Below are 140,258 nucleotides of genomic sequence, written 5' to 3'. Positions count from 1 at the left end.
ACGTTAGTTCGAACTAACTTTAATAGGTGCTACACTAGCGCTCCGCTAGTTCGAATTTGAATCGAACTAGCGGAGCGCTTAGTTCGAACTAGGAAAACCTCATTTTACGAGGACTAACGCCTAGTTCGAACTAGCTAGTTCGAACTAAGGGCTGTGTAGCCCTTTAGTTCGAACTAGTGGGAGGCTAGCCCTCCCCAGGTTTCCCTGGTGGCCACTCTGGCCAACACCAGGGAAACTCTATGCCCCCCTCCCGGCCCCGGACCCCTTAAAGGGGCACGGGCTGGCTACGGTGCCCGTGCCAGGTGCAAGCCTGCCAGCACCCAGCTAGCAGACCCTGCACCTGGCACGGCACAGAGCCACCCACCCGATGCCCCCCAGCCCACCCCCTCTTGCCGGGACCAGGCTGGCGGCTCCCGGGAGCTTGCCCTGGACCGCAAGAGGCGGGCACCTTCCTGGGCTAGTGCGGACATCGTGGACCTCGTCCACGATCTCCGCACTAGGCACAGGAAAGTGGCCGTCTAGGGCAGGAGAGCTGCCAGCCTGGCCACCCAGGACCAGGTGTGCATGAAAATCAAGGGGGTCCACTGAGACCCCCGACACTGAGCCCTGAGCTTACAATGGCCGTACTGGGTCAGACCAAAGGTCCATCTAGCCCAGTAGCCTGTCTGCCGACAGAGGCCAACCCTAGGGACCCTGGAGGGGATGGACCGAAGACAATGACCAAGCCATTTGTCTCGCGCCATCCCTCTCCAGCCTTCCACAAACTTTGGGCAGGGACACCACTCCTACCCTCTGGCTAATAGGACTCCATGGACCCAACCTCCATCACTTTATCTCACTTCCCTTTAAACTCTGTTCTAGTTGTAGCCTTCACAGCCTCCTGCAGCAAGGAGTTCCACAGGTTAACTATTTGCTTTGTGAAGAAGAACAACTTTCTCTTACTAGTTTGAAGCCTGCTACCCATTCCTTTCCTTTGGTGTCCTCTAGTCCTTCTTTATGGGAACTCAGGAAGAACTTTTCTGAATGCACCCTCTCCACCCAACCCCTTCTTTTAGAGACCACTATCCTGTCCCCCTCCGTCTCCTCTTTTCTAAGCTGAACAGTCTCAGTCTCTGTAGCCTCTCTTCATCTGGGACCTGTTCCCAACCCCTGATCATGTTAGTTGCCCTCCCCTCTCCCAGCCTTTCTCTTCCCCTCTCCCACCTCCTTTTCCCAGTCTCCCCCAGTTTTTTTTCAATAAAGACAGAGTCAATGTTGGAAGAAACGTTATCTTTATTTTGTACATCAATAAGAAGGGGGGCTAAGGAAGGGTAAGTGGAAGGAGGTGAGGGAGGAATGGGGTATGAGCCCCCGATGGGGAGGACTGGGCTGGCTCTGCGGGCTTCTGGGGGTGGAAGCTCTCCTGCAGCCCCCCAATTACTCCCTCTCCCCAGATGGCAGCCTGCGGCAAGTGCAGCTGGGCTGATGGCCGAGTGGCGTGATGTGCCCAGTGTGGGCACTCAGGGCACTCCAAGCCAGAACTTCTTTGCAAGCGGGGCACCCCTTAGAACTGTGTGTCCGGGGTGGGGGTCGGGACCCTTTAAGCGCAGCCCTCGGCTAGCCTGAGACAGCATCTCCATGCTCTAAGTCCTCCTTTTATGCCCTGCCGGCACTGCTTCCGGCCATCCTTAAGCCCTGTTCAGAGTCCACTCAATGTGGACTTGCTAGTTCGAACTAGCAAAACACTAGTTCGAACTAGTTTTTAGTTCTAGACGCGTTAGTTCGAACTAGCTTAGTTCGAATTAACTAATTCGAACTAAGTTAGTTCGAACTAACTTTGTAGTGTAGACATACCCTTAGAATCTAATGGAGAGGTGGCTTCAACTCAGGGGTTGAGGCCTGGTTTTTGGGAGCTGGAGGCTGGCCGTTGTGGCCCTCCCGTGGCGGAGCTCGGCGAGACAGCGTGGCACAGCAGCCACGAGCTTCCAGCAGCTTCTGTGTCAATCCCCCATCCACAGGAGCATCCACCTGGGGATGCCGGGGGCCGGGGAGTTCAGTGCCGGGGTGGGGCTGGCACAGGGAGTGAGCGCTGACAGCGTGGCTCACGTGGGCTGCTGGGTGGGATCGGTGCCATCCCCGAGCTGGAGCGGAGCGCAGCCTTGTGGCGGGTGAGTGGCTGTGGGGGCCAATCCGATTCTGAGCTGGCTGGCTGGAGAGACGTAAGGGAGGCCCTGCGATGTCTCAGCAGCTCTCCACCAGACCTATCTCCAGTGTCCCCTGGAAACTGAGCGCTCGGGCTGCCGACAGGAGAGATTTCAGTGCTGCCCAGCTGATTAGCAGAGAGCCCACAGCACCCATGGCCGGCACCAGGTGTTCCTAGTGGTGGTGCACATCTACTCATGCTTCAGAGCACAGAACAAACTGTATTCTGCACATGGATCATTGCCTGGATCATTTCCTGGTGCCCGGCATCACAGCCGCTTTGGAATGTTCCCCACCCATCGCCCACTGTGCTGCCCAATCGGCCAGCCAGGGTCTCTCTGATCCCCTCGGGAATGCAGCTGTCCCAGCGGAGGCGTTAAGCAGCCCGGCCAGGCCTTTCATGTGCTGTCCCATGACTGGGCATTTGGAGCCAAGAGCCAAGGGTTCTCCCTCTGCGTGCCTGCGCTCAGGCGGCGACGCGGTGACCTGTGCCCACGGAGCAGGATGCGGCCTCTCACCGCCTGGCCGCCGCGTTTCTCCCTGCGGCACAGGCGCTCGTCTTAGCTTTGAGGAGGGTTTGGGGCAGCCTCGTCGCCCACCGTGGGAGGTCGGGAACCACCTCGGCTGGGGGGGCCCAGGGCTGAGAGCGGGGTGTCACCGACTCCTGTGGACCAGATTTGTCTCCTGTGAATGCTGAGAGCGGCCACTCCGCCTGCCCTTGCTCGTCCTGCACGGTGCTATTGCCAGCTCTGGCTCGCTGATGCCTTCGGCCCCATCCTGCGGCTCTGAACTCCTGTGCTGCCCGGTGCATGCGGGAGCAGCCCCACGGGGGGCCCCGGAAGATCTGAGCTCTGCCCCACGGCTGTGCCATGGGCCCTCCCTCCCAGCTGCACCACAAGGGGCGGCTGTTGCGCGAGGGGAGAGAGCGGGGGGGAAGCAGAGGTGCAGCAGGAGTGAGGCCCATCGCCTTGCGGCCGCTGGAGGAGGGCCCAGCTCTGCGAGGTGCTGGGCGTGGGCTGTGACAAGACAGTGGAGGTGCCCAGGTGCTGAATGGGGGGGGGTCTTTTGGGAGCACCCACCAGCAATACAGACCCGACCCAAGGCACACGGCTCTGGGAGGCTGAGGGGGAGTTGACAGGGTCCCCGTGTGGCCTATCCCCACACACCAGCCAGCAACCACGCGTCTCCCTAGTGCCACAGCCAGCCCTGAGCCAAGGGGCTGTCAGGCGGCCAAGACAACAGCCCTGATGTGACACTGAACGGGCAGGGTGGGCCCCAATAAAGCAGCCAGAAGTGCACTGCCTGTGACGCAGCCGGATGAGCTGGGAGGCAAGGCTGCTGCACATTCCTGCCCCACCTTGGGGTGGGGGAAAGGGCTGGGAGAGGCCGTGCCCAGGGCGCAGGTGGCTGCAGAGCTGTCTGTGGAAATGGCTGCGGATCTCGACACGGAGCGACGCCGCAGTCCTGCCTCTTCCCAGCTTTGCGAGCAGGCTCTGCACAGCCCATCCCGGGCCGTGGCGCTTGGAAGCCGGGCGTGCCCATCTTAGGAAGAAAGCCACACTTCCAGAACTGAGATCCTTGCGTGGCCAGAGACGCGCAGCAGAGGCTGGAGTCCGGAGGGCAGCCAATAAGTAGAAATTGCTAATGAGAAGCAACTTGCAGAGGTTTGTCTACAGGAGAGGCGAGCCTTGGCCCAGCTGGGAAAGGATCCCAGGCAAGGTGTCTACCTGGCTCAGTGAGCAGGGCCTGCAAGGGACCATCCCAGACTCCCACCCACTGGAGACTTATGCGGGGGTGCTCCCTGGAAGCCCAGTCACTGGGGGGCCGAGGGCTGAGTGCTGTAGGAGAAGCAGCCCCAGAGCCTTCTGGACAATAACTGGGAGCATCAGAGCTGGGGACTCCCACCGGCAGCGAGGGCTCAACCCATCAGGGCTGCCAGCCCTCCGGAACCTGGATCTCAGGGTCGGCTGTCAGGGAGCTCAGACAGGCAGAACCCAAGTACCTTAACAAGCAGGGATTTCCCTGTGTGGGGCAATGGGAGGCTGGTGAGCAGGAGCACTGACCTGAAAACTAAGCAGCAGGGCCTGTGTGCTGAAGGCTGGGAGCCTGCACATGCCCCAAGGGAGACCTACTCAGCTAAGCGGAGGATGCTCAGAGCCCCATGCAGCAAGACCCAGAGCCTGTCGGGAATGGGAGGAGCAGGGTGCACAGGAGAGGAGACGACCCCCACAAGCTCTGTGCTGAGGAATGGGTCATTGCACTCAGCTGCTGGGGGCTGGACGTCACCAGGGGGATCTGCAAGTTTCAGAGAGGTAGCCCTGTTAGGCTGCTTCAGCCAAAACAGCAGCAAGTCCTGTGGCCCCTTAAAGAATAACAAAAGGATCAGCCTTCGTGGGCTGGAGTGCACTTTGTCAGTTGCAGCTTATGCCAAAATCAATGTGCTAGTCTTTACGGTGCCACAGAACTCCTTGCTGAAACAGACTAACATGGCTACTCCTCTGAAACCTGGCATCTAGGTGGCATTTCCCTAGTTTGTTCATGAGAAGACCATGCGAGACTGTATCAAAAGTCTTCCTAATGTCTAGGTATCCCACATCTACCACTTCCCCCTTATCCACAAGGATCGTTATCCCGTCAAATAAAAGCTACCAGACTGGTTTGACATGGTCTGTTCTTTACAAATCCATTCTGGCTGTTATTTAACATCTTATTATCTTCTAGATCTTTGCAAATGGATTCCTTAATTATTTTGTCCATTATCTTTTCTGGTGCAGAAGTGAAGCTGACTGGTCTGAAGTTGCCTGGGTTGTCCTTATTTCCCTTTTTATAGATGGGCACTAGATTTGCCCTTTTCCAGTCTTCTGGGATCTCTCCTGTCTTCCATGACTTCTCAAAGATAATAGCTATTGGCTCAGATATCTCCTCTCTCGGTTCCTTGAATAGTCTAGGATACATTTTATCAGGCCTGGGTGACTAGAAGGAATCTAACTTGTCTACGTAATTTTTAGCTTGTTCTCTTCCTATTTTCATTTCTGAACCTACCTCATTTTCACCAGCATTCACTGTTGGGTGTCCAGTCACCACCAACTTTCATGATGGAAACCGAAACCAAGAAGTCATTAAGCATCTCTGACATTTCCACATTTTCTGTTATTGTTTTTCTCATCATTGAGTAACAGGCCTACCCTCTCTTTGGTCTTCCTCTTGCTTCTACTATATTTGTAGAATGTTTTCTTGTTACCTTTTACGTCTCTAGCTAATTTGAGCTGGTTTTGTGCCTTCGCCTTCCTAATTTTGCTCCTACAAACGTGTGTTATTTGTTTATATTCATCCTTTGCAACTTGACCTATTTCCATTTTTGATTTTTAGATCATTCAGAACCTTCTGGTCAAGCCAGGGTGGTCTCGTGCCAGACTACCTATCTTTCCTGCGCAGCAGAATAGTTTGCTCTTGCACCCTTTGAAAAACTGCCACCCGTCTTCAGTTGTTGTCCCTCTTAGACGTGTTTCCCATGACGTCACTCTTGTTTTCACCCCTTTTAACCTTGCTCAGAGACTCTCAACACGCCTGTCTCCTACGTCTGTCTCCGCCTCAGTCCCAGTGTGTACATTTGTAATACACAAGGCAACACCGCCTCTGTTTTCACTGCCTGTCCTTCCTGAACAAGCTGTACCCTTCTATACCAATAACGCAGTCATGCGTATTATTCCACCTAGTCTCTATCATGCCAACTATGCCAAAGTTGTGTTTATTTGCTAATATTTCAAGTTCTTCCTGCTTCTCACATTAGTACACAGACAACTAAGGCACTGATTTGATTTTGTCCCCCAGTTCTGCCTTGTCTCTCCTTTATCTCTGCTATTACATCCCATATTCCCCCAGTTTCTGACTCAGGCCTCCTTGTTTTTGATCTACCTGTGGGCTTTGGTCACCTGCCCACATCAAATCTAGTGTAAAACCCTCCTCACTAGGCTATCCAGTCTGTATCCAAATATTTGTTTCCCCTTCCTCGGCAGGTGAACCCCGTCCCTGCTCAGCAGTCCCTCTTCCTGGAACATCATCCCGAGGTCAAGGAAGCCAAAGCCCTCCTGGCGACACCATCTCTGCAGCCAGGCACTCACTTCCAGGATGAACCTGACTCTCCTGCTCCCCAACCTTTGACCAGAAGGGTCCAAGAGTACATCTACACTAGCTGTGATGTAGTGTTGGTACCTTGCTGGTTGCTATGCTGGGCGGTGGGCTGTGGGTGACCTCTGCTGGCGGCTGTTTGTAGCACGGCCCAGCAGGACAGGGGATGAGTCATTATGCAAGGGGCTCCCAACCTGTCCGACCAGTTGCCTCCCAGGGAGAGGAACAAAGGGAGGAGGGGAGGCCAGCCCCTGGCTGGGGGGCAGGGCTGGAAGGGACTTTTTAGTTTCTGTCTGGCATCATGGAGGAAGCAGCCAAGGAAAGGGGCTGGGATTTAGGGGACCAGGCTCCCCCATCTCAAGGGGGGCTGAGGCATCCTAGGCCTGCCCTGGAACCAGATTCCATCTGTGCTGGGCTGTATCCTGGAGAAGCAATAAACTCCCTCTATGCTACTGGCTGGGGGAGTCTGTTCATGCCATTACAGGGGTGCAGGAGGCGGGGGACCCCGACGCGCCGCCACAGTACCCCAAGAGAACAGCTCTTGGGCCGCAAACTCACTCACCCGCACTCCCAACCACACTTTATCTCTCAAGGTCACACCTGGCAGAACCATTAGTGCCCAAGTAGCAGGTGTAGTGGTCAGAGGGCCGGGTGTGACAGCGCGTCGGGGGTCCCCCCGATCCTGCACCCCCGTAGCAGCATGAACAGACTCCACCAGCCAGTAGAACGGGGGGGGGGAGGGGTTATTGCTTCTCCAGGGTACAGCCCAGCACAGACGTGATGTGGTTTCAGGAGTCAGGGCCAGGCAGCCTCAGGCCCCTTGGATTAGGGGATCCATCGCCCCCCTCAACCCTCAGCCCCCAGCCCCCAGCCCCCAGCTTAGTCTGTTCCCTTCATGTTTCCCAGCCAGAAACTGCCTCTCACAGACCCTGCCACTCCTCCCCCTCCCACCCCAGCCCGGTGTTCGTCTCCCCCTCCCTTCCTATGTCTCTCCCTCTGGGAAGAGCCTTGTTATCTTCCTAGGCTGGGCCTAGGTGTCTGGGCCAATCCACATGTGGGTGAGTCCGTGGGAATCACACATCACAGTGCAGGGGACCCCAGGATACAGAGCAGACAGCCCCCCACTGCGTCACACCGGGTGACCCTCATGTGACGGCGCGTTGGGGTTTTCCCGTCTCCTGCGCCCCCGAAATGGCACGAACAGACTCCACCAGCCAGTAGAACAGAGGGAGTTTACTGCTTCTCCAGGATACAGCACAGCACAGATGTCATCTGGTTCCAGGGCAGGCCTAGGATGCCTCAGCCCCCCTCGATATGGGGGGGGGGTGTCTCAGCTTCTAAACCCCCCAGCCTTTGCTGAGGCTGCTTCCTCCATGATCCCAGACAGAGACTAACTCTCTTCCAGCCCTGCCCCCCCCCCCCCCCCCCCCCGCGGACAGGGCAGCATCCACCTTCCTTTGTTTCTCTCCATGGGGGGTAGTTGGTCAGACAGGTTGAGAGATCCCTTTGCATAGTGACCCATCCCTGTCCTTCTGGGTTGTGGTACCGGCAGCAGCCAGTGGGGGTTACGACAGAACCAGCATAGGAAGCAGCCCAATACCCCCACTACGTCACAGTTCTCCCTCCTCCGAGAGCGAACTGAGCAGGGTCACTCCACTCGTGACCTAGGGAAGTTCGGGTCCTCTGCGTGGGAACCCACCCTGGGGACATGGGCGCTCCCCTTGACTCGGGCCGGCCGCAGCGAGGCCCCACATGAATTGGCTTCCCTCTGTCCACTCGCCGCCCCGCTCCAGGGCGGCTGGCACAGGCCTGTCCCCTGTGCTCGCACCCACCCTTCCGCTGGCCTTGATCTCTGGCCAGGATCTCTCGGGCCGGGGCCATGAGCCCAGCGAGCCTTCTCTGGACAGCCAGGGCGGCTTCCACCCCTGACGCTCCATCCAGGGGGGTTTTTCCCTCCCATAACTCTCTCAGCAAGCCCAGAGGCTCCTCCATACGGGGTAGGAACCCCCAAGCCGCTTTCCTCCTGTCTTGGGCCTTCCCGCCCCTCTGGCAGGAGTCACAGGACCGGCAGTACCGCTGCACGGTCGCAAACATCCCCGGCCAGTAGAAGTGTTGGAGCAGCCTCAGCCGGGTGCTCCGGATCCCCCGGTGGCCCGCAACAGGGACTTCGTGGGTCAAATACAGCAGCTTGAGGCGATACTTTCAGGGGACGACCAGCTGCCGCTGGAACCCCCATGCCCTCACCTTCCTGGGGGGAAGCCATTCCCGGAACAGGAATCCACGCTCCCACAGGAATCTCTCCTGGCCACTTCTCCCCCGGGGCTGAGCTGCACAGAGGCCAGCCTGGTCCCTCAGCCTCTGCAAGGAGGGGTCTGCCAGCACCTCAGCCTGGAATTCAGCCGCTGGGGCAGGGATCGGGACCTGCTCCCCACTTTTGCCTAGGTCCGGAGTCCCAGCCTGGCTGGACCCTGTGTCCACCGTGATGGTACCTTGAGGACCCTGTCGGGAGGCCTCCCCTGGATCCAGGTTGCCAGCCCCTCGTTGGCTCTGGCTCCGGGTGGTGACTAGACCCTGCTGGGAATCATGGGGCCACTCCTCTAGGTCAGTCCCCATCAGCACCTCGGTGGGCAAGTGCGGGTGCACCCCCACTTCCTTGAGACCTTCTTTGGCCCCCCAGTTCAGATGCACCCTGGCTACAGGCACCTTAAACGGGGACCCGTCTATGCCCTTCAGGGTCAGCTGGGTGTGGGGTAGTACCCGGTCTGGGGCCACTATGTCGGATCTGGCCAGTGTCACCTCCGCCCCCGTGTCCCAGAAGCCCGTCACCTTCCTACCATCCACCTCCAGGGGTATGAGGCACTCGCTCCGCAGGGGCCATCCTGCCCCCACCCGGTACACGGAGAAATCCGCCTCCTGAGAATCAGACCTCCCAGGGGAGGTGCACTGAGCATCCTTCCCCTCTCTCTGAGCTGAGGTTTGCCTGCCAGCCCCTGCCTCTGGGGCAGCCTGCCCTTCCTCCCGCCCCAGCCAGTTAACCCTGTGTGACGACACGTCGGGATTTTCCCATCTCCTGCACCCCCGAAATGGCATGAACAGACTTCACCAGCCAGTAGAATGGAGGTTGTTTATTGTTCCTCCAGCACAGCGCAGCACAGGTGTAGTCTGGTTACAGGAACTGGGGCTAAGAGGCCTCAGTGCCCCCCCTTGAGATAGGGGAGTCCCAGCCCCCTCCCCAGCTCCTTCTTCCCTGCCTTCCAGCCAGGAACTAACTCCCCCTCTTCCAGCCCTGCCCACAGCCAGGGCAGCATCCACCTCCCTTTGTTTCTCCCCATGGGAGGCCGCAGGTCAGACAGGTTTTTGAGTCACATTTGCATAATGAGGTTTTCCCTGCTGGGTCTTGCTCCAGACAGCAGAGGTCACCACAGCCCAGCAAGTACCCCCACTACGTCACACCCTGGAAAGTCCCCGGTCCTGGGACCTGGTGCACTGAGCCCTCTTGTGGCCTTTTTGCCCACAGCGCTGGCAAGTTAGGGTACGTCTACACTGCATCCCTAGTTCGAACTAGGGATGCAAATGGAGACAACCGAAGTAGTTATTGAAGCGGGGATTTAAATATCCCGCGCTCCATTAACATGATCTCGCCGGCGCGCTAGTTCGAATCACAGCTGATTCGAACCAGGAAGTGCGCGCTGGGACACGTTAGTTCGGACTAAAGCCCTTAGTCCGAACTAATGTTACTCCTCATTTTTTGACACCAGTGTGACGGCGCGTTGGGGTTTTCCCATCTCCTGCACCCCCAAAATGGCACAAACAGACTCCACCAGCCAGTAGAACAGAGGGAGTTTATTGCTTCTCCAGGATACAGCACAGCACAGATGTCATCTGGTTACAGGGCCGGCCTAGGATGCCTCAGCCCCCCTCGATATGGGGGGGGTCTCGGCTTCTAAACCCCCCAGCCTGTTGCTGAGGCTGCTTCCTCCATGATCCCAGACAGAGACTAACTCTCTTCCAGCCCTGCTCCCGCACCCTCCTCCAGGGCAGCATCCACCTTCCTTTGTTTCTTTCCATGGGGGGTAGCTGGTCAGACAGGTTGAGAGATCCCTTTGCATAATGACTCATCCCCTGCCCTGCTGGGCTGTGGTACCGGCAGCAGCCAGTGGGGTTACCACAGAGCCAGCATAGAGAGCAGCCCGATACCCCCACTCCGTCACACCTCGGCAATGCCTCTGTAGCATCTCGGATACGGGCCCCTGGCCAGCAGCAAACCTCCCGGGATGTCATGCCAGGATGACAGATGGGTGCCTCCGTCCGCCTCCAACCACCACTAACTGGTTCCTCTTGGGAGTGGTGGCTGCAGGAATTCCTCGTGGGCTTGGAGGCTCAACATCCGCCTCCTCCAGTAGCTCTCCCACCTGCCTCGATACACCCGCCGCGGCAAGGTGGTCGGTCTGGCTGCAGAGCAGGCTGCCGATACTTCCCTGTGCTGAATACGTGACACCTGGTACAATTACCCGTGTCCAGGTGAGGTCGGTGGCAAGCAGCGATACAAATGTTCACACTCTCCTCAAGTGGAGTGGGCCCCTGTTGAAAAGAAACACCGGCCAGTTGGGTTCCTTCGATTTACCTCCGTGTTCTTACGGCTTCGGTGTTCAGATGGGGAGGGTGACGCAGGCATGCACGCCCGGACGTCTCTCTCATGGGGGCGTGTGTGTGTCAGGCAGACAGAGTCAGACCAGCCAGCCCAGCTCTCCCTGCCCAGCGGTCCCTGCTCTCCGTGGGCCCCCGGCACCTGCCACTGTCTGCCCAAGGCCACACGTTGCGGGGAACACGTCGGGTCACATGCCCCCAGACCCACCCAGATTTCAGGCAGAGTTCACAGCAGAATGCGGCCAGCAGCAGCCTGTGGTGCCGTGTGGGAGGGAGGGACAGGCGCTACCCCAGCCGCAGGGGAGGGAACGACGCGTCCTGGGTCTTTCCCCGCGCCTCTGTGCCTCCGCCTGCACACGTCACAAGGCAGCTCACACCTCCAGGCTGCTGCTGGCCACCCACAGCACCCGGCTGCCTCCTCTCCTCCTGCCCCAGGCTGCGTGGGAGGGGGCTTTTAGCAGTCCTGAGGATGCCTTGTGCACCAGGGCCCAGGGAGCCCGGCCCTAGCGGCTTCAGCCAGAGAGGGAGCTCAGTAGGGAAGGGTGCCTAGGAGACAGAGTGGCCTTGTGCTGTGTGTGTGTGTGTGTGTGCACGCGCGCGCTGTATGTGTGCATGTGTGTTCATGTGTTCTGTGTGGGTGCGTATTCTGTATGTGTGTGCTCTCTGTGTGCATGTGTGCGCAAGCTGTGTGTGCACGTCTGCTGTATGTGTGCGCGATCTGTGTGTGTGTTCTGAATGTGTGTGTGTGCTTTGTGTTCATGTGTGTGCTGTATGTGTGCGTGCTGTGTGCATGTGTGTGCTGTATGTGCATGTGTGTTGTAGGTGTGCTGTATGTGTGTGTGTCTGTGTGCTGAATATACTCTGTGTGTGTGTGTGTGTGTGTGGGGGGGGGGTGCAAACAGGCTAGAAGTTGCTTCCCCCCCCTCCTCTGCAGAGCTCCGCAGGGGGGCGGAGAGGCTTCCCGGTGCCAGCGCTGCGGGGCCTTTGGCACTGGGGCTTGGCTCCTGGCCGGTGATCAGAGCTGCAGGCGCTGGCCCAGCGGAGGCGGAGGGCGGGGGGAGATGGCGCCTGCCGGCCAGGCTGGTGGAGAGCCGAGTGCTCGGACTGGGGCTGGTCCCTGCACACGCTGGGGGGGGGGATGCCCTGTGCTGGGGGGCTGTGGCAGAGCAGCAGGGTGGGGAGAAGGTGCAAAGCAGAGAGAGGCCAGCGAGAGTCGTAGCCGCCTGCCCACACGGCCCAGCCACAGCCGCTGACAGCCAGGGCCAGTGGAAGGGGCTGGCAGGCAGGGCCCTGCTGGCTGAGAGCTGGCACAAGCGGGGGCTGCGCTGAGCGACCAGCCCCACGTGCGGCGTCTTTACCCTGCCACGAGCCTGGTGCGCCCAACCCCACGGTGGCCGGGTGGCTGCCAGCAGGCATCTGGCCAGCAGCAGGACCAGCCAGCACTGATGGGGGCAGACAGAAAATAGGGGACAATTTGCCCATTTTTAAGAAAAAATCAGGCCAATTGCAGGAAGGCTTGAACCCAGGAGTGCCCCTTTAAAACGGGCGCCCGGTCAGCCCACCCCGGAGTGGAAGGCTGCCTGGCGGCGGGAGCTCTGGGGAGCTGGAGCCTGCCAGCGAGGGGGGAATGTGCCAGCCCTAGGATAGGGGGCTGAGCGCTGCTAGGCCGCCGGGCAGTCTGCAGCTGCACAGGCACCTGCGGTCAGGTGGAGCCCGCTGATGGGTTGGTGGTTTCGGCATTTCTGCTGGATTTAGGTAAAGGATGCTGTGGCCCTGGAAGGGGCCTGGCCAGAGGGGCTGGGGGCTCCAAGGCTGGACAAGCCAAGGGCCGGTGAGGGAAACTGAGGCCGAGTTGCTGCATCTGCCACAAGGGGATGCGCTGGGGTGGCAACGTTGCTGCTGGGCCCTAGGGAGCCCTTAGGCAAGAGAGACGCGCGGTTCATCTACAAGGCCTGGAATGGGATCGTGCAGCTGGCTTAGCTCGGGGCCCTGGGGCTGTTCTCGGGTGGGGGCGGCCCTGGAGCGTGTTTGCTCTGAGGCCCTGTCTACACTTAGGCAGAAGTTCCAGTTCAGATCCACAACTCCAGCTAATTACATTCATTGTGTAGCTGGAGTCAACGTGTCTTAACTCGAACTTCCCTGACGTCTCCACCGTGGGAGGCCAACAGGAGCAAACTCTCTCGTCGGCTTCGAATCATGGAATCAAAGAATCACAGAAGACCAGCACTGGAAGGGACCCTGAGAGCACCGAGTCCAGTCCCCTGCCCTCCCGGCAGGACCAAGCACCGTCTACACCATCCCTGCCAGGTGTCTGTCCAACCTGCTCTTCAGTCTCTCCAGTGATGGCGATTCCATGGCCCCCCTGGGCAATTTAGTCCAGGGGCCACATGGCGCTGTGAGTCGGGCAGGGCTGGGAGCTGCGAGTCGGCAGTGAAAGGGCAGAGGCGGGTTCATGCATCACACGTTTATTGAGAGAAAAGGTTCTTTGCCAGCGCAGTGGCCTGGGCTGAGCTGGCCAGAGAGGGACACACCCCGAAGCTGCAGCACCAGCTCCTGGCTCCCTGGCCGGGGCCCCAGCGTCAGGACACGGAGCAGTCCCTCAGCAGGGCACCCCAAAGCGGCTAATGCAGGGGGGAGGGGCAGGCTTGGGAGAGCAGCTACCGGAAGGGGAGAGCGACTGGGTGAGGAGCATCCTCCCCAGCCCGATCCGTAGCAGAAGGACCCTCAGCCTGGCCCCGGCGTCAGGCAGGCAGGATGGGGAGGCCAGCAGAGAGGTCCCAGGTCCCCTAGGCCTGGGGCAGAGGTAGCTACCAAGGCCCTGGAGAGGAAGAAGAGACATGAGTTAGAGGCTCAAGTGAGCCTGAGTTGATGGCTCTGGCCAACATGCCGTGCTCGGCTCTGTCCCACACCCAGGCTACGTGTGGACTGGCATGATTTTCCGGAAATGCTTTTAAAGGAAAAGTTTTCCGTTAAAAGCATTTTCGGTAAAGAGCGTCTAGATTGGCTCGGACGCTTTCACACAAAAGCACTTTTTGCAGAAAAGCGTCCGTGCCAATCTAGACGCGCTTTTCCGCAAAAAAGCCCCAATCGCCATTTTCGCCATCGGGGCTTTTTTGCGCAAAACAAATCTGAGCTGCCTACACTGGCCCTCTTGCGCAAAAGTTTTGCACAAAAGGGACTTTTGCCCGAACGGGAGCAGCATAGTATTCCCACAAGAAGCACTGATTTCTTACAGTGGGAAGTCAGTGCATTTGCGGGAATTCAGGCGGTCAGTGTAGACAGCGGGCAAGTTTTTCCGGAAAAGCGGCTGATTTTCCGGAAAAACTGGCCGGTCTAGACACAGCCCCATTGTGTGGTATAGGCTGCAGAAGTGAATTGCCCTGGGGAGTCTCTGCACGGGGCGGTCGGATACACCGCCGGGCTCCCAAGGAACCCAAACCACCTGTTCTCCCCAGACTGGAAGCTGGGGTTCACCCCCCCCCCCGGTGGGACAGAGCTGTGTGGGGATGGCTCCTTGCCTGGCCCCGGGTTCAGAGCAGCAAGATGAGACTGGGTGTCCCCGGGGGGGGAGGGGTGACATCAGAGCTGGGGGCATCTCAAGCAGGGGCGGGCAGCAATTTTAGCAAGGGGGCCACTCCATGAATTTTGGGATGTGGTCGCCGGACGGGTCCAGGGCCCGGGAAGGGGCGGGGCTTAGGGCAGAAGGGTGAGGGTGGGGCTACAGAGAGAGAAAGTGAGTGTGTGAGAGCAAGAGAGCCACTGGGTATGTGCGACACTGCGTGTGTCTGGCACAGACAGGGGGTGTGTGTGTGTGTGTGTGCGCGCATTGCGTGCGTCTGGCACAGAGACAGGTGTGTGTGTGTGTGTGTGTGCACGCATTGCGTGTGTCTGGCACAGAGACAGGTGTGTGTGTGTGTGTGTGTGCACGCATTGCGTGTGTCTGGCACAGAGACAGGTGTGTGTGTGTGTGCGTGCATTGCGTGTGTCTGGCACAGAGACAGGGATGTGCGTGTGTGCGTGTGTGTGTGTGTGTGTCTGGCACAGAGACAGGGGTGTGTGTGTGTGCGCGCATTGCGTGCGTCTTGCACAGAGACAGGTGTGTGTGTGTGTGCGCGCATTGCGTGTGTCTGGCAGAGAGACAGGGGTGTGCGTGTGTGCGTGTGTGTGGACTGGCTGCAGCAGCGTAAGTGTCTAGAGCTGCCAGACGCTGTCTCTTTAAGTCAGGGAAAGCTGCCCTGCTCTGCCGTCTGCCCTCTCCCCAGCTCTGCAGAGATGCTGGGGGGGAGGGAGCCTCCTCTGAGTCACATCTACGCTTGGGATTGCAGCCACTCGGTGTGATTTGCTCGTGCCACGGAGCCGGACGTGGGGCGCCACGTGCGCTTGTGCGGAGCGATCCCGGCCACTAGAGGGGTTTGCTGCTTGTCACCAGCAAAGCCTTGAGAGAGCCAGGCCAGGCGGCAGTTGAGGGGGCCCAGAGTCCCACGCTCGAGTTTCTCTGGCATCCCTACAGCGGGAGGCTGATGGGAGAAAACCTTCCCTTTCTCCCACGACCCGGTGGAACGCCAGCGTCGATGGGGCCCCGTCAATGGTCAATGTGGCAGGTGCCTACCAGACCCGCTAAATCGAACCCTGGGAGATCGATGAGCACACCGTCAATCTCCCGGTGTGACATAGTGGGGGTGTTGCCTGCTCTGTGTTCACTCTGCTGTTACATTCACTCTTTGCTATATTGTGCTATGCGCACACGTGCGTGCACATGCCTCAGTTTCCCCAGGCACTGCAGCACTCTCTGCACAAGGAGGGAGAGGCTGGGGATGACTCCCTGCAGATGTGTGCTGGGCCCACACACCTGAGGGCCAGACACAGGAGATAACTCCTGTCCGGGAAGGGAGCCAGGCCAGGCGGGGCGGACTCCAGGCTGGGGGTAGGGCCTGGGGGAAGACTCAGTCTCCTCTGGGCTAGGATGAGAGAAGGTTCTTAGGCCAGGAAAAGGAGGGAGAGGGGCCCGGCCCCCCTCCTCCCCGAGAGAATAATGCTGCCAGCCCTTGGTGCCTCTGTTAACACGGATCTTACGCTGCGCTGTGTCCCTGTGGGCCAATAACCCTGTTCTGCCTGCCGGCTGAGACTCACGTCTGGCTGTGGAGGGGGTGCAGGGCCCAGGGACTCCCCCGCACCTTGTGACATCCGGCAAGTGAAGACGAGCCCTCGGTGCTACCAGGAGAGCAGCGTGAGCAGCCGCGAGCCACTGCCGGCCTGGGGAGCGCAGGGCTGGTGCAAGTGGAGCCCAGCTGGTCTCCCAAGGAACATCCCCATCCATGCCACAGCCTGTAACCGCCCCCGTGTCCCAGCCAGGAGAGAGGAACCCACGTCTGGCAACACTAAGACTCCGAGCCCCGGGCGAGTGGGCAAGTCCTGGCTCCTCACCGAGTGAGCCTGATTCCCCCCTCCCCCCATCCCCTGGCCCGGGGGCTTCCCATGTGACCGGGGGGTAATCTTACCTCAGACTGCTCTTGTGCAGACGTATCCACCACACTTGGTGCGGCAGCACTTGTGCGTCCGGAAGCACTGCACATCCGAACGGCACCTGACCTTACAGCCGCTCAGGACACTGGGCCGTGGACAAGAGCCGGGGTTCCCTGCAGCACAGAACAACCCCCGGCTGTCACACCCCTTGTCCGTTCCCGGGGACACCAGCCCAGCCCTGCCAGCTCCCCAGGAGCCGGGGTGCGACTGGAGGACAAGGGGCCGGGCCAGGGACGAAGAGACTCCTCTGCCTCCTGCCCCCGGCATCGCGAGCTGGGCCTGGGAGCTCACCATTGGGCAGAGAGTCCAGGAAAGAAACCGTCACCGCCCGTCAGAGCAGAGCCAGCCCGGCGCCCGGGGCAGTGACCCATCCAGGGCCTGGTGACCCTGCTCAGATAGGGCCACATCCCCCAAGGCTCCCAGTGTGTCTGAGCCAGGGCAAACCCACAGGAGCCTGGTCTGACCCCCAGTGGTTCTCGGTCGCATGCAGACCCGGCTGCACCCGGTACCCCAGCACTTTTCCCCTGGAGGACGGGACTCGTCCCCTTTCTGGCCGTTCACACACCCCCAGGTCCCTGGGTGTGGGGCAGAGCCCAGGTCTCTGCAATACAGACAGGCCCAGGCAGGAAGCCGTGTCCTAAAGCTGCCCTGACAGTGCCCCCCCTCGCTGCCCAGCTTCCGCCGAGGAGGGGCAGGGTTGGCAGCTTTTGGAGATGTTGATGGTGCCCAGAATGCCCAGAGCCTGCCCCCCTCCCCCGTCCAACCTCCTCCGTCCTGCCCCCACCACAGGCTTTGGGAAGGAGTGTGGTGGGGCAGAGCCGCGGGGCGCAGACACGTCCGTACGCGGGACAATAATCCCTACCAGGCTCCAGCTGCGCTGCACGACCAGCGCCCCAGAGCTGGCTTGGGTGTGTGCGAGAGCTGGGAACCACCCCCAGCTCCACGGGTGAGAGAACGTGGGTCCTCAGCTCCCCCAGCCGGCCTCCTGCCCCCCAGGCCGGGCCTAACCTCAGCTGGAGCCCATCACCCTGGACCCACCCCTTCCCCGGGGACCCCCTCCTTCCTCCTCTCCTCTCCCCCAGCCTCCCTCACCTTCTCTCGGCTGGGGCAGAGGGTTCTGGTGTGGGACCGGGTGCAGGCTCCAGGTGAGGGCAGAGGGGTTCAGACTGTGGGAGGGGGCTCCAAGCAGAGGCTGGGCAGGGGGTTGGGGGACAGGTGGGGGTACAGGCTGTGGGCTCTGGAAGGGAGATCGGGGAAGGAAGGACTCAGGGCTGGGGCAGGGTTTCTGGGTGAGGCATGGGGGTTATGGTGCCAGCTCCGGGAGGGGCTCAGGCAGGGCTGAGAAAAGGGCTGAGCTTCCCTCGGGCGGTTCCCAATCGGCGGCGTTACGGGCTAAGGCCATCCCCTGCCTGCCCTGGTCCCCCAGCGCTTCTGGGAGTGGCTGGCACGTGCTGCAACCCTGGGGCTGCGCCCCCCTGCAGCTCCCCTGGCCACAGTGCCCCCTGCCTAGCCACTTAGAGCTGCGGAGCCGGTGTGGGGGCCTCATAGCGCCCAGTTTGGCTACGGTGGCTGCTGCGGGACGGGGCCCGATGGTGGGAGACTCCTGGCAAATCCGGGAATTTGAGCTCCCCCAGCGAGCGGCTTCCTGCCGCCCCGGCCGAAGGGGACAGCTGATGGGAAACTGCCCAGAGAGGGAGCAGAGCGTGCGCCTGGAGGGGCGGGAATGGCGCGGTCAGCGCGGGGCAGTTCCCGGGAGTGCGGGGAGCCCCGACAGAGCCCCCTGGTGTCCCAGCAGGACCCCCAACTGATCCTCCCCGGGATGCTCACAGGGGTAGTTTGATTTCCAGCTGGGGGGGCGGGTCCAGCCAGGCCCAGGGGTCTCTGAGCGGGAGGCAAATTCTGTCTGGGGTTGCAGGGCTGGCCCCTCTGTGGGGTCACGGCTGGCTCCTGGTGCCAGGTGCCTGTCCTGGGGCTGGGTCTTGCCCAGGGATCCGGGTCTCACCTCTGGTTATCACTCCTCTGCACACATGGCCACACCCGTTACTGCAGCACTTTTGCCCTGGAGGACAGGAATCGTCTCCGTTGCACATCTCCACACAGATCCCCATTCCTGTGGGCTTGGGGCAGACCCCAGGTCTCCCTGCAATGCAGAGCAGGCACGAGGCCGTCAGTCTAGTGTCCTAACCCCGCCCTGGCTCCGTCCCCGCCTGGCTGCACAGCTTCTGCCTAGGACAGGCCTCTGCCCGCCTGGCGTCCTGCTCTGCAGGGAGAGACCCGGTGCCCAGAGCGTCCACCCGCCGGGCGAGACTCTGCCCCTCCGTCCCTTCCCCCGCAGTGGGACCCTGCTGCTGAGCCTGCACGAGGTGGGAGGGCTGCTGGGCTCGCCGGGTCAGCCCCTGGCCGACCTCACCCGGCACCGCCAAGGAGGTGGGAGCCGCGGGCGCCCTGGGAGAGGAGGGTCATAGTGTCTAGTGGGGAGAGCCCTGCCCGGCCCCCTCTCCTCCCACCTGCACTAGCCGGGCCCCGGCCAGGAGCCCCCCTGCTCCTCAGGGCGGCTCCTCCACCCCACAGAACAGAGCCGGGCAGGGGAGGGAGCTGCCGCGGCACCCTGGGCTGGGCGGGCCGGCGGCTCCTCTCTGCTGACCCCGCGCTCTCCACTCACCTCCAGCCGCAGGCGGCAGCTCAGCCCAGAGGGCCAGGAGCCCCAGGAGGAGGAAGATGGTCCCTGACTTCATGCTGCTGCCAGGAGCCAGGTCTCTGCCCAGCGCTGAGCCGGGCTGGGATTTATACCCTGCCCAGGTGGGGGAGGGCGGGGCTGGCTCACAGCTCAACAACAGGGACCTAATCTCCTCCTGACCCGTTTCTCCACAGAACCCGTCTCCTGGCCCCCAGGGGCAGGCCCCTCCCCTCTGGGCAGGGCCGGCTGTTGAGAAATCCCCTTGGAAGGCGGGGAGCAAAAACCTGTTTGTGGGGAGCAAACGCCCAGGCCGTGTGGGATGGGATCCTGGAGCGGGAGGCTGCAGCACACACACGTGGAGCAGCTCAGTGGGGCCTGCCCCTGGCCATGCTCTGCCCAGCCCCACAGCGTGTAAATGCCCCTTGGGGTGGGCTGGTGCCTGGATCGGCAGCTCAGATCCACCGGCTCCGTCCACACTTGGTGCTCGAGGGGCGATGTTGGCTCGTTGGACAGGCCTCACCCAGCTCGTGAGACAAGAACCGGGGTGCAGCCTGGGGAGTGACTATTATTGCCCGATTTGTGTTATTCTTGGCCACAATCCGTGCACTCCACACTGTCCAGAATATGCCAGACATAGTGCCCCCGAGCCATTGTGTGTGAAACACGCACCCCTGGCTAATGTGGGGGCCCCCTTTTCCTGGGGCAACTCAGACTGCTCTCCCCTTTCCTTTCGGACATCAAAGCGCTGGCTGGCAGCGTGTGGGATTCTGAGTGAAATCCAGGCCTCTAGTCACCCAGTAATGTGGGGTCAGAAGCCCATTCTGCACGTGTGCTGAGGTTACAGCAGGCAGAGCCGCCCAGCACTGTGGGAAACACTGCAGTTAGTCTGCCTGGCCAGTCCCAAGTTGTGCTTCAGGGCTCCCAAAGAAGCAAAAAAGAAAGCGCCCAGCCTCTTTACTGCATTCCAGTTCCCTGGCTCCCTGTCACCAGCTAGGGCCAGTGCAGTGAGAAGTTATTTGAAAGCTCTGCTCACACGTACGGTTCTAGGGCTGGGTTTATTCAACATCTTTATTCATGACCTGGATGAGGGGATGGGTTGCACCCTCAGCAAGTTCACAGATGACAAGCCAAGGGGAGAGGCGGATATGGTGGGGGGCTGGGATAGGGTCCAAAGTGACCTAGACACACTGGAGGATTGGGCCAAAAGAAATCTGATGAGGTTCAACAAGGACAAGTGCAAAGTCCTGCCCGCAGGACAGAAGAATCCCAGGCATTGCTACAGGCTGGGGACTGACTCTTTAAGCAGAAGTTCAGCAGAAAAGGCCCTGGGGCTACAGTGGATGAGAAGCTGGATGAGAATCATAGAACTGAAAGAGACCTCAGAAGGTCATCAAGTCCAGCCCCCTGCTCTAGGCAGGACCAATTCCAACTAAATCAACCCGGCCAGGGCTTTGTCAAGCCGAGACTTAAACACCTCTAGGGATGGAGACTCCACTACTTCCCTAGGTAACCCATTCCAGTGCTTCACCACCCTCCTAGTGAAATAGTTTTTCCTAATATCCAACCTGGACCTCCCCCACCACAACTTGAGACCATTGCTCCTTGTTCTGCCATCTGTCACTACTGAGAACAGCCTCTCGCCAGCCTCTTTGGACCCTCCCTTCAGGAAGTTGAAGGCTGCTCTCAAATCCCCCCTCACTCATCGCTTCTGCAGACTAAACAGACCCAAGTCCCTCAGCCTCTCCTCATAAGTCATATGCTCCAGCCCCCTAATCATTTTGGTTGCCCTCCGCTGGACCCTCTCCAATGCGTCCACATCCTTTTTGTAGTGGGGGGGCCCAGAACTGGACACAATACTCCAGATGTGGCCTCACCAAAGCCAAATAAAGGGGAACAATCACTTCTCTGGATCTGCTGGCAATGCTCCTCTTAATGCAACCTAATATGCCATTAGCCTTCTTGGCTACAAGGGCGCCCTGTTGACTCATCTCCAGCTTCTCATCCACTGTAACCCCCAGGTCCTTTTCTGCAGAACTACTACTTAACCGGTTGGTCCCCAGCCTGTAACTATGCTTGGGATTCTTCCGTCCCAAGTGCAGGACTCTACACTTGTCCTTGTTGAACCTCATCAGATTTCTTGTGGCCCAATCCTCCAATTTGTCTAAGTCACTCTGGACCCTATCTCTTAACCTCAAGCGTATCTACCCCTCTCCCTAGCTTAGTGTCATCCACAAACTTGTTGAGGGTGCAATCCATCCCCTCATCCAGGTCATTAATAAAGATATTGAACAGAACCGGTCCTAGAACCGAACCTTGGGGCACTCCGCTAGAAACCGACCACCATCCTGACATCGAGCCGTTGATCACTACCCGCTGGGCCCGGCCTTCTAGCCATCTTTCTATCCATCTTACTGTCCATTTATCCAATTCACAATCCCTTAACTTGCTGGTAAGAATATTGTGGGAGACCGTATCAAAAACTTTGCTAAAGTCACATCCACTGACTTTCCCATGTACACTGAGCCAGTTACCTCATCATAGAAGCTAATCAGATTGGTCAGACACGATTTGCCCTTTGTGAATTCCTGCTGACTATTCCTGATCACTTTCCTCTCGTCCAAGTGTCTCAAAATGGACTCCTTAAGGATCCCTTCCATGATTTTTCCAGGATCCAAAGTAAGACTGACCAGCCTATAGTTCCCGAGGCCAATGGCGTATTGGGAGGCATTAGGAGGAGCATTGCCGACAGATCTAGGGAAGTGATTATTCACCTTTATTCAGCACTGGTGAGGCCACATCTGGAGTATTGCAGCCAGAACTGGGCCCCCCTTACAGAAAGGATGTGGACGCAACTTCCTGATGGGAGGTTCCAAAGAAGCTGGTGAGAGGCTGTTCTCAGTGGGGGCAGGTGACAGAACAAGGAGCAATGGTCTCCAGTTGCAGTGTGGCAGGTCTAGCTTGGATATTAGGAAAAACTATTTCCCTAGGTGGGTGGGGAAGCGCTGGGCTGGGTTCCCTAAGGAGGGGGTGGACTCTCTATCCCTAGAGGTTTTAACTTTGACCAAGCCCTGGCTGGGGCGATTGAATTGCGGTTGGTCCTGCCTTGGCCAGGGGGCTGGACTCGATGACTCCTGCAGGCTCTGCCAGCCCTTGGATTCTGTCATTCTATAAAAGGGTGGAAGTGTTGCCAATTTGTGGCCACTTGGCTGTTGTGTTGAATGTGCGAGGTGAACATGCGTGGGCAATAAAGCAGTTCCATTTACCCCTCCGCTCCTGGCTCCCCTGTTTCCTCTCTATCACAACCCTCCTCCTTTTTCCAAGAGGGAGAGCTGCCTAGAGCTCCCATGCCTGTTTCTTTGCCATTCCTCCCTGTAACGCCCCCAGGCTACCTTGGGCGGCTCAGTTTGTTCTCTTGCTGTTTGGGATGAAACAGTCTCCTGTGAGGCCTGCAACTCCATCACCATCGTGTGCAGCCTGTGAGCCTCCTGGAGAGTCCCCGGCCTCAGAAGCAGCAGTGACAGCAGTGCCCCAGCTCTCACGGCCCTGTCACGAGCCTCGTCAGAGTGACCGGTTTCCCGAGAGCCCAGCTCCTGGACTCAAGTGATCTGTGAGGATTTCTGCCTTTGCTGTTAAAGAAAAGGGACGTTTCTAGCCCTTGTGGCTGTGCAAAAAGCTCCCAGCCGTGATCCCAGTGCTCCCTACAGGCTCCAGAAGCTAAAGGCGAACCCAAAGACCCCACACTGAGTATTTTCTATAATCTCATGATTTGAAAGCCAGTCTCATGATCTCTGGGGATCCTGACTGTAACGGGTGCACCGGCTGGTGAGCGACCTGCTGCGGCCAAGTGGTGCTGTGCCGGATCCTTGCCTGGTTGTCCAGTTGCCCTCAAAGTCCTGGAACCAGGCCTGACTAGCCCTGTCCACGGTGCTAGTAAGTCTCTGCTTGTGGCTGGTCTTTGGCTTGTGGGTCTGAGTTTCCCCCAGATCTAGGCTCAGCTCACACTGGGAGCTAGCCGTAGTGCTGATCCTCCCCCCTCCTGGCTGGGTCAAGCTCCTGAAGGGAACTGGCAGGTCCCAGCCCTGCAGCTTCTTTTATACCCCTCTGCTGGGTCCTGATTGGCTGCAGCTGAGACAGCCACTCTGTAGTGTCTGGAGGACCTCTTCTCCACTCCTCCTGCTGGCATGGGGGTAGCAAGGGCATCAGCCTCCTGGAGGGGGCGTCGGGGCCTAGTCCAGCCAATCCCACTGACTCACGCCTTTTCTTAGGATTGACAATAAGTTCAGTATTTTATATCTAAATATCTCCTGTGCTTGGTGAATGGCAGAAAAGGGAAGAGAAAGTCACTTACGTCTTTCTACCATTGTTTCACTTGCATTCAAGAGTGAATAGCAAAAGGACTATTCATTGACAGGCCAAGTGATGCAGGCATCTCGGGGCGGTGGGCAGAGTGGGAAGCTGGGGGGGAGCCCGGCTGGCACCCTGCTCTGCACACACTGGCACAGAGTCTCTGAGCTGGCTAAGCTGCGCTTGGCCCAGGTCTAGGCCCTGGTGCTCTGTGCTCCCTGGGCTGCCCGGGGTCCTGAGGCATGTTCTGGCGTAAATCAGTTGGTTCCCCACCTGTGGCCTGAGGACCCCTGCTGGTCCGCGATGGTACCGCCGGGGCTCCATGGATCGTTATAAGTAAGGTGTGCCCGAGCATTATTTGTCTTTTCCCTCCCACCGGGAGGTGGGTCCTTGACATTCCCCTAGACTGAAAAGGGGCCTGTGTGCGCCAAAAGGTGGGAACCACTGGTGTAAACCAACGAAGGGTACGTGAGTCACAGCCCTTGAGTCAGGGGGTATTGGAGCCCTGGAGTCACTTTGCTGCCATAGGCAGGCTAGAGCCAAACGCCTGGCTTCACTCACCTTCCGTGTTGTCTCGGTTTTTGCCAGAGCCGCATGGGAAAGCACAGGGTTACCAGCCTCCAGAGGCTACAGATAAATCTTTAATGAAAGGTTTTGTCATGTAATGAAACCTCCAGGAATACGTCCAGCCAGCCCTGGCAACCCTAAAATACATCCCCAGGAAGCCGTGAGCAGCTCCACCTGGGGCTGATGTTTCACCCTCGGAGCCTTCTGCTGTGAGCCAGAACCTTGCGATCTTTGCACTCGGTGGGCCCACCAGACAGACAACCAAGCCCGTGCCTGCTCCAAAGATTGCAAGGCTCAGCCCAGGCTGTGTGTGCCCAGGCAGGGACAGCTGTCGTCTCTCTTGGGGACCCTCGGAATGGCCTTGTCAGCGTGTGGAGGAGACTCCATTCCCTGCAGTAGTCGGGGGAAACACGCTCAGTCGGGGGAAAGAAGTCAAAGTCAAAGATGTTAAATCTCAGTCTACACTCCCCAACGCCAGCTCTGCGGGGAACTCGCCCGGTGGGAAGTGAATCTTCAGGAGCTGGGAGCAGGGGGGATCGCAGGCCCGACCTGCCTCTGCAAAGTGGGCTCTTTCTCTTCTCTGCGCGGGGCATTCCCAGTGGCTGCTAGCAGCAGTTCAGCTCCAGGAGGGTCATGGAGGGACGATTGAGGCGTGCCGGAAGCAGAGCATTGGTCTTCCACACACAGTTCTAAGGTAAACCACTGTGTTCCGCGGGCCAATATGGAGTCTGTGAACTCTGACCCCTGGCTCCATGTTGTCACCGGGCCTGTAAAGAGCCAGGGCGCTGGGCCTGCACCAGCTCTGGATGGCTGGAACTGGTTTTCCCGCCAAAGCTGGGCCCCGACATTCCCTCACCTCAGGGCTCCTCCTGCTACAGGGATGGCAGGGGGCCTCACCCGCGCCTGTGCGCTGCCGTGCCTCAGAGACGGGTTTGCGCAAGGGCCCGCCCGTTTCCTCCTCGAAGGCTTCACATGAGCCGGGGAGATGTAGGCCCTGGGCCTCGCTGCTGCATTTTATCAGCACCTGCGTTTTGCACGAGAGATAGGTGCCCGTTTGGGGCACTGGCTGTCCTGTTGAAGAGCCACGGGCAAGTTTTGTAAGGCTGGGAACTGAGCGTCATGCTTGGGTCACTGGTCACTGCAGCATGTGTGTTTATGTCCCCCTCTTGTCCCAGTGCTGCATTAGTACCCTTAACGCAATTCTCTTCTTTATCCTTTACCTGCTGTCTCCTCGCTATTTCTATTTAGGTTACTTGGGTTATTCCACAGAAGATCGATCCTGAAGATCAGGTGGCTCTGCACCTGCTGAGAAAAGGGGCTTTCCTATTGTTATTCCCTCCCCCATTATATAGGTTAAAAAGGAGTCCCCTTGAGCTAACACAGCCAAACCTCAGCAGCTCCCAGACAGCGCTGCCCAGGGCTCCGCGGCAACTGACGGGGCTCAGAGCTCTGGCTGCTGCCGCGGGCACAATAATCGACAGAGCCCTGGGAAATTGCCCCCTTCCTCTCCCTCGCCCTCTGTCGGCGGCTCCGGCTCTCGCACCGTCCTGGTGTCAAAATGTTGGTGAGAGAGACTCTGGGGGGTTCCTGCATCTTCGCCTTCGTTCCAGCTCATGAGTTCAGGAGCATGTTAATTATGAACTGAGCTGGGAAGAAGTGATGACCCAGCCCTAATGCAGCATGTATTGCAGAGATGTGTAAGATAGCCGACTTTGCCATCTCAGCAACAAGCCTGCTCCAGGAACTTTGTAATCAGGGTGTGTAATTTATTTCCTTTCGCAATTTTACTCTCAACCTTTCAGTTCTTTCCTTTATTACTGAACCTTTAGACGTTAGATTCTGAAGGACTGGCCCCGCGTGCTCTAGTGGGTAAGATCGGAGGGACAAATTGACCCGGGAATGTGGCTAGTTCCTGTTGGATCTGGTGAGATTGGTTTTCAGAACCTCTCATCTGTGCAAGGATGGGCGCTGGCTGTGGCACAGGAGAAGCGGGAGATTCTAAGGGGATTTGCTGGTTCAACTTCTGGCTAGTCGGGGTGGCAAACAGAAGTGCTCTTTGTGACAGGTTTGGTGCTGATAGTGGGGACCCCCAGTCTTGAGCTGTAAGTAGCCCTGGGTCTAAGCCATTTGCCCTGATTTGACCTTCTCAGCCGGGCCCCCAGAAAAGCTGCTCTATTGCATGTGGCAGTAAGTCAAATACCTTGTAGGAACGTAAGAACATCAGAGCGGCCAGCCTGGGTCAGACCAAAGGTCCATCCAGCCCCGTGTCCTGTCTGCCGGCAATGGCCAATATAAGGTGCCCCCCGAGGGAGTGAACAGAACAGGCAATGGCCAAGTGATGCCTCCCCCGTCGCCTATTCCCAGTGTCACCCAGGAACTCGGTAACAATAATAGAACTGAAAATGTAGACCAGGATCTGATCTTGACTTTGTTGCTGACACCAGAAGCACAGGTCCCCTGACAACTGGATCTATCACCAGTGACTCTTATGGCCCGACTAAAAACACGACTCAAATATAAGTGTAACCAATCTATGAAAGAATGTGAACAGTACACAGTATATGACAACACAGAACAAAGGAACCCCAGTACAACCAGAAAACAGTAAACCAACCCCACCCCCTCGAGGCAGAGCAGAGAAGAAGAGAGAAAAGGATGAACGGTCTAGAGAACATGACCTATGAGGGAAGGCTGAAAGAATTGTTCTTGTTAAGTTTAGAACAGAGAAGATTGAGGGGGGACATGTGTCACGTTACTGGATTTTGAAGGGAGCAGCCAGATCACTGATGCACCCATAGGTGGGGGTGTTGGCCCCAAGAATGGTATAAAAGGGGGGCCATGTGGGGTGTTGAATAGGAGCTTGCTGTCTGCTGATCCTGTGTATGCTATTTATGTGAGTGTATAATGTCTGTGTGTGTAGGTAGGAATCTGTAATCTGTGTGGATACTGAATATTTCTCTGAATGTGGTTGAGCATTGGGCACTCAGGACTTCATCCCAGAGGCAGCACTGCAGGGATCGAAGAGCCAGGAAGACCTGTGAACCCATCCTGGTGCTAGGATGTGCAACAAGAACTTTTAAACCAGCAGCTGTAACATCTCTGCTAGAGCCTGCATCGAGAACTGGGAGATTCGATGCATGTAATGTACTATCCTTTAACAACCTTACTCTCCTGCTTTTCTTTTTTGTGGTAATAAACCTGTAGTTGTTAGATGCTAAAGGGTTGGCCCAGCGTGATTTGTGGGTAAGGTCCAGAGGGTAAATTGACCAGGGATCTGTGGCTGGTTTCTTGGAACCGGACAGGACTTGTTCGGGGTAGGTGGGATTGGGTGCTAAGACCCTGAGCGAATGCCCTCAGCTGTGCCCAGACACGGCCCGGTCTGTCACAACATGAGAGCCATTTTCAAGTATCTAAAAGGGTGTTAGAAGGAGGAGGGAGAAAACGTGTTCGTCTTGGCCTCTGAGGATAGAACAAGAAGCAATGGGCTTAAACTGCAGCAAGGGGGGTTTAGGTTGGACATTAGGAAAAAGTTTTTGACTGTCAGGGTGGTCAAACACTGGAATAAATTGCCCAGGGAGGTTGTGGAATCCCCAGCTCTGGAGATATTTCAGAGCAGGTTAGATAAATGTCTATTGGGGATGGTCTAGCCAGTATTTGGTCCTGCCATGGGGGCAGGGGACTGGACTCTATGACCTCTCGAGGTCCCTTCCAGTCCTAGTGTTCTCTGATTCTATGATCCCCAAACACAACTAGGTAAGTATTCAATGACTCTACGGATGCGTGTAGATTGTCAAGATTTTGTGTAAAAGCATGTGCTTTTGCGCAAAAACTTGCCAGCTGTCTACACTGGCCGCTTGAATTTGCACAAGAACACTGACTTTGCAATGGACAAAATTAGTACTTCTTGCGCAAATACTTTCACGCTGCTGCTCGGGAAAAAGCCCTCTTTCGCAAGAATAACTGAGCAAGAGGGCCAGTGTAGACAGGGAAGAACTGTTTTCCGCAAAAAAGCCCTGATGGCTAAAATGGCAATCCCTGCTCTCCGTGGGCCCCCGGCACCCGCCACTGTCTGCCCAAGGCCACACGTTGGGGGGAGCACGTCGGGTCACATGCCCCCAGACCCACCCAGATTCAGGCAGAGTTCACAGCAGAATGCGGCCAGCAGCAGCCTGTGGTGCCGTGTGGGAGGGAGGGACAGGCGCTACCCCAGCCGCAGGGGAGGGAACGACGCGTCCTGGGTCTTTCCCCGCGCCTCTGTGCCTCCGCCCGCACACGTCACAAGGCAGCTCACACCTCCAGGCTGCTGCTGGCCACCCACAGCACCCGGCTGCCTCCTCTCCTCCTGCCCCAGGCTGCGTGGGAGGGGGCTTTTAGCAGTCCTGAGAATGCCTTGTGCACCAGGGCCCAGGGAGCCCGGCCCTAGCGGCTTCAGCCAGAGAGGGAGCTCAGTAGGGAAGGGTGCCTAGGAGACAGAGTGGCCTTGTGCTGTGTGTGTGTGTGTGTGCACGCGCGCGCTGTATGTGTGCGTGTGTGTTCATGTGTTCTGTGTGGGTGCGTATTCTGTATGTGTGCGCGATCTGTGTGCATGCGCATGTGTGTATGTGTGCTGTGTGCGTGGATGCTGTGTGTGTGAGCGCTCTGTGTGTGTGTGCGCTGTGTGTCTGTGTGCATGTGTGTGCTGAATGTGCTGTGTGTGTGTGTGTGTGGTGCAAACAGGCTAGAAGTTGCTTCCGCCCCTCCCCTCTCCTCTGCAGAGCTCCGCAGGGGGGCGGAGAGGCTTCCCGGTGCCAGTGCTGCGGGGCCTTTGGCACTGGGGCTTGGCTCCTGGCCGGTGATCAGAGCTGCAGGCGCTCGCCCAGCGGAGGCAGAGGGCGGAGGGAGAAGGCACCTGCCGGCCAGGCTGGTGGGGAGCCGAGTGCTTGGACTGGGGCTGATCCCTGCACACACTGGGGGGGGGGGGCGATGCCCTGTGCTGGGGGGCTGTGGCAGAGCAGCAGGGTGGGGAGAAGGGGCAAAGCAGAGAGAGGCCAGCGAGAGTCGTAGCCGCCTGCCCACACGGCCCAGCCACAGCCGCTGACAGCCAGGGCCAGTGGAAGGGGCTGGCAGGCAGGGCCCTGCTGGCTGAGAGCTGGCACAAGCGGGGGCTGCGGTCAGATGGAGCCCGCTGATGGGTTGGTGGTTTCGGCATTTCTGCTGGATTTAGGTAAAGGATGCTGTGGCCCTGGAAGGGGCCTGGCCAGAGGGGCTGGGGGCTCCAAGGCTGGACAAGCCAAGGGCCGGTGAGGGAAACTGAGGCCGAGTTGCTGCATCTGCCACAAGGGGATGCGCTGGGGTGGCAACGTTGCTGCTGGGCCCTAGGAAGCCCTTAGGCAAGAGAGACGCGCGGTTCATCTACAAGGCCTGGAATGGGATCGTGCAGCTGGCTTAGCTCGGGGCCCTGGGGCTGTTCTCGGGCGGGGGCAGCCCTGGAGCGTGTTTGCTCTGAGGCCCTGTCTACACTTAGGCAGAAGTTCCAGTTCAGATCCACAACTCCAGCTAATTACATTCATTGTGTAGCTGGAGTCAACGTGTCTTAACTCGAACTTCCCTGACGTCTCCGCAGTGGGAGACCAGCAGGAGCAAAATCTCGTCGGCTTCAAATCATGGAATCAAAGAATCACAGAAGACCAGCACTGGAAGGGACCCTGAGAGCACCGAGTCCAGTCCCCTGCCCTCCCGGCAGGACCAAGCACCGTCTAGACCATCCCTGCCAGGTGTCTGTCCAACCTGATCTTAAATATCTCCAGGGATGGAGATTCCACAACCCACCTGGGCAATTTAGTCCAGTGTTTAAGCATCTTGACAGGCAGGAAGGTTTTCCTAATGTCCAACCTAAACCTCCCTTGCTGCAGTCTCAGCCCATTGCTTCTTGTCTGTCCTCAGGGGCCAAGGAGAACAATTTTTCTTCCTCCTCCTTGTGACACCCTTTTAGATGCCTGAAAACGGCTATTACATCCCCCCTCAGTCTTCTCTTTTCCAAACTAAACACACCCAAGTCTTTCAGCCTTCCCTCATAGGTCATGTTCTTTAGACCGTTCATCATTCTTGTTGCTCTTCTCTGGACCCTCTCCAGTTTCTCTGCATCTTTCCTGAAACATGGTGCCCAGAACTGGACACAAGACTCCAGCTGAGGCCTAGTCAGCACAGAGCAGATCAGACGTGCCTTACTCTTTGTGATCTGAGGAACACTGGTGTCGACAGGTGCGCCCTCAGCATTGGATTGAATGGGTCTTTGCTAGACCCACTAAATCAAACTCCGGAAGATCAACCTGCTGCAGCATCCATCTTCCGGAAACTGAAGACATGGGCTGAATGAATTTTCTCCCCTTGTGAGATGCGGCCCCACACAGGGCTGTCAATGCGACCCAGCACGGCCCACACATGGCGCTGTGAGTCGGGCAGGGCTGGGAGCTGTGAGTCGGCAGTGAAAGGGGAGAGGCGGGTTCATGCATCATACGTTTATTGAGAGAAAAGGTTCTTTGCCAGCGCAGTGGCCTGGGCTGAGCTGGCCAGAGAGGGACACACCCCGAAGCTGCAGCACCAGCTCCTGGCTCCCTGGCCGGAGCCCCAGCGTCAGGACACGGAGCAGTCCCTCAGCAGGGCACCCCAAAGTGGCTAATGCAGGGGGGAGGGGCAGGCTTGGGAGAGCAGCTACCGGAAGGGGAGAGCGACTGGGTGAGGAGCATCCTCCCTAGCCTGATCCGTAGCAGAAGGACCCTCAGCCTGGCCCCGGCGTCAGGCAGGCTGGATGGGGAGGCCAGCAGAGAGGTCCCAGGTCCCCTAGGCCTGGGGCAGAGGTAGCTACCAAGGCCCTGGAGAGGAAGAAGAGACATGAGTTAGAGGCTCAAGTGAGCCTGAGCTGATGGCTCTGGCCAACATGCCGTGCTCAGCTCTGTCCCACACCCATCGTGTACTGTTAGCAGATGGGATGGACGGTGTGTGCAGGGGTACGCCCCTGGGGCTCGCTGCATTGGGAGATCAGACACACGGCCCGGGCTCCCAAGCCGCCCACACCAGCACCCCAAATTGTAAACTGGACAAGTGTTTTCGTTTCCAATCTGGTCCCAGACGCTGCGATTCCCGCGCTCTCCCTGTGGATCCTGTCTCTGGCGCTAGTGCAGCCCTAAGTCACGTGAAACACTGCTCTTCATCGCTCGGCGGCTGGAGCAGAGCCCCACTGAGCTGCTCCACGTGTGTGTGCTGCAGCCTCCCGCTCCGGGATCCCATTCCACACGGCCTGGGCGTTAGCTCCCCACAAACAGGTTTTTGCTCCCCGCCTTCCAAGGGGATTTCTCAACAGCCGGCCCTGCCCAGAGGGGAGGGGCCTGCCCCTGGGGGCCAGGAGACGGGTTCTGTGGAGAAACGGGTCAGGAGGAGATTAGGTCCCTGTTGTTGAGCTGTGAGCCAGCCCCGCCCTCCCCCACCTGGGCAGGGTATAAATCCCAGCCCTGCTCAGCGCTGGGCAGAGACCTGGCTCCTGGCAGCAGCATGAAGTCTGGGACCATCTTCCTCCTCCTGGGGCTCCTGGCCCTCTGGGCCGAGCTGCCACCTGCGGCTGGAGGTGAGTGGAGAGCGCGGGGTCAGCAGAGAGGAGCCACCGGCCCGCCCAGCCTAGGGCACCACGGCAGCGCCCTCCCCTGCCCTGCTCTGTTCTGTGGGGTGGGGGAGCTGCCCTGGTGAGCAGGGGGCCTCCTGGCCAGGGCCTGGCTAGTGCAGGTGGGAGGAGAGGGGGCCGGGCTGGGCTCTCCCCACTAGACACTGTGACCCTCCTCTTGGCGGTGCCGGGTGAGGTCGGCCAGGGGCTGACCCGCCGAGCCCAGCAGCCCTCCCACCTCGTGCAGGCTCAGCAGCAGGGTCCCGCTGCGGGGGAAGGGACGGGGCAGCGGAGTCTCGCCCGGCGGGTGGACAGAGCAGGACGCCAGGCGGGCAGAGGCCTGTCCTAGGCAGAAGCTGTGCAGCCAGGCGGGGACGGAGCCAGGGCGGGGTTAGGACACTAGACTGACGGCCTCGTGCCTGCTCTGCATTGCAGGGAGACCTGGGGTCTGCCCCACGGTCAAAGGCCCGGGACTCTGTGTGGAGATGTGCAACGGAGATGATTCCTGTCCTCCAGGGCAAAAGTGCTGCAGTAACGGGTGCGGACACGAGTGCATGCGACCAGTACCCAGAGGTGAGACCCGGATCCCTGGGCAAGACCCAGCCCCAGGACAGGCACCTGGCACCAGGCCCCAGCCATGACCCCACAGAGGGGCCAGCCCTGCAAGCCCAGGCTGAATTTGCCTCCCACTCACATCCCCATGGGCCTGGCTGGACACGCCCCCCCAGCTGGAAATCCGCTACCCCTGTGAGCATCCCGGGGAGGATCAGTCGGGGGTCCTCCTGGGACACCACTGAGCTGCTTTCAAGTATCTAAAAGGGTGTCACAGGGAGGAGGGAGAAAACTTGTTCACTTGTCCTCTGAGGATGGAACAAGAAGCAATGGGCTTAAACTGCAGCAAGGGAGGTTTAGGTTGGACATTAGGAAAAAGTTCCTGCCTATCAGGGAGGTCAAACACTGGAATAAATTGCCCAGGGAGGTTGTGGAATCCCCAGCTCTGGAGATATTTAAGAGCAGGTTAGATAAATGTCTATCGGGGATGGTCTAGCCAGTATTTGGTCCTGCCATGGGGGCAGGGGACTGGACTCGATGACCTCTCGAGGTCCCTTCCAGTCCTAGTGTTCTATGATGCCCCAAACACAACGAGGTAAGTATTCAAAGACTCTACAAGTGTCTGTCCGGCTTAGATGGAAGCTGACGCTTGGCAGACGCAGGGAAAGAGACCTAGGACCTTCTGCCATTCAGCAGGGAATGTGCTGTCTGGGGGGAACAAGCGGCGATCCCGTGATGTGATTCAGGGCTCCAGGCCAATCGCGGACTCCTTGAGCTGCCGAGGGCTTTCACCACAAGGGGAGGATCCGGGGCGAGTGGGCGGAACCAGAGAGCCCTGCTGAGTGTCCCCTACACACAAGTCCCCACACCCCACAGCGGTTCAAAGGACTCTGTCACTCAGGCAGCTTCTTTGCTGCGGCTGGATCCGCAGCCTCACTCCGGCCCTCGCCACGGACAGAGCAGACCTCCCGCCTGTTGTGCGGTGGACGGCCAAGAAGCGGCAGCAGCCAGGTGCTCAGGAGGGGCAGCCCCACCCCTCAGCCTGACCTTTCCCTAGGTGGGAATAGCAGCAAGGGGGCTGAGTGCACTGCCTCTGTGCCGTGTGCAAAATGTCCCGTGCCGTGTGCAGCGGAGTGCACCCTGAGGTAATTTCAGTTTTGGCGGGAAAAACCGGAAGGAGCTGGTTTTCCAGCGCAGGGCACAGTCCAAGATGGGGTTTAGTAAGACAAAATGGAGTCCAAGATACTAATAAAGAGTCTTTAGTCCCCTGACAAACAGAGACCAGGGACACCATCCCTACCCATCCCGGCTAATAGCCATTGATGGACTAAACCTCTGTGAATTTATTTAGCTCTTTTTTGAACCCTGTTAAAGTCCTGGCCTTCATAACATCCACAGGCCGAGAGTATGCCTACACTAGCTCCTTAATTCAAGCTAGGTAGACAAATGAAGCGACCAGAGTTGCAAATGAAGCCCGGGATTTAAATATCCTGGGCTTTATTTGCATGTTCCCGTCCAGTCGCCATTTTGAAATTTCACTAGCCCGAAATAACTGCCACGTGTCCCTGGAACCTTGCTAATTAGCATGTCCATAGGGTGAGCCCATCACTCAACCACATACAGTGAAAGATTTTGTATCCACACAAAATACATGCTTATAACACAGACATTATATAATTATATGAATTGCATATATGGAATCAGAAGAAAGTAAGCTTCTATTTGACCCCTCACATGGCTCCCTTTGTGCCACTTTTGGGGTCAACACCTGCCCCGCCCCCCCATGGGTGCAGCAGTGATCTGGCTGCTTCCCTAAAATTCAGTAACGTGACAACAAGACAATAACTTTTCCTTCTTCACTTTCTCCATACCTGTCCTGATCTTACAGACCTCTATCCTAGCCCCCCTTAGTGTCCTCTGTTCCAAACAGAAAAGTCCCCAGTCTTTTTAATCTCTCTTCATATGGAAGACGTTCCAAAGCCCTCATCATTTTTGTTGACCTTTTCTGAACTTTTTCCAATGCTAAGCTACTTTTTTTGAGATGAGGTGACCACATCTACTGTGGATTATACAGAGGCAATAAGATGTTCTCTCTTATTCTCTATCCCTTTTTTAATGATTCCTAACGTGATGTTTGTTTGTTTGACTGCTGCTGCACACTGAGGCTATGCCTACACTGGCGGGTTCTTGTGTAAGTATGGCTGTTCTTGTGCAAGAACCTGCAGAGTGTCCACACTGCCCGTCTGCTCTTGTGCAAGAAAATTTACAGTACAGCGTCGGAAGTGAGGGCTTCCTGTGCAAGAGCGACGCTCTTTTCTTACAAGTGTAAGCTCCCTTCCGCAAGGGCTCTTGCGCAAGAGGGCAGTGTGGACGCATGGCAGGGGTTTCTTGCACAAGAAACCCCTATGGCTAAAACGGCCATCAGAGCTTTCCTGTGCAAGAGAGCATCCACACGGCCATGGATGCACTTGCACAAAAGCACAGCTCACACATGGCAGTGTGGACGTGTTCTTGCGCAAGAGTAGACACAGCCTGAGTTTTTCTAAACTGAAAAGTCCCAGTCACTTTAACCTCTCCTCATATGGGACCCGTTCCAAACACCTAATCATTTTAGTTGCCCTTTTCTGAACCCTTTCCAAGGCTAAAATATCTTTTTTGAGGTGAGGAGACCACATCTGTACACAGTATACAAGATGTGGGCGTACCATAGTTTTATACAGGGGCAGTAAGATATTCTGGGTCTTATTTTCTATCACTTTCCTAATAATTCCTAGCATCCTATTTGCCTTTTTGACCGCCGCTGCACACTGTGTGGAAGTTTTCAGAGAACTGTCCACAATAACTCCAAGATCTCTTTCCTGATTTGTCGTAGCCAAATTAGCCCTCATCATACTGTACGTATAGTTGGGGTTATTTTTCCTGATGTGCATTACTTTACACTTATCCACATTAAACAGTTTTGTACAATCCGCAAACTTTACCACCTCACTGCTTACCCCTTCCTCCAGATCATTTATGAATAAGTTGAAAAGGACTGGTCCCAGGACTGACCTTTGGGGTACACCACTAGTGACCCCTCTCCAATCTGAAAATGTACCATTTATTCCTACCCTTTGTTTCCTGTCTTTTAACCAGTTCTCAATCCAAGAAAGGACCTTCCCGCTTATCCCATGGCCATGTAATTTACACAAAAGCCTTTGGTGAGGGACCTTGTCAAAGGCTTTCTGAAAATCCAAGTATACTATATCTACTGGATCCCCCTTGCCCGCATGTTTGTTAACCCCTTCAAAGAACTCTAACAGAATAGTAAGACAGGATTTCTCTTTACAGAAACCTTGTTGTCTTTTGTCCAACAAATTATGTTCTTCTACATGCCTCACAATTTTATTCTTTATTATTGTTTCGACTAATTTGCCCGGTACTGAAGTTAGACTTACCGGTCTGTAATTGCCAGGATCGCCTCTACAGCCCTTTTTAAATATTGGTGTCACATTGGTTACTTTCCAGTCATTAGGTATGGAAGCCGATTTAAAGGATAGGTTACAAACCACAGATAATAGCTCAGCAATTTCCCATTTGAGTTCTTTTAGAACCCTTGGATGAATGCCATCCGGTCCCGGAGATTTGTTAACTTTAAGTTTTTCTATTTGTTCCAAAACCTCCTCTAATGACACTTCAATCCGGGACAGTTCCTCAGATTCATCACCCACAAAGGACGGTGCAGATTTGGGAATCTCCCCAACGTCCTCAGCCATGAAGACTGAAGCAAAGAAATCATTTAGTTTCTCCGCAATGGCTTTATCGTCCTTGATTGCTCCTTTTATAGCTCAATCATCTAGGGGACCCACAGGTTTTTTAGCAGGCTTCCTGCTTCTAATGTACTTAAAAAACATTTTGTTATTTCTTTTTGAGTTTTTGGCTAGCTGTTCCTCAAAATCTTTTTTTGCTTTTCTTATTACATTTTTATACTTGATTTGACAGTGTTTATGTTCCTTTCTATTTATCTCACAAGGATTGGACTTCCACTTCTTAAAAGATACCTTTTTGTCCCTCACTGCTTCTTTTACATGGTGGTTAAGCCACGGTGACTCTTTTTTAGGTCTTTTGCTATGTTTTTTAATTTGGGGTATATATTTAAGTAGGGCCTCTATTATGGTGTCTTTAAAAAGTTTCCATGCAGCTTGCAGGGATTTGGCTCTTGTCACTGTGCCTTTTAATTTCTGTTTAACTAACCTCCTCATTTTTGTGTAATTCCCCTTTTTGAAAGTAAAAGCCAGGGTGCTGGACTGCTGAGGTGTTCTTCCCACCACAGGAATGTTAAATGTTATTATATTATGGTCACTATTCCCAAGTGGTCCTGTAACGGTTATATCCTGGACCTGATCCTGCACTCCACTCAGGACTAAATCGAGAATTGCCTTCCCCTTGTGGGTTCCTGCACCAGCTGCTCCAAGAAGCAGTCATTTAAGCCATTGAGAAATTTTATCTCCGCTTCTCTTCCTGAGGTGACACGTATCCAGTCAATATGGGGGTAATTAAAATCCCCCATTATTATAGAGTTCTTTATTTTGGTAGCCTCTCTAAGCTCCCTCAGCATTTCAATGTCAGTATCGCTGTCCTGGTCAGGTGGTCGGTAATATATCCCTACTTATAGACTCATAGACTTTAAGGTCAGAAGGGACCATTATGATCATCTAGTCTGACCCCCTGCACAGTGCAGGCCACAGAATCTCACCCACCCCTCTTAGAATAATCCTCTCACCTGTGTCTCAGATATTGAAGCCTTCAAATACTTTGAAGGCCCCAAGACTGCTAATTTCTTATTATTGGAGCATGTTATTACTATCCATAGCGATTCTATTGAACATGTTGATTCATTTAATATTTTTATTTCGTTTGATTCTACATTATCATTCACATACAGTGCCACTCCGCCACCCACCCGGCCTGCTCTATCCTTTCGATATATTTTATATCCCGGTATGATTGTGTCGCACAGATTTTCCTCATTCCACAAGATTTCAGTGATGCCTATTATGTTAATCTCCTCCTTTAATACGAGGTACTCTAGTTCACCCATCTTATTAGTCAGACTCCTAGCATTTGTGTAGAAACACTTTAAAAATTTGCCACTGCTTATTTGTCTGCCCTTCCCTGATGCATTGGATTCCTTTATATGCCGTTGTTTGTCTGCTCTGGCCCATAGTTTGTCCTCTCCCCTCCTCTCTTTCTAGCTACAGCTGAGAGAATCTCTATCAATGGATTCTCCTCTAAGAGAAGTCTCCCTCTGATTTACGTGCATCTCCGCACCAATCGGCTTTCCCCCATCTCTTAGTTTAAAAACTGCTATAGGTCTTTTTACTGTTTAGTGCCAGCAGTCTGGTTCCACCCTGGTTTAGGTGGAGCCCATCCTTCCTGTATAGGCTCCCCCTCTCCCAAAAGTGTCCTCAGTTCCTAATAAATCTAAACCCCTCTTCCCTACACCGTCGTCTCATCCATGCATTGAGACTCTGAAGCTCCGCCTGCCTACCTGGCCCTTCGCGTGGAACTGGAAGCATTTCCGAGAATGCCACCATAGAGGTCCTGGATTTCAGTCTCTTTCCTAGCAGCCTAAATTTGTCCTCCAGGACATCTCTCCTACCCTTCCCTGCGTCATTGGTACCTTCATGTACCACGACCCCCGGCTCCTCCCCAGCACTACACATAAGTCTGTCTAGATGCCTCGAGAGATCCGCAACCTTCGCACCAGGCAAGCAAGTGACCGTACGGTTCTCCCGGTCATCACAAACCCAACTGTCTATGTTTCTAATATCGAATCACCCACTACTAACACCTGCCTCTTTCTAGCCAGGGCTTCTCCCCCGTGGAAAGGCAGAGAACAAACACGGGCTGCAGTGCTGTGCTAGGGTCATCCAGAGCCTTTCCGCTTGTCGGCCTCTCGCTCCTGCTGCGCCACAGAAGAGCCGTATGCAATCCTGAGGCACAAGCAATGCCTCTCCTCTTGTTCTCGGCCTGGCCTCCTGGATCAGCCACACCCCTCTGGAGCAACATCCCAGCCACGAGATTCATCCTCCCAAGGTGCAATGACGCCAGTTGAGTAAGAATTTCCCTTTGGGATAACCCTCCCAGTTCAACCTGTTTATTGCGCACGCCGTGTGCTCGTGTACGCCCTCCTCGTTCAACCTGTTTAGTCAGTACCCCCTCCCGGTTCCGCACACCCCTTGTTCCTGTGCACCGACATCTCAGACAATGAGCAGATGCCTCCAATGCTTTCCCCGTGTGGCTCCTGTTGCAATACGTCACCCCTGCCCAGAGGACGTCCCTGCAGCCTATAACTACCTGAAAAGTACAACTTCCCAAAGTGCTGCCTTGGAAAGCAGCGCTGTGACGGACATTCGCACATTCCCCCGCCCGGGTCCCCCTGCAGGAGGGGCCTTGCCCCGCTGAGCGATGCTCTACTGCCCTGTAAGTGGCAGCTCTGTCAGACCGGGGTCATCACAGCCTCAGGGGAGCGTGCCTGAGCCACTCAGACGGGGCCAACAGCCCTGAGTGGGGGGGACACAGGCTCTGCTAAGCTGGGGTCCTCACACCCTGAGGGGGAGGTTGTCGTGGGAGCCCAAAACCTCCCCATGCAGCCCCCTCTGGTCAAGAGGGTCTCAGCAGCACTGAGACATCGTCAGGCATCAGCTGAGGGAACCCACGAAGGGGGCAGCTGTGGAGGGACTGGGTGTGCTCTGGAGCTCATGACAGACACGGGTCGCCCAGGCCTTTGGGGGGGCCGTATCCTGGCCCCCCGCAGGGCGTCAGAGGGACCCAGCGGGAGAGCGAGAAGGAGGCACCGACCCCGCCCTGTCTCCCGCCCACAGGACAGAGGGTGAGGTGCTGGGGTAGGCTCTGGAGCGGTACCTCGAGGGAGGGGAGGACCCATGAGTCCTGCTCCCCGGGGCTGGGGCGCTGCCAGGCCTGTGCGCCCAGACTCAGTAATTGCCGCTTGGTAGGTGTGGGCCTGGCCACGCCTCGTGGGAAGCTGCCAAGGGCAGGGGGCTCGGTGGCGAATGAAGACGTGTGTGTGTGGGGAGAGGGCAGCTCGTCTCCAGGGGAGCCAGGTCTCTGCCATGGTCCAGGGGCCGGCGCTGGCTGGGCATCCCCAGAGGTTCGCTCCCCTGCAAGGCCAGTGCCCAGTGGCCTCTTGGCTCAGCTGTTTGCCGGATGCCTCAGCCAGTGCACGGTGCCGCCCAGAAACATGAACTCACCTCTGCAGCCTGTTATTACACTTCCACCCGCCCGCCCAGGGCCGTTCCTCGGCTCTCGCAGGGCCCTGCTGCTTCCGTATCTCTCGGGAGGGGCAGTCCCTGGCGCTGCATCTTGTGCAATGTGCCGCCTGGGACTGGAGCACTGGGCTGGCAGGCGGCATATAAGCGGGTGCAGATCGGCGCCGGGCATCTGGCACAGCAGCAGCATGAAGTCAGGCCTCCTCCTCCTCCCGGTGCTCCTCGCCCTCTGGGCTGAGCTGTCGCCTGCCTCTGGGCAGCTCCGTCAAGGTGAGGGCTCCCTGCCCCTCCTCCCAGCCTGGCAGCCAGCGCTTCCCTCCTGCCTGCCCCCCACCGGCTCCTGGCTCCTCCCTCCACAGGCTGCCCCCAGCCCTGCCTGTATCCCCCATGTGTCATGGCCCTTTGCAGCTGGGCAATGGGGTCGGCTGCAAAGGCAGGTGCCTTCCTGTGCTCAGGCAGCCCCAGTTCAGCCACCTGCAGGACATGCTGCCCGGGAGCAGGGAGCTGCCGACCGCTAGTGGCCGCAGGGGAGGGGGAGAGGATTCCTTGGGAGCAGGGAGACTGCTTGGACCTGGGGCAAGAGACTCCCCAGGCTGACAGCTCATCCCAGGCTGGGGACGGTCGACTGCTCCCGTCTCCTGGCTGCTCAGACAGCGGCCCGGCCTGGCCATTGCTGGCCTGGCTGCTGGGCTGCAGGCACCCGGACCGGGGAGATGGACTGTCTGGACGACGGTCCCTGCGCTCCCACAGCCGCCCCCTGCTGCCCCCCCCCCCAGCGATCCCCCAGAATCTTCCTCCTCTGCACCGTCCCTGCTCATGGCGTTTGGAAACCTTTGCTCTGGCACTTTGCTCCTTTGCCATTGGGGCGGGGGGGGGGGGGCAGCAGGAGGACACGGCCCCTCCCACCCACAGGTAACATGGGGGGCAACTGTCCACCAAAAGCTATGGGGGCAACTGCAAGAGGAACAAGCGCAACTTTTAGACTCCCCAGGAGCGTGGGGTGGCCGCAGCAAGTGCAGTGCAGGGAGAAGGAACCCAGCAGCCTCCCTTCACTTGCTTCTCCTTTTTCTGCAGATGGAGACGTCTGCCAGCTCCCTCCGGAGCCTGGCCCATGTCTAGCCTACATGCCCCGCTACTTCTACAACCCCGTCACCGAGAGCTGTGAGATGTTCATTTATGGCGGCTGCCTGGGCAACGAGAACAGGTTTTCCACCAAAGAGGAATGTCTGCGGACGTGTGGACAGCCTGGTGAGAGACTGAGGGAAACTCAGCGAGTGGGGTCCCCATCTGCCCTGGTAACAGAGACCTTCCTGCCACGGAGCCTGACCTCCATGATAACATGGGACTGGCTGCATCCCAGCAGTGCTAGAGCACCCACCGTGGCCTATGGCCCAGGGGCTGCACAGGCACAGGGCAGGAGACAGCCCTGCCCCGAGGACTCTGCCCCTGGCCAGAGGAGGGGCAGGAGGCTGAGGAGGAGCCGGCGAGAGGGGTCCACGGTGCAGCTCGTGCTGGAGCTGAAACGAAGGGGAAGGTCCCTGAGTCCTGGCAGCTGCGTCCCAGCCCCTTTGGAATCCCCTGGCTGGGGAGCTAATGACAAGAACTGCCCGGCTGGACACGTCTCCAGCCCTGCCCGCTGGCTGCCGCAGGGACTCCCCCTTGTCTCTGGCACAGCGGGGGCGGGGCTCACGGGCAGGCGTGTCCCAGACTCAGACACTGGGGAATGGCTCACACAGCTGCCATGCACCTGGGCATTTCCCCTCTAGCTCAGGAGCCCAGTTTGCCTCGGCCCAGGGACCCTGCTCTCCATGGAGCCGACGCAGCAGCCGCATTCCAGCTTAATTACGAGCCAGGTGTGCAAACGCCCTTGGCGTAACGCCGCATGGAGTGTGTGGGGTCGCTGAGATACACGCAGGGGCCCGTCACCCAGCAGCCCCCAGCCGGGGTCCCCTCAAGTCACTGGGCTGGTTTCAGTCCACGGCAATGAAAGGGATTGTCAATATTGGGGGAAAACTCCTGCAGTCCCTCCTCAGGCAGGTCTCCCAGAGCAGCTGCCAGGCCTTTCCCTGGCTCATCAGCTCAGGATTTCACAGCTGCACTCGCCCCTCGCCCAGCAGGAGACCCCCTGCCTCTGCACTGAGTGTCCCTCTTGCTTGGGGCTCATTGACCTTAACCAGCCCCAGGGGAGCCAGTGGGGGGCCCTGGACAGAATCAGGCCAGAGACAGAACATGAACGGCGCCGGCAAAGGTCTGTCATGTTTGCACTTGGATCCCAGTCCCCAGAATGCTCAGCCTGCCCCTTTATGCACCTAATCTGCATGGAAATGGGCGCGCCCCTTCTGTCTGTCCAGGGGTTTGCACAACGGGTCTCAACATCTGGCCCCCGCTGTGCTCCTGATCATCGTTCAAATGCTGCAGAGCTTGAGAATGGGCCTGACACGGGGTTCGGATGCACCCCACACTCTTCTCATGCACTAGGGCCAGTCCCTCATCTCCCACTCCGGGCACTGCACATCCCGCCAGGCCTGGAGCGAAAGCTCTGCTGGCTTGGAAGAGAAGGCTGAGCCGAATCCCCCCTTTCCCCTCACATGTTCCTCTTTGTTCTGCAGATGGAGACGTCTGCCAGCTCCCTCCGGAGGTTGGCCCATGTAAGGCATATATGCCCATGTACTTCTACAACCCCGTCACCAAGAGCTGTGAGATGTTCATTTATGGCGGCTGCGGGGGCAACGGGAACAGGTTTGCCACTGAAGAGGAATGTCTGCGGGCGTGTGAACAGCCTGGTGAGAGACTGAGGGAAACTCAGCAAGTCGGGTCCCCATCTACCCTGGTATCAGAGGCCTTCCTGCCACAGAGTCTAACCTCCATGATAACGATGGACTGGCTGCATCCCAGCAGTGCTAGAGCACCCACCGCGGCCCACGGCCCATGGCCCAGGGGCTGCGCAGTGTTTCCAGATTTGCCCAATACTCTGGGTTACGCCCATTTATCAGGGTTACTCTGATGGGGCTGGGGGGAGGTTCACAATTCTATCCGTGTGCTGTTTGTGCTACTTGTGCTCTCATATGGAGCTGAATTCTCCCTGCTGCCAATTCCCCCTCCCACTGGAGCTCTCCTGTAGTAACCAGGTTCCTCAGGACGGGGTTCTTCCCACCTTAGCAACACACCCAGACACTCACCCCCACTACCAGAGCATGCCTGCGAGGACTGGGGAATCAGCACTCACACGCTGACCCCTCATATGACCCTGGACTCAGCAGGCTGGGTTAACAGCAGTGCCACACTGCACCCTCACGTGCCTTGGGACTTAGTGGGTTGGATTAAACAGCACTTTAAGCTGCCATCCTCATAAGTCCCCAGGTTCAGCACCCCCTATCCTCACTCTCACAACACAGTTATTCACTGGGAAACCACACGATGGGCAAACCCCACAGGATTTGGGGCGCTCCAGAGATCTTTAGCTTGGGTACATGAAGCGTTGTCACGAAGCAAATGGGGAAGCCAGAACAACACCCCTTAAGGAAGAGTGAGCGAAAGAGAAAGAAAGAGAGAGAAGCAACCAGCTTACCAATGAAAGTGATTTATTTCTGAGTAGTGAATACAAAAAAAGTTACAGGATCAAATCTAACAGTTACAAAATTAAATCTCAATTGAAACTACAAATGTTAGGTAACCATAGAACAGTTTACATAGGGGAGTGTCAGGAGGCTATTCTTAGAGAGGTAGTTGATGGGAGGAAGAGAGAAAGGGAACTCAACACTCCATGGAGCTTGCACTGATCGGGATTCCCAGGTGATGATGGGAGCCAGGGGTCCAGAGGGCAGGAGACGAGCAGAACAGAGCCCCCAGCATGATCAGACAGGAGATGAAAAAGTCTCAATGGAACTGATGCAGGTTAAATCCAGGTATCAGAACAGTTTTCTTGGGGAAGGACAGGAGTTTTTACAGGGATAGTTCAAAGAGAAAGAGGAGAGACAATAGAGACTGATCACGCCTGGCTACGGGGAATGTTCCTTGAACGAGCTCACAATGCAACTGGGCAGTTTCAGTATTTTAGATGTCAATAGGATCGTTACTCGAACAGGTCTGATATTGACTAATTTGGGAGTGAGCAGGCCTGGGTTCATTAGCGTCTGGAGTAGAGATTTCCCATCAGGCCGTGCTTCTCAGCTTTCGGTATCCCATAGTTCACTGGGGGTATGTCTAGACTACAGGGTTTTGTCGACAAAACTATACCTGTGTCCACACTGCCTTTGAGTTATGTCAACATAACGTCGACAACACTCAGCAGTTTTGTCGACGTATGTAAACCTCATTTTACGAGGAATAACACCTTTTATCAAAGGAGTTCTGTTGATAGAAGGCATTATTGTATCTACACTGTCCTTTGCGTCCACACTGTTATGTCGACAAAGTGGCTTGCTTTGTCGACAGAACTGGATGTAGTCTAGATGCTCTTTGTCGACAGAAGCTTTGTCGACAGTATCTGTCAACAAAACTTCTGTCGACAAAACCCTGTAGTCTAGACGTACCCTGGGGTTCCTGCCTCGGAAGAGCTGGTCTCCATTCTGTATGCTAATGAATTTTATCTTCAATGCAGATGAGGCTGGGGTATTTCCTTAATTAGTTGAGGTGTGTCTTGCCTGGCCTATTCATGGCTTTGTCTGATTCCAGCAAAGGCTTAAGGGAAGGAGGGGGGAGGGTTGGTTTTCCATGAATGTCAGTCCCTGGCTCCCAAAAGCACAGGGCTGGTCAGTAACAACAGCCTGAGATACATGCAGGGTCCCGTCATCCAGCAGCCCCCCAGCAGCAGGATCCCCTCAAGTTACTGGGCTAGTTTCAGTCCGTGGTAATGAAAGGGATTGTCAGTATCGGGGGAAAACTCCTGCAGTCCCTCCTCAGGCAGGTCTCCCACTGCAGCTGCCAGGCCTTTCCTGGCTCAGCACCTCAGGATTTCACAGCTGCACCCGCCCCTCGCCCAGCAGGGGACCCCCTGCCTCTGCACTGAGTGTACCTCTGGCTTGGGGCTCATTGAGGTTAACCAGCCCCAGGGGAGCCAGTGGGGGGGCCCTGGACAGAATCAGGCCAGAGACACAACATGAACGGTGCCGGCAAAGGTCAGTCATGTTTGCACTTGGATCCCAGTCCCCAGAATGCTCAGCCTGCCCCTTTATGCACCTAATCTGCATGGAAATGGGCGCGCCCCTTCTGTCTGTCCAGGGGTTTGCACAACGGGTCTCAACATCTGGCCCCCGCTGTGCTCTTGCTCATCGTTCAAATGCTGCAGTGCTTGAGAATGGGCCTGACACGGTGTTCGGATGCATCCCACACTCTTCTCATGCCCTAGGGCCAGTCCCTCATCTCCAGCTCCGGCCGCTGCACATCCCGCCAGGCCTGGAGCGAGAGCTCTGCTGGCTTGGAAGAGGAGGCTAAGCCGAACTTCTCCACAGAATCCCCCCTTTCCCCTCATTTGTTCCTCTTTGTTCTGCAGATGGAGACGTCTGCCAGCTCCCTCCGGAGGTTGGCCCATGCAAGGCATACGTGCCCAGCTACTTCTACAACCCCGTCACCAAGAGCTGTGAGATGTTCATTTATGGCGGCTGCAAGGGCAACGGGAACAGGTTTTCCACCAAAGAGGAATGTCTGCGGACGTGTGGACAGCCTGGTGAGAGACTGAGGGAAACTCAGCGAGTTGGGTCCCCATCTGCCCTGGTAACAGAGACCTTCCTGCCACAGAGCCTGACCTCCATGATAACGGTGGACTGGCTGCATCCCAGCAGTGCTAGAGCACCCACCGCGGCCCACGGCCCATGGCCCAGGGGCTGCGCAGTGTTACCAGATTTGCCCAATACTCTGGGGTATGCCCATTTATCAGGGTTACTCTGATGGGGCTGGGGGGAGGTTCTCAATTCTATCCGTGTGCTGTTTGTGCTACTTGTGCTCTCATATGGAGCTGAATTCTCCCTGCTGCCAGTTCCCCCTCCCACTGGAGCTCTCCTGCAGGAACTAGGTTCCCAGGTGATGATGGGAAGGGCTGGTCTCCATTCTGCATGCTAATGAGTTTTATCTTCAATGCAGATGAGGCTGGGGTGTTTCCTTAATTAGTTGAGGTGTGTCTTGCCTGGACTATTCATGGCTTTGTCTGATTCCAGCTAAGACTGAAGGGAAGTGGGGAGGGGGGATGGTTTTCCATGAATGTCACTCCCTGGCTCCCAGAAGGACAGGGCTTGTCAGTAACAACATCCTGAGATACACGCAGGGTCCCGTCACCCAGCAGCCCCCAGCCGGGGATCCCCTTAAGTCTCTGGGCTAGTTTCAGTCCGTGGCAATGAAGTGGGACTGTCAATGCTAGGGCCCGACTCCTGCAGTCCCTCCTCATGCAGGTCTTCCACTGCAGCTGCCAGGCCTTTCCCCGGCTCAGCATCTCAGGATTTCACAGCTGCACCCACCCCTCGCACAGCAGGGGACCCCCTGTGTGACGTAGTGGGGGTACTTGCTGGGCTGTGGTGACCCCTGCTGTCTGGAGCAAGACCCAGCAGGGAAAACCTCACTATGCAAAGGTAATGCCAAACTTGTTGAACCAGACACCCCCCATGGAGAGGAACAAAGGGAGGTGGATGCTGCCCTGGCTGGGGGGCAGGGCTGGAGGAGAGTTAGTTAGTTTCTGTCTGGAAGGCAGGGAACAAGGAGCTGGGGAGGGGGGCTGGGACTCCCCTATCTCAAGGGGGGCACTGAGGCCTCTTAGCCCCAGTTCCTGTAACCAGATTACATCTGTGCTGCACTGTGCTGGAGGAACAATAAACAACCTCCATTCTACTGGCTGGTGAAGTCTGTTCATGCCATTTCGGGGTGCAGGAGACGGGGGACAGTGTGACGGCGCGTTGGGGGTCCCCCGTCTCCTGCACCCCGAAATGGCATGAACAGACTTCACCAGCCAGTAGAATGGAGGTTGTTTATTGTTCCTCCAGCACAGTGCAGCACAGATGTAATCTGGTTACAGGAACTGGGGCTAAGAGGCCTCAGTGCCCCCCTTGAGATAGGGGAGTCCCAGCCCCCCTCCCCAGCTCCTTGTTCCCTGCCTTCCAGCCAGAAACTAACTAACTCTCCTCCAGCCCTGCCCCCCAGCCAGGGCAGCATCCACCTTCCTTTGTTCCTCTCCATGGGGGGTGTCTGGTTCAACAAGTTTGGCATTACCTTTGCATAATGAGGTTTTCCCTGCTGGGTCTTGCTCCAGACAGCAGGGGTCACCACAGCCCAGCAAGTACCCCCACTATGTCACACCCTGCCTCTGCACTCAGTGTCCCTTTGGCTTGGAGCTCATTGACTGAAATCCAGGACCAATATGGTGGCATTCTCGGAAATGCTTCCAGTTCCAAGCGCAGGGCCAGGTCAGAAGGCTGAGCTTCAGCGTCTCAATGCAGGGATGAGACGATGGTGTAGGGAGAGGGGTTTAGATTTATCAGGAACTGGGGACACTTTTGGGAGAGCGGGAGTCTATACAGGAAGGATGGGCTCCACCTAAACCAGGGTGGAACCAGACTGCTGGCACTAAACAGTAAAAAAGGCCGTAGAGCAGTTTTTAAACTAAGAGATGAGGGAAAGCCGACTGGAGCGGAGTGTGACGGCACGTTGGGGGTTCCCCGTCTCCTGCACCCCGAAATGGCACAAACAGACTGTACCAGCCAGTGGAATTGAGGGTGGTTTATTGCTCCTCCAGCACAGCGCAGCACAGATGTAATCTGGTTACAGGAACTGGGCTAGGATGCCTCAGGCCCCCTTGAGATGGGGGAGACTGGGCCCCTAAACTCCAGCTCCTCTCCCTAGGCTGTCTCATCCATCCTCCCAGACAGCCACCAACCAACTAACCCTCTTCCAGCCCTGCCCCCCAGCCAGGGCCGCATTCACCTTCCTTTGTTCCTCTCCATGGGGGGTGTCTGGCCACTGGTTTAACAAGTTTGGCCTTACCTCTGCCTAGTGAGGTTTTCCCTGCTGGGTCTTGCTCCAGACAGCAGGGGTCACCACAGCCCAGCAAGTACCCCCACTACGTCACACGGAGATGCACGTAAATCGGAGGGAGACTTCTCTTAGAGGAGAATCCATTGATAGAGATTCTCTAAGCTGTAGTCAGAAAGAGAGGAGGGGAGAGGACAAACCATGGGCCAGAGCAGACAAACAACGGCATATAAAGGAATCCAATGCATCAGGGAAGGTCAGACAAATAAGCAGTGGCCAATTTTTAAAGTGCTTGTACACAAATGCTAGGAGTCTGACTAATAAGAAGGGAGAACTAGAGTACCTCGTATTAAAGGAGGAGATTGACATAATAGGCATCACTGAAACCTGGTGGAATGAGGAAAATCTGTGGGACACAATCATACCGGGATATAAAATATATCGAAAGGATAGAGCAGGCCGGGTGGGTGGCGGAGTGGCACTGTATGTGAAAGATAATGTAGAATCAAATGAAATAAAAATATTAAATGAATCAACATGTTCCCTAGAATCGCTATGGATAGTAATAATATGCTCCAATAATAAGAAATTAGCAGTAGGGATATATTACCGACCACCTGACCAGGACAGCGATACTGACATTGAAATGCTGAGGGAGCTTAGAGAGGCTACCCAAATAAAGAACTCTATAATAATGGGGGATTTTAATTATCCCCATATTGACTGGATACGTGTCACCTCAGGAAGAGAAGCAGAGATAAAATTTCTCAATAGCTTAAATGACTGCTTCTTGGAGCAGCTGGTGCAGGAACCCACAAGGGGAAGGCAATTCTCGATTTAGTCCTGAGTGGAGCGCAGGATCAGGTCCAGGAAATAACCGTTACAGGACCACTTGGGAATAGTGATCATAATATAATAACATTCAACATCCCTGTGGTGGGAAGAACACCTCAGCAGTCCAGCACCCTGGCATTTACTTTCAAAAAGGGGAATTACACAAAAATGAGGAGGTTAGTTAAACAGAAATTAAAAGGCACAGTGACTAGAGCCAAATCCCTGAAAGCTGCATGGAAACTTTTTAAAGACACCATAATAGAGGCCCAACTTAAATGTATACCCCAAATTAAAAAACATAGCAAGAAACCTAAAAAAGAGTCACCGTGGCTTAACCACCATGTAAAAGAAGCAGTGAGGGACAAAAAGGTATCTTTTAAGAAGTGGAAGTCCAATCCTAGTGAGATAAATAGAAAGGAACATAAACACTGTCAAATCAAGTGTAAACATGTAATAAGAAAAGCAAAAAAAGATTTTGAGGAACAGCTAGCCAAAAACTCAAAAAGAAATAACAAAATGTTTTTTAAGTACATTAGAAGCAGGAAGCCTGATAAAAAAACCTGTGGGTCCCCTAGATGATCGAGCTATAAAAGGAGCAATTAAGGACGATAAAGCCATTGCGGAGAAACTAAATGATTTCTTTGCATCAGTCTTCACGGCTGAGGACGTTGGGGAGATTCCCAAATCTGCACCGTCCTTTGTGGGTGATGAATCTGAGGAACTGTCCCGGATTGAAGTGTCATTAGAGGAGGTTTTGGAATAAATAGAAAAACTTAATGTTAACAAATCTCCGGGACCAGATGGCATTCATCCAAGGGTTCTAAAGGAACTCAAATGGGAAATTGCTGAACTATTATCTGTGGTTTGTAACCTATCCTTTAAATTGGCTTCTGTACGTAATGACTAGAAGGTAGCCAATGTGACACCAATGTTTAAAAAGGGCTCTAGAGGCGATCCTGGCAATTACAGACCGGTAAGTCTAACTTCAGTACCGTGCAAATTAATCGAAACAATAATAAAGAATAAAATTGTGAGGCATGTAGAAGAACATAATTTGTTGGACAAAAGACAACATGGTTTCTGTAAAGGGAAATCATGTCTTACTAATCTATTCGAGTTCTTTGAAGGGGTTAACAAACATGTGAACAAGGGGGATCCAGTAGATATAGTATACTTAGATTTTCAGAAAGCCTTTGACAAGGTCCCTCATGAAAGGCTCTTGTGTAAATTACATGGCCATGGGATAAGAGGGAAGGTCCTTTCTTGCATTGAGAACTGGTTAAAAGTCAGGAAACAAAGGGTAGGAATAAATGGTAAATTTTCAGAATGGAGAGGGGTAACTAGTGGTGTTCCCCAAGGGTCAGTCCTGGGACCAATCCTTTTCAACTTATTCATAAATGATCTGAAGAAAGGGGTAAGCAGTGAGGTGGTAAAGTTTGCGGATGATACAAAACTGTTTAGGTTAGTCAAGACAGAAGCAGACTCTGAGGGACTTCAAAAAGGTCTCACCAAACTGAGTGATTGGGCAAAAAATGGCAAATGAAATTTACTGTGGATAAGTGTAACGTAATGCACATCGGGAAAAATAACCCCAACTATTCGTACAGTATGATGAGGGTTAATTTGGCTACGAGAAATCAGGAAAGAGATCTTGGAGTTATCGTGGACAGTTCTCTGAAAACTTCTACACAGTGTGCAGCGTTGGTCAAAAAGGCAAATAGGATGCTAGGAATTATTAAGAAAGGGATAGAAAATAAGACACAGAATATCTTACTGCTCCTGTATAAAACTATGGTATGCCCACACCTAGAATACTGTGTACAGATGTGGTCTTCTCACCTCAAAAAATATATTTGGGCCTTGGAAAGGGTTCAGAAAAGGGCAACTAAAATGAGTAGGGGTTTGGAACGGGTCCCATATGAGGAGAGGTTAAAGAGACTGGGACTTTTCAGTTTAGAAAAGAGGAGACTGAGGGGGGATATGATAGAGGTCTATAAAATCATGAGTGGTGTGGAAAGGGCTGTTAAAGAAAAGTTATTTCTTAGTTCCCATAATAGAAGAACTAGACGACACGAAATGAAATGATTGGGTAGCAGGTTTAAAACTAATAACAGAAAGTTCTTCTTCACACAGCGTGTAGGCACCTTGTGGAACTCATTGCCAGAGGAGGCTGTGAAGGCTAGGACTATAACAGAGTTTAAAGAGAAGCTAGATAATTTCATGGAGGTTAGGTCCATAAAAGGCTATTAGCCAGGGGATAAAATGGTGACCTTGGCCTCTGTTTGTCAGAGGCTGGAGAGGGATGGCAGGAGACAAATCACTTGATCATTGTCTTCGGTCCAGCCTCTCTGGAGCACCCGGTGCTGGCCACTGTCGGCAGACGTGATACTGGGATAAATGGACCTTTGGTCTGACCTTGTTCGGCCGTTCTTATGTTCTTATTGACCTTAACCAGCCCCAGGGGAGCCAGTGGGGGGGCCCTGGACAGAATCAGGCCAGAGACACAACATGAACGGCGCCGGCAAAGGTCAGTCATGTTTTCACTTGGATCCCAGTTCCCAGAATGCTCAGCCTGCCCCTTTATGCACCTAATCTGCATGGAAATGGGCGCGCCCCTTCTGTCTGTCCAGGGGTTTGCACAACAGGTCTCAACATCTGGCCCCCGCTGTGCTCTTGCTCATCGTTCAAATGCTGCAGAGCTTGAGAATGGGCCTGACACAGGGTTCGGATGCACCCCACACTCTTCTCATGCACTAGGGCCAGTCCCTCATCTCCTGCTGCAACCCCTGCAAACTCCTGCACATCCCGCCAGGCCTGGAGTGAAAGCTCTGCTGGCTTGGAAGAGGAGGCTGAGCTGAGCTTCTGTACAGAATCCCCCCTTTCTCCTCACTTGTTCCTCTTTGTTCTGCAGCTGGAGACGTCTGCCGGCTCCCTCCAGAGGTTGGCCCATGCAAGGCAAGAATACCCAGCTACTTCTACAACCCCGTCACCAAGAGCTGTGAGAGGTTCATTTATGGCGGCTGCAAGGGCAACGGGAACAGGTTTGCCACTGAAGCGGAATGTCTGCGGACGTGTGGACAGCCTGGTAAGAGACTGAGGGAAATTCAGCGAGTCAGGTCCCCATCTACCCTGGTAACAGAGACCTTCCTGCCACGGAGCCTGACCTCCATGATAACGACGGACCGGCTGCATCCCAGCAGTGCTAGAGCACCCACTAAAGAGGAATGTCTGCGGACGTGTGGACAGCCTGGTAAGAGACTGAGGGAAATTCAGCAAGTCGGGTCCCCATCTACCCCGGTATCAGAGGCCTTCCTGCCACAGAGCCTGACCTCCATGATAACGGTGGAGTGGCTGCATCCCAGGAGTGCTAGAGCACCCACCGCGGCCCACGGCCCAGGGGCTGCGCAGTGTTTCCAGATTTGCCCAATACTCTGGGTTACGCCCATTTATCAGGGTTACTCTGATGGGGCTGGGGGGAGGTTCACAATTCTATCCGTGTGCTGTTTGTGCTACTTGTGCTCTCATATGGAGCTGAATTCTCCCTGCTGCCAATTCCCCCTCCCACTGGAGCTCTGCTATAGGAACTAGGTTCCTCAGGACGGGGTTCTTGCCACCTTAGCAACACACCCAGACACTCACCGCCACTACCAGAGCATGCCTGAGAGGACTGGGGAATCAGCACTCGCACGCTGACCCCTCATATGACCCTGGACTCAGCAGGCTGGGTTAACAGCAGTGCCACACTGCACCCTCAGGTGCCTTTGGACTCAGTGGGCTGGATTAAACAGCACTTTAAGCTGCCATCCTCATAAACCCCCAGGTTCAGCCCCCCCCCCCATCCCCACTCTCACAACACAGTTATTCACTGGGAAACCACACGATGAGCAAACCCCACAGGATTTGGCACACTCCAGGGATCTTTAGCTTGGGGACATGAAGCGTTGTCACAAAGCAAATGGGGAAGCCAGAACAACACCCCTTAAGGAAGAGTGAGCGAAAGAGAAAGAAAGAGAGAGAAGCAACCAGCTTACCAATGAAAGTGATTTATTTCTGAGTAGTGAATACAAAAAGTTACAGGATTAAATCTAACAGTTACAATATTAAATCTCAATTGAAACTGATTACAAATGTTAGGTAACCATAGAACAGTTTACAGAGGGCAGGGTCAGGAGGCTATGCTTAGAGAGGTAGTTGATGGGAGCGAGAGAGGGTATGTCTACACTACCCTCCTAATTCGAAATAAGGGGGGTAATGTAGGCACACCGCACTTGTAAATGAAGCCCGGGATTTGAATTTCCCGGGCTTCATTTGCATGAAGCCGGCTGGCGCCATTTTTAAATACCGGCAGTTCGAACCCCGTGCCGCGCGGCTACACGTGGCACCGAGTAGCTAGTTCGGATTAGGCTTCCTAATCCGAACTAGCTGTACTCCTCATTCCACGAGGAGTCCAGCTAGTTCGGATTAGGAATCCTAATCCGAACTAGCTACTCCGTGCAGCGTGTAGGATCTTTACTAGAACAGGTCTGATAATGACTAATTTGGGTGTGAGCAGGCCTGGGTTCATTAGCGTCTGGAGTAGAGATTTCCCATCAGGCCGTGCTTCTCAGCTTTCGGTATCCCATAGTTTACTGTGGTTCCTGCCTCGGAAGAGCTGGTCTCCATTCTGTATGCTAATGAGTTTTATCTTCAATGCAGATGAGGCTGGGGTGTTTCCTTAATTAGTTGAGGTGTGTCTTGTCTGGCCTATTCATGGCTTTGTCTGATTCCAGCAAAGGCTTAAGGGAAGGGCGGAGGGGAGATGGTTTTCCATGAATGTCACTCCCTGGATCCCAGAAGCACAGGGCTGGTCGGTAACAACAGACAAGATACACGCAGGGTCCCGTCATCCAGCAGCCCCCAGTGGCGGGATCCCCTCAAGTCACTGGGCTAGTTTCAGTCCATGGCAATGAAATGAGACTGTCAACGCTAGGACCCGACTCCTGCAGTCCCTCCTCAGCCAGGTCTCCCAGTGCAGCTGCCAGGCCTTTCCCTGGCTCAGCACCTCAGGATTTCACAGCTGCACCCGCCCCTCGCCCAGCAGGGGACCCCCTGCCTCTGCACTGAGTGTGCCTCTGGCTTGGGGCTCATTGACCTTAACCATCCCCAGGGGAGCCAGTGGGGGGCCCTGGACAGAATCAGGCCAGAGACACAACATGAACGGCGCCGGCAAAGGTCTGTCATGTTTGCACTTGGATCCCAGTCCCCAGAATGCTCAGCCTGCCCCTTTATGCACCTAATCTGCATGGAAATGGGCGCGCCCCTTCTGTCTGTCCAGGGGTTTGCACAAAGGGTCTCAACATCTGGCCCCCGCTGTGCTCTTGCTCATTGTTCAAATGCTGCAGAGCTTGAGAATGGGCCTGACACAGGGTTCGGATGCACCCCACACTCTTCTCATGCCCTAGGGCCAGTCCCTCATCTCCAGCTCCGGCCGCTGCACATCCCGCCAGGCCTGGAGCGAGAGCTCTGCTGGCTTGGAAGAGGAGGCTGAGCTGAGCTTCTCTACAGAATCCCCCCTTTCCCCTCATTTGTTCCTCTTTGTTCTGCAGCTGGGGACGTTTGCCAGCTCCCTCCGGACACTGGCCCTTGTGAGGCCTACATGCCCATGTACTTCTACAACCCCGTCACCAAGAGCTGTGAGAGGTTCATTTATGGCGGCTGCAAGGGCAACGGGAACAGGTTTTCCACCAAAGAGGAATGTCTGCGGACGTGTGGACAGCCTGGTGAGAGACTGAGGGAAACTCAGCGAGTGGGGTCGTCAGCTTCCCCGGTAACAGAGGCCTTCCTGCCACGGAGCCTGACCTCCATGATAACAAGGGACTGGCTGCATCCCAGCAGTGCTAGAGCACCCACCGCGGCCCACGGCCCATGTCCCAGGGGCTGCACAGGCACAGGGCAGGAGACAGCCCTGCCCCGAGGACTCTGCCCCTGGCCAGAGGAGGGGCAGGGGGCTGTGGAGGAGCCGGCGAGCAGGGTCCACGGTGCAGCTCGTGCTGGAGCTGAAACGAAAGGGAAGGTCCCTGAGTCCTGGCAGCTGCGTCCCAGCCCCTTTGGGAGCCCCCGGCTGGGGAGCTAATGACAAGAACTGCCCGGCTGGACACATCTCCAGCCCTGCCCGCTGGCTGCCGCAGGGACTCCCCCTTGTCTCTGGCACAGCGGGGGCGGGGCTCACGGGCAGGCGTGTCCCAGACTCAGACACTGGGGAATGGCTCACACAGCTGCCATGCACCTGGGCATTTCCCCTCCAGCCCAGAAGCCCAGTTTGCCTTGGTCCAGGGACCCTGATCTCCATGGAGCCGACGCAGCAGCCGCCCTCTGGCTGTATGACGAGCCAGGTGCGCAGGCGCCCTTGGTGTGATGCCGCTTGGAGTGTGTGGGGTCGCTGAGATACACGCAGGGGCCCGTCACCCAGCAGCACCTATCCAGGGATCCCCTCAAATCGCTCGGCTGGTTTCAGTCCGCGGCAATGAAAGGGATTGTCAGTATCAGGGGAATCTCCTGCAGTCCCTCCTCAGGCAGGTCTCCCAGTGCAGCTGCCAGGCCTTTCCCTGGCTCAGCACCTCAGGATTTCACAGCTGCACCCGCCCCTCGCCCAGCAGGGCACCCCCTGCCTCTGCACTGAGTGTCCCTCTGGCTTGGGGCTCATTGACCTTAACCAGCCCCAGGGGAGCCAGTGGGGGGGCCCTGGACAGAATCAGGCCAGAGACACAACATGAACGGCGCCGGCAAAGGTCAGTCATGTTTGCACTTGGATCCCAGTCCCCAGAATGCTCAGCCTGCCCCTTTATGCACCTAATCTGCTTGGAAATGGGCGCGCCCCTTCTGTCTGTCCAGGGGTTTGCACAACAGGTCTCAGCATCTGACCCCCGCTGTGCTCTTGCTCATTGTTCAAATGCTGCAGAGCTTGAGAATGGGCCTGACACGGTGTTCGGATGCACCGCACACTCTTCTCATGCCCTAGGGCCAGTCCCTCATCTCCAGCTCCAGCCCCTGCACATCCCGCCAGGCCTGGAGCGAGAGCTCTGCTGGCTTGGAATAGGAGGCTGAGCTGAGCTTCTGTACAGAATCCCCGCTTTCCCCCTCACTTATTTCTCTTTGTTCTGCAGCTGGGGACGTCTGCCAGCTCCCTCCGGACGCTGGCCCTTGTGAGGCCCACATGCCCATGTACTTCTACAACCCCGTCACCAAGAGCTGTGAGACGTTCATTTATGGCGGCTGCCTGGGGAACGGGAACAGGTTTGAAACCGAAGAGGAATGTCTGCGGGCGTGTGGACAGCCTGGTAAGAGACTGAGGGAGACTCAGTGAGTGGGGTCGTCAGCTTCCCTGGTAATAGAGATCTTTCTGCAAAGATCTGGGGCCACAGAGCCCTAGAACATCCACCACAGCCCACGGCCCCATTGCCCACGCACTGCACAGACACAGAATAAGGCTTTGTCTACTCTTTCAACACTGAAGCTTTAACACAACAGTGTTGTTGCGGTGTCAGCACTGGCCAATCTCTCTGGGCAGGGGAGGATGATAATTTTGCGGGGCCCAGGACAGCGCCGCGAGACCCGGGGCGGCACAATTTCGCGCATGCACTTCGGGAGCAGCCAACCGGAAGTAGCGTGTGCATGGCGCGTGCACGGGGGACTATTGAAGTGCTGGGCCCACGGTAGCCGCTCCACTCTCCCTGCCCTATATCCGCCACTGTCTCTGGGCACTCTGGGGAACCTATCTACACAGGAGGGCGTAGCACCCAGAGCTGGAAGTTCCTGCATTGAAACTTCCTGTGTTCAAGGACTTGTTTCTCACACTTCAGGGTGTGAAAGTTTCAGTGCAGTATCTTTCCAGAGTGGAGGAAAATGAGGAGGTTAGTTAAACTGAAATTAAAAAGTACAGTGTCCAAAGTAAAATCTCTGCATGCTGCATGGAAACTTTTCAAAGACACCACAATAGAGGCCCAACTTCAATGTATACCCCCAATTAAAAAACACAGGAAGAGAACCAAAAAGTGACACAGTGGCTTAACAACCAGGTAAAAGAAGCAGTGGCCATTCAGTGAACTATCCACCAGGATTCCAAGAGCTTTTTCTTGTGTGTTAACAGCTAGTTTAGACCCCATCATATTGTATATATAGTTGGGATTCTGGTTTCCCATGTACATTGCTTTGCATTGTCAACACCCAATTCCATCTGCCCTTGTGTTGCCCAGTCACCCAGTTCTGTGAGATCCTTTGGTAACTCCTCACACTCAGTTTTAGACTAAACTAGTTGGAGTAATTTGTGGAATCTGTAAATTTTGCCACCTCCCTATTTACCCCCTTTTTGAAGAACATTTATACATTTAACAGCACTGGTCCAAATTCAAAGCCTAGCAGCACAACACACATGGCTACTCTTGCTTCCCCACCCTCCATCTTTTAAGTACCTGGCAATGTTTTCATGATGCTCTAACAACCCTTCAGTGACTGGCATGCCCAGCCTTTTGGTATTCTTAACCACCTGCCTCCCTCTTTCTATAACTAACTCCGTGCCCCAACGGCAGAGCTGTGAGCAGCTCCAACTCAGTTGCACTTAAAACCTGCCCCTGGAGTCAGGGGAGGTCTGCTTATAGCACCCTGCCCTGACAAGTCTGAAATCCAGGGGTTCAAACTTTAAAGGGGGGCTACTGCTACCTTTCCCTTTGGAACAGGAACTTACAGGCCATGGCGAAGGCCGTTGGGTGATGCAGCAACGGCCCCCTTCTCCAGTTGCCAAACGGCTGCCCTGGGAGGCGGCTCTTTGCTGGGGTGAGAGAGCAGCTGTGAGGCGCCCTTGGCCCTCCTGCCCCCCCTGCTGCCCTGGCAGCCAGAGGAGCCGGGCACGGCCCAGCCAGGGTCTCCCATCAGCCCAGCTGTGAGACACCAACTCTGCGGAGAGGAGTCACAGGAAGGGGGCAGATGTTCCCTCCTGCGACCGGCCGGCCCCGTGGCCCCTCCCTCTGCCCTGTTTATCCAGCCTGCCCTGGCTGGAGCCCTGGGGCAGAATCCCTCGCCTGGACCAGAGCTGCAGGCAGAAGTGGCTGTTTCTCTCCCTCCCCCCTACCCTGAGCTCTCGGGACTCTGGGCCTGCAGAGGGAGCCCAGTGTCCCATCGGGTAGCTAATCTCTCACTGCTGTCTCTCCCGCCCTTCCCCGCCCTGCCCCACTTGGAGCGGGGTGGGGATGGGGGTTTATCAGCCAGGTGTCTCACTACCCTGGGACGCTCTGTCTTCCAGAGAAACCTGGGCTCTGCCCTGTGTTCCCTCCAGACACCATTGGGATCTGTGCCCTGTTGTGCTCCAGTGACAACGACTGCCCTGGAGCAAAGAAGTGCTGCAGTGTTGGGTGTGGCCAGATGTGCCTTGCCCCCACGCACGTGAGGTTCAGCGTCTAGAGTGAGCCCACAGCTCTTTGGGGAGGAGGGGAAGGGCTGGGGGAAGCTGGCGAGCAGACAGGGAGGGGAGGACTCAGGCATGTTATCTGTGCAGCCGGCCTCGCCAACTGGGTTTCCAGCCGCCTCCCGGGGCTGCTCTGGACCATCTTCCTATTCAACATGTTCATAAATGATCTGGAGAAAGGGGTAAGCAGGGAGGTGTAAGTTTGTAGACAACACTAAATGGCTCAAGGTATTTCAGACCAAAGCAGGCTGTGAAGAACTTCAAAAAGATCTCACCAAACTGAGTGACTGGGCAACAAAATGGCAAATGAGATATAATGTGGATAAATGTAAAGTAACACACATTGGGAAAGATAACCCGAACTATACGTACAGTATGATGGGGGCTAATTTAGCTCCAACTAATCAGGAAAGAGACCTTGGAGTCATCGTGGATAGTTCTCTGAAGACGTCCACGCAGTGTGCAGCGGCAGTCAAAAAAGCAAACAGGATGTTAGGAATAATTAAAAAAGGGATAGAGAATAAGATGGAGAATATCTTATTGCTCTTATACAAATCCATGGAACGCCCACATCTGGAATACTGTGTACAGATGTGGTCTCATTATCTCAAAAAGGATATACTGCATTAGAAAAGGTTCAGAGAAGGGTAACTAGAGGTTTGGAACAGGTCCCATATGAGGAGAGATTAAAGAGACAGCGACTTTCAGCTTGGAAAAGAGGAGACAGAGGGGGGATAGGATTGAGGTCTATACAATCATGAGTGGTGTGGAGAAAGTGAATCAGGAAAAGTTATTGACTTGTTCCCATTATATGAGAACTAGGGGCCACCAAATGAAACTAATGGGCAGCAGGTTTAAAACAAATAAAAGGAAGTTCTTCTTCACACAGTGCATAGTCAACCTGTGGAACTCCTTGCCAGAGGAGGCTGTGAAGGCAGGACTAGATAAACTCATGGAGGTTAAGTCCATCAATGGCTGTTACCCAGGCTGGGTGAGGGATGGTGTCCCTGGCCTCTGTGTGTCAGAGGGTGGAGATGGATGGCAGAAGAGATGGCTTGATCATTCCCTGTTTGATTCACTCCCTCTGGGGCACTTGGCGCTGGCCACTGGGGGCAGACAGGACACTGGGCTGGATGGACCTTTGGTCTTACCCCGTCTGGCTGTTCTTATGTCCCGAGGTCACACAGCCCCTAGCCCTTGGCCCTGCTGCCAGGACAGCCACTGCCCAGGAAGGGATTGGTGTAGCTGCATCAGCTGAGGGTCTGTGCCCCCATGTCCCTGCAGCCTTCCGGGAGCCAGTGCGTGCAGGAGCTGGCTGCTGCCTCACGCTACAGAGGCTGTGAGGATGGCAGCCGGCTCCCCAGGAGCGGGGCAGGAGCCTGTGTGTAACCATGAATGCTCACTCCTAAGCCCAGGCTTATTGGTTAACCGTGTACATGGTTCCATGCTCCCATCCCTAGCTCTGACTGCACCTGACACCGAGGGGGGACTAACTCAGCTGAGCGCTGGGGAGCACTGAGCCCTGGGTGCCAGGATCTCTGTGCCTTGCCCCTGTGTGTGAGGCAGGCCAGGGTTACAGGCCCTTGCTGCTATTACCTCCCTCCCTGCCCCCCCAGCCTTGGGGCAAATCCCTGATCTGACTGAGTGCCTCCTTTCCACAGGGCCGACCAGAGATGGACTGAGAAAGCCAAGAGTGTGACAGATGGGCCAGCGTGAACATGGGACGGACCCTCCAATATGGCCCACACCTGAGTCCCACCCGGCTCGCCTGGGGGCCTGATCTCCCCCAGCACCAGGGCTGTGTAATACAGCGCTCTGTCATGGGCTGCCCCCCATGCTTATGAAAATGGGCTTATGAATATGCATAACGCAACAATGCTTTAGGCCAAATGTATCATGTGACATATCATTTTAAAGTGACAATCTGCTGGATGTGTATATTCTGTTTCTCTGCATCTATCGGCCTTGTATGTGAGGTTAGAAATATGAAGGTTAGATGTGTTTTATTAATCCACGTCTTCTAGCGAAAGTCATGAGTGGTATTTATGGAAACTTAATGGCCCAGTGCTCAAGACAATGATCTGCAAATTGGTTTGTTTTTCCTACATGCCCAAACTGTGGTTGGTTTTAGAAAGACATGTGACTATGTCAACTGGTACAGGAATCCATCTTGAATCTGGTATTTTTCCATGGGGAGCGTTTTAGCCAAATGATTCCAGCCCTGAGGAAAGTCTTTTTAAGGAAGGGAAAACAATCAGTCTTTTGTCTGCAGCTGGCTTTTGAAATTGCCACCCCACTTAAGAGGATACTGTCGGGGAAAACCCTCTCCCCTGGGGTACAGAGTCCCTAGAAGGGTCCGAGGCTGGAGGTCAAACCACTGAGGCAGAAGAGAAATCCAAACGGAAAACTTTTTTATGCATGCATGCAGGCTGACAGCTACCAGAGTGAGAGCAGCAGCAGCCCTGAGAGAGAGGTTCAGGGATCCTTTATATAGTGTGTTCAGACAGTTTAGTTGTTGATTGTTTTTCTTAACATATCAAAGTCTCAGCAGAAGTACGCTGAGTCGTTTCTGTTCACACCAGGTTTGCTCCAAGTCAGTTTCACAGTACAAAGGCACATGAGAACCTGAGTGAGGAGTCTACAAGGCAAACAGTGACAAAGATAAGAGTTTACATGACAAATTGTGACAGACTAGGAGTCTCCATGAAGTTGAGATAGGAGTCATTGCAAGGGTCTTGATTAGAGTTAAGATGATTTCTCTCTGTTACAGAGAGGGGCCTGGAAAACTTTTAACCCTTGCAGGAGTTTTCTTTTAGAGAGTTTTGATTTCCTCCACAGTCCCCCCTTAGACACAATTGGAGTTCTTTGATTTTTCTCCCACATGCTATCCAGAGACCACCAGGGCTTCCGCCCTAACCATGCCCCAGTGGATGGGACAGAGAGAGAAAGAATCCTGACTCCCAGGGACTCCATGGCCACTGACTGCCCCATCTATCTCAGCCCCCAACCCCCACCTCCACCAGCCCATGGTCAAGGGTTGTCATGTCACAATTTGCTGCTTTGCTGAACTGAGCAGCAGAATGAGAGCCAGGCTCAGGGCTGTGCTGGGAACCAGAGCACAAACCCGCAACCGGCTGTCAGTTCTGTGCCCAGCTTTCACCAGCCAGTTCCCGAGGGCGAGCTCCTCAGGTGCCGTAACAGCCCCACTTACTCTGGGAGGGAGATCGGGGAAGGAAGGACTCAGGGCTGAGGCAGGGGTTTTGGGTGTGGCAGGAGGGTTACGGTGCCAGCTCCGGGGGGGGGCTCAGGGCTGGGGCTGGACTGAGAAACGGGCTGAGCTTCCCTCGGGCGGTTCCCAATCGGCGGCGTTACGGGCTAAGGCCATCCCCTGCCTGCCCTGGTCCCCCAGCGCTTCTGGGAGTGGCTGGCATGTGCTGCAACCCTGGGGCTGCGCCCCCCTGCAGCTCCCCTGGCCACAGTGCCCCCTGCCTAGCCACTTAGAGCTGCGGAGCCGGTGTGGGGGCGGGTGGCAGGATAGAGCAGACAGGGAGTCCCCCTCAGCCCTGCGGGACTCCTAGCAGCCTCACAGCGCCCAGTTTGGCTGCGGTGGCTGCTGGGAGACAGGGCCCGATGGTGGGAGACTCCTGGCGAATCTGGGAGTTTGGACTTCCCCAGGGAGCGGCTTCCCGCTGCCCGGGCTGGAGGGGATGGCTGATCGGAAACTGCCCAGAGAGGGAGCAGAGCGTGCGCCAGGAGGGGCGGGAATGGCGCGGTCAGCGCGGGCAGTTCCCAGGAGCGCGGGGAGCCCTGACAGAGCCCCCTGGTGTCCCAGCAGGACCCCCGACTGATCCTCCCCGGGATGCTCACAGGGGTAGTTTGATTTCCAGCTGGGGGGGGAGGGGTTGGGTCCAGCCAGGCACAGGGGGCTGTGAGCAGGAGGCAAATTCTGCCTGGGCTTGCAGGACTGGCCCCTCTGTGGGGTCACGGCTGGGGCCTGGTGCCAGGTGCCTGTCCTGGGGCTGGGTCTTGCCCAGGGTCCGGGTTTCACTTCTTGTTATCACTCCCATGCACACATGGCCACACCCGTTACTGCAGCACTTTTCCCTTGGAGGACAGGACTCGTCTCCACCACACATCTCCACACAGATCTCTATTCCTGTGGGTGTGGGGCAGACCCCAGGTCTCCCTGCAATGCAGAGCAGGCACGAGGCCGTCAGTCTAGTGTCCTAACCCCGCCCTGGCTCCGTCCCCCGCTGGCTGCACAGCTTCTGCCTAGGACAGGCCTCTTCCCGCCTGGCGTCCTGCTCCGCAGGGAGAGACCCGGTGCCCAGAGTGTCCACCCGCCGGGCGAGACTCCGCTGCCCTGTCCCTTCCCCTGCAGCGGGACCCTGCTGCTGAGCTTGCACGAGGTGGGAGGGCTGCTGGGCTCGCCGGGTCAGCCCCTGGCCGACCTCACCCGGCACCGCCAAGGAGGTGGGAGCCGTGGGCGCCCTGGGAGAGGAGGGTCACAGTGTCTAGTGGGGAGAGCCCTGCCCGGCCTCCTCTCCTCCCACCTGCACTAGCCGGGCCCCGGCCAGGAGCCCCCCTCCGAAACCCCAGCAATATCCGTGCCCCAGGTGGCCCCGGGACTCATACACGGGGGGGGGGGGGGGGTCGTAGCACCCAATCCCACCTACCCCGAACAAGTCCTGTCCGGTTCCAAGAAACCAGCCACAGATCCCTGGTCAATTTACCCTCTGGACCTTACCCACAAATCACGCTGGGCCAATCATTTAGCATCTAACATCTAAAGGTTTATTGCTACCAGAAAGAAAAGCCTGAGAGTGAGGTTGTTAAAGGATAATACTTTACATGCATCAAATCTCCCAGTTCTCGATGCAGGCTCCTTCAGAGATGTTACAACTGCTGGCTTAGAAGTCCTTAGTTGCACATCCTAGGATCAGGATGGGTCCACAGGTCTTTCTGGCTCTTCGATCCCTGCAATGCTGCCTCTGGGATGAAGTGCTGAGCTGAGTACCAAGATGGAGTCAGCCACATGGCATCTTTATCCCTCCTTCCTGGTCTCTTCTTGGCTGTAGCAGGTCACCTGGGCAGCGGCCTATCACTGTGTTCCCTGCTGGTAGCCCTTAGGTGTCAGTCACCATTCCCAAGGTGTGTCCTTGGCCAGTTGAGAGCCATTGTCCCACAGGGCCTCGCTAATTAGCATGTCCATAGGCTGGGCTCTGCCCAATGCTCAACCACACTCAGAGAGACTTCCAGTCTCCACACAGATCACAGATTCCTGACTCCACACACAGACATTACACAGATCTATGAAGAGCAGATACAGAATCAGAAGAAAGTAACCTTTTGTTTGACCCCTCCCATGACCCCCTTTGTGCCACCTTTGGGGCGAACCCCCCCCAGTGACCTGGCTGCTCCCCTCACAATCCAATAACGTGACACAGGGTTCCCCCCATCCTGCAGCCCTGTAGCATCAAGAACAGTCTCCACCAGCCAGTAGAACAGGGAGGGTTTATTACTTCTGTGGGACACAGCCCAGCACAGACGTGATGGGGTTTCAGGAGTCAGGGCCAGGATGCCCCAGACCTCTTGGGTTAGGGGGTCCATTGTCACCCCTAGACCCTCAGCCTTCAGTAAAGGCTGTTTCCTTCATGTTCCCCAGCCAGAAACTGACCTTTTTCCCGAAACCTGGTGTTCGTCTCCACCTCCTTCCCTTTGTCTCTCCTTCTGGGAAGAGCCTTGTTACCTGTTGTGACGGCGTGTTGGGGGTCCCCTGTCTCCTGCACCCCGAAATGGCACAAACAGACTCCACCAGCCAGTGGAATTGAGGGTGGTTTATTGCTCCTCCAGGATACAGCATAGCACAGATGTAATCTGGTTACAGGAACTGGGGCTAAGAGGTCTCAGTGCTCCCCTTGAGATAGGGGAGTCCCAGCCCCCCTCCCCAGATCCTTCTCCCCTGCTTTCCAGACAGGAACTAACTAACCCTCTTCCAGCCCTGCCCCCCAGCCAGGGCAGCATTCCACCTCCCTTTGTTCCTCTCCATGGGGGGTGTCTGGCCATACTCGTTTGCATAATGACTCATCCTGTTTTGCTGGGTCGTGGTACCCACGGCAGCCAGTGGGGGTTCCCCCAGAGCCAGCAGCATAGAAACCAGCCAGGTACCCCCACTACGTCACACTTGCCCAGGCTGGGTGTCTGGGCTAAGCCACATGTGGTGAGTCAGTGGGAAGCACACAGCCCAGCGCAGGGGTCCCAGGTTCCAGAGCAGACAGCCCCCCACTACACCACAGCGGGACTGGGAGTAAAATGCAGATCTCTAGTCACCCAGCAATGTAGGGTCAGATGTCAGAAGAATATTTTGTACGTGTGAGCTGAGGTTACAGCAGGCAGAGCCGCCCAGCACTGTGGGAAACACTGCAGTTAGTCTGCCTGGCCAGTCCCAAGTTGTGCTTCAGAGCTCCCAAAGAAGCAAAAAAGAAAGCGCCCAGCCTCTTTACTGCATTCCAGTTCCCTGGCTCCCTGTCACCAGCTAGGGCCAGTGCAGTGAGAAGTTATTTGAAAGCTCTGCTCACACGTACGGTTCTAGGGCTGGGTTTATTCAACATCTTTATTCATGACCTGGATGAGGGGATGGGTTGCACCCTCAGCAAGTTCACAGATGACAAGCCAAGGGGAGAGGCGGATATGGTGGGGGGCTGGGATAGGGTCCAAAGTGACCTAGACACACTGGAGGATTGGGCCAAAAGAAATCTGATGAGGTTCAACAAGGACAAGTGCAAAGTCCTGCCCGCAGGACAGAAGAATCCCAGGCATTGGTACAGGCTGGGAACTGACTCTTTAAGCAGAAGTTCAGCAGAAAAGGCCCTGGGGCTACAGTGGATGAGAAGCTGGATGAGAATCATAGAACCATAGAACTGGAAGAGACCTCAGAAGGTCAAGTCCAGCCCCCTGCTCTAGGCAGGACCAATTCCAACTAAATCAACCCGGCCAGGGCTTTGTCAAGCCGAGACTTAAACACCTCTAGGGATGGAGACTCCACTACTTCCCTAGGTAACCCATTCCAGTGCTTCACCACCCTCCTAGTGAAATAGTTTTTCCTAATATCCAACCTGGACCTCCCCCACCACAACTTGAGACCATTGCTCCTTGTTCTGCCATCCGTCACTACTGAGAACAGCCTCTCGCCAGCCTCTTTGGACCCTCCCTTCAGGAAGTTGAAGGCTGCTCTCAAATCCCCCCTCACTCTTCGCTTCTGCAGACTAAACAGACCCAAGTCCCTCAGCCTCTCCTCATAAGTCATATGCTCCAGCCCCCTCATCATTTTGGTTGCCCTCCGCTGGACCCTCTCCAATGCGTCCACATCCTTTTTGTAGTGGGGGGGCCCAGAACTGGACACAATACTCCAGATGTGGCCTCACCAAAGCCAAATAAAGGGGAACAATCACTTCTCTGGATCTGCTGGCAGTGCTCCTCTTAATGCAACCTAATATGCCATTAGCCTTCTTGGCTACAAGGGCGCCCTGTTGACTCATCTCCAGCTTCTCATTCACTGTAACCCCCAGGTCCTTTTCTGCAGAACTACTACTTAACCGGTTGGTCCCCAGCCTGTAACTATGCTTGGGATTCTTCCGTCCCAAGTGCAGGACTCTACACTTGTCCTTGTTGAACCTCATCAGATTTCTTGTGGCCCAATCCTCCAATTTGTCTAAGTCACTCTGGACCCTATCTCTTAACCTCAAGCGTATCTACCCCTCTTCCTAGCTTAGTGTCATCCGCAAACTTGTTGAGGGTGCAATCCATCCCCTCATCCAGGTCATTAATAAAGATATTGAACAGAACCGGTCCTAGAACCGAACCTTGGGGCACTCCGCTAGAAACCGACCACCATCCTGACATCGAGCCGTTGATCACTACCCGCTGGGCCCGGCCTTCTAGCCATCTTTCTATCCATCTTACTGTCCATTTATCCAATTCACAATCCCTTAACTTGCTGGTAAGAATATTGTGGGAGACCGTATCAAAAACTTTGCTAAAGTCACATCCACTGACTTTCCCATGTACACTGAGCCAGTTACCTCATCATAGAAGCTAATCAGATTGGTCAGACACGATTTGCCCTTTGTGAATTCCTGCTGACTATTCCTGATCACTTTCCTCTCGTCCAAGTGTCTCAAAATGGACTCCTTAAGGATCCCTTCCATGATTTTTCCAGGATCCGAAGTAAGACTGACCGGCCTATAGTTCCCGAGGCCAATGGCGTATTGGGGGGCATTAGGAGGAGCATTGCCGACAGATCTAGGGAAGTGATTATTCGCCTTTATTCAGCACTGGTGAGGCCAAATCTGGAGTATTGCAGCCAGAACTGGGCCCCCCTTACAGAAAGGACATGGACGCAACTTCCTGATGGGAGGTTCCAAAGAAGCTGGTGAGAGGCTGTTCTCAGTGGGGGCAGGTGACAGAACAAGGAGCAATGGTCTCAAGTTGCAGTGTGGCAGGTCTAGCTTGGATATTAGGAAAAACTATTTCCCTAGGTGGGTGGGGAAGCGCTGGGCTGGGTTCCCTAGGGAAGTGCTGGAATCTCTATCCCTAGAGGTTTTAACTTTGACCAAGCCCTGGCTGGGGCGATTGAGTTGTGGTTGGTCCTGCCTTGGGCAGGGGGCTGGACTCGATGACTCCTGCAGGCTCTGCCAGCCCTTGGATTCTGTCATTCTATAAAAGGGTGGAAGTGTTGCCAATTTGTGGCCACTTGGCTGTTGTGTTGAATGTGCGAGGTGAACATGCGTGGGCAATAAAGCAGTTCCATTTACCCCTCCGCTCCTGGCTCCCCTGTTTCCTCTCTATCACAACCCTCCTCCTTTTTCCAAGAGGGAGAGCTGCCTAGAGCTCCCATGCCTGTTTCTTTGCCATTCCTCCCTGTAACGCCCCCAGGCTACCTTGGGCGGCTCAGTTTGTTCTCTTGCTGTTTGGGATGAAACAGTCTCCCGTGAGGCCTGCAACTCCATCACCATCGTGTGCGGCCTGCGAGCCTCCTGGAGAGTCCCCGGCCTCAGAAGCAGCAGTGACAGCAGTGCCCCAGCTCTCACGGCCCTGTCACGAGTCTCGTCAGAGTGACCGGTTTCCCGAGAGCCCAGCTCCTGGACTCAAGTGATCTGTGAGGATTTCTGCCTTTGCTGTTAAAGAAAAGGGACGTTTCTAGCCCTTGTGGCTGTGCAAAAAGCTCCCAGCCGTGATCCCAGTGCTCCCTACGGGCTCCAGAAGCTAAAGGCGAACCCAAAGACCCCACACTGAGTATTTTCTATAATCTCATGATTTGAAAGCCAGTCTCATGATCTCTGGGGATCCTGACTGTAACGGGTGCACCGGCTGGTGAGCGACCTGCTGCGGCCAAGTGGCTCTGTGCCGGATCCTTGCCTGGTTGTCCAGTTGCCCTCAAAGTCCTGGAACCAGGCCTGACTAGCCCTGTCCATGGTGCTAGTAAGTCTCTGCTTGTGGCTGGTCTTTGGCTTGTGGGTCTGAGTTTCCCCCAGATCTAGGCTCAGCTCACACTGGGAGCTAGCCGTAGTGCTGATCCACCCCCTCCCAGTCAGAGTCTAGATCTGGCTGGGTCAAGCTCCTGAAGGGAACTGGTAGGTCCCAACCCTGCAGGTTCTTTTATACCCCTCTTCTGGGTCCTGATTGGCTGCAGCTGAGACAGCCACTCTGTAGTGTCTGGAGGACCTCTTCTCCGCTCCTCCTGCTGGGATGGGGGCAGCAAGGGCACCAGCCTCCTGGAGGGGGCGTCGGGGCCTAGTCCAGCCCATCCCACTGACTCATAGTTTTTTTTAACATTTAGGATTGACAATACTGTGTGGCTACGTCTACACTGGCATGATTTTCCGAAAATGCTTTTAACGGGAAAAGTTTTCCGTTAAAAGCATTTTCGGAAAAGCACGTCTAGATTGGCAGGACGCTTTTCCGCAAGAGCACTTTTTGCAGAAAAGCGTCTGTGGCCAATCTAGACGCGCTTTTCCACAAAAAAGCCCCGATCACCATTTTCACGATCGGGTCTTTTTTGCGGAAAACCGTTCTGTGCTGTTTACAATGGCCCTCTTGAGCAAATGATTTGTGCAAGAGGGCTTCTGCCCGAATGGGAGCAGCACAGTATTTCCGCAAGAACACTGACGATCTTACATGAGATTGTCAGTGCTCTTGTGGAAATTCAAGCGGCCAGTGTAGACACAGCCTGTAAGTATTGAAAGTGCCAGTTTCACTTCTCTTTAAGGTCAGTTTCTTGTCTGATTTGTATTGAGGTAAGACCCCGACAGCCCCAGGACACGACCTTGCCCTCCTAGGATGTTTCCAAAGTTCAGTAGTTTATATCTATATATCTCCTGTGCTTGGTGAATGGCAGAAAAGGGAAGAGAAAGTCACTTACGTCTTTCTACCATTGTTTCACTTGTATTCAGGAGTGAATAGCAAAAGGACTATTCATTAACAGGCCAAGTGCTGCTGGCATCTCGGGGCGGTGGGCAGAGTGGGAAGCTGGGGGGGAGCCCGGCTGGCACCCTGCTCTGCACACACTGGCGCAGAGTCTCTGAGCTGGCTAAGCTGCGTCTGGCCCAGGTCTAGGCAGTGGTGGGAAATGGCCAGGGTCTATTGCTCCGTGCTCCCTGGGGCTGCCTGGGGTCCTGAGGCACAGAATCATAGAATCATAGAATTTGACCTTCTCAGCCGGGCCCCCAGAAAAGCTGCTCTATTGCATGTGGCAGTAAGTCAAATACCTTGTAGGAACGTAAGAACATCAGAGCGGCCAGCCTGGGTCAGGCCAAAGGTCCATCCAGCGCAGTGTCCTGTCTGCCGGCAGTAGCCAGTAGTAGGTGCCCCCCGAGGGAGTGAATGATCAAGTGATCCCTCTCGTCACCTATTCCCAGCCCCTCCCAAACAGAGGCCAGGGACACTATCCCCACCCATCCTGGCAAATAGCCATTGATGGACCGATCCTCCAGTTATCTATCTAGCTCTTTTTGAGCCCTGTTAAAGTCCTGGCCTTCGTAACATCCTGTGGCAAGGAGTTCCACAGGCTGACTGTGCAGTGAGTGAAGAAAAACTTTGTTTTAAACCTGCTACCTATTCATTTCATTTGGTGACCCCTAGTTCTTATGTTATGGGAACGAGACAATCACTTTTCCTTCTTCGCTTTCCCCATGGCTGTCATGATCTTACAGACCTCTATCCTAGCCCCCTTAGTGTCCTCTGCTCCAAGCTGAACAGTCCCCAGTCTTTTTAATCTCTCTTCACATGGAAGGCGTTCCAAAGCCCTCATCATTTTGTTGCCCTTTTTCCAATGCTAAGCTACCTTTTTTGAGATGAGGTGACCACGTCTACTGTGGATTATAGAGGCAATAAGATATTCTCTCTTATTCTCTATCCCTTTTTCTTGATTCCTAACATGATGTTTGCTTGTTTGAGTGCTGCTGCGCATGGAGTGGATGTTTTCAGAGAACTGTCCACAGCGACTCCAAGATCTCTCTTGAGGGGCAATAGATAATTAAGCCCCCATCATTACTCCAATGCTCTTACCTTTATCATCCAAACTTGCCATCTCATCAAACAAAGATAACCAGCTCATTGGACAGAATCTATTCTCCAGAAAGCCATGATAAGCTTTAATTCCATTGCCCGCATTCAGTTCTCTATTGCCTGAGTCATGTACCAGCTGCTCCATGACCTTGCCTGGGACCAGTGTCAGGCTGACAGCCCTGTAATAAACAGGGCCATCCCATTTACCCTTTTGAAAAACTGGTGCAACCTCAGCTTTCTTCTCGTCCTCCGGAACCGTCCCTTTGCGCCAAGAGGATGGAAAATTAACCTCAGTGTTCAGTGAGCTCTGCAACCTCTCTTCAGCGCTGGAGCCTCCCACACCTGTGCCAGCTGGGACCCCCCGCCCTCACTGAGCCTCCCCGGGGTGCTCCTGCTTGCTGCGTAGAGGGAGGGAGGGAGGGTCCGTGTCCCAGCTACACCAAACCTGGGGATTCCAAGTGGGAGTTGTCCAGAGGGCCGGGCTCCGTGGCCAGGCTGCGTCTGTCTCCTCAGACTGTACCCAGCGATTCTGGCAATGGCAGAGACAGTCGTATGTCTGCAAAGAGCAGTCCCAAGTGGGGACGATGGCCGGGCAGCCCCTGCCAGCCTGGGTGCCAACTTCTCATTTCAGCAGGTGCACTGGCTGCTGGGGGTGGCAGAGTGCCAAGGAGAGCCAGGGCTGCTCCCCCGTGGAAAGGCAGAGAACACACACTGGCTGCTGTGCTGTGCTAGGGTCATCCAGAGCCTTTCCGCTTGTCGGCCTCTCGCTCCTGCTGCGCCACAGAAGAGCCGTATGCAATCCTGAGGCACAAGCAATGCCTCTCCTCTTGTTCCCGGCCTGGCCTCCTGGATCAGCCACACCCCTCTGGAGCAACATCCAGCCACGAGATTCATCCTCCCAAGGTGCAATGACGCCAGTTGAGTAAGAATTTCCCTTTGGGATAACCCTCCCAGTTCAACCTGTTTATTCCACACGCCGTGTGCTCGTGTACGCCCTCCTCGTTCAACCTGTTTAGTCAGTACCCCCTCCCGGTTCCGCACAGCCCTTGTTCCTGTGCACCGACATCTCAGACAACGAGCAGATGCCTCCAACGCTTTCCCCGTGTGGCTCCTGTTGCAATACGTCACCCCTGCCCAGAGGACGTCCCTGCAGCCTATAACTACCTGAAAAGCACAACTTCCCAAAGTGCTGCCTTGGAAAGCAGCGCTGTGACGGACATTCGCACATTCCCCCGCCCGGGTCCCCCTGCAGGAGGGGCCTTGCCCCGCTGAGCACTGTCTCTGCAGCTCACATTGCCCAGGAAGCGAGAAGGAGGCACCGACCCCGCCCTGTCTCCCGCCCACAGGACAGAGGGTGAGGTGCTGGGGTAGGCTCTGGAGCGGTACCTCGAGGGAGGGGAGGACCCATGAGTCCTGTTCCTTGGGATGGGGCGCTGCCAGGCCTGTGCACCCAGACTCAGTAATTGCCGCTTGGCAGGTGTGGGCCCGGCCACGCCTTGTGGGAAGCCGCCAAGGGCAGGGGGCTTGGCGGCGAATGAAGACGTGTGTGGGGGGGGAGAGGGGGGCAGCTCAGCTCCAGGGGAGCCAGGTCTCTGCCATGGTCCAGGGGCTGGCGCTGGCTGGGCATCCCCAGAGGTTCGCTCCCCTGCAAGGCCAGTGCCCAGTGGCCTCTTGGCTCAGCTGTTTGCCGGATGCCTCAGCCAGCGCACGGTGCCGCCCGGACACATGAACTCACCTCTGCAGCCTGTTATTACACTTCCACCCGCCCGCCCAGGGCCGTTCCCCGGCTCTCGCAGGGCCCTGCTGCTTCCGTATCTCTCGGGAGGGGCAGTCCCTGGCGCTGCATCTTGTGCAATGTGCCGCCTGGGACTGGAGCACTGGGCTGGCAGGCGGCATATAAGCGGGTGCAGATCGGCGCTGGGCATCTGGCACAGCAGCAGCATGAAGTCAGGCCTCCTCCTCCTCCCGGTGCTCCTCGCCCTCTGGGCTGAGCTGTCGCCTGCCTCTGGGCAGCTCCGTCAAGGTGAGGGCTCCCTGCCCCTCCTCCCAGCCTGGCAGCCAGCGCTTCCCTCCTGCCTGCCCCCCACCGGCTCCTGGCTCCTCCCTCCACAGGCTGCCCCCAGCCCTGCCTGTATCCCCCACGTGTCATGGCCCTTTGCAGCTGGGCAATGGGGTCGGCTGCAAAGGCAGGTGCCTTCCTGTGCTCAGGCAGCCCCAGTTCAGCCACCTGCAGGACATGCTGCCTGGGAGCAGGGAGCTGCCGACCGCTGGTGGCCGCAGGGGAGGGGGAGAGGATTCCTTGGGAGCAGGGAGGCTGCTTGGACCTGCTGGGGGCCTGGGGCAGGAGGGGAGCCCAGGCTGAGGCAGTGCCTCCCCCACACACACGGGTTGGGGCAGACTGGCAGTCGGAGGCTGAGGCACAAGGGCCCTAGTGGGCTGCCTCTGACCCAGGGAGCGGGTCTTGGCGCTGCAGCCAGGTGAACTGTAGCTGGGCTCCGGCCAGAGCCCCAGGGCTGAGCTGCTCTCTGGCCAGGCCCAGGGAGATTGCCCAGGAGCGGGGTCTCCCCTAGGGGAGTCGGGGCAAGAGACTCCCCAGGCTGACAGCTGAGCCCAGGCTGGGGGCGGTCGACTGCTCCCGTCTCCTGGCAGCCCAGACAGCGGCCCAGCCTGGCCATTGCTGGCCTGGCTGCTGGGCTGCAGGCACCCGGCCCGGGGAGATAGACTGTCTGGACGATGGTCCCTGCGCACCCACAGCCGCCCCCTGCTCCCCCCCCAATGATCCCCCAGAATCTTCCTCCTCTGCACTGTCCCTGCTCATGGCGTTTGGAGAGCTCTGCCCTGGCTCCTTCCCCAGCCTCTCCGTCCTCTCAGCCTCCCCCTCCCCCTGCCCTGCCCTGCCATGGGCTCCTTTGCCATTGGGGTGGGGGGGGGGGCAGCAGGAGGACAGGGCCCCTCCCAACCACAGGAAATGTGGGTGCAAGAGGCCACCAAAAATCTATTGGGGCAACTACAAGAGCAACAAGCGCAACGTGCAGGCTCCCCAGGAGCGTGGGGTGGCCGCAGCAAGTGCAGTGCAGGGAGAAGGAACCCAGCAGCCTCCCTTGCCCTGCGCCTGGGCTGGGCCGCCGCTCCCTGAGGAGCAGAGCTGGGATCATGGCACTGTTGCCATAGCGGCGCCTACACACGTTCTCCCGTGGTGAGCACAAGCGCTGGAAGGCTGTGGGAGTGCACAGGCGGTAGCAATGCTCCATGACAATGCGCGGTGGAAGCTGAGCGCGTGGGCGGCCGCCCAGGGAGGTTCGGGGCCGGCCCGGCGGATTAGCAGAGCGCCCACAGAGAGCAGCGTGTGTTTCTAGCGTTCTCACTCGGGCCTGGGCCTCTGGCTGGTGCTCAGGCCGATACTTATTAGTCTGGCAGCCCCTTTAAGACTCGGGTTGCCAGATGGTTTCACAAAAAATACTGAACCCCCCCCCCAAAAAAATTCTGTTGAGCCCAAAAAAACCAGCAGGAAAAGTCGCTGAGCAAAAAAAAAAAAAAAGAGGGACCAAGGCCACACTGCAGTTGCAGCCCCTTTAATTCCCAGGCCGCGCTCCCCCCAGGCAGCTCCCCCCTTCCACTGGGCACTCGAGATGGGCCTTGGCAAAGCAGAAACTGCCAGACTGTAAACTGTCCGGGATTTTCATCATTTTTTTACTGGACAGAAGACACAAATATCGGGCTGTCGGGTTCAATACCAGACACCCAGCAGCCCTCTCTGAGACAGTGGGGCCTGAGGGCGGGGCAGCCTGAACGGCAGCACAGCCCGACCCTGGCTCAGGGTGGGCTGGCAAACACAGGTCTCAGCACGAGTGGGGAGGGGGAGGGGGAGACTGCCACCCAGTATGGGAGGGGGCAGGGGGGACACGGGCCCTCCCTACTCCACTGCATCCCAGCCCAGGGCCCAAGCAGTGGCTGCCTTGGCGGCCACTGGGGTCAGCAGGGAATCCTCTCCGAAACACGCTGACACATCAAAGGGCTGTCGGGGCCACATCCTCCGCTCCCTCCCCGCTCCCTCAGTCCGGACCTGGCTCCCAGGCGGCAGTGGGCTCACGGGGTCTGCGTAGTCCAAGTTCGGGGAAAGGGAAGAAAGGGTCTTCTCCTCCTCAAGGCCTGGGCCAGTCACCCACCTCGGCCAGATCCTCAGGGTCCTCCTGGCATGAGAGTTCAGGGCAGGCCTCTGCTCCCTCCAGCAGCTGGGGCCCTACTGAAGGGTTCCTCCTCCTCGGGGTCAGTGAGCGGCCAACCCAGCTCACTATAGTGGTGCACATTTGCACATGCCTTGGTGCACATGGCAAAATATATTCCATACATGGCTGGAAAACATTAGAAGGAACATTGTCCTACAACAAGAAATGTTGATGGGGGTGGAGTCAGAAACGGAAACAGGAAGACTGAATTAACGGAGACAAAAAGTCGTATGCTGTGGTTCAAGGGCTGTGTTGAAATCATGCTTGGTAAAAACAGGTGTGGAACCGGAAAATAGTGACCCAAATTGGTGCATCAGATATTTGACCTAATTGGAGAACAATATAATGAGGAGAATGGGTTATTCTACCTGTCACATAAAAAGTCGTATGTGGATCCTGCAGCTTAGCAGGCCTGGGACAGAAGTTTCTATCCCTGCTGTACCCAGCTTGGCACAGCCTGGGACCCTGCAAGCACAAACAGCAGCTGCAGGTTTTATCAGCTTTAGCCCATGCCTTGAGCTGGGAAACTATTAAGCGGTAAATAAGTTTGACCTCGGCCTCAGCTCATAAGAGCAATAAGAATGGTGTTGAGCCAGTACGTGCACACCCATAAACAACCGTCGTATAACTAGGCTAGAGAGTCCTGTGCCCCATGAGTCTCACCAGGGACCTAGACCTTGGAGGGTGCCCTGGATCCCCTAGCTGGAGCCACATCCACTGAGGCCTGGTGCGAGGGGACTGGAATGGGACTGATGGGGGGGTAAGCATTCCCAAGTGCCTCTTGCTTGCTTTTATGCATTGCTCTGTCTGTGCTTATTGACGTATTACTTTGCAGTAGCTGCGTATCCATCCATAGTGAGATTAATAAAAGCAACAATCCCTAATTGACTCTGTCTTGAAGCAAATCTAAAACCCTGTTGGGCCCTGGCCCTGTGAGTTCACACCGCCCTTCACTCCGTTTGTGTTCTCTAAGAAGGTGAGCATGGCAGCGCCATTTACCCTTGTAGGCAGGTGCCAGCCAAGTGGTGTCCTGACAGGAATCTCTCCGTCATGTGTTGATAACTGTTCGCTTGTGTGTGTGTCTGTGTGTGTCTGTGCTCCTTCTTTGTGCTGCCTCTGCTCTGTGCAGATGGTCAGTACAGCAGACCCTTTGAGAACCACCAAGCACAAGAAGTAGTCTAGCAGCATCATATATAAAGTAGCCCCGGGTCTGTGAGTCTGTGACGCTGAAATGCTGGCTGTTCCCTCTGGGGGGGCACTGTTGCCTGAAATGCTGGCTGTTCCCTCTGGGGGGGCGCTGTTGCCTGAAATGCTGGCTGTTCTCTCTGGGGGGGCACTGTTGCCTGAAATGCTGGCTGTTCTCTCTGGGGGGGCACTGTTGCCTGAAATGCTGGCTGTTCCCTCTGGGGGGCACTGTTGCCTGAAATGCTGGCTGTTCCCTCTGGGGGGGCACTGTTGCCTGAAATGCTGGCTGTTCCCTCTGGGGGGCACTGTTGCCTGAAATGCTGGCTGTTCCCTCTGGGGGGGCGCTGTTGCCTGAAATGCTGGCTGTTCTCTCTGGGGGGCGCTGTTGCCTGAAATGCTGGCTGTTCTCTCTGGGGGGGCACTGTTGCCTGAAATGCTGGCTGTTCCCTCTGGGGGGGCACTGTTGCCTGAAATGCTGGCTGTTCTCTCTGGGGGGGCACTGTTGCCTGAAATGCTGGCTGTTCTCTCTGCGGGGCGCTGTTGCCTGAAATGCTGGCTGTTCTCTCTGCGGGGCGCTGTTGCCTGAAATGCTGGCTGTTCTCTCTGGGCAGCCTGTGCTGCATGGGGAGCGCGGGGCCCAAATGGCCACTTGCTCCCCCGCGGTTGCCCTGTTGAGTGGCGCTGAAGTCAGCCGAGCGCCACGGCAGGAGGCGAAGGGGGGCGGGGCGGTGATGTGCAGCGTGACTCCAGGCCCCGCCCCCTTCGCCTCTTGCCGTGGTGCTCGGCTGAGTTCTGCACTGCTGAGCCAGGCTGCCGCGTGGGAGCAAGTGGCGCAAGCAACCAGTTAGGATCTGCGCTCCCCATGCAGCATGGGGAGTGCGGAGCCCAAATGGCCGTTTGGGCTCCATGGTGCCCAAGTGAGAGGCAGGAGGGGGAGGAGAAGAGAAAGAGAGAGAGAGAGAGAGAGAGAGAGAGAGAGAGAGGGAGGCAAGAGGAGGAGAGAGAGAGAGAGAGACCGGAGGCTCAGGAGAGAAGACCGACGTGGAGGAGAGATCTGAAAATCCCGTTTTATGACGGGCTAATTGCCTAGTCTTAGGGATTAACAAATATAAAGGATCAGGAGCTATCGTAGGCAAAACCCACTTCATCAGATGAGTTGGAGTGGAAAACACAGGTAAATATAAAAGCAAAAGCTGTTACCTGTCAATTGTAAGACCCGTATTAGTGAGGCTAATTAAGTGAGCTGGACGTGTCCCATTCATAACTACTTATGTGAAAATGCGAATGTCAAAGGCAGGGGAAATTGGCTTTGTAGTGTGTTAGCCAGTTAATATCTTTATTCAAGCCCAGGTTCTTCAGCGAGTGGTGTGCCGGTGGGCGCTCCACTCAGGTCTCGGTGCGTCCTTGCGCTGGGGATCAGAGAGTTTTGTAGAGCAGTGCCCCTCGCGCCGCGCTTGCACACCTGGCGTCTCGCGCCCCTGCCGTTTGTGGAGTGTGCGTGTGGCGCGAGTCCCGTCTGTTCCTTTTCTACCTGAGGTCCCTGGGGACTCCAAGCAGAGGGGAGGATGGGAGGGTAGTGGAGCACCCACAGGGACACACATCTCGAAGAACCATCGTTACTGCACCTGGTGAGTAACTTCTTCAGCGATTGGTGTCCCTGTGGAAAGAGTTGTGGGGGAGGACACGGTAACAGAGCCCAGCCACCAGGTGTGCAGTGGCACCATCGGGGACAGTGTTCCTGACGGCTTGTAGTCCATCCTTGTGCGGAATGGTGGTGTAGAGCATCTACATCCACGGTGGCCAGGATGGCGTTTTCAGCAAGATCACTGATGCTCTGTAGTATCCTCAGGAAGTCAGTAGTGTGCGAAGACAGCTAGGAGTGCTGGTCGCATAGGAGAGAGTCAACATGTGGGTAGACTGTGTACTTACATACTCAGTAACTGTGCATTCAGTGTAGGTGAGTGTGACGGCACGTTGGGGGTTCCCCGTCTCCTGCACCCCGAAATGGCGCAAACAGACTGCACCAGCCAGTGGAATTGAGGGTGGTTTATTGCTCCTCCAGCACAGCGCAGCACAGATGTAATCTGGTCACAGGAACTGGGCTAGGATGCCTCAGGCCCCCTTGAGATGGGGGAGACTGGGCCCCTAAACTCCAGCTCCTCTCCCTAGGCTGTCTCATCCATGCCCTCCGACAGCCAGCAACCAACTCCCTAACTTCCAGCCCTGCCCCCCAGCCAAGGCAGCATTCCACCTTCCTTTGTTCCTCTCCATGGGGGGTGTCTGGCCACTGGTTTGCATAGTGACTCATCCTGTTTTGCTGGGTCGTGGTACCCACAGCAGCCAGTGGGGGTTCCCCCAGAGCCAGCAGCATAGAAACCAGCCAGGTACCCCCACTACGTCACAGTTCTCCCCCCTCCGAGAGCGAACTGAGCAGGGTCACTCCGCTCGTGACCTAGGGAAGTTCGGGTCCTCTGCGTGGGAACCCGCCCCGGGGACATGGGTGCTCCCCTTGACTCAGGCCGGCTGTGGCAAGGCCCCACATGAATTGGCTTCCCTCTGTCCACTCGCCGCCCCGCTCCAGGGCGACTGGCACAGGCCTGTCCTCGGGGGTCACACCCACCCTTCCACTGGCCTTGATCTCTGGCCAGGGTCTCTCGGGCTGGGGCCATGAACCCAGCGAGCCTTCGCTGGACAGCCAGGGCGGCTTCCACCCCCGATGCTCCATCCAGGGAGGACTTCCCCTCCCATAACTCTCTCAGCAAGCCCAGAGGGTCTATCTGGGGTAGAGACCCCCAAGCCGCGTTCCTCCTGTCTTGGGCCTTCCCGCCCCTCTGGCAGGAGTCACAGGACCGGCAGTACCGCTGCACGGCTGTAAAGATTCCCGGCCAATAGAAGTGCTGGAGCAGCTTCAGCCGGGTGCTCCGGATCCCCCGGTGGCCCCCAACGGGGACGTCGTGGGCCAAATACAGCAGCTTGAGGCGATACTTTCGGGGGACGACCAGCTGCCGCTGGACACCCCATGCCCTCGCCTTCCTGGGGGGAAGCCATTCACGGAACAGGAGTCCACGCCCCCGCAGGAATCTCTCCTGGCCACCTCTCCCCCGGGGCTGAGCTGCACGGAGGCCAGCCTGGTCCCTCAGCCTCTGCAAGGAGGGGTCTGCCTGCACCTCAGCCTGGAATTCAGCCGCTGAGGCAGGGATCGGGACCTGTCCCCCACCTCTGCCTAGGTCCGGAGTCCCAGCCTGGCTGGACCCCGTGTCCACTGGGATGGGACCCTGAGGACGCTGCCAGGAGTCCTTCCCTGGACCCACGTTGTCAGCCCCCCGCTGGCTCTGGCTCCGGGTAGTGACTAGAGCCCGCTGGGATTCATGGGGCCACTCCTCTAGGTCGTTCCCCATCAGCACCTCGGTGGGCAAGTGCGGGTGCACCCCCACTTCCTTGAGGCCTTCCTTCGCCCCCCATTTCAGATGCACCCTGGCTACAGGCACCTTAAACGGGGACCCGTCTATGCCCTTCAGGGTCAGCTGCGCGTGGGGTAGTATCCGCTCCTGGGCCACTATGTCAGATCGGGCCAGAGTCACCTCCGCCCCCGTGTCCCAGAAGCCCGTCACCTTCCTACCATCCACCTCCAGGGGTATGAGGCACTCGCTCCGCAGGGGCCGTCCTGCCCCCACCCGGTACACGGAGAAATCCGCCTCCTGAGAATCAGACCTCCCAGGGGAGGTGCACTGAGCATCCTTCCCCTCTCTCTGAGCTGAGGTTTGCCTGCCAGCCCCTGCCTCTGGGGCAGCCTGCCCTTCCTCCCGCCCCAGCCAGTTAACCCTGGACAGTCCCCGGTCCTGGGACCTGGTGCACTGAGCCCTCTTGTGGCCTTTTTGCCCACAGCGATGGCAAGTTAGGCTTTGGGCTGTCTCTGTCCAGGCCCTGGCTGGTTCTCTGGGGCGCAGACGACCTGTTCCTTGGTCTCGCCCCGTAGTTGACTCCCTCCGTCGCTCAGCCGAGATCCGGTCTCTGCGCGGTTCCCTTTCTCTCCGGGACTCCCGTTCACACCCGGACCGGCTCTCCGTGAACTCATCCGCCAGTCTCCCGGCCTCCTGGGGGTTCTCTGGTCTCCGGTCCTTGAGCCACAGCCTCAGTTTGGGTGGGCACGCTTCATAGAACTGCTCCATCATGACCAGCTTGAGCAGCTCCTCTGCGGTCTGGGCTCCAACTCCAGACACCCACTTGCGGCAGTATTGCGCCAGGCGGGAGGCCAGGTCCACATAGGTCTCCCGTGGCCCTCTCTGTACCCCCCGGAACTTCTTCCTGTATATCTCGGGGGTCAGCCCGAACTTGTGCAGCAGGGCCTCCTTGACTCGGTTGTAATCCCCTGGCTGTAGGTCCTCCAGCTGACTGAGCACTCCGGCCGCCTCCTGGCTCAGTGCGGGGATGAGCTCCTGCAGCCAGTCAGCTGGGGGAACCCGTTGCAGTCCACAGGCCCTCTCAAAGGAGCTGAGGAACCCGTCTATGTCACCCATGTCCTTCAATTGGGCCACCACGAGCCTCTCCAAGTGGCTGGCAGCCCTGGGACCTTGGGGCCCATCCGCACTTGGCGCAGCCGGTGCCCCGCCGGTTCTCCGCTCTGCCATGGCCAGCTCATGCTGTCGCTGCCTCTCTCGATCTTGGCGCTCCTTCTCTCGGTCCTCTACTTCCAATTCCCTGATCCGCAGCTGGATCTCCAGCCGCCGCAGCTCCGCTGGGCTGGCCCCTGCCCTAGATGGGCTACGGCTTGCAGGCCTCCCGGGAGACGCTGTCTCATCTCTCCGTTGGGTTCCAGCGCTCCTCCCCCTCTCTGAGCCTGACACACTCTCAGGGGGGGTCTGGCTGCTTCCCCTGGGGACAAGATCCTGGCCCTGTGGCTGGTCATTCTCTTCCAGCTGGGTAATCAGCTGGGCCTTGGTTGCTTTCCGCACAGGCAAGCCCCTCTCTCTGCACAGCCCCACCAGCTCTGCCTTCAAGAGTTGGGCGTAGGCCATCTGCCCGCTGGGCCCCTCGGTGCAGACTCACCAGTCTAGTGCTGCAGCGCCCCACGATTCCCAGGAACCGCTTCGCTCTGTCTCCAGCACGCCTGGCTCCAGGGCTCTTGCTTCTACTGCGCCTTGTCGCTTGCCGCTGGGAGCTTCATCCACGGGGTGCAGTGCATCCCGCTCCTGACACCAGTGTGACGGCACGTTGGGGGTTCCCCGTCTCCTGCACCCCGAAATGGCGCAAACAGACTGCACCAGCCAGTGGAATTGAGGGTGGTTTATTGCTCCTCCAGCACAGCGCAGCACAGATGTAATCTGGTCACAGGAACTGGGCTAGGATGCCTCAGGCCCCCTTGAGATGGGGGAGACTGGGCCCCTAAACTCCAGCTCCTCTCCCTAGGCTGTCTCATCCATGCCCTCCGACAGCCAGCAACCAACTCCCTAACTTCCAGCCCTGCCCCCCAGCCAAGGCAGCATTCCACCTTCCTTTGTTCCTCTCCATGGGGGGTGTCTGGCCACTGGTTTGCATAGTGACTCATCCTGTTTTGCTGGGTCGTGGTACCCACAGCAGCCAGTGGGGGTTCCCCCAGAGCCAGCAGCATAGAAACCAGCCAGGTACCCCCACTACGTCACAGTGAGCAATTGGGCAACGATTCCCCTGCCCGCTTTTCTGTTTAAATCGTCCCATATCCTGCCCTGAACGTAGCTGAAGAACGTTTAGTTTAAATGACATAACCCGTGAGAATGGACTTTACCCGGGGTACCGATAGGCCAGAAGAACACACGGCTCTTGCCCACGAGCAGCAAGGTCCCCTTTTAGGCCCATCTCCCACCCTGCAGCTGCACCTTTAAATGACTCCATGAGTTTAGCACGAGGCAGCAGAGTTCCCCTGATGAGTTCCCCTTTCCTCCTAACCCCGCTTTCTTGGCTCTGTAGCTAAGGACATCTGCAATCTCCCTGCGGACTCCGGCCCGTGTTTTACCTACACTCGCAGCTACTTCTACAACTCAGCCAGCAAGAGGTGTGAGGAGTTTCTTTATGGCGGCTGCCAGGGCAACGGGAACAGGTTTGACACGATGTACAGGTGTCTCAAGACCTGCGGAAGCTCAGGTAAGACAGCAAAAGCTCAGCTAGTTGGGTCACCAGCTGCCCGGGTCTGAGGGATGCGATTGAAAAGCAGCTGGCCATGGAGGCAAGAATGATGGATTGGCTGCGTCCCAGCAGTGCCTGGAGCAGGCCTGGGGCAGAGAGAGCAGCGGGCCTTGGCTCCCGGTTCCCCTGCAGCAGCTGGAGCCCCAACCACTGGAGCAAGTGTGCTCCAGCTCACCCTGAAGGGCTGACAAGGGCAGGCTCGCCCCAGCCCAGCCTTTCTCACTGGGACCTGCCCCTACCAGGGGCTCAACCTGGTCACCCTCCGGCTGGGGAGCTAATGACAAGAACTGCCCGGCTGGACACGTCTCCAGCCCTGCCCGCTGGCTGCCGCAGGGACTCCCCCTTGTCTCTGGCACAGCGGGGGCGGGGCTCACGGGCAGGCGTGTCCCAGACTCAGACACTGCAGGGTGGGCGGAATGGCCACAGAGCTGCCATGGGCAGAGCTGTCCTGCCCACAGGACAGTTGGGGCGGTTGCACCAGGCTCCGCACTTTGAGGGGCCCCGAACCCTTGTAGGGACAGGGCTGGCCAAGGCACCTGGGCATTTCCCCTCTAGCCCTGGAGCCCAGTTTGCCTCGGCCCAGGGACCCTGCAGCAGTCGCCTTCTGGCCTTATTGATGACGATCCAGGTGTGCAGAGGCCCTTGGCGTGACTCAGCGTGGAGTGTGTGGGGTCGCTGAGACACACGCAGAGGCCCGTCACCCCGCAGCCCCCAGCCGGGGTCCCCTCAAGTCGCTGGGCTGGTTTCAGTCCGCGGCAATGAATGGGATTGTCAATATCGGGGGAAAACTCCTGGGCTGCGTGTAGACTGGCAGGATTTTCTGGAAATGCTTTTAACGGAAACGTTTTCTGTTAAAAGCATTTTCAGAACAGAGTGTCTAGATTGGCAGGACGCTTTCACACAAAAGCACTTTTTGCGGAAAAGCGTCTGTGCCAATCTAGACGCGCTTGTGCGCAAAAAAGCCCCGATGGCCATTTTCATGATCGGGGCTTTTTTTCCGCAAAACAAATCTGAGCTGCCTACACTGGCCCTTTTGCGCAAAGGGACTTTTGCCTGAACGGGAGCAGAATAGTATTTCTGCAAGAAGCACTGATTTCAGACAGTAGGAAGTCAGTGCTTTTGCGGAAATTCAACGGCCAGTGTAGACAGCTGGCAAGTTTTTCTGGAAAAGCGGCTGATTTTCCGGAAAAACTGGCCTATGTAGACACAGCCCTGCAGTCCCTCCTCAGGCAGGTCTCCCAGTGCAGCTGCCAGGCCTTTCCCTGGCTCAGCACCTCAGGATTTCACAGCTGCACCCGCCCCTCGCCCAGCAGGGCACCCCCTGCCTCTGCACTGAGTGTCCCTCTGGCTTGGGGCTCATTGACCTTAACCAGCCCCAGGGGAGCCAGTGGGGGGCCCTGGACAGAATCAGGCCAGAGACACAACATGAACGGCGCCGGCAAAGGTCAGTCATGTTTGCACTTGGATCCCAGTCCCCAGAATGCTCAGCCTGCCCCTTTATGCACCTAATCTGCATGGAAATGGGCGCGCCCCTTCTGTCTGTCCAGGGGTTTGCACAACGGGTCTCAACATCTGGCCCCAGCTGTGCTCCTGCTAATCCTTCAAATGCTGCAGAGCTTGAGAATGGGCCTGACACGGGGTCCGGATGCGGGAGATGTGCACCCAGGGTTGCCAGATGGTGTCCCAAAAAATACCGGACACGCAGTATTTCTGTCGAGCAAAAAAAACAAAGGAACACAGGATAATAACTCCCCCCCCCCCCAATTCTGGCTGGGAGGCGGGGCCACAATCAGCGCTGGGAGCCTGGCGGGGGCGGGGGTGTGGCTCCTCCACCCCCGCCAGGCTTCTGCACAATCACAGGCTCCTGGCGCCGATCGTGGCCCCGCCTTCGAGCCGCACCCCTGCCCCCACCAGGGTCCGTCCGGTGCGCAGGCGGGAAAGTCAGAGTCTAATGTCACACTCACAAATGATCCATACAAGAGTAAGAGAAACAGAACCAGCAGGTCAGGACATGAAGATCCCTGGGTGACATGAAATAATTCACTCAAACCACCTTCGAGTTCTGTATATTCATGTCCATGAGTCCATTTCAGAAAGCGGGGGGGGGGGGGCGGGGCTCCATCACCCCCCCCTTTTCTCCTCACTTGTTTCTCTTTGTTCTGCAGCTACAGACGTCTGCCAGCTCCCTAAGGTGACCGGCCCATGCAAGGCAAAATTACCCTGCTACTTCTACAACCCCGTCACCAAGAGCTGTGAGAGGTTCATTTATGGCGGCTGCGGGGGCAACGGGAACAGGTTTTCCACCAAAGAGGAATGTCTGCGGACGTGTGGACAGCCTGGTGAGAGACTGAGGGAAACTCAGCGAGTGGGGTCCCCATCTGCCCCGGTAACAGAGACCTTCCTGCCACAGAGCCTGACCTCCATGATAACAAGGGACTGGCTGCATCCCAGCAGTGCTAGAGCACCCACCGCGGCCCACGGCCCATGGCCCAGGCGCTGCGCAGGCACAGGGCAGGAGACAGCCCTGCCCCGAGGACTCTGCCCCTGGTCAGAGGAGGGGCAGGGAGCTGAGGAGGAGCCGGCGAGCGGGGTCCACGGTGCAGCTCGTGCTGGAGCTGAAACGAAAGGGAAGGTCCCTGAGTCCTGGCAGCTGCGTCCCAGCCCCTTTGGGCGCCCCGGCTGGGGAGCTAATGACAAGAACTGCCCGGCTGGACACGTCTCCAGCCCTGCCCGCTGGCTGCAGCAGGGACTCACCCTTGTCTCTGGCACAGCGGGGGCGGGGCTCACGGGCAGGCGTGTCCCAGACTCAGACACTGGGGAATGGCTCACACAGCTGCCCTGGGAGCTGGGCATTTCCCCTCTAGCCCTGGAGCCCAGTTTGCCTCGGCCCAGGGACCCTGCTCTCCGTGGAGGTGAAGCAGCAGCCGCCTTCCGGCTTCATGACGAGCCAGGTGTGCAGACGCCCTTGGTGTGACGCCGCGTGGAGTGTGTGGGGTCGCTGAGACACACGCAGGGGCCCGTCACCCCGCAGCCCCCAGCCGGGGTCCCCTCAAGTCGCTGGGCTGGTTTCATTCTGGGTCCCTCTGATCAATGGTGAGGGATGGGATTGTCCCAGCAGGGACAGTCCATCCCCAGCCCCCCCACGTCCTCCCCTGTCTCCAGCCCCACTCCAGCCTCCTGCCCATTCCCTGGCTCTTTCCAGGAGGGTATCAGAGCTGCACAAACCCCGCAGCCCCCAGCTGGGGTCCCCTCAAGTCGCTGGGCTGGTTTCATTCTGGGTCCCTCTGATCAATGGTGAGGGATGGGATTGTCCCAGCAGGGACAGTCCATCCCCAGCCCCCCCACGTCCTCCCCTGTCTCCAGCCCCACTCCAGCCTCCTGCCCATTCCCTGGCTCTTTCCAGGAGGGTATCAGAGCTGCACAAACCCTGCAGCAGCATGAGATTTCAGCATTGCCGGGCGCTAAGTGACCTCAGTGCACGTTACATTTCTCATGGCTTCAGGCCACTCTTATGTGAAGAGCTAGGGTACGTCTAGACTACACGCCTCTGGCAACAGGCATGTAGATTAGACTACCCGGCATAGGAAAATGAAGCGGCGATTTAAATAATCGCCACTTAATTTAAATTTACATGGCTGCCGCGCTGAGCCGATCAGCTGTTTGTCGGCTCAGCGCGGCAGTCTGGACGCGCGGGGGTCGACATAAAAGGCATTTGTCGACCACCCAGGTATGCCTCATCCCAGGATGCCTCATCCCAGGAGGCATACCTGGGTGGTCGACAAATGCCTTTGACGTCGACCCCCGCGCGTCCAGACTGCCGCGCTGAGCCGACAAACAGCTGATCAGCTCAGCACGGCAGCCACGTAAATTTAAATGAAGAGGCGATTATTTAAATCGCCGCTTCATTTTCCTATGCCGGGTAGTCTACTCCACATGCCTGTCGCCAGAGGCGCGTCGTCTAGCCGTACCCCTAGATACAATAGTTACACAGAATTTGTCTTAGAACTGTCAGGTACATTGTAAGTCATTTTTGCAGTCAGGTTCCATTTCTGATCATTTTCAGTGCCCTGACTAATGCTCTCAGTTTTTCGTGGAAAACTGCACGTGCATGTGCCTGCCCTGTTCTGAGACTCTGGCCTAGCTCTTCAGAGTGGGCTTTCATCCCCAGCTCCCATGCGTTAAGGACAAGGCCTTTACCTCATCTCCCGCTTACAGCCAGCCTGCAGCCTGCTGCCCTGTTCAGTTGGAATGGGAAGGCTGAGATGCTTTGTCAATTTCCCTTCTTTCATCCTAACCTGCCTGTCTCCTTCTGCAATGGCAGCGATCTGCAAGCTCCCCGTGGAACCCGGCCCATGTTTTACCTACGTCCCCAACTACTTCTACAACTCAGTCACCAAGAGGTGTGAGGAGTTTATTTATGGCGGCTGCCAGGGCAACGAGAACCGGTTTCCTAATATGGATGAATGCCTGAAGATCTGTGGAAGCTCAGGTAGGAGAGCAAGAGAAGTCAGCTAGTTGGGTTGTGAGCTGCGGGGGCGAGAGGGACATTAATGCAGTGATGCTGGGGCTGATAGCCATGGTAGTGATTCCTTGGCTGCATCACAGCAGTGCCTATGTAACTACCCATGCCGGCTGGGTGTGGGTCACTGCCCCATCTAGTGGCACGTAGGCCACTTACAGAGCGAGTGAATGTGTTTGCTCTGCTGCCTTAGCTGAGAGCCAGCAGGCTTCTAGCTCACGAAGGTCCCAGGTTCGGTTCCGCAGGTTGGCATTACACCGTAGGCTCTGAGAGAGACCAGGCGCAGACTCACCCAGACAACCTGTGCCCGGGGGTGCTCAGCCTGAATAGACAAGGGGGTGCTGAGGGGTAGTGTGTGAGAGGAGTCCATAGCACTGTTCATGAGGGGTTGGAACTCATAGGAAGGTCCCGAGTCCGGTAGCTGTGTCCAGCGTGCTCTGGAAGCCCTGGCTAGGGACATAACAACAATGCCAATTCTGTGGAACAGCCTGCACTTCCTGAGCCGGGGTTTCACCGCGGGTCCTGAGGTAGCCCCAGCTCTCGTACACTGGGGACAAGGTCTCCTGTAACCCTTACTCCATGCTGCTGCACCTTGCGCCCTCGCCTTCCACAAGATTGGGCCCCGTTCATTTTGAATGAACCCCTTCGCAGCATTCCTACCTTGTCTCTCCTTGTTCTGTAGATATAGACGTCTGCCAGCTCCCACGGGACCCTGGCCCATGCCAGGCCTTCGTGAGCCACTACTTCTACAACTCGGCCACCAAGGCGTGTGAGGAGTTCAGGTACGGCGGCTGCCAGGGCAACGAGAACAGATTTGCCACCAAAGAGAAGTGTTTCCAGACATGTGGACGCCCAGGTAACGTGATGGTGGAAACTCACTTTGCTGGGTTGTGAGCTGCCCAGGCCAAAGGCGCTTTAGAGAAAGATGCCAGAGCTACATGGGTGATATTCAGTAAATCTTTGGGCCATCTCAAGTGTTCCAAAAATGAATATTTTACCAGTATTTTATCAGGGTAAATACAACGATCGGGATAACTACCTCACCTGAGGATCCTGGGAAAGATACCGCAACGGCTCAGGATCCCAATGAATAAAAAATTAAAGGAAGGTAATATAATAAATGCTAATGACAATGCGTTCATGGAAAATAGACCCTGTTAAACTAACTTGATAGCTTTTTTATGAGATTACAAGTTTGACTGGAAAAGATCATAATGTGGATGCAGTCTGTTTGGGCTTCAGCAGCGTGTTTGACATTTTGACTAAAAAGTGAGATAGCTATAAAACAAGCCCAGTGCATTGAGTGAATTAAAAGCTGCTCACAGATAGGTCCCAAAACGTAACTGCAAATGGGGAATCATCATTTAACTGGTGTTTTTCTTGTGAGGGTCCACAGGAATCAGTTCTTCTCCCTACAATATTTAACATTGTCACTAATGATCTGAAAAAACCCATAAAAACAGCACTGAGAACATTTGCAGATGACACAGAAATTGGGGAGTGGTAAGTAACGAAGGGGCCAGGTCAGGGATACTGCGAGTTCTGGATCCTTTGGGAAGCAGGATACAAACAAATAACATGCATTTTAAAAAAGCATGCATAATCTCTGCCCCGTCATTGCCATCCGCCCAAGTGGGTTTTTCTGGCTACACCACTGGGATAAACAGGAATCTTGAGTGGGACCAGAGAGGCTCTTTTACCCCTGTGCTCAGCACAGGTCTGGCTGCTGCTGGATTCCTGTGTCCGGTTCTGGTGCCCACAATTCAAGAATAAAGGTGATAAATTGGAGAGGGTGCAGAGAAGAGCCAGGAGAATGATAAAAGGGTTACAAAACCTGCCTGACTGTCTCAGGGGGGTTGTTGTGTTAGTCTGTGACTTTAAAAACAAGTAGTCCTGTGGCACCTTAGGGTCTGTCTACACTAGGCACACTAGTTCGAACTAGGGTGGCTCATGTAGTCATTCGAACTTGCAAATGAAGCCCGGGATTAAAATATCCCAGGCTTTATTTGCATGTTCCCAGGCACCGCCATTTTTAAATGTCCGATAGTTCGGACTCCGTGCCCGCGGCTACACGCGGCACGAACTAGATAGTTCGGATTAGGCTTCCTATTCTGAACTACTGTTACTCCTCGTGGAACGAGGTGTACCGGTAGTTCGGAATAGGAAGCCTAATCCGAACTACCTAGTTCATGCCGCGTGTAGCTGCGGGCACGGAGTCCGCACTATCGGACATTTAAAAATGGTGGCGCCCGGCAATATGCAAATGAAGCCCGGGAAATTCAAATCCCGGGCTTCATTTGCAACTCCAGTTGCCTACATTAACCACCCTAGTTCGAAGCAGGGTGGTAGTGTAGACAGACCCTTAGAGACTAACAAAATATAGAGAATGTATTGGATAAGACCCACTTCATCAGGTGAGTAGGAGTGGAAGATACATGTAACAGCAAAAGTACCCGTCAATTGCAGGACCCATGATAATGAAACTAATTACATGGTCTGGATATGTTTCATTCATAGCTTGTGATGTGAAAATGCAGAAATCAAGGGTAAGGGAAATTGGCTTTGTAATGGGCCAACCAGTTAATATCTTTGTTCAAGCCCAGGGTAACAGTGTCAAATTTGTAGATGACTTCTAGTTCTGCAGTCTCTCTCCATAACTGGGTGATAGACTCAAGGAGCTTGACTTATTTAACCTAAAAACGACAAGGTTAAGGGTTGACTTGATGACAATCTCCAAGTACCAACACAGGGAACAAGCCTTTAATAATGAGCTCTTTAATCTAGCAGAGAAAGGTGTAACATAATCCCATGGCTGGAAGTAGAAGCTAGACACATTCAGCCTGGAGTAAGGTGCATATTTCACTGGAATAAGGTGTTTGCCATTGGAACATGTGACCAAGGGTTGAGGTGGAAGCTCTCTAGTGTGCATTTCACGAGGATACCGGAGCTGTTGGCAAAGGCTTCCCTTGTCCACCGCGGCGCGTCCAGACTGCCCCGCTGTGCTGCCAAACAGCTGATCGGCACAGCGCGGCGGCCATTTTGATGTAAATGAAGCGGCGATTATTTAAATCACCGCTTCATTTTCCTCTGTCTAGTAAACTTATCTGCATGGCTCCGTCGACAGAGCCATGTAGTCGAGACGTACCCCAAGAGTCTATGAATGGCTGTTGGAATGACTGGTTGGCTGCATCGCCCCAAAGCCTGAGGAACCAGCAGAGGCCAGGACCCCATCGTGCCGGGCACTGCACAGGCACAGTGGGCGCAGACCATGCCCCAAGGAGCTCAGAAGCTGCACAAGCAAAGTGTGGCAGGGCCTGCGGAGGAGAAGGGTGAGAGGAGGCCATGCCCCCCTTGTCCAAGCAGCTGCATTCCAGCCTGCTCTGGAAGCCCCTGGCTGGGGAGTTAATGACACTGACAAGCCTGCAGGACACATTCAAGCCTTTCACCCAGGACTGCAGATCTGCTGGCCTGGTGCGGAGGAGTCAAGCTCACTTCTGGCACAGCCAAGACGGGGCTCAAGGGGCAGGAGTTCCAGGCAGCCTCAGACTCTTCAGGGCAGGAGAAATGGCTACAGAGCTCCCGTGAGCGCTGGGCATATCCTCACAAACCTCAGGCTAGTGCCCAGGAGCCCAGCTTTGCCTTTAAAACACTGGTCCCCAACGTGGTGCCCGCGGGCACCATGGCGCCCGCCGGGGCATTTACATGTGCCTGCCAAGTGCTCGGGGCCGGCCCCACCCTGGGTGCGCGGCACATGCGCCGGCTCCGGGCGTGCGGTGAATGGGGAGCGCTGGCTCCGGGCACACTGCTGGGGGGTGCTGGCCCTGGACGCGCAGCGAATTGACGGCCCTGCCCCCGGATGCACGGCACACGTGTGGCCCCACCCCCGGGCGTGCGAGCGGCCCCACCTCTGGGTGCCCGGCACAGGAGTGCCCCGCCCCCGGGCGCCTGGCAGCTCCAAAAGGTTGAGGACCACTGCTTTAAAAGATAAGAATGGCTGGACTGGGGTATGTCTACCCTGCAGAGGTTTTTCTGAAAAAACTCCAGGTACATCCACACTGCAATTGTGTTCTTTTGAAAATCAATCAGAAGAGCAGCGGGGTTTTCTGACATTGGTAAAACGAGGAAGAAGCCTTTTTCTGAAAGCTCTCTCGGAACAAGGCGTGTGTGGACGGGGAAGGGGGAGTCTAGACATAGCCTGGGTCAGCCCAGTGTCCTGTCTCCTAACAGGCCAGTGCCAGGTGCCCCAGAGGGAGTGAACAGAGCAGGGAATCATCCAGTGAGACGTCCCCTGTCGCCCCTTCCCAGCCTCTGACAAACAGGGACTAGACTCATAGGACACTAGAACTGGAAGGGACCTCGAGAGATCATCAAGTCCAGTCCCTGGCCCTCATGGCAGCACCAAGCACCGTCAGATCATCCCTGCCAGGTGTCTGTCCAACCTGCTCTTAAATATCTCCAGTGATGGAGACTCCACAACCCCCATACGCAACTTATTCCAGTGTTTAACCACCCTCACAATTGGGAGGTTTTCCCCAATGCCTGACCCAAACCTCCCTTACTTCAATTTAAGCCCATTGCTTCTTGTCCTGTCCCCAGTAGATAAGGAGAACAATTTATCACCCTCCTCTTTATAACAACCTTTTGCACACTTGAGGACTGTTATGATGTTCCCGCTCAGTTTTTTCATTTCCAGACTAAAACCCCATTTTTTTCAGTCTTTCCTTGTAGGTCATGTTTTCTAGGCCTTTAATCAGGTTTTGTTGCTCTCCTCTGGACTTTCTACAACTTATTCACATCTTCCCCACACTGTGGTGCTCAGAGCTGGACGCAGTGTTCTGGCAGAGGCCTTATCATTGCTGAGGAGAGCAGAAGAATTACTTCTTGTGCTTTGCTTCCCACACTCCTGCTGCGCAAGTCAGAATGCTGTTCGCTTTTTTGCAACAGTGTTCCACTGTAATAATCCCTAGATCCCTTTCTGCGGTGCTGTTTCCCAGGCACTCCGTTCCTGTTCCGTGTGTGCAGTTGAGCGTTTCTTCCTAAGTGGAGCACTTTGCATTTGTCCTTGTTGAATTTTATCCTGTTGCTTTCAGATCATTTCTCCAGTTTGTCAAGAGCATTTTGAATTTTAAGCCTGTGTTTCAAAGTGCTTGCAACCCCTCCCAGCTTGCTATTGTCAGCAAATTTTATGAGTACCCTTTATGCCATTATCAAATTATTTATGAAGATATCAAACAGAACTGGATCCAGGAGAGATTTCTGCAGGACCCCATTTAATATGCCTTTCCATTTTGACTGTGAACCATGGTAAACCATACTTAGAGAGCAGTTATCAAACATGCTGTGCACTACCTTATAATAGGGTGGCCTGGGGGTGTATTTCTCTAGTTTGCTTATGAGAAGGTAACGCATATATGGTCATATCAAAAAGCCTTACAAAAGTCAAAATGCATCATAAGAACATAAGAACATAAGAACGGCCGTACTGGGTCAGACCAAAGGTCCATCTAGCCCAGTTTCCTGTCTGCCGACAGTGGCCAGCACCAGGTGCCCCAGAGGGGGTGGACCGAAGACAATGATCAAGCGATTTGTCTCCTGCCATCCTTTTCCAGCCTCTGACAAATAGAGGCCAGGGACACCATTTCTATCCCTTGGCTAATAGCCTTTTATGGACCTAACCTCCATGAAATTATCTAGCTTCTCTTTAAACTCTGTTAGGGTATGTCTACACTACCACCCTAGTTTGAACTAGGGTGGTTACTGTAGTCATACGAACTTGCAAATGAAGCCCGGGATTTGAATTTCCTGGGCTTCATTTGCATGTTGCCGGGCGCCGCCATTTTTAAATGTCCGCTAGTGTGGACTCCGTGGTAAGTTCTCCAAGGTAATTGCTAATGGCTCATACATCTCGAGCCAGTTCCTTAAATATTCTAGGCTGTGTTTCATCAGGGCCTGCCAAGATGAATATATCTAACTTGTCTAATTACTTCTTAACTTGTTCTTCCCCCCATTTCAGCTTCAGGGCCTGCCCCATTGGCACCAATGCTCACTAGGTGAGTCACTGCTCACCTTTTTAGTGAAAACTGAAAGAAAGGCATTTAATGCTTCAGCCTCTGCTGTGTCTTCTGTTATTGTTTTTCTCTCTTACATGAGTAATGGGCCTCAGGCGACCTCTTACTTCTAATGTATTTGTAAAATGTTTCCTTGATATCCTTGATGTCCTTAGCTAGTTTAATCTCATTTTGTGCCGGGAGCCTTTCTAATTTTGTCCCTATGTGCTTGTGGTGGTGTTTTTTATATTCATCCTTCATCATTTGACCCAGTTTCCACTCTTTGTATGGCTCCTTTTTGAGTTTCCGGTTATGAACGGTCTGGTTCAGGCAGGGTGGTCTTGTACTATACTTCCTGTCATTCCTGTGCACTAAGATAGTTTGCACTTGTGCTCTTAATAAAAAAAGCCACCTGCCATGAACTCTTTCCTCCTTAGACTTGCATCCCATACGATGGTATCTATCAATTCTCTGAGTTTGCTGAAGTGTGAATTCTGAAACTCCATTGTCTTTATTCTGTTTTTTTCTCCCACCAGTCTAATTCATGCACCTACTTCACCTGAAAAATTGCACATGCCTTTTGCTTGCCCATTTGTCTGCCTGATGTTTCTGAAATCCTGGCACTAAACACTCTTCAGCTCATCATGTCAATGGTAAATGGTCTGGTAGCACTGTATAGACTCACAAAACATGTAGCTGGGATCAGAGCTGTCGTGGGCACAGCCCAAATGGTGTCATTCTCGAGCATGGGTTTTAAAGGGTGTTGATACTACAAGCGCGCGCGTGCGCACAGTTTTCATGTGCTAGGGGCAGGGTTTCCTTTAGCCCCATTGCCCTCTCTAGATGCTGCACCTCGCACCCCGCCTACAGCCCGAGAGCCTGCGAGTTCAGAACGAGGACGTTGAGATTCTTTGCAGAAGACCCCGCTTTTCCCCAAACCCATCTGTCTTTCTTTTGTAGTTAACGAGATCTGCAAGCTCCCTGTGGACGCTGGCTCGTGTTTTTCCTACATGACCCGCTACTTCTACAACTCAGTCACCGACAGCTGTGAGGAGTTCATTTATGGGGGCTGTGAGGGCAATCAGAACCGGTTTTCCACTAAAAATGAATGTCTCAAGACCTGTGGAAGATCAGGTAAGAGAGCGAGAGAAACTCAGCGGCTTGGCCTGGGAGCTGTCCAGGCAACGGAAACATTAGGGCTAAGCTCCTGGGGTTAGAGGAGCTGATCTCCATTCTGCGTTGTTGTGGCGCAGTGGGGGGCTGTCTGCTCTGTGACCCGGGGTCCCCCTGTGCTGTGAGGGGAGATTCTCATGTGGATTAACCCAGACACGCAGGCTCAGCCTCCCAGGGAGAGACAAAGGGAGGGGGGTGGAGAGCAGCACCTGGCTGGGGGCAGGGCTGGGAGAGAGTTTTAGTTTCTGGCTGGTATCATGGAGGAAGCAGCCTAAGCAAGGGGCTGGGATTTAGGGGCCCAGGCTCCCCCATCTCAAGGGGGGCTGAGGCATCCCAGGCCTGCCCTGTAACCAGATGACATCTGTGCTGTGCTGTATCCTGGAGAAGCAATAAACTCCCTCTGTTCTACTGGCTGGTGGAGTCTGTTCGTGCCACTACGGGGGTGCAGGAGTCGGGGGACCCCGACACGTCATCACAGTTGTATTATGGCAATGCCTTGAGGACTCTGCCCACCATGCTGAGCCCCGCACAAGGAGTCACAGTCTGTCTAGACTGAGCGTGCGAGAGGAGTCCAAGGGACAGCTCACGGTGGGAACTGCAACTCAGCTGAAGGTCGCGCAGTCTCTATGTTCCAGCCTGGAAACCCGGGACTGGAGAGTCCATGGCAATAACAACCCTGCTGAACACGTCCATCCCCTGGCACCCAGGGCCTCAGGCCTGCTGGCTGGCTCCAAGGGTACATGCTTGTCTCTGGCACAGCCGGGCTGGGGGCTCAGAGGGCAGGGGTGAGGCTCAGACACTCCAGTGCTGGAGAAACGGCTCACACTCTTGCCAGGGATGTTGGGCATTTCTGCACTAATCCCGGGAGAGCCCCCAGGATGTTTCCCTTTGGTTCAGGACTCCTTGTGCTGGCATCCCAGGATACACACTGGAACTGGGGGACTGTAGTGCTCATCTTCAAAAAAGGGGGAAAGGACGATCCAGGGAACTACAGGCCGGTCAGTCTTACCTTGGTTCCTGGAAAATCATGGAAGGGATCCTTAAGGAATCCATATTGAGGCACTAGGATGAGAGGAAAGTGATTAGGAATAGTCAGCATGGATTCACAAAGGGCAAGTCGTGCCTGACCAATCTGATTAGCTTTTATGATGAGGTAACTGGCTCTGTGGACGTGGGAAAGTCAGTGGATGTGATAGACCTTGACTTGAGCAAGGCTTTTGATACGGTCTCCCACAATATTCTTGCCAGCAAGTTAAGGGAATGTGGATTGGATAAATGGACGGTAAGATGGATAGAAAGATGGCTAGAAGGCCGGGCCCAGCGAGTAGTGATCAATGGCTCGATGTCAGGATGGTGGTCGGTTTCTAGCGGAGTGCCCCAAGGTTCGGTTCTAGGACTTGTTTTGTTCAATATCTTTATTAATGATCTGGATGAGGGGATGGATTGCACCCTCAGCAAGTTTGCGGATGACACTAAGCTAGGGAGAGAGGTAGATATGCTTGAGGTTAAGAGATAGGGTCCAAAGTGACTTAGACAAATTGGAGGATTGGGCCACAAGAAATCTGATGAGGTTCAACAAGGACAAGTGTAGAGAGTCCTGCAGTTGGGACGGAAGAATCCCAAGCATAGTTACAAGCTGGGGACCAACCAGTTAAGTAGTAGTTCTGCAGAAAAGGACCTGGGGTTACAGTGGATGAGAAGCTGGAGATGAGTCAACAGTGTGCCCTTGTAGCCAAGAAGGCTAATGGCATATTAGGTTGCATTAAGAGGAGCATTGCCAGCAGATCCAGAGATGTCATTATTCCCCTTTATTCGGGTCTGGTGAGGCCACATCTGGAGTACTGTGTCCAGTTCTGGGCCCCCCACTACAAAAAGGATGTGGACGCACTGGAGAGGGTCCAGCGGAGGGCAACCAAAATGATGAGGGGGCTGGAGCATATGACTTATGAGGAGAGGCTGAGGGAGTTGGGTCTGTTTAGTCTGCAGAAGAGAAGAGTGAGGGGGGATTTGAGAGCAGCCTTCAACTTCCTGAAGGTGGTGGGAGAAGTCCAGGTTGGATATTAGGCAAAACTATTTCCCTAGGAGGGTGGGGAAGCGCTGGGCTGGGTTCCCTAGGGAAGTAGTGGAGTCTCCATCCCTAGAGGTGTTTAAGTCTCGGCTTGACAAAGCCCTGGCTGGGTTGATTTAGTTGGGATTGGTCCTGCCTAGAGCAGGGGGCTGGACTTGACCTTCTGAGGTCTCTTCCAGTTCTATGCTTGTATGATTCTATGACTGCTGTGCCTCCTTTCCTGCAGTCTGGCCTGGTGATGGGACCGTGGGACTATGGGACTGCTGGGCCCCCTTAACCCCACAGCCTGGCCTGGTTCTCACAAGGCTTTACTAGCAACAAGCAGCAAACCCCTCCAGGGGCTGGGATCGCTCAGCACAAGAGCATGTGGAGCCCCACGCCCCGCTCGATGGCACGAACCCTCGCACAAATCACACCAAGAAAGGCACCAGCCAAATCCTCCAGTTCCTGGCGCGGCACTCGAACATGAACCCTTTTGTTCTGGTCAGAAGCCTGAGGGGTGTCCATTCATTACCCAGTCTGCCCCTTCCTCACAGGAGATTGGGCACACACACCAGCCTTTGAGAGCTGCGATTTGCCAAACTCTTCAATGGGCTACAGCCCTGACTACGCAGATTTCCTCTGGGCCTAGGACCCGTCTCTGCGTCTCAAGTCTTTGTCCTTCCTGCATTCTTGCTGTTTCCAGCACAGGTGGGGAGGAGAATGGTAAGAGCACGATGCGCCATCCCCTGATTTATATCCTCAATCAACGTGCCTGGAAACCACGAGTCCAGACCCATCCTGGTGGGCTCTGCTGAGTCACAGAGTGGAGCAATCCTCCAATGTGTGCTGCTTGCCCAACACCCAGTCCTCTTCAGCCCTGGCGTGCTGATGAGCCGCTGTTCAACACCCCCGGGAGTGGATCTCCTTCTTTGCGTCACTGGAGAGCTACCACTGCATGCCTCTCAAATGTGCAACATCGTTCAGGAACGACCATGCAGCAAAATCTCCTCGTTCCGTCCACACTCGCGCTGTACGAGCTTTCACAGAACAACGGGCTTCGGCAGTTCGTTCGCTAGTTTACCTGGCACTTGGCATGCAACAGACTGTAATTACATGATGGGCATGTGTGGGGCCCAGAGCGCTGGTCTGAGTACAGAGTGCCACACACCGCTGTCACAGAGCCGACATGCAGCCACCGTCCGGCGTTACTTGTTGCAAGCCAGGTGTGCAGGCGCCCTTAGCATGACGCAGCACGGAGTCACCAAGAGCTGGGGACTCCACTGAGAGCTACTGGGCTGGTTTCATCCCCACCAGTTTGATGCGCAATGAAAAGGCACTGTCAATCTGGGGGACAAGACCCTACTGTGCCTCCCCAGACCAAGCTCCAGCTGCAGCCTCCAGGCCTTTCCCCGGGTCAGGATGTCAGGATTTCAAAGCCGCACCAGTCCTTCAACCTCTGCCCTGAGCTTTCCGTTTGGCTTGGAGCTCACTGACGTGGTCGGCCTTACATTTTATTCCAGCGAGAGCGGAGAGTTTTGTCGAGAACTGGACAAAATCACTTACAAGAAATACAATCCGAACTGCAGGCAAACCGTCATTTTTGCAGTTGGATCTTGATTCCCAGAATGTTCTGCCTGCCAGTGTAGGCGCCTAGTATGAAAAGCAAACAGCACGTGCATTTTGTTTGCCCCTACGTCTGTCTGACGCATCCACAAACCTGGTCCTCAACCTTCCGCAGCTTATCATTGTGACGATGGCATTGCTGGGACCTGGTAGCACATGGGTGCTGGACACCAGACACACAAAGCTCTTTAGGGACAAGGTCTCTGTTAGACTCAAGGTCTGACTCCAGCTGCTGCATCTTGCACCGCCCATGGAGCCCCGGGCCTTGTTAGTGTTGAATGAGGAAGCTGAGAGCTTTCGCAGAGATCCCCTGTCCCTCCTAACCCACCTCTCTTTATTCTGCAGACATAGACATCTGCAAGCTCCCTATGAAGCCCGGCCCGTGCCAGGCCTTCGTGAGACGCTACTTCTACAACTCGGTCACCAAGAAGTGTGAGAAGTTCAGGTATGGCGGCTGCCAGGGCAACGAGAACAGGTTTGCCAACAAAGAGGAGTGTCTTGAGACCTGCGTACGCCCAGGTAAGAGACTGAGGGAAATGCAGCTAGTTGGGGCGGCAGCTGCCAGACAATAGAGATGTTCATGCAAAGATGCTGGGACCAACCCTGCTGACCATGGCTACAGCCTTTCACCCAGGACGCAGCCGGCCGGTGGGCACAGGGGAGTCACGCTTGTCTCTGGCACTGCCGGGTGGGGCTCAAGGGGCAGGTGTGACTCAGACTCTTCAGGGCTGGAGAAATGGCTACATAGCTGCAATGGGTGCTAGGCATTTCCTCATGAACCCCAGCCAGGAGAGCAGCCAGGAGCCCAGCTTTGCCTTTGGCTCCGAGATCCCATACACAGCAAAACTACCCAGTCCATCCCTGAGACCGAGGGGGTAGGGCCAGCAGGTTGTGTAGTTTTTGGTGGTTCCTAGAATGAATCCAAGCACAACTGTGCCATCCTTAGGGTGGACTAGGGCCACTTCCCTGGTCCCTGCACTTTGGGGTCCCTGTGCTCCAGGGGATGTGGAGTCCAGGGCAGTCTGGAGAGTAGTATGGGCCCTGGTGCAGACAGCAGCAAATGTCTTGACCCCAGCCCACCCCGCTGTGCCCAGCCAGCCCCTGGCATCACTCTGGGGCAGGGGGAAGAAGCCAAAAGGGGTGTTCAGAGGCTCAGGGAAAAGGGGTGGAATGGGGGCAGAGCAGGGTCAGGAATCCTAGAACACTAGAACTGGAAGGGTCCTCGAGAGGTCATCAAGTCCAGTCCCCTGCCTTCACGGCAGGACCCAGTGCCATCTAGACTATCCCTGCCAGGTGTCTGTCTAACCTGCTCTTAAATATCTCCACTGATGGAGATTCCACAACCTCCCTGGGCAATTTATTCCAGTGTTTGACCACTCTGACAGGCAGGAACTTTTTCCTACTGACCAACCTAAACCTCCCTTGCTGCAGTTTAAGCCCATTGCTTCTTGTCCTGTCATCAGAGGCCAAGGAGAACAATTATCCCCTCCTCCCTGTGACACCCTTATAGATACTTGAAAACCACTCTCATGTCTCTCGGTCTTTTCTTTTCTAAACTAAACAAGCCCAGTTCCTTCAATCTTCTCTCATGGGTCATGCTTTCTAGACCTTTCATCATTTTTGTTGCTCTTTTCTGGACCGTATCCAATTTTTCCACATCTTTCTTGAAATGCAGTGCCCAGAACTGGACACAAGACTCCAATTGAGGCCTAATAGTAGAGTGGAAGAATGACTTCTCATGTCTTGCTCACAATACTCCTGTTTAATGCATCCAAGAATGGGGTTTACTTTTTTTGCAACAGTGTTACACTGCTGACTCATATTTAGCTTGTGGTCCACTGTGACTCCTAGATCCCTTTCTGCTGTACTCCTTCCCAGACAGTCACTTCCCATCCTGTGTGTGAAATAGATTGTTCCTTCCTAAGTGGAGCACTTTGCATTTGTCCTTATTAAACTTCCTCCGGTTTACCTCAGAGACCATTTCTCCAGTTTGTCCAGATAATTTTGAATTTTGACCCATCCTCCAAAACAGTTGCAACCCCTCCCAGCTTGGTATCATCTGCAAACTTAATAAGCATCCTCTCTATGCCAATATCTGAATCATTGAAGAAGACATTGAACAGAACCTGTCCCCAAAACAGACCCCTGTGGAACCCCATTTGTTCTGCCCTTCCAGCAGGATTGTGAACCATTAATAACTACTCTCTGAGAATGGTTATCCAGCCAGTTATGCACCCACCTTATAGTAGCCCCGTCTAGGTTGTATTTGCCTAGGTTATTGATAAGAAGATCATGCGACACCATATCCAATGCCTTATTAAAGTCTAGGTATACCACATCCACCACTTCCCCCTTAGCCACAAGGCTTGGTATCCTATCAATGAAAGTGATCAGGTTGGTTTGACATGATTTGTTCTTTACAAAGCCATGCTGGCTGTGACCTGTCACCTTATTGTCTTCCAGATGTTTGCAAATGAATTCCTTAATTACCTGCTCCATTCTCTTCCCTGGCACAGAAGAGGCCGGCCTGGAGCAGGGCAGGGCAGGGCAGGGCAGGGCAGGGCAGGGCAGGGCAGGGTTTCTCTGTGCTGCCTGCGCCAAGCCCCCCCCCCCCCCCGACTTGCTAAGCAGCCCTGGGCCCCACATCCACCTGAAGCACAGAGCTCTCTAAAGTGCAGGGTGTGGGACCATTGCCCCAGTCTGTCTTCTGCACCGGACAGCTTGGGAAATATCAGCTCAAGCATTGGTGGGACCAGGCCCATTGGCCCATTGATCCTGACCATTGGCGGGATAAAGGCGTGAAAGCTGGCAACACTGTAAAACAGGGTCCTCCCAAATGCATCCCCTGTTTGATCCGCAATGATCCGCAATGCAGAGTGACCCTGGCTCAGGATGTCCAGACCATCCCTCAGGCAGCGTGAGGCTTGTCAGGCTTGTTTAAGAGCCAGACAAAATAATTAAACTCGAATTATGTGAAAACAGCAGAAAAGCGAAAGTCGGTTTTGTAGACAATTCCCCGTCCCGAGAATGTTCAGCTTGTGAATTTGGGCATTCAGTTTGCTTGGGAATTGCTCGTGCATTTTGTCTGCCCGTTTGACTGCCTAATGTTCACAAAACGCTGGCCCTAACTGTGCTTCTGAGACTAGTGCAAATGGTGCAAACCCTGGCCGGGTTTCACATGGGGCTCTGGCACACCCGCTGCTCACGCACTTGGAGCGAGTCTTCGTTTAGTCCCAGCTCCCGCCGCACCTGCTGCACGTCTCACCCCCAGGGGGCCTGGGACTTGGCTAGTTGTCAATGAGGAGGCCAAGTCCATTCACAGATTTCTCCCTTTCCTTCTCGGCAGTTAATGAAGTTTGCAAGCTCCCGATGGACTCGGGCTCGTGTTTTTCCTACCAGACCCGCTACTTCTACAACTGGTTCACCAGGAAGTGTGAGGCGTTCACGTACGGCGGCTGCGAGGGCAACGGGAACAGGTTTGCCTCCATAGACGAATGTCTCAGGACCTGCGGAAGTGCAGGTGAGAGGGGCACCGGGATGCTGTTCCTTGGGCCAGGAGCTGCCTGGCTCAGAGGTGTGGGGCTGGAGATCTGCTGGGGCGGTCCAGGGGGGCTGAGCTCCTGGTACTGACGGACCCCTGGGGCCTCCCTTCCCGGAGGGAATAGCGCAGCCCCGTTCTCCAGCCCGGAGTGACCCCCAGCCAGCACCAAACGGGGATTTATTGCACTTTGAACACAGCAACGGATCCCTCAGGCCCGTTGGCCTGGGCCCGCAGCCCCACACGTCTGAGTCTCCCCTGCTGCAGCCTCTGCCCAGCTCCGAAGCCTCCTTCCTCCAGCTGAGCCTCCAATATCCCCTACAGCCCCTCCCCGTCCATTGTCCCTCTCCAGGTAACAGGGTCACCTGGACCCCTCTTCTCCGCCTCCCTTCCTCCGTCCTTTGTTCTCCCTGGCTGGAACCAGCTGGGAGCCTTCTCTGCAGCCCATTGGCCTCCCACTGGCCAGACCTGGCTGTGCCCTCCGAGCTAGTCTCCTGGGCAGCAGGGCACCAGTCGCTGGGGTCTCCAGTTGCGTGCTGTTCCTGTAACAACAAACTCCCTCTCCCCTCCCATCCCCTCCCTTCATTAAACCAGTAACATCCAGGGGCACTGAGTGTTCCCCTCTCCATGTCACCCCCACAAATCCCCCACTTTGTCACAGCGCCAGCCTGTTGCTGCATTTCCCTTTGGAACAGGAACTTACAGGCCATGGCGAAGGCCGTTGGGTGATGCAGCAACGGCCCCCTTCTCCAGTTGCCAAACGGCTGCCCTGGGAGGCGGCTCTTTGCTGGGGTGAGAGAGCAGCTGTGAGGCGCCCTTGGCCCTCCCGCCCCCGCTGCTGCCCTGACAGCCAGAGGAGCCGGGCGCGGCCCAGCCAGGGTCTCCCATCAGCCCAGCTGTGAGACACCAGCTCTGCGGAGAGGAGTCACAGGAAGGGGGCAGATGTTCCCTCCTGCAGCCAGCCAGCCCCGTGGCCCCCCCCCCAGTGCTCTGTTTATCCAGCCTGCCCTGGCTGGAGCCCTGGGGCAGAATCCCTCGCCTGGCCCAGAGCTGCAGGCAGAAGTGGCTGTTTCTCTCCCTCCCCCCTACTCTGAGCTCTCAGGACTCTGGGTCTGCAGAGGGAGCCCAGTGTCCCATCGGGTAGCTAATCTCTCACTGCTGTCTCTCCCGCCCCTCCCCGCCCTGCCCCACTTGGAGCGGGGTGGGGACGGGGGTTTATCAGCCAGGTGTCTCACTACCCTGGGACGCTCTGTCTTCCAGAGAAAGCTGGGTCCTGCCCCACGACAACAGGAGGGCTCTGCATTCTGGGGTGCAATGACGATGACGACTGTGCTGGAGGAGACAAGTGCTGCAGTAACGGGTGTGGCCGGACGTGCCAAGCCCCCGTGCAGGTGAGGTTCAGCAAAGTGCGGGCAGGCTCCGTAGTGTGAGCCCGGCTGCACGGGCATGAGGCAGTCCAGGGTTGCAGGCCCTTGCTGCTGGTCCCCTCTCTCCCTACCCCGCAGCCTCAGGGCCAGCCCTTGGCCTGACCGAGTCCCCCCTTTCCACAGGGCTGATGAGAGACTGACCAGGAGGAGCTGAGAGCCGGTGGGGCCCCCAGAACGTGAGCTGCCATGTAGTCCCCGGGGCCGAGGGCACAGCTGTTGTGTGCTGGAGACCCTGAGGATGACGGTCCCCCGCCTTACAGGACCTTCGCCACAAGAGGATCATGCTGCCCTGCCTCGTTACCGTCCATGTCTCACTGTGTCTCCCTAGCACAGCGAGCTGCTGCCAGAGCCCGGGGACTGGAGCTTCAGCCAGATAAACACAGCTTGGCCCAGCAGGGCAGCCTGGCTCTGCCCCCGAGACTTCCCACAGACGCTGGGGCTGCTGGACTGTCCCTGGGGGCAGGAGAGGGCCTGCTGGTGAGGACACAGCGGTGTGATCTGATGGGCCCTCTCCCTTTCCACACTCTGGCTTGCTCCCCCATCCCCTGTGGAGCAACCAGAGCCTACGGCCAGGCTCCAGCTCCCAGGGGAAGAGGCTTTCTCCAGCCTTCCTGCTCCAGACCCCAGAGGCTCCCTACAGGTTCTGAGCCCTGGGAGGGAGAGACGGGAGCTAGGCAGAGACCCCGGGTCTGCTCTGAGCTTGGGTGGGGTGGGGGAGTGAGGCCCAGACCTGAAGTGGCCATGCGGCACAGCCAAGCAGCCTGCAAAGGGATGGGCGGCGGGCGCAGAGATCCCCCGGCTGCCATGGAAAGGAGCCGACCTATGGAAAGAGCCGGAGTGAGGGGGAGGAAGGTCAGGAGCAAGCGGATCACAGCTCTCTGCCCAGCCGTGCGGCAGACAGAGGGTGTTGCTCGCTGCGGCCAAGCTTGCCTGGTGCTGGGTTACAAATCACTGCAGTGCTGAGTGCAGGGGAGCGAAACGCCGCGGTCTTCATTGCGTGGATAAAGGGAGCAGAACTGCACCTAACCTGCCCCAGATAGGGGCTTGCCCTCCACTGACAGGGCCTCGTCAAGGCAGGGGCTCCCGTGCCAGGGCCCGGTGAGCGCAGAGGGGTGGGGAGAGGCATTCTAACCGGGGGGACTTTATTCACCCTCTCCACACCACTCATGATTTTATAGACCTCTATCATATCCCCCCTCAGTCTCCTCCTTTCTAAACTGAAAAGTCCCAGTCGCTTTAGCCTCTGCTCATATGGGACCCGTTCCAAACCCCTAAGGATTTCCACAAGGATTCCAAGATCTCGTTCTTGAGTGCTAACAGCGATTCTTGTATCTATGGTTTGGATTATATTTTCCACGTGCGTCACTTTGCACTTAACACTGAACTCCATCTGCCCTTGTGTTGCCCAGCCACCAATGTTGTGACGTCCCTTTCTAGCTCTTTCCAGTCAGTTTTGGATTCGTTCCCGTTCACTCCTTTTTCAAGGACATTTGTAAATGTAACACAGTAATGCAAATGCAAATCCCTAAAACAACACTCACTCCCCCCCATCTTTTGAGTGGAGTACCCCGCAAGCTTGTCCTGATGCTCTAACAACCCTCCAGTGACTGGCATGCCCAGCCTTTTGCTATTCTTAGTCACCTGCCTCCCTCTTCTTATGACAAAGTCCCTGCCCCAAAGGCAAAGCAGCGAGCTGCAGTTAAAAGCTGCCTCTGGAGTCAGGGCAACAGGCTGTAAGCAGACCTCAAGTATGAAATCCAGGGGTTCAAACATGGGGAGGGGGCTACCACACCCCTGTTCCTCCATAAATGGCAGCCTTGCAATTATGGAGCGGGACTGGGTGTGCTCTGGAGCTCATGACAGACACAGGTCACCCAGGCCTTTGGGGGGGCCGTATCCTGGCCCCCCGCAGGGCGTCAGAGGGACCCAGCGGGAGAGCGAGAAGGAGACACCGACCCCGCCCTGTCTCCCGCCCACAGGACAGAGGGTGAGGTGCTGGGGTAGGCTCTGGAGCGGTACCTCGAGGGAGGGGAGGACCCATGAGTCCTGCTCCCTGGGGCTGGGGCGCTGCCAGGCCTGTGCGCCCAGACTCAGTAATTGCCGCTTGGCAGGTGTGGGCCCGGCCACGCCTTGTGGGAAGCCGCCAAGGGCAGGGGGCTTGGCGGTGAATGAAGACGTGTGTGGGGGGAGGAGAGGGGGGCAGCTCGTCTCCAGGGGAGCCAGGTCTCTGCCATGGTCCAGGGGCCGGCGCTGGCTGGGCATCCCCAGAGGTTCGCTCCCCTGCAAGGCCAGTGCCCAGTGGCCTCTTGGCTCAGCTGTTTGCCGGATGCCTCAGCCAGTGCACGGTGCCGCCCGGACACATGAACTCACCTCTGCAGCCTGTTATTACACTTCCACCCGCCCGCCCAGGGCCGTTCCTCGGCTCTCGCAGGGCCCTGCTGCTTCCGTATCTCTCGGGAGGGGCAGTCCCTGGCGCTGCATCTTGTGCAATGTGCCGCCTGGGACTGGAGCACTGGGCTGGCAGGCGGCATATAAGCGGGTGCAGATCGGCGCCGGGCATCTGGCACAGCAGCAGCATGAAGTCAGGCCTCCTCCTCCTCCCGGTGCTCCTCGCCCTCTGGGCTGAGCTGTCGCCTGCCTCTGGGCAGCTCCGTCAAGGTGAGGGCTCCCTGCCCCTCCTCCCAGCCTGGCAGCCAGCGCTTCCCTCCTGCCTGCCCCCCACCGGCTCCTGGCTCCTCCCTCCACAGGCTGCCCCCAGCCCTGCCTGTATCCCCCACGTGTCATGGCCCTTTGCAGCTGCCCCCAGCCCTGCCTCCTGCCCCAGGGTCTCTAGCCCCCTGAGAGAGGCTCTGATCCTGGACCCCCACTTCACCCCACAGAGGCCTCCTTCCCCAGCCCCTAAAGTTTTGCTGCACCCCTCCAAACCTGGGGTCCAGGACACTGAGCCTCCCGATTCTCCACACCGGAGCCTTCTACCTGTCGGCTCCCCCTGGGGAGCCCTCCATGCCCATGGCTCCTGGCAGTGACTCCCCGACGCCCTCCCCTTTGGACCCGTCTCCCTCGGGGCCATGTCGCAGCCTGGCTCTGGGTTGGGCCATTGGGTACCTCGCTGCTGGGCTCGGCTCAGTGTGAGCGCTCCCCTCCCCCTCTCTCCCCAGAGCCCCCATCACAGCTCGGGGCACCTTGGACCCGTTGCCCAGCTGCAAAGGCAGGTGCCTTCCTGTGCTCAGGCAGCCCCAGTTCGGCCACCTGCAGGCACCCGGCCCAGGGAGATGGACTGTCTGGACGACGGTCCCTGCGCACCCACAGCCGCCCCCTGCCCCCTCCCCAACGATCCCCCAGAATCTTCCTCCTCTGCACTGTCCCTGCTCATGGCATTTGGAGAGCTCTGCCCTGGCTCCTTCCCCAGCCTCTCCGTCCTCTCAGCCTCCCCCTCCCCCTGCCCTGCTATGGGCTCCTTTGCCATTGGGGCGGGGGGAGGGGGCAGCAGGAGGCCAGGGCCCCTCCCAGCCACAGGAAACGTGGGGTGTGGGGGAGGATGCAGGGGGCCGGGCTGGGACCAGGGCATGGAGGAGACTGGGGGGGGGGGTCACGCGTCCTCCCCTTTAGCTAGCGGGGAGGCTCCAGTTGTCTATGGCTGCTCACCCCACACACCAAACGCTGTCCTTCCCCGCGGCGAGCCTCTAGCAGCGACCCCCTGCTGTGCGCAGCCTTCCCGCTGCCTGGCTGCCCAGGGCCTGCTTGCACTGGAGCCGTGAGGCTCTGGGCACGTGGGTGACCATGGGGGGTCCCTCCAGCCAGAACAGCTGCTTTACTGACTGCCTGGCCCCCGAAATGTGCTCCCCAGAACGCCTCGTCTCCCCGCCCGCCTGCTGGGACCCCCATCTGTGCTCCCTGGGAGAGCTCTGTAACCCATCTCCTTGCCGGCGCTGCAACCGGCCTCCAGGAGGGGCCAGAATCTATTGGGGCAGCTGCCAGAGCAACGTGCAGGCTCCCCAGGAGCGTGGGGTGGCCGCAGCAAGTGCAGTGCAGGGAGAAGGAACCCAGCAGCCTCCCTTGCCCTGCGCCTGGGCTGGGCCACTGATCCCTGAGGAGCAGAGCTGGGATCATGGCACTGTTGCCATAGCGGCGCCTGCAGACGTGCTCTCATGAGCAGAAGCGCTCCAAGGCCGCGGGAGTTCACACGGTGACTAGAGAGCCAAAACTGGAGCATCCGATATTTTACCTAGTTGGTGGACAAGATAAGGAGGGGAATGGGTTAGTCTCCCCTGCACTCCCTTTGTGAGCAAGGCAGTGTTCTGTACCCCTTAAGGAAACAGGTCAGCCAATGAAATGTAATGGCAGCAGGTTTAAAGCAAACATAAGGAAGTACTTCCTCACATAAGCACAGCGTTAACCTGTGGAACTCATTGCCAGAGCATATTGTGGAGGCCAAAGTACAAAGGGGCTCCACAAAGAATTGGATAAGTTTCTGGAGGGCAGGTCCCTCAATGGCTGTTGGCCACGATGGCCGGGGTGCAACTCAGGGATGCTCTGGTGTCCCCAAACATCTGACTGGTAGAAGCTGGCACTGGACGGCAGGAGAGGGATGCCCTGTTCTGCTCACACCCTCTGAAACATCTGCCCCTGGCCCCTGGCGAAAGGGTATTGGGCTAGATGGGCGAGTGGTCGGCCCCAGCAGGACGAAGCAGAGACTGCCAGCCAGCACCGGAGGGGTAAAGGAGAGCCCAGGGGCCCAGGCAGCCCAGCCCCATGGTACCCGCCGTGGATGCCAGGCCTGGGGAGCAGGAGAACAGGAGAGAGCTTGGCCCAGTATGGGGCTGACTGGCCAAGAGGCAAGACCACGAGGCAGGGCAGGCGTCTGGGAGTCAGGGCCAGTGTCAGGGAGCCCCCAGTCTCTGAGGTGACGGCTGAGAAGAACCCAGAAACGTGGTGGCAGCCCTGGCCCCGTGGCAAGCGCCACCCAACGGGACCTGCGGGAAGCAGCTGTCCTGCACGCGGGACTAGAGAGGCCCCAGATTGACCCAACTGGTAGGAAGCAGCCGCGGCAGCAGGTTCCGACTCAGCGGAGGGTTCGCGGCCCCATTCAAGGGTTGATGTGCATAGGACTCTGGGTGCGGACATGCTGGAGAGGGAGGGCCCAGGTCCCCCTACCCCTTTGGCCTTCAAGACTGAGTAGCCTCAACCACACAGGGGGCTGAGGGCCAGGCTCTCTAACCACTAGGCAGCTCAGCCTTCTGAGCTGCCTGTTACACCCACTATGGTCATTCTCACGTGCCTAGCGAGGCTTTGGGGAGGAGATGGAAGACAACTGGAATGAGCTGCACCACCATGATTGCCAGCCTCTTCCCCATTTCCTGCCCTTTGCCAGCCTGGCCATGGGAGATGTCCCCACCACCAAGAGAGAGGGACCCAGGAACATCCCTGCTCCATCAGCCTCAGCTGAATGGCAATCATTACCCGCTCCAACAGCAACAGCAGCTCTCGCCCATCTCGGTACCGTCTTCTCTGTCTCCCACCAGGACAGCTAGGGCCTCAGCAGTGCCAGCTAGGACACACCGGAGAAGGGGGGTTCCTTCTCAGACTCTCTCCAGCTACAGAGCGAGGGGACATGGGATGTGGTTAAATGAAACCCTGAGTCATTGCTTCCCCTCTTCAGGGCTTCAACTGTTCTTCCTGCTTTTCCGTATGTCATGGAAGGTTGAAACGCTCTTTACTGGGGTGTTTGCCCTGGTGTGAGCAGTAGAGACCCTGCGCTCCAAGCCCCAAAGCTTGTAAACATGATTTCATGTTGGACAGGGACTGGCAGGGCCGGACTAAGGGGGGGCGAGCCGGGCAGCTGCCCCGGGCGCCAACTGATGGGGGGCGCCTGATGGCAGCTATAAGGGGCGGGTGGTGGCCCTTATAGCTGCCATCAGGAGCTGCGCGCCCAGCTCCCGCCAGCCCCCCATCACCGCGGCGCCGGCCAGCAGCGCCCTTCCTCCCACGGCCGCAGGGCCCTGCACGGCCAGGCACGGCCCACCCCGGGCTGTGCGCCAGCAGCAGTGGCCAGGCCAGGCTGAGCAGCGCATGCGCCGTGTGCCCCAGGGGCGAGTCCCAGGCTGTGCTCCAGCGGCCGTGGCCAGGCAGTGCATGCGCCGTGCGCCCGGGCCCGGGGAGCCAAAATGGCTCTAGCCGGCCCTGGGGACTGGGTTATATCAACTCCTTTGGCCTTGGTGATATAGAGGGGGGTTGTCTGCTTTGTAACCCGGGGTCCCTGCGCTGTGCGATTCCCACTGACTCACCCACATGTGGATTAGCCCAGACACCCAGGCCCAGCCTGGGCAGGTAACAAGGCTCTTCCCAGGGGGAGAGACAAAGGAAGGGAGGGGGAGACGCCACCTGGCTGGGGGGCAGGGCCGCGGAGCTGGGCACTTTTTTGGCTGGGAAACCATGGAGAGAACAGACTAAGCGGAGTGCTGGGAGTTCAGGGGGCGATGCACCCGCCCCAAGGGGTCTAGGGCAGCCCCTGACTCCTTATGTCCACATCACGTCTGTGCTGGGCTGTGTCCTGGAGAATCATAGAATCATAGAATAATAGGACTGGAAGGGACCTCGAGAGGTCATCGAGTCCAGCCCCCCGCCCTCAAGGCAGGACCAAGCTCTGTCTACACCATCCCTGACAGATGTCTATCTAACCTGTTCTTAAATATCTCCAGAGAGGGAGATTCCACCACCTCCCTTGGCAATTTATTCCAATATTTGACCACCCTGACAGTTAGGAATTTTTTCCTAATGTCCAATCTAAACCTCCCCTGCTGCACTTTAAGCCCATTACTCCTTGTCCTGTCCTCAGTAACCAAGAGGAACAAATTTTCTCCTTCCTCCTTGTGACACCCTTTTAGATATTTGAAAACCTCTATCATGTCCCCCCTTAATCTTCTTTTTTCCAAACTAAACAAGCCCAGTTCATGAAGCCTGGCTTCATAGGTCATGTTCTCTAAACCTTTAATCATTCTTGTCGCTCTTCTCTGTACCCTTTCCAATTTCTCCACATCTTTCTTGAAATGTGGCGCCCAGAACTGGACACAGTACTCCAGCTGAGGCCTAACTAGTGCAGAGTAGAGCGGCAGAATGACTTCACGAGTTTTGCTTACAACACACCTGTTGATACAACCTAGAACCATATTTGCTTTTTTTGCAACAGCATCACACTGTTGACTCATATTCAACTTGTGGTCCACTATGACCCCTAGATCCCTTTCCACCATGCTCCTTCCTAGACAGTCGCTTCCCATCTTGTATGTATGGAACTGATTGTTCCTTCCTAAGTGGAGCACTTTGCATTTCTCTTTATTAAACCTCATCCTGTTTACCTCTGACCATTTCTCTAACTTGCTAAGGTAACAACCCCTCTCTGTTCTACTGGCTGGCAGAGTCTCATCTTGCTATAGATGGGGTGCAGGATCGGGGAGGGGGGTCCCTGATGCGCTGCCACAGCCTGGTCACCAGAAGCTCCAGGAAGAGCCCAGATGTAGGTGGAAAATGACACTCAGTGAAAACTGCTCATTAGCCCTGGGAGCTGGATTCTGGCCCTGCTGGGGAAAGGATAACACAATGCATCTGTGCAATATGTTCCTGGGAAACTGCCCTGGTCGTACCAGCGAGCAGGAAAACGGGGCATGTAAAGGAACTGGATCGGCCCAAAGACCATGACAGGACGCCACTCAGAGAGCTGTTAGCACCTTCAGTGGTTGTTAAGTGGGTAGAGTCCCCAACAGCCCATATCACACTGAGTCCATTCGCATGTGAATTGAATTTGAGGGTGAACTGGGATTCCAGGGCTTCCCTGTGGATCTGGCTTGTGGGGCTGGTTTGTGACAAGACAGCTGCTTGCAGGTCTGTCAGACTGTGGGTAGGCAGGCTGAAATGCTCACCAACAGCATTTGGTGGACTGAGGAGTAACAGTTAATCCGAACTAAGGGCGTAGTTTGGATTAACTTTAAACCGCTGCGTGTAGCTGTGGGCAGTTCGTTCGAACTAAGGGGGATTTAAAAATGGTGGCCGGACGGGAACATGCAAATAAAGCCCGGGATATTTAAATCCCGGGCTTCATTTGCAATTCCGGTTGCCTGATTTGCCTATCTAGCTCGAATTAACAAGCTAGTGTAGACGTACCCTTAGAGACTAACAAATATATAGGATCATGAGCTTCCGTGGGTAAAACCCACTTCATCAGATGAGTTGGAGTGGAAACAACACAGTCCAAGATACATAAAACAGCAAAAGCAGTTACCTGTCTAATGTACGACCCCTGTTAATAAAGCTAATTAAGTGGGCTGGATGTGTCCCATTCATAGCTTTGGATGTGAAAATGTGAATGTCAAAGGCAGGGAAAATTGGCTTTGTAGTGTGTTGACCAGTTAATATCTTTATTCAAGCCCAGCTTGACAGTGTCAAATTGTAAATGAATTCCAGTTCTGAACTCTCTCTGTAATTGGTTAGTAAAATTCCTTTGTAGAAGAACGGCTATTTTTAAATCCACGATTGAGCGATCAGGCAGGTTAAAATGTTTGCGTACAGGTTTCTGTGTGTTCCCATTCCTGATGTCTGATTTGTGTCCATTTATCCTTTGTCACAAAGACTGTCCGGTCTGGCCAATGTACGTGGCAGAGGGGCATTGCTGGCACTTGATGGCATAGATCACATTAGAGGACATGATGCAGTTGTAAGAGCCCATGATGTGGTGGCATGTGTGGTTAGGGCCTGTGATGGTGTCACTTGTGTAGATGTGTGGACAGAGTTGGCAACAGGGTTTGTTGCAGGGGCAGGGTCCTGAGTGAGTGTATCTGGGTGTGGTGTGTGGCTGCTGGTAAATATTTGCGCCAGGTTGCGGGGTTGTCAGTAGGTGAGGACTGGCCTGTCTCCCAAGGCCTGTGAGATTGTTTTCCAGGCTAGGTTGTAGATTGTCAATGAGGCGCTGGAGGTGTTTGAGCTGGGGCTATAGGTGATGACCAGTGGGGTTCTGTTATTTTCCTTGTGGGGCCTGTCTTGAAGCTAATGACTTCTGGGTACTTGTCTGGCTCTGTCAACCTGTTTGCCCACTTCCCCAGGTGGGTATCTGTGTTTTAAGAATGCCTGAGAGAGATCTGGTAGGTGTTTGTCCCTGTCTGTGGGTGGGAGCCGACCCGGCTGTACCTTAGGGCTTGGCGTACACAGCGGATCGTGTGCTGTGCCCTGCGTGGAAGCGAGAGGCTGGTGGGCAAGGACAGCAGCCAGCAGGTTTACAGCGTAGGGGGGTGTCCATGTGACCATCAGTTATTTGCATTTTGGTGTCGGTGAGCGACCTGGCAATGATCGTCCTGCCCTCTTCTCCCAAATCCTGGCCCTCAACATTCTTCAACTGCTAGTTCAAAGGGCATCATCTGTGAGTGTGGGCCCTGCCTAGGGCTTCGGCATGCCAGCGACACACACAGCGCTCACGCAGGAGAGGCAGTCCCCTTCCCCATCTCCCTCCCCAGCCTCTGCTCCTTCCACCGGCCCCCTTAGTGCAGCACGAGGCAGCAGCGAAGCCCTGCGGAGCCCCCCTTTCCTCCTAACCCGTCTGCCTTGGCTCTGCAGCGAACGAGGGCTGCAGTCTCCCTGTGGAGACTGGCCCCATGTAGGGCGTGCCTGCCCCACCACTGCGAGAACCCAGCCACCAGGGGTATGTCTGCGCCACGGGACAAGGTCGAATTAAGCGACGTGACTCCAGTGACGTTCATGGTGCAGCTGAAGTCCAAGTAACTTAACTGCGGGAAGTCGAAGGGAGAACACTTGCCCTGTGACGTCCCTTGCTGCCTGTGGAAGCAGGACTCCCGGTTGCACCAGGCTCCGCTCTTCGAGGGCCCCGAACCCTTGTAGGGACAGGCCTGGCCAAGGCAGCTGGGCATTTCCCCTCTAGCCCTGGAGCCCAGTTTGCCTCGGCCCAGGGACCCTGCTCTCCATGGAGCCGAAGCAGCAGCCGCCTTCTGGCTGTATGACGAGCCAGGTGTGCAGACGCCCTTGGCGTGACGCCGCATGGAGTGTGTGGAGTCAATGAGACACACGCAGGGGCCCGTCACCCCGCAGCCCCCCAACCGGGGCGCCCCTCAGAGCCACAGGCTGCATTAGTGCACACTAGCTGTGCACCAGGCACTGACAATACCTGAGTGTGTGCGAGGGGCAGTATGGGCAGTGGGGAGGACATGCACAGGCTGCACTAGTGCACACTAGCTGAGGAACTCACTTGTTCCTCTTTGTTCTGTAGCTGGAAACGTCTGCCAGCTCCCTCCGGAGGAAGGCCCATGCAAGGCCTACATGCCCAGCTACTTCTACAACCCCGTCACCGAGAGCTGTGAGATGTTCATTTATGGTGGCTGTGGGGGCAACGGGAACAGGTTTGAAACCAAAGAGGAATGTCTGTGGACGTGTGGACAGCCTGGTGAGAGACTGAGGGAAACTCAGCAAGTGGGGTCCCCAGTTGCCCCGGTAACAGAGACCTTCCTGCCACAGAGCCTGACCTCCATGATAACAAGGGACTGGCTGCATCCCAGCAGTGCTAGAGTACCCACCGCGGCCCACAGCTCATAGCTCAGGCGCTGCGCAGGCACAGGGCAGGAGACAGCCCTGCCCCGAGGACTCTGCCCCTGGCCAGAGGAGGGGCAGGGGGCTGAGGAGGAGCCGGCGAGCGGGGTCCACGGTGCAGCTCGTGCTGGAGCTGAAACGAAAGGGAAGGTCCCTGAGTCCTGGCAGCTGCGTCCCAGCCCCTTTGGGAGCCCCTGGCTGGGGAGCTAATGACAAGAACTGCCCGGCTGGACACGTCTCCAGCCCTGCCCGCTGGCTGCCGCAGGGACTCACCCTTGTCTCTGGCACAGCGGCGGCGGGGCTCACGGGCAGGCGTGTCCCAGACTCAGACACTGCAGGGTGGGTGAAATGGCTCCAGAGCTGCCATGGGCAGAGCTGTCCTGCCCACAGGACGGTTGGGGCGGTTGCACCATGTTCTGCACCTTGAGGGGCCCCGAACCCTTGTAGGGACAGGGCTGGCCATGGCACCTGGGCATTTCCCCTCTAGCTCAGGAGCCCAGTTTGCCTCGGCCCAGGGACCCTGCTCTCCATGGAGCCGACGCAGCAGCCGCCTTCTGGCTTCATGACGAGCCAGGTGTGCAAACGCCCTTGGCGTGACGCCGCGTGGAGTGTGTGGGGTCGCTGAGATACACGCAGGGGCCCGTCACCCAGCAGCCCCCAGCCGGGGTCCCCTCAAGTAGCTGGGCTGGTTTCAGTCCGTGGCAATGAAAGGGATTGTCAATATAGGGGGAAAACTCCTGCAGTCCCTCCTCAGGCAGGTCTCCCAGTGCAGCTGCCAGGCCTTTCCCACGCTCAGCACCTCAGGATTTCACAGCTGCACCCGCCCCTCGCCCAGCAGGGGACCCCTGCCTCTGCACTGAGTGTCCCTCTGGCTTGGGGCTCATTGACCTTAACCAGCCCCAGGGGAGCCAGTGGGGGGCCCTGGACAGAATCAGGCCAGAGACACAACATGAACGGCGCCGGCAAAGGTCAGTCATGTTTGCACTTGGATCCCAGTCCCCAGAATGCTCAGCCTGCCCCTTTATGCACCTAATCTGCATGGAAATGGGCGCGCCCCTTCTGTCTGTCCAGGCGTTTGCCACCCTTCAGCAGCGTGAGGGGTCTCACTGCCTGGCTCTGACATTTCAGTATCGCCTGCGGCTACGTGGGGTCAGCGTGTTACCTTATCACAGCGTCAGGGTCTGGAGAAAATAACGACAAAGCGATTGTACGAAAACATCCCAGACCCAGATGCACATTTATGGTCAGTTCCCGGGTCGGAGAGTGTTCAGTGCCCTGACTGATGTTTCTAGATTTTCGTGGAAAACTGCATGTGCTTTTCCCTGCCATTCATGGAGGGTAGGTCAGGGTGGGTCCATCAGTGGCTATGAGCCAAGATGGGCAGGGATGGTGTCCCTAGCCTCTGTGTGTCTGGGAATGGGTGATGGGAGGGATCCCGTGAGGATTCCCTGTTGTGTTCCCTCCCTCTGGGGCACCTGGCCTTGGCCACGGTGGGCAGACAGGACCCAGGGCTGGATAGACCTGTGGTCTGACCCCGTCTGGCCGCTCTTACGCTCTTATGCAATCTTTCTGAGAATCGGGCCCAGCTGCTCTTACCGGTGCCAGTGGTGTAACGCTGCAGAATGGGCTTTCCATGGAGTTCTGACGCGCCAGCTGCTTCCGTGGGCTAATGACGAGGATTCTGACCCCATCTCCCCGCCAGCCTGCAGCCTGTGCCCGTCACTTTGGAATGGGAAGGATGAGATGCTTCCCCATTTCCCTTCTTTCTTCCTGACCTGCCTGTCTTCCTTCTGCAATGGCAGAGATCTGCAAGCTCCCCAAGGAACCCGGCCCATGTTTGGCCTACATGCCCAGCTACTTCTATGACCCCGTCACCAAGAGCTGTCAGATGTTCATTTATGGCGGATGCCAGGGCAATGGGAACCGCTTTGCCACTAAAGAGGAATGTCTCTGGACGTGTGGACGGTCTGGTAAGAGACTGGGGGAAACCCAGTTAGTTGGGTTGTCAGTGGCCCCAGCAACAGGGATGCTCATGCAAATAATGATTGTTTGGCTGCAGCTCAGCAGTGCCTAGAGCACTGGTCCTCACAGTGTTGTCTGTGGATCACTAGTGGTCCATGACCATTTTACAGGTGGGCCAGAGGCTCAGGGCTCACCCCCCCTTCCCCAGCGGCCGGGAGCCTAGGCTGGCACTCCAGTTCTGCCCCTCCCCACGAGGTTGATGCATCAGCACTGACTTCCCACTGTGGGGTGGGGGTTGCACCTCCCAGGCTGGATCCGGCTTGTGTGGGTAGAAAGTGGCTCTATGTGCTGCTGCTCCCCCCCACCCTCTGGCTAGGGGAACGGGAGTGAGGAAACCACTCACCTGGAGGCTTTCCCTGTTGCTCCCGTTGGCTGGAATCACGGCCAATGGGAGCAGCAGGGTGTGGTGCCCGGGAGCGGCAGGAGGCACTGAGCCACGTAAGCACCCTCTATCCCTCTCATGCCCAGACCCCCACCTCCAGCCCTCTTCTGCAGAATACCCCCCTTTCCGCTCACTTGTTTCTCTTTGTTCTGCAGCTGGAGACGTCTGCCAGCTCCCTGCAAAGCCTGGCCCTTGTGAGGCCTACATGCCCCACTACTTCTACAACTCAGCCTCCAAGAGCTGTGAGATGTTCATTTATGGTGGCTGCGGGGGCAATGGGAACAGGTTTGCCACTGAAGAGGAATGTCTCCGGGTGTGTGGACAGACTGGTAAGAGACTGAGGGAGACTCAGCGAGTCTCGTCCCCATCTGCCCCAGTAATAGAGACCTTTCTGCAAAGATTTGAGGCCACAGAGCCCTAGAACATCCACCACAGCCCATGGCCCCATTGCCCACGCACTGCACAGACACAGAGTAAGGCTTTGTCTACTCTTTCAACATTGAAGCTTTAACACAACAGTGTTGTTGTGATGTCAGCGCTGGACGAGCTCTCTGGGCACTCTGGGAAACCCATCTCCACAAGGGGTGTAGCGCCCAGTGCTGGAAGTTCCTGCACAAAAACGTCCTGTGTTCAGGGGCTTGTTTTTCACACCTCCGAGTGAGAAAGTTTCAGTGCAGTATATTTCCAGAGTAGGCAAAAATGAGGAGATTAGTTAAACAGAAATTAAAAAGTACAGTGACAAAAATAAAATCTCTGCAAGCTGCATGGAAGCTTTTCAAAGACACCATAATAGAGGGCCAACTTAAATGGATAAACCAAATTAAAAAACACAGGAAGAGAACAAAAAAGCGACACAATGGCTTAACAACCAGGTAAAAGAAGCAGTGACAGATAAAAAAACATCTGTTAAAAAGTGGAAGTCAAATCCTAGAGAGGAAAATAGAAAGGAGTATAAACTTTGTCAAATTAATTATAAAACTATAATAAGAAAAGCCAAAAGGAGTTTGAAGAACAGCTAGCCAAACACGCAAAAGTAATAGCAAACTGTTTTTAAGTACATCAGAAGCAGGAAGTCTGGTAAACAACCAGTGGGGGCCCTGGACGATCGAGATGCTAATAGAGCATTCAAAGACAATAAAGTCATAGCAGAGAACCTGAATGCATTCTTTGCTTCAGTCTTCACAGCTGAGGATATCGGGGAGATTCCCAAACCTGAGCCATTCTTCTTAAGTGACAAATCTGAGGCATTGTCCCAGACTAAGGTTTTGAAACAAATTGATAAAATTAACAGTAACCACTCACTAGGGCCAGATGGCATTCACCAAAGAGTTCTGAAAGAATTCAAATGTGAAATTGCAGAACTATTAACTGTGGTTTGTAACCTATCCTTTAAATCAGCTTCCATACCTAATGACTGGGAGATAGCTAATGTGACACCTATATTTTAAAAGGGTTCTAGAGGTGATCCTGGCAATTACAGACCAGTAAGTCTAATGTCAGCACCGGGCAAATTAGTTAAAACTATAGTAAAAGAAGAGAATTGTCAGACGCATCGATTAACATAATTTGTTGGGGGAAAGTCAACATGGTTTCTGTAAAGGGAAATCATGCCTTACTAATCTATTAGAGTTCTTTGAGGGGGTCAATGAACATGTTGACTAGGAGCATCCAGTGGACATAGTATACTTAGATTTCCAGAACGTCTCTGACAAGATCCCTCACCAAAGGCTCTTAAGCAAAGTAGGTTGTCATGAGATAAGAGGGGAGGTCCTTTTGTAGATCAATAACTGGTTAAAAGACAGGAAACAAAGGGTAGGAATAAATGGTAAGTTTTCCCAGTAGAGAGAAGTAATTAGCGGGATTCCCCCAGGATCTGTCTTGGGACCCATCCTATTCAACTTAGTTATAAATGATCTAGAGAAAGGGGTAAACAGGGAGCTGGCAAGATTTGCAGATGATACTAAACTGCTCCAGGTAGTTAAGACCAAAGCAGACTGTGAAGAGCTTCAAAAACATCTCACCAAACTAAGTGATAAGGCAACAAAATGGCAAATGAAATGTAATGTAGGTAAATGTAAAGTAAGGTACATTGGTAAAATAATCCCATCTATACTTACAACATGATGAGGACTAATTTAGCTGTAGCCACTCAAGACAGAGATCTTGGAGTCATTGTGAATAGTTCTCTGAAAACATCCACTCAGTGTGCAGCGGCCGACAAAAAAACAAGCTGAATGTTAGGAATCGTTAAAAAGGGGACAGAAAATAAGATAGAAAATAAGAACATCTTATTGCCTCTGTATAAAACTAGGGGACGTCCACATCTTGAACACTGCGTACAGACGTGGACGCCTCATCTCAAAAAAGATATTTTGGCTTTGGAAAAGGTTCCGAAAAGGGCAACACAAATGATGAGGGTTTTGCAACGGGTCCCATATGAAGAGAGATTCAAAAGACTTGGACTTTTCATCTTAGAAAAGAAGGGACTAAGAAGGGATATGATAGAGGTCTATACAATCATGGCAGCTATGGAGGAGGGGAATAAGGAAAAATTATTTACTTGCTCCCATAACATAAGAACTAGGGGTCACCAAATGAAATGAACAGGTAACAGGATTAAAACAAAAAAAAGGAAGTTTCTCTTCTCACAGTGCACGGTTGGCCTGTGGAACTCCTTGCTGGAGGAAGTTGTGAAGACTAGGATTTTAACAGGGTTTAAGAAAAAACTAGATAGATTCATAGAGGGTAGGTCCATCAATGGCTATTAGCCAGGATGGGCAGGAATGGTGTGCCTGGCTCTGTTTGTCAGAGGGTGGAGATGGATGAACAGATGAGGAAGAACGGCTCTTGCGCAAGTGGGGTCTCCACAGTTCCTTTTTGCGCAAAAGCCTCTTGCGCAAAGCGGCTGCTAAATAATTATGCAAATGAAGTGGTGCGATATTCCAAGATGCGCTTCATTTGCGTAAGCTTTTCTGAAAGGAGGCTAAAGTGTAGCTGTAGCCTAAGGGACAGCCCTGCCCCGAGGACTCTGCCCCTGGCCAGAGGAGGGGCAGGGGGCTGAGGAGGAGCCGGCGAGCGGGGTCCACGGTGCAGCTCGTGCTGGAGCTGAAACGAAAGGGAAGGTCCCTGAGTCCTGGCAGCTGCGTCTCAGCCCCTTTGGGCGCCCCGGCTGGGGAGCTAATGACAAGAACTGCCCGGCTGGACACGTCTCCAGCCCTGCCCGCTGGCTGCCACAGGGACTCACCCTTGTCTCTGGCACAGCGAGGGCGGGGCTCACAGGCAGGCGTGTCCCAGACTCAGACACTGGGGAATGGCTCACACAGCTGCCCTGGCACCTGGGCATTTCCCCTCCAGCCCAGGAGCCCAGTTTGCCTCGGTCCAGGGACCCTGCTCTCCATGGAGCCGACGCAGCAGCCGCCTTCCGGCTTCATGACGATCCAGGTGTGCAGACGCCCTTGCCGTGACGCCGCGTGGAGTGTGTGGGGTCGCTGAGATACACGCAGGGGCCCGTCACCCAGCAGCCCCCAGCCGGGGTCCCCTCAAGTAGCTGGGCTGGTTTCAGTCCGTGGCAATGAAAGGGATTGTTAATATCGGGGGAATCTCCTGCAGTCCCTCCTCAGGCAGGTCTCCCAGTGCAGCTGCCAGGCCTTTCCCACGCTCAGCACCTCAGGATTTCACAGCTGCACCCGCCCCTCGCCCAGCAGGGGACCCCTGCCTCTGCACTGAGTGTCCCTCTGGCTTGGGGCTCATTGACCTTAACCAGCCCCAGGGGAGCCAGTGGGGGGCCCTGGACAGAATCAGGCCAGAGACACAACATGAACGGCGCCGGCAAAGGTCTGTCATGTTTGCACTTGGATCCCAGTCCCCAGAATGCTCAGCCTGCCCCTTTATGCACCTAATCTGCATGGAAATGGGCGCGCCCCTTCTGTCTGTCCAGGCGTTTGCCACCCTTCAGCAGCGTGAGGGGTCTCACTGCCTGGCTCTGACATTTCAGTATCGCCTGCGGCTACGTGGGGTCAGCGTGTTACCTTATCACAGCGTCAGGGTCTGGAGAAAATAACGACAAAGCGATTGTACGAAAACATCCCAGAGCCAGATGCACATTTATGGTCAGTTCCCGGGTCGGAGAGTGTTCAGTGCCCTGACTGATGTTTCTAGATTTTTGTGGAAAACTGCACGTGCTTTTCCCTGCCATTCATGGAGGGTAGGTCAGGGTGGGTCCATCAGTGGCTATGAGCCAAGTTGGGCAGGAATGGTGTCCCTAGCCTCTGTGTGTCTGGGAATGGGTGATGGGAGGGATCCCGTGAGGATTCCCTGTTGTGTTCCCTCCCTCTGGGGCACCTGGCCTTGGCCACGGTGGGCAGACAGGACCCAGGGCTGGACAGACCCGTGGTCTGACCCCGTCTGGCCGCTCTTATGCAATCTTTCTGAGAATCGGGCCCAGCTGCTCTTACCGGTGCCAGTGGTGTAACGCTGCAGAATGGGCTTTCCATGGAGTTCTGACGCGCCAGCTGCTTCCGTGGGCTAATGACGAGGATTCTGACCCCATCTCCCCGCCAGCCTGCAGCCTGTGCCCGTCACTTTGGAATGGGAAGGCTGAGATGCTTCCCCATTTCCCTTCTTTCTTCCTGACCTGCCTGTCTTCCTTCTGCAATGGCAGAGATCTGCAAGCTCCCCAAGGAACCCGGCCCATGTTTGGCCTACATGCCCAGCTACTTCTATGACCCCGTCACCAAGAGCTGTCAGATGTTCATTTATGGCGGCTGCGGGGGCAATGGGAACCGCTTTGCCACTAAAGAGGAATGTCTCCGGACGTGTGGACGGTCTGGTAAGAGACTGGGGGAAACCCAGTTAGTTGGGTTGTCAGCGGCCCCAGCAACAGGGATGCTCATGCAAATAATGATTGTTTGGCTGCAGCTCAGCAGTGCCTAGAGCACTGGTCCTCAAAGTGTTGTCTGTGGATCACTAGTGGTCCATGAACATCTTACAGGTGGGCCAGAGGCTCAGGGCTCACCCCCCTTTCCCCAGCGGCTGGGAGCCTAGGCTGGCACTCCAGTTCTGCCCCTCCCCACGGGCTGGATCCGGCTTGTGGGGGTAGAAAGTGGCTCTATGTGCTGCTGCTCGCCCCCCCCCCTCCCTCTGGCTAGGGGAACGGGAATGAGGAAACCACTCACCCGGAGGCTTTCCCTGTTGCTCCCGTTGGCTGGAATCACGGCCAATGGGAGCAGCAGGGTTTGGTGCCCGAGAGCGGCAGGAGGCACTGAGCCACGTAAGCACCCTCTATCCCTCTCATGCCCAGACCCCCACCTCCAGCCCTCTTCTGCAGAATCCCCCCCTTTCCCCTCACTTGTTTCTCTTTGATCTGCAGCTGGAGACGTCTGCCAGCTCCCTGCAAAGCCTGGCCCTTGTGAGGCCTACATGCCCCACTACTTCTACAACCCAGCCTCCAAGAGCTGTGAGAGGTTCATTTATGGTGGCTGCGGGGGCAATGGGAACAGGTTTGCCACTGAAGAGGAATGTCTCCGGGCATGTGGACAGACTGGTAAGAGACTGAGGGAGACTCAGGAAGTCGCGTCCCCATCTGCCCCGGTAATAGAGACCTTTCTGCAAAGATTTGGGGCCACAGAGCCCTAGAACATCCACCACAGCCCATGGCCCCATTGCCCACGCACTGCACAGACACAGAGTAAGGCTTTGTCTACTCTTTCAACATTGAAGCTTTAACACAACAGTGTTGTTGTGATGTCAGCGCTGGACGAGCTCTCTGGGCACTCTGGGGAACCCATCTCCACAAGGGGCGTAGCGCCCAGTGCTGGAAGTTCCTGCACAAAAACGTCCTGTGTTCAGGGGCTTGTTTTTCACACCTCCGAGTGAGAAAGTTTCAGTGCAGTATATTTCCAGAGTAGACAAAAATGAGGAGATTAGTTAAACAGACATTAAAAAGTACAGTGACAAAAATAAAATCTCTGCAGGCTGCATGGAAGATTTTCGAAGACACCATAATAGAGGCCCAACTTAAATGGATAAACCAAATTAAAAAACACAGGAAGAGAACAAAAAAGTGACACTATGGCTTAACAACCAGGTAAAAGAAGCAGTGACAGATAAAAAGACATCTGTTAAAAAGTGGAAGTCAAATCCTAGAGAGGAAAATAGAAAGGTGTATAAACTTTGTCAAATTAAGTGTAAAACTATAATAAGAAAAGCCAAAAGGAGTTTGAAGAACAGCTAGCCAAACACTCAGAAGTAATAGCAAACTGTTTTTAAGTACATCAGAAGCAGGAAGTCTGGTAAACAACCAGTGGGGGCCCTGGACGATCGAGATGCTAATAGAGCATTCAAAGACAATAAAGTCATAGCGGAGAACCTGAATGCATTCTTTGCTTCAGTCTTCACAGCTGAGGATATCGGGGAGATTCCCAAACCTGAGCCATTCTTCTTAAGTGACAAATCTGAGGCATTGTCCCAGACTAAGGTTTTGAAACAAATTGATAAAATTAACAGTAACCACTCACTAGGGCCAGATGGCATTCACCCAAGAGTTCTGAAAGAATTCAAATGTGAAATTGCAGAACTATTAACTGTGGTTTGTAACCTATCCTTTAAATCAGCTTCCATACCTAATGACTGGGAGATAGCTAATGTGACACCTATATTTTAAAAGGGTCCTAGAGGTGATCCTGGCAATTACAGACCAGTAAGTCTAATGTCAGCACCGGGCAAATTAGTTAAAACTATAGTAAAAGAAGAGAATTGTCAGACGCATCGATTAACATAATTTGTTGGGGGAAAGTCAACATGGTTTCTGTAAAGGGAAATCATGCCTTACTAATCTATTAGAGTTCTTTGAGGAGGTCAATGAACATGTTGACTAGAAGGATCCAGTGGACATAGTATACTTAGATTTCCAGAACGTCTCTGACAAGATCCCTCACCAAAGGCTCTTAAGCAAAGTAGGTTGTCATGAAATAAAAGGGGAGGTCCTTTTGAAGATCAATAACTGGTTAAAAGACAGGAAACAAAGGGTAGGAATAAATGGTAAGTTTTCCCAGTAGAGAGAAGTAATTAGCGGGATTCCCCCAGGATCTGTCTTGGGACCCATCCTATTCAACTTAGTTATAAATGATCTAGAGAAAGGGGTAAACAGGGAGCTGGCAAGATTTGCAGATGATACTAAACTGCTCCAGGTAGTTAAGACCAAAGCAGACTGTGAAGAGCTTCAAAAACATCTCACCAAACTAAGTGATAAGGCAACAAAATGGCAAATGAAATGTAATGTAGGTAAATGTAAAGTAAGGTACATTGGTAAAATAATCCCATCTATACTTACAACATGATGAGGACTAATTTAGCTGTAGCCACTCAAGACAGAGATCTTCATCCACTCAGTGTGCAGCGGCCGACAAAAAAACAAGCTGAATGTTAGGAATCGTTAAAAAGGGGACAGAAAATAAGATAGAAAATAAGAACATCTTATTGCCTCTGTATAAAACTAGGGGACGTCCACATCTTGAACACTGCGTACAGACGTGGACGCCTCATCTCAAAAAAGATATTTTGGCTTTGGAAAAGGTTCCGAAAAGGGCAACACAAATGATGAGGGTTTTGCAACGGGTCCCATATGAAGAGAGATTCAAAAGACTTGGACTTTTCATCTTAGAAAAGAAGGGACTAAGAAGGGATATGATAGAGGTCTATACAATCATGGCAGCTATGGAGGAGGGGAATAAGGAAAAATTATTTACTTGCTCCCATAACATAAGAACTAGGGGTCACCAAATGAAATGAACAGGTAACAGGATTAAAACAAAAAAAAGGAAGTTTCTCTTCTCACAGTGCACGGTTGGCCTGTGGAACTCCTTGCTGGAGGAAGTTGTGAAGACTAGGATTTTAACAGGGTTTAAGAAAAAACTAGATAGATTCATAGAGGGTAGGTCCATCAATGGCTATTAGCCAGGATGGGCAGGAATGGTGTGCCTGGCTCTGTTTGTCAGAGGGTGGAGATGGATGAACAGATGAGGAAGAACGGCTCTTGCGCAAGTGGGGTCTCCACAGTTCCTTTTTGCGCAAAAGCCTCTTGCGCAAAGCGGCTGCTAAATAATTATGCAAATGAAGTGGTGCGATATTCCAAGATGCGCTTCATTTGCGTAAGCTTTTCTGAAAGGAGGCTAAAGTGTAGCTGTAGCCTAAGGGACAGCCCTGCCCCGAGGACTCTGCCCCTGGCCAGAGGAGGGGCAGGGGGCTGAGGAGGAGCCGGCGAGCGGGGTCCACGGTGCAGCTCGTGCTGGAGCTGAAACGAAAGGGAAGGTCCCTGAGTCCTGGCAGCTGCGTCCCAGCCCCTTTGGGAGCCCCTGGCTGGGGAGCTAATGACAAGAACTGCCCGGCTGGACATGTCTCCAGCCCTGCCCGCTGGCTGCCTCAGGGACTCACCCTTGTCTCTGGCACAGCGGGGGCGGGGCTCACGGGCAGGCGTGTCCCAGACTCAGACACTGGGGAATGGCTCACACAGCTGCCCTGGCACCTGGGCATTTCCCCTCCAGCCCAGGAGCCCAGTTTGACTTGGTCCAGGGACCCTGATCTCCATGGAGCCGACACAGCAGCCACCGTCTGGCTGTATGACGATCCAGGTGTGCAGACGCCCTTGCCGTGACGCCGCGTGGAGTGTGTGGGGTCACTGAGATACACGCAGGGTCCCGTCACCCCGCGGCCCCCCAGCTGGGCTGGGCTGGTTTCAGTCCACGGCAATGAAAGGGATTGTCAATATAGGGGGAAAACTCCTGCAGTCCCTCCTCAGGCAGGACTCCCACTGCAGCTGCCAGGCCTTTCCTGGCTCAGTACCTCAGGATTTCACAGCTGCACCCGCCCCTCGCCCAGCAGGGCACGCCCTGCCTCTGCACTGAGTGTCCCTCTGGCTTGGGGTTCATTGACTTTAATCATCCCCAGGGGAGCCAGTGGGGGAGCCCTGGACAGAATCAGGCCAGAGACACAACATGAACGGCGCCGGCAAAGGTCAGTCATGTTTGCACTTGGATTCCAGTCCCCAGAATGCTCAGCCTGCCCCTTTATGCACCTAACCCCACGAGGTTGACGCACCAGCACTGACTTCCCACTGTGGGGTGGGCGTGGCACCTCACGGGCTGGATCCGGGTTGTGGGGGTAGAAAGTGGCTCTATGTGCTGCTGCTCCCCCCCTCCTCGCTAGGGGTACGGGAGCGAGGAAACCACTCACCTGGAGGCTTTCCCTGCTGCTCCCATTGGCTGGAATCACGGGCAATGGGAGCAGCAGGGTGTGGTGCCTGGGAGCGGCAGGAGGCACTGAGCCAGTTAAGCACTCTCTATCCCTCTCATGCCCAGACCCCCACCTCCAGCCCTCTTCTGCAGAATCCCTCCCTTTCCCCTCACTTGTTTCTCTTTTTTCTGCAGCTGGAGACGTCTGCCAGCTCCCTGCAAAGCCTGGCCCTTGTGAGGCCTACATGCCCCACTACTTCTACAACCCAGCCTCCAAGAGCTGTGAGAGGTTCATTTATGGTGGCTGCGGGGGCAATGGGAACAGGTTTGCCACTGAAGAGGAATGTCTCCGGGCATGTGGACAGACTGGTAAGAGACTGAGGGAGACTCAGCGAGTTGCGTCCCCATCTGCCCCGGTAATAGAGACCTTTCTGCAAAGATTTGGGGCCACAGAGCCCTAGAACATCCACCACAGCCCATGGCCCCATTGCCCACGCACTGCACAGACACAGAGTAAGGCTTTGTCTACTCTTTCAACATTGAAGCTTTAACACAACAGTGTTGTTGTGATGTCAGCGCTGGACGAGCTCTCTGGGCACTCTGGGGAACCCATCTCCACAAGGGGCGTAGCGCCCAGTGCTGGAAGTTCCTGCACAAAAACGTCCTGTGTTCAGGGGCTTGTTTTTCACACCTCCGAGTGAGAAAGTTTCAGTGCAGTATATTTCCAGAGTAGACAAAAATGAGGAGATTAGTTAAACAGAAATTAAAAAGTACAGTGACAAAAATAAAATCTCTGCAAGGTGCATGGAAGCTTTTCGAAGACACCATAATAGAGGCCCAACTTAAATGGATAAACCAAATTAAAAAACACAGGAAGAGAACAAAAAAGTGACACTATGGCTTAACAACCAGGTAAAAGAAGCAGTGACAGATAAAAAGACATCTGTTAAAAAGTGGAAGTCAAATCCTAGAGAGGAAAATAGAAAGGAGTATAAACGTTGTCAAATTAAGTGTAAAACTATAATAAGAAAAGCCAAAAGGAGTTTGAAGAACAGCTAGCCAAACACTCAAAAGTAATAGCAAACTGTTTTTAAGTACATCAGAAAGGGAAGGTCCCTGAGTCCTGGCTGGGGCGCTAATGACAAGAACTGCCCGGCTGGACACATCATGACCTTTCATTCGCTAGCTTACCTGGCACTTTGCATGCAACAGACAGTAATTACGTTGGGGGGGGGGGGGGGGGGGGGGGGGGGGGGGGGGGGTCAGGGCGCTGGTGTGAGTACAGAGTGCCACACGCTGCTGTCATAGTTCCCCTCTCCATGTCACCCCCACAAATCCCCCACTTTGTTACAGCGCCAGCCTGTTGCTGCATTTCCCTTTGGAACAGGAACTTACAGGCCATGGCGAAGGCCGTTGGGTGATGCAGCAACGGCTCCCTTCTCCAGTTGCCAAACGGCTGCCCTTGGAGGCGGCTCTTTGCTGGGGTAAGAGAGCAGCTGTGAGGTGCCCGTGGCCCTCCCGCCCTGACAGCCAGAGGAGCCGGGCGCGGCCCGCCCAGGGTCTCCCATCAGCCCAGCTGTGAGACACCAGCTCTGTGGAGAGGAGTCACAGGAAGGGGGCAGATGTTCCCTCCTGCGACCGGACGGCCCCTTGGCCCCTCCCTCTGCCCTGTTTATCCAGCCTGCCCTGGCTGGAGCCCTGGGGCAGAATCCCTCGCCTGGCCCAGAGCTGCAGGCGGAAGTGGCTGTTTCTCTCCCTCCTCCCTACCCTGAGCTCTCCGGACTCTGGGCCTGCAGAGGGAGCCCAGTGTCCCATCTGGTAGCTAATCTCTCACTGCTGTCTCTCCCGCCCCTCCCCGCCCTGCCCCACTTGGAGCGGGGTGGGGACAGGGATTTATCAGCCAGGTGTCTCACTGCCCTGGGATGCTCTGTCTTCCAGAGAAACCTGGGCTCTGCCCTGTGTTCCCCCCAGACACCATTGGGATCTGCGCCCTGTTGTGCTCCAGTGACAATGACTGCCCTGGAGCACAGAAGTGCTGCAGCGTTGGGTGTGGCCAGATGTGCCTTGCCCCCACGCACGTGAGGTTCAGCGTCGTGCAGGGACTCTCTAGAGTGAGCCCACAGCTCTTTGGGGAGGAGGGGAAGGGCTGGGGGAAGCTGGCGAGCAGACAGGGAGGGGAGGGCTCAGGCATGTTATCTGCGCAGCCGGCCTCGCCAACTGGGTTTCCAGCCGCCTCCCGGGGCTGCTCTGGACCATCTTCCTATTCAACATGTTCATAAATGATCTGGAGAAAGGGGTAAGCAGGGAGGTGGTAAAGTTTGCGGATGATACCAAACTGTTTAGGATAGTCAAGACAGAAGCAGACTGTGAGGGACTCCAAGAAGATCTCACCAAACTGAGTGATTGGGCAACAAAATGGCAAATGAAATGTAATGTGGATAAGTGTAAAGTAACGCACATTGGGAAAGATAACCCCAACTATACATAGAATATGATGGGGGCTAATTTAGCTCCAACTAATCAGGAAAGAGACCTTGGAGTCATCGTGGCTAGTTCTCTGAAGACGTCCACGCAGTGTGCAGTGGCAGTCAAAAAAGCAAACAGGAAGTTAGGAATCATTAAAAAAGGGATAGAGAATAAGATGGAGAATATCTTTTGCCCTTATATAAATCCATGGAACGCCCACATCTGGAATACTGTGTACAGATGCGGTCTCCTCATCTCAAAAAGGATATACTGCATTAGAGAAGGTTCAGAGAAGGGCAACTAAAATGCTGAGGGGTTTGGAACGGGTCCCATATGAGGAGAGATTAAAGAGACTGGGACTTTCAGCTTTCAAAAAAGAGGAGACTAAGGGGGGATAGGATTGAGGTCTATAAAATCATGAGTGGTGTGGAGAAAATGAATAAGGAAAAGTTATTTACTTGTTCCCATAATATAAGAACTAGGGGCCACCAAATGAAACTGATGGGCAGCAGGTTTACAACAAATAAAAGGAAGTTCTTCTTCACACAGCGCAGAGTCAATCTGTGGAACTCCTCGCCTGAGGAGGCTGTGAAGGCTAGGACTAGAACAGGGTTTAAAAGAGAGCTAGATAAATTCATGGAGGTTGGTCCATCAATGGCTGTTACCCAGGCTGGGTAAGGAATGGTGTCCCTGGCCTCTGTGTGTCAGAGGGTGGAGATGGATGGCAGCAGAGAGATGGCTTGATCATTCCCTGTTTGATTCACTCCCTCTGGGGCACCTGGCGCTGGCCACTGTGGGCCGACAGGACACTGGGCTGGATGGACCTTTGGTCTGACCCCGTCTGGCTGTTCTTATGACCCGAGGTCACACAGCCCCTAGCCCTTGGCCCTGCTGCCAGGACAGCCACTGCCCAGGAAGGGCTGGGTGTAGCTGCATCAGCTGAGGGTCTGTGCCCCCATGTCCCTGCAGCCTTCCGAGAGCCAGTGCGTGCAGGAGCTGGCTGCTGCCTCACGCTACAGAGGCTGTGAGGATGGCAGCCGGCTCCCAGGAGTGGGGCAGGAGCCTGTGTGTAACCATGAATTCTCACTGCTAAGCCCAGGCTTATTGGTTAACCGTGTACATGGTTCCATGCTCCCATCCCTAGCTCTGACTGCACCTGACACCGAGGGGGGACTAACTCAGCTGAGCGCTGGGGAGCACTGAGCCCTGGGTGCCAGGATCTCTGTGCCTTGCCCCTGTGTGTGAGGCAGGCCAGGGTTACAGGCCCTTGCTGCTATTACCTCCCTCCCTGCCCCCCCAGCCTTGGGGCAAATCCCTGATCTGACTGAGTGCCTCCTTTCCACAGGGCCGACCAGAGATGGACTGAGAAAGCCAAGAGTGTGACAGATGGGTCAGCATGAACATGGGACGGACCCTCCAATATGGCCCACACCTGAGTCCCACCCGGCTCGCCTGGGGGCCTCATCTCCCCCAGCACCAGGGCTGTGTAATACAGCGCTCTGTCATGGGCTGCCCCCCATGCTTATGAAAATGGGCTTATGAATATGCATAACGCAACAATGCTTTAGGCCAAATGTATCATGTGACATATCATTTTAAAGTGACAATCTGCTGGATGTGTATATTCTGTTTCTCTGCATCTATCGGCTTGTATGTGAGGTTAGAAATATGAAGGTTAGATGTGTTTTATTAATCCACGTCTTCTAGCGAAAGTCATGAGTGGTATTTATGGAAACTTAATGGCCCAGTGCTCAAGACAATGATCTGCAAATTGGTTTGTTTTTCCTACATGCCCAAACTGTGGTTGGTTTTAGAAAGACATGTGACTATGTCAACTGGTACAGGAATCCATCTTGAATCTGGTATTTTTCCATGGGGAGCGTTTTAGCCAAATGATTCCAGCCCTGAGGAAAGTCTCTTTATGAAGGGAAAGCAATCAGTCTTTTGTCTGCAGCTGGCTTTTGAAATTGCCACCCCACTTCAAGAGGATACACATGAAGAAACCTGAAAACAAAGAATTCTAAAGAACCCTGAGAAGTGGTAGACCCAGGCCAGAGAAAAAGATCAACTTTTGTCTTGAAGGATTTTACCTGAAATGGAGACAAGGGTGAGACATAAACTTTGAAGCAATTTCTCCTCGTGTATAAGGCTTAGCTGGCATACTTTGTTTATTTTGTCCTAGTAACTTCCTTTGATCTGTCTGTTTTCACTTGCAATCTCTTGAATCCTACTTGTTGTCCTTAATAAAAACACCTGTTTGATATCAAACCCAGTATAAATAATTGTTACCGGAGGGAGGAGCAACCACTGTGCATCTCTTTTTCACGGTTAAAGACACCAAATATCTTAGGGGCTTGCTCTGTGTAAAAAGTCGGACGGATTTATTTGGGGGTTTGGATCTCTTGGGGGGTGCTCCTAGGTGCTGTCAATGAGCTTATATCTGAGCCTTCTCAGAGCGGAGGTGGTTCAGTGTCCATGTTGCTATGCTGGGGGGCTGTTACCCCAACTTTGTGCCTTGCCTGGGGGAAACCAGAGCTTCTGGCCCAGCAGGCTCAGTGGCATCATCAGCACACTGGGTCACAGTCCCAAGGGGATCTCTGTGATCCACCCTGTCACAAGCTTAGCTCAGCTGACCTCTCTGGGACACCCCCCTCCAGCTGGATCCTGTGCGCAGGCTAATGTTCCTGGTGAAACACCATCTCCCAGGGGTGGCAGACATCGGGCAGTGTCACCAGAGTGTGAGTTGCCATGTAGTCCCTGGGGTCCGGAGCCCAGCTCTGATGTTAACATTGTGGCAAGTCACAAGGGATCCTGCGTAGCCTTAACATGTTAATGTCTAGTCTTACTTCCTTACTAACTGCAGAGAGAGACCCCGGCAGGACTCCTGGGCCCTGTCTCAGCTCTGGGAGGGGAGGGGCTAGGGGGTTACAGCAGGGGACAGATACATTTGGGCTCGATATAAGATCAGAGTGGCCAGACTGAGTCACACCAATGGCCTGCCTAGCCCAGTGTCCTGCCTCCCAACAGTGGCCAGTGCCAGGTGCTTCAGAAGGCATCAACAAAAGAGGCATCATCACATGATCCATCCCCTGTTGCCCATTCCCCACTTCTGGCAAACAGAGGCCACGGACAGCATCCCTGCCCGTCCTGGCCAGTCGCCACTGATGGACCGAACCTCCGTGGGACTTATTTGGTTGTTATTGGAATCATGTTACAGTGTGGGCCTTTCCACCAACTCCCGGCAGGGAGTTCCACAGGTTGACGGTAAAGAAATAATTTGTTTTAAATCTGCTGCCTATAAATGTACTTGGAGGAGCTTCTAGAGTTATGTCAGCGAAGGAGTAAATAACATTTCCCTACTGGATTTTCCCACACCGGTCATGATTTTCTAGACCTCCAACATATCTCCCCACCTTTTAGTCATTTCTTTTCCAAGCTGAAAAGTCCCCGTCTTGTTAATCTCTCCCCGTCTGGAAGCTGTTCCTTACCCCTTATCATTTCAGTTGCCTTTTCTGTACTTTTTCCAAATCCAATTTATCTTTTTTTTAGATGGGGTGACCAAATCTGCCTGCAGTATTCAAGCTGTCGCTGTGCCATGACTTTAGAGAGAGGCAACAGAGTATTTTCTGTCTTATCTATTCCATTCCCAGTATTCTGTTAGGTTTTTTAGTTTTCAGACAGCCCCTGCGCACTGAGCAGATGTTTTCAGGGAACTATCCACCAGGATTCCAAGATCTCTTTCTCGAGTGGTCACAGCTACTTTAGACCCCAACATATTGACCTATAGTTGGGATTCTGTTTTCTCATGGACATTGCTTTGCATTTGTCAATGCCGAATTCCTTCTCCCTTGTGTCGCCCAGTCACCCAGTTCTGTGAGATCCCTCGGTAACTCTTCACACTCAGCTTTGGACTAAACTATTTGGAGTAATTTGTGGAATCTGCAAATTTTGCCACCTCCCTATTTACCCCCTTTTCAAGAACACTTATAAGTTTAACAGCACTGGTCCAAATTCAAAGCCTAGCAGCACAACACACATGGCTACTCTTGCTTCCCCACCCTCCATCTTTTAAGTACCTGGCAATGTTTTCTTGATGCTCTAAGGACCCTTCAGTGGCTGGCACGCCCAGCCTTTTGTTACACTGGCCTCCTTCTTTTTATAATAAACTCCCTGCCCCTAGAGACAAGCTTAAAGCAGCTTGCCCTGACAAGTCTGAAATCCCGGGGTTCAAATTTTAAAGAAGGGCTACTGCTCCCTAGCCCCTCCCCCACAATGGCACCCTTGTGCAGAAAGAGCAGCCAGCAGAGAGGAACTGTAGCTTGTGGGGCAGCCAGCCACGGCAAGTGCTCAGAGGGTGGAGGAAGAAGGTGCCTTCTTCCAGCAGGGAGCCATGTGTCCCTCTCGGGTGCACAGCTGTGCACCAGGAAACGCAGGGCCTTGCCCTAAGCAGTGGAGCCGCACAAACATCCTCCCCCCCAGGAGATGGGAACACCCCTTCCTGTTCACACTGGCCCCTGCACAACTGAAAATGGCTGGCAGCTGAGCTCACTTATAATCGTGGCTCCTGGATGGCTCAGCTGCCCTCCCTTAGCCTGAGTGGTACCAGCATTCAGGCTCCAGTGGCTGCAGCTGAGAGGGGGCTGAGACCAAACCCAACTGCTGGGCTGAGGGGAAAGGATTAATTGCTCCACAGTCTGCCTCCCTCTGTGCTGTATTGAGGCAGCAGCTGCCGGTCTGGGCCCCAGGTACTGGCGGACAGAAAAGCTAAATCCCCATGGCTCAGCTGGGGGAGGCCTAGGGAGAGCATAAAACCAGCCAGCTCACAGCACCACCGGATGCTGAATGTGGCAGAGCCCTGGGGGAGAGTCACTGGGAATAGGGGGATTAATTTAAGAAAGGGAGGGGCCCGTTTGGCAACAGGGAAAGCTTGGTGAGCCTGCTGACGAGTGGGGGAAGGAGGGTTCCACTGACTCCTCTCCCTGTGGGTGGTCGCTGGGAGGCCGAGTGGGGAGTCAGGCTCTTGGTCTATCTCAGCCCTAGCTGGGCTGTGGGGCTGGGAGAGAATTGTGCAGGAGGGGAAGCAGGGATCCTGCTCTTTGGTTAGTGGTAAGGTGCCACAGGACTCCTCGCTGCTTGTGCAGATCCAGACTAACACGGCTCCCCTCCGATACTGCTTTAACAATGTGGGGCCCAGAAAAACAAGGCCGGTCAACCTTATGCTAAGGAAAGCTAACAAAGGCTCATTTCATAGGCCTCTGAGGATTCTTGAGCAGAACCAGGGATGTGGTTCAAACAGAGGCGCCCTCCATGCTGGCTTAGGTTATAGAAGTAAGATAAGTGCTAAATGACAGATTTGTACCTACTGCGGCTTGCTTTGGGAGCTGGTCAGAACCTCCCTGTTTCTGTTCCCCTTCACTAATCTTACCTCCCTAGTTTTGCCCTTTGTTTGTGCCCGACTCCTTTGTCTCCTTGTTCCTGGTACCTGCATTTTGTGATTGATAAGAAAGTTGCTGATGCATCATGAAGCGCTTCTGGCCACAATCAATGGTTGGCCAAGATATGCATAGATATTAAAAGTTTTAGAAAGGTGGGTAAGTGGCCTGGGTGAAGAGCTAATGACGCGACGGAACTGTCTTTATAAGCCTACCTGTTACTAAAATCGGGGCTGGTTCTCTTTGGAGACGGGCCGCTCTCTATTGTTGTGCGCACTCTTCAATAAAGAGCTTGGGATTGGACTTTGCTGGTGTTGACTGTCTCTTTGAGGTCAGACAACGAACCGAGTCTTCTGGGCTAGAGTCCCTGACAACAAGGAACCCAAATAAACCCTCTCTCCTTCCCCGACCTGCCATGGGAAATGGCACTTCGTAACTCCTGTATGATCACAAAGTGACAAGGAATATTTCTGCCTCGCTTTGCCGTTGGGTGGCATTTCAGAACTGCTTGACTGGTGCACAGGTTAATTCATTTAGTTCCTAACACGAAGGCCAGCTCCTTAAAATATTTGCATTTAGTTTTGCCTGTGTAAGCGGGGGAATGGTCCCACTATTGTGGGGAACTTTCCTGGCTTCTATACACCCCGGTGAAATGGACCAGCGAAAGGATCTGAGTCCCCGCTCCCACTTCCTTTACCCCACGGCTCCCTGATCCTGAGGGCTCCCCCTCCACTCTCCTGAGTAGCAGAGCCCTTGAAACCCCAACAAGGCTGGGCCCAGGTTTCCTGGGGCTTAATCCCCGACCTTGCAGTCACTAGGGGCAGGAGTTAGGGTGTCCCCACTCCGAGGTGCTCTCTGCACACTGCAGCCCTTCTTGGCCCCGTGATCATTTCATAAGGTTCAAAGCAAATACGATTTATTAAACATCAACTGATTAAAGAGAAAAGAATAAGAAAAAATGAGAATGGTTAAATGAGAACACACAGCCCTGCTCTGTGGCACGGGGACATCAAAACAGCAGTCTGCAGAGTGTAAGGACAGTTCACAGTCTCTTCCTTATAGGCCCCTTAGAGGCCCCGGATGTGCTGCAGGGGGGCTGCAGGCTGGACACGCTTGCTCTGGCAGTGACCACACAGCCTCATGCTCTAAGTGGCCAGACCCCTCTCCCAGTCTGGCCTGCTGGGCCTCTTGGCTGGTGATATCTCCCTGCCCAGAGCCTCTCCCCACACTTTGCTGGTCCCAGCTGCTCACCACACCCAGCTGCAGGCTGTGCTGCTTTGCCAGTCTCCAGCTCTCTGTCCCTTTTGGCTCTCTGAGCACTGCCAGTCTGCTGCTCAACACCGGGTCTGCGCTCCTTGGGCTGTGTGTGCCTGGCTCTGTTGCTGCAGGACTGCCCCTCAGCACAGCTTGCTCCTTTTAGCTGTCTCTCAGCTCTCTCCTTGCTCAGAGAGACCCAGAACAATCCCAGCTCACAGGGAGGACGGGGCCTGGCCTCTCACTTTCCTCACTGGCCTGTCCAACCTGTCAATCAGGCCGAGCTGGAGTGTTGGCTGCTTTCCATTGTCACTGGGGTCTGTCAGTCTCAGGGCCCTGGTTTCTCATGGACCCTTCCCCTTTTGACACTGGGAGCTGGCGAACGAAAAACTCCCACAGAGTTTTAGTAAGGGGCTAACAGTCCCCTTACACCTGGGATCATGAATCGTGGCTTGAAAGCGTGATTTGCAGTATCACTCTTGTGTTTTCTAACCTCTCATGTCCAAGCCCCTGCTCCAGGGTTGTGGGGTCCAGTAGTGCTTTTGGGGGGCAGCTTTCCCTGACGATCTAGTGGATCTCTGATAGGAACAGGTTATTACATTAGGCCTCCAGTACATATTCTTTTTAGGCATTCACATAATGGCCATGTCTCTGTTTTATTTATGTAGCTGTTTTCAGTCTGCCACATTTTGGGGTTTTTACTAGCTTGAGTTGTTAGAAACTATGATAAAATACAGATATTCCAAAAGCATTGTTAATTTTCTTCTAATTTGATTTCATATTAACTATCATACACAGTGCACTTTGTCAATTGTCACGTGTTTTAATCTATTCTTCCATAGCTATGAACTTTTAAAAAATATACCTCAGGCTGGGATTTTGGTACTGATAACGCACATGGTGGTGGTGGTGGTGCACGTACCAAAAGTCAATCGGCACATGCATGGAAAAAACGAGGGAACGTTGGTGGGAGACGAACTCACACTGACGCACCTCTGGCCCCTGCGTCCACTGACCAAGGATAACCCCTGCAAATGAGGGCAGACAGGGGCTCAAAAAAGGAACTTTTGGTTGCAGAACTGACCAGGAGGCGGGTGACACTGCCCCATGAATGCTGGGGGTGTGTCCTGCTCACTGGTTTACGATTGTGAAACTGCTTGTGGCATTTTCTCTAATTACTGCCCGGTGACTTGCCTGCTTTCATTAAACATTTCTCTTCCACACTGGCCCTGTGCTAGTGTGTGGGGAAGCATTGCCTCTCCCCGGCACTGGAGGAGAGGGGTGTGTGTGTGTGTGTGTGTGTGTGTGTTCGTTCCCGGGTTACTGCTCTGAGCTGGGATTGTTAACAAGGAACCGCTAGGTATTGAACCCAGCCTTATTGGTCTGGGGCACAGCGGGGGCGGGGCTCACGGGCAGGCGTGTCCCAGACTAGACACTGGGGAATGGCTCTCACAGTTCCCTGGGAGCTGGGCATTTCCCCTCCAGCCCTGGGAGAGCCCCAGGAGCCCAGTTTGCCTCGGCCCAGGGACCCTGCTCTCCGTGGAGCCGACGCAGCAGCCGCCCTCTGGCTGTATGACGAGCCAGGTGTGCAGACGCCCTTGGCGTGACGCCGCGTGGAGTGTGTGGGGTCGCTGAGACACACGCAGGGGCCCATCACCCCACGGCCCCCCAGCCGGGGTCCCCCCAAGTTGCTGGGCTGGTTTCACTCTGGGTCCCTCTGATCAGCGGCGAGGGATGGGATTGTCCCAGCAGGGACAGTCCGTCCCCAGGCAACACCCCCCCGTTCCCTGGCTCTGGCCGGAGGGTTTCGGAAATGGCCCAGCCGGGGACCAAGGCGCAGGAGTGGGGCTGGGGGCTGACCCCCAGGCAGGCAGGGCCCCGCAGCGGCTCCTGGCCAGCTTGTGCCCTCCCTGCCCAGCCTGGGGGAGGGGAGCGGGGGGGTGACCCCCCAAGCCCTGGGGAGCAGCCCGGCCCCACCCCCAGGCACCGCTCAGTGGGGCCCGCCAGGGCGAGTGGGGAGCTGCTGACCCCCCCAGTGTCTAGTCTGGAAAAGGGGCGAGCCCAGGGAAAGGGGAGTCCTAAGACTGGCAGGCGCTACGACCAATCAGGAGGGGCCAGCGTTCCAGGGCAGGCTGATTGACAGGGCAGGCAGGCCAATGGGGCAGGCAGGAGCCGGGGTCCCGTCCTCCGTGTGAGGGGAGGCTGCCCGGGCCAGAGGGGCTGAGCTAAGGGCAGAGTCTGAGGGGGCAGAAGTCAGAGCTGGGGGGCCAGGAACTGGGGGCAGGGCTGAGCTGTGGCTATGGGGCGAGATGCTATGGGGCAGGGCTGAGCTGTGGCTATGGGGGGAGATGCTATGGGGCAGGGCTGAGCTGTGGCTGGAGGGAGATGCTATGGGGCAGGGCTGAGTTGTGGCTATGGGGCGAGATGCTATGGGGCAGGGCTGAGCTGTGGCTGGGGGAGATGCTATGGGGCAGGGCTGAGCTGTGGCTGGAGGGAGATGCTATGGGGCAGGGCTGAGCTGTGGCTGGAGGGAGATGCTATGGGGCAGGGCTGAGCTGTGGCTGGGGGGGAGATGCTATGGGGCAGGGCTGAGCTGTGGCTATGGGGGGGAGATGCTATGGGGCAAGGCTGAGCTGTGGCTATGGGGGGAGATGCTATGGGGCAGGGCTGAGCTGTGGCTGGGGGAGATGCTATGGGGCAGGGCTGAGCTGTGGCTGGAGGGAGATGCTATGGGGCAGGGCTGAGCTGTGGCTGGGGGGGAGATGCTATGGGGCAGGGCTGAGCTGTGGCTATGGGGGGGAGATGCTATGGGGCAGGGCTGAGCTGTGGCTATGGGGGGAGATGGGGGAGATGCTATGGGGCAGGGCTGAGCTGTGGCTATGGGGGGAGATGCTATGGGGCAGGACTGAGCTGTGGCTGGGAGGGGAGATGCTATGGGGCAGGCTGAGCTGTGGCTGGGAGGGGAGATGCTATGGGGCAGGGCTGAGCTGTGGCTGGGGGGAGATGCTATGGGGTAGGGCTGAGATGTGGCTATGGGGGGAGATGCTATGGGGTAGGGCTGAGCTGTGGCTGGGGGAGATGCTATGGGGCAGGGCTGAGCTGTGGCTATGGGGGGAGATGCTATGGGGCAGGCTGAGCTGTGGCTGGGAGGGGAGATGCTATGGGGCAGGGCTGAGCTGTGGCTATGGGGGAGAAGCTATGGGGTAGGGCTGAGCTGTGGCTATGGGGGGAGATGCTATGGGGCAGGGCTGAGCTGTGGCTATGGGGGGAGATGCTATGGGGCAGGGCTGCGGCGGGGCCATCTGTAACTGGGTGCCGTGGCTGGTAGGAGGCACCTGGGGGCTCAGCACTGCCACATGCCCCAGGCATAAGGCCTTGCAGGCTGGGCTGGGGGGCTCGTGACCAGATGGGGACATGGGGTCGGGTGCCTGAGGGCGTGTGGGCACTGCCAGAGCAGGGCCCCCTGGTGCCAGGCTGGGGCATGCGAGGGGCAGTTTGGGCAGGTCCCTGCACCCCACAGACGGTCGGCCCCACACAGTGAGAGCTGGATGGACCTTTGGCTGTTCTGATGCTCTCACGAACAATTGTCACTCAGCTCTCCCACCAGAGACGCTTGTGGCCAATCCTGTAATAAATTCTTCCCAGACATATTAACTAGGCCAGGGGAACCAGACCGTTATTTACAAGGGGAATGTGGCTAAACGTACATCTGCACATGAGTTACCATCGTAAATTTCGCAAGGTGATGGTGACACTCCTCAGTTCCCTCTTGCCCGTGGGGTTTGTTCTCTCCTGCCCACACGCTTGCAGCTGCAACGCTTGCCTGTTGGGAGGCGTCCGCTGCACAACTCCCCATGGAGCTGAGGCTCAACAATCCTCCAACTCTTATCCCTCTTGTTGATTCTGTGCAGAAAACATCCCACACACCCCACGCCTCTGCCTGGCAGAAATGGACTGTGCCTTTTGGAAAGGCCGGAACACTCACTGCTGACGATCAGCCCCTCGCACTAATTAATGTGAGATTAGATATCTGATCGAAAACAACCTTCCTCCCCACAGCTGCACTCTGGGCAGCGCTCCCTTGCCAGGCCCAGGGACAGTGAGAGCTCAGGGGAGGGAGGAGGGCCCTTCAGGAGAGAAACAGCCACTTCCTGCTGCAGCCACGCTCGGCAGGGTGAGGGATTCTGCCGCAGGGCTCCAGCCAGGGCAGGCTGGATAAACAGGGCACTGAGGGGGGCACAGGGAGAGGCTGAGGGGCCGGCCAACCCGCAGGAGGGAACATCTGCCCCCTTCTCTGAGACTCCTCTCCCTAGAGCTGGGCTGCGCCCGGCTCCTCTGGCTGTCAGGGCAGCCGGGGGGGCGGGAGGGCCAAGGGCGCCTCACAGCTGCTCTCTCATCCCAGCAAAGAGCCGCCTCCCGGGGCAGCCGTTTATTCCGTTGGACAGCAGGAGAAGGGAGCCGTTGCTTCAGCTCCCACCAGTCTCCGGAAGGGGCCGGCCAGTTCTAACGCAAAATGTAGCAACAGGAGAGCAACCTAGCCATGTGGCAATCAGCTCGGCTCAGCGCTTTATATTGCCCCTCGCTGACAAAAGCAGGTTGCTGTGACCCTGGCAATCCAGGTCTGGCACATGCCCGTGGACCCGTGACAGACACGTGGCAGGAATCTGTCTAGCTCACGTGCACGCTAGTTTTGTTAAAACAGGCATCAGAATTGTAGGGATCTGTTCAGTGTTTAGACTGTATTGAATGCTGGGGCGTTGCTCCCTGCATGAATCTCATAAGAACAACCATACTGGGTCTGGCAAAAGGCCCATCTAGCCCAGTGGCCAATGCCAGGTGCCCCAAAGCATTGGGGAACATAACAGACAATCATCAAGTGATCTCTCCCCTGTTGTCCATTCCTAGCTTCTGGCAATGAAGAGGCTTCGGACACCATCCCTGCCCATCCCAATTAATTGGTGACCTGTCCTCCATGAATGTATCTAGTTGACTGTGCGCTGTGTGAAGAAATATTTCCTTTGCTTTCTTTTAACCCTGATACCTATTCATTTCCTTTGGTGGTCCCTAGTTCTTGTGTTATGGAAAGGAGTAAATAACTCTTCTTCATTTACTTTCTCAGCACTAGTCATGCTTGTATAGACTACTCTCATATCTTCCTTTAGCTGTCTCTTATCCAAGCTGAAACATCTCAGTCTTTTTAGTGTCTCCTGATATGGCACCTGTTCCATGCCCCTCACCATTTCTGTTGTCCTTTTCTGAACATTTTCCAATTCAAATATATCATTTTTGAGAAGAAGTGACAGCATCTGCACACTGTATTCAAGCTGTGGGCATGCCATGGATTTATAGAAAGGCAATGTGGCATTTTCTGTTTTATTATGTATCTCTTAATGATTCCAACAATCTGTTTGCTATTTTGAGTAGATAATTCCCGAGAACTATCCACAAGGACACCGAGATCTCTCTCTCGAGAGGTAATAGCTAATTTAGTCCCCATCATTTTATACGTCTATCTGGGATTATGGTTTCCAATATGCACTACTTTTCATTTATCAATATTGAATTTTATCGTGAGCAATTTTGTATCATCTGCAAATTTTGCCACCTCAATGATTGCTACTTTCTCCAGGTCATTCGTGAATATGTAGAATAGGATTGGTCTCTGAGGAACACTACTAGTTGCCTCTCTCCATTCTGAAAACTGACCATTTATTCCTACCCTTTGTTTCTTGTCTTGTAACCGGTTCCCAAGCCATGGGATGACCTTTCCTCTTACCCTATGACAGCTTACTTTGACTAAGAGTCTTGTCAAAGGCTTTCTGGAAATCTAAGTATACTGTATCCACTGGATCCCCCTTGTCCCCTCAAAGAATACTAGTAGATTGGTGAGGCACGATTTGCCTTTATAAAAAGCATGTTGACTTGTCCGCAATAAATTCTGTTTATCTATGTGCCTGACAATGCCGTTCTTTTCCATAGTTTCAGCCTGTTTGCCTGATACTGAAGTTAGACTTACCTTCCTGTAATTACTGGATCTCCTCTGGAGCCCTTTTTAAGAATTGATGTCACATTAGCTACCCTCCAGTCATTTGACAGAGAAGCTGATGTAAATGATAGGTTGTAGACCAAAGTTAGTAATTCTGCAAGTTCACATTGGCGTTCTTTCATTTGGTCCTGGTGACTTGTTTCAGTTCAGTTTATCAATTTGTTCCAAAATCTCCTCTAATGACACCTTTATCTGGGACACTTCCTCAGATTGGCAACCTTAAAAAAATGGCTCAAGTTTGGGAATCTCCCTCCCATCATCAACTGTGAAGACCGATGCAAAAAAGACATTACGTTTCTCCGCAATGAGAAACTGAATCTCAATTGCCCAGGGGCCTCACTGGTGTTTTAGCAGGGCTCCCGCTTCTGACGTACTTAAAAGAAAATTAGTTATTACTTGTTGAGTCTTTGTCTAGCTGCTCTTCAAATTACCTTTGGCCTCCCTAATTATATTTTTACACTTTATCTGCCAGAGTTTATGCTCCTTTCTATTTTCCTCACTAGGGTTTAACTTCCACTTTAAAAATGCTGCCCTTTTCTCGCTCACTGCTTCTTTGACTTGGTTCTTGAGCCAAGGTGACACCTTTTTGCTTCTCTTATTATGTTTTTTAAATTAGGGTTTACATTTAATTTGAGTCTCTATTTTAGTGTCTTTAAAAAGTTTCCATGAAGCTTGTAAGGATGTCACTTACGGTACTGTACCTTTTCATTTCTGTTCACTAATCTCCTGATGTTTGTGCTGTCCCTTTTCCTGCAATTCATACTCCAGTGTTGGGCTGCTGTGGTGTTTTCCCTGCCAGAGGGAAGTTAAACGTAATTCTATTATGGTCACTATTACAAAGTGGCCCAGCTATAGTCACCTCTTGGACCAGATCCTGCACTCTACTTAGGATTAAATCAAGAATGGCCTCTCCTCTTGTGGGTTCCAGAACCAGCTGCCCCAAGAAGCAGCCATTTAAGGTGTTAAGAAGCTATAGCTCTGCATCCCGTCCGGAGGTGCCTTGTCAGTGTGGAGATAGCTGAAATCTTACACCTTGGTATGACTGTCCCATTGATTTTCCTCATTCCACCAAGTTTCTGTGTTGTGTGCTCTGTCAATTTCCCCCTTTAACATGAGTCACTCTAGTTCACCCATCTTCTTATTTGTTCTTTTAGCATTTGTGTATGAACACTAGATGTCCTTTTCACTTTTTAGCTGTCTGCCACTCCAAGATGTGATTGAAAGGGACTGTTTCTCTTCACATCTTACCTGTATTTTATCATATTTATCCTCTCCTCTTTAGTAGGGCAGAGAGAATCTCTAGGAATAGACTCGCCCCTAAGGGATGTCTCTGTCCAATCCATGTGCTCCTCTGCACCTCTTGGCTTTCTCCCAACCCTTAGTTTAAAATCTGCTCTAACAGCCTTTTTAATGTTAAGTACCAGCACTCTGGTTCCATTCTGGTTTAGGTGGATACCCGTCTATACCCCTCCTTTCCCAAAAGTTCCCCCAACTCCTAGTAGATCTGAGCCCCTCCTCTCTACACCATCATCTCATCCTCGCATTGAGACCCCACAGCTGGGCCTGCCTACCCGGCCCTGTGCGTGA

The 140,258-nt window shown here is 55.2% G+C and overlaps 2 protein-coding genes across 3 annotated transcripts; both read left to right on the top strand.

The window, feature by feature from the left end:
- The first annotated feature begins 39,355 nt into the window (after positions 1–39,355).
- On the top strand, positions 39,356–101,524 carry LOC102448987 (papilin-like). The gene is made up of 18 exons (XM_089769815.1): positions 39,356–39,793; positions 40,598–40,771; positions 42,133–42,306; positions 45,015–45,188; positions 51,222–51,560; positions 53,896–54,069; positions 55,453–55,626; positions 57,585–57,741; positions 71,012–71,334; positions 80,666–80,839; positions 83,047–83,220; positions 85,203–85,370; positions 86,083–86,256; positions 92,408–92,581; positions 96,639–96,812; positions 99,640–99,813; positions 101,092–101,222; positions 101,382–101,524. The coding sequence occupies exons 1-18, from the start codon at positions 39,496–39,498 to the stop codon at positions 101,385–101,387; spliced, it is 3,336 nt and encodes a 1,111-aa protein (XP_089625941.1). The 5' UTR covers positions 39,356–39,495; the 3' UTR covers positions 101,388–101,524.
- Positions 101,525–101,719: 195 nt separating this feature from the next.
- Positions 101,720–127,553, top strand: LOC102448272 (kunitz-type serine protease inhibitor 6-like). 2 transcript variants are annotated; one of them, XM_089769778.1, is made up of 9 exons: positions 101,720–103,916; positions 111,526–111,699; positions 113,645–113,812; positions 114,402–114,575; positions 118,907–119,074; positions 119,615–119,788; positions 123,190–123,255; positions 123,669–123,842; positions 127,285–127,553. In XM_089769778.1, exons 1-9 carry the CDS (start codon positions 103,427–103,429, stop codon positions 127,320–127,322), a joined length of 1,626 nt encoding a protein of 541 aa, XP_089625904.1. In that variant the 5' UTR covers positions 101,720–103,426; the 3' UTR covers positions 127,323–127,553. The 2 variants fall into 2 exon arrangements, with proteins under 2 accessions (XP_089625904.1, XP_089625905.1); XM_089769779.1 differs by lacking the exon at positions 111,526–111,699 and having other exon boundaries at positions 102,974–103,916.
- The last annotated feature ends 12,705 nt before the right edge of the window (positions 127,554–140,258 follow it).

This window comes from Pelodiscus sinensis, chromosome 17, assembly GCF_052426305.1.
Source record: "Pelodiscus sinensis isolate ZL-2025 chromosome 17, ASM5242630v1, whole genome shotgun sequence".
NCBI lineage: Eukaryota > Metazoa > Chordata > Testudines > Trionychidae > Pelodiscus > Pelodiscus sinensis.
Note: the sequence above shows the minus strand (reverse complement) of the source record. Positions and strands in the feature narration are given on the sequence as shown.

Coding starts and splice junctions, on each gene's coding strand:
- LOC102448987 (XM_089769815.1), top strand. CDS start 39,496: ATGAACTCACCTCTGCAGCCTGTTATTACACTTCCACCCGCCCGCCCA. Junction 51,561..53,895: donor GCGGACGTGTGGACAGCCTG/GTAAGAGACTGA, acceptor TTTGTTCTGCAG/CTGGGGACGTTTGCCAGCTC. Junction 96,813..99,639: donor TGAGACCTGCGTACGCCCAG/GTAAGAGACTGA, acceptor CCTTCTCGGCAG/TTAATGAAGTTTGCAAGCTC.
- LOC102448272 (XM_089769778.1), top strand. CDS start 103,427: ATGAAGACGTGTGTGGGGGGAGGAGAGGGGGGCAGCTCGTCTCCAGGG. Junction 119,789..123,189: donor CCGGGCATGTGGACAGACTG/GTAAGAGACTGA, acceptor AATCATCCCCAG/GGGAGCCAGTGGGGGAGCCC. Junction 123,256..123,668: donor CATGAACGGCGCCGGCAAAG/GTCAGTCATGTT, acceptor TTTTTTCTGCAG/CTGGAGACGTCTGCCAGCTC.